General features: G+C 61.2%; 2 protein-coding genes across 7 annotated transcripts; one reads left to right on the top strand and one right to left on the bottom strand.

Moving 5' to 3' along the window:
• Positions 1 to 5,073: 5,073 nt before the first annotated feature.
• PRRT1B (proline rich transmembrane protein 1B) lies at positions 5,074 to 10,290 on the top strand (the record flags this gene model as incomplete). Its single annotated transcript, XM_084236296.1, has 4 exons — positions 5,074 to 5,083; positions 8,097 to 8,554; positions 9,086 to 9,229; positions 10,141 to 10,290. 4 exons carry the CDS (start codon positions 5,074 to 5,076, stop codon positions 10,288 to 10,290), a joined length of 762 nt encoding a protein of 253 aa, XP_084092422.1.
• A 6,585-nt stretch (positions 10,291 to 16,875) lies between these two features.
• RAPGEF1 (Rap guanine nucleotide exchange factor 1) lies at positions 16,876 to 104,933 on the bottom strand (the record flags this gene model as incomplete). Of its 6 annotated transcripts, none has more annotated exons than XM_084236926.1 (27): positions 16,876 to 17,026; positions 17,236 to 17,364; positions 18,173 to 18,270; positions 19,194 to 19,295; positions 19,456 to 19,534; positions 20,722 to 20,816; positions 20,930 to 21,014; positions 21,644 to 21,829; positions 22,469 to 22,554; positions 24,217 to 24,326; positions 26,034 to 26,109; positions 27,337 to 27,448; positions 28,817 to 28,905; positions 30,324 to 30,416; positions 31,235 to 31,504; positions 38,472 to 38,624; positions 40,406 to 40,608; positions 41,464 to 41,955; positions 42,875 to 43,058; positions 43,449 to 43,572; positions 43,984 to 44,133; positions 44,642 to 44,730; positions 50,295 to 50,451; positions 52,886 to 53,064; positions 57,320 to 57,433; positions 57,969 to 58,108; positions 104,873 to 104,933. In XM_084236926.1, 27 exons carry the CDS (start codon positions 104,931 to 104,933, stop codon positions 16,876 to 16,878), a joined length of 3,807 nt encoding a protein of 1,268 aa, XP_084093052.1. The 6 variants fall into 6 exon arrangements, with proteins under 6 accessions (XP_084093052.1, XP_084093053.1, XP_084093054.1 ...); XM_084236927.1 differs by having other exon boundaries at positions 38,472 to 38,621; XM_084236928.1 differs by lacking the exon at positions 57,320 to 57,433.
• Between the last annotated feature and the right edge of the window lie 2,337 nt (positions 104,934 to 107,270).

Raw genomic sequence — 107,270 nt, 5'->3', positions numbered from 1 at the left:
CTGGGGCATCCGGGCACTCTAGACCCAGGATGGGCAGAATCTAGCAGGAAGCGCCATCTCGGGGCCTCGGGTAAAGAAGAGCCTCACCCAGTGTCCGGAGCACAGGTGCCACCAAGGGGCCAGGACCAGCGCGTTGTGGGGAGTAGGAAGCCAGGTACAGCAGCGGGTTCCAGAACTGGCCGCCTGCGCTGCTGCAGCCTGAAAGGGAGCGCCCCGGAGTGGCACTGGAGCCGGCCGCGGCTCCCAGGGAGACAGAGGGGCAGCCCTAAGAAGGTGCAAACCCTCCAAACGGGAGAACCCCCCTCGGGGGCTCCGGCACTCAGCCCCAGGAGCTGCTTGTGGGCAGGGTGAACCCAGTGGGTGGTGGCATTTTACCACCCTGGGCCACCCACAGGGCTCAGGCTGCGAGCAGTGGTTCCCCCGCCACGCGCCCCAGGGCAGGCGGCCCCTGCTCCAGGGCCGCGGGGAGGAGCACAGGGCCCATGGGCCAGCTCCGGCGCCGCGGCCCCTCCAGCTGCGGCCTCAGAGAGGCGGGTGGATTGGGCGCCGGGAGCGCGGAGGGACCCCCGGGTCGGCTGGGGGCTGGTGGTCCCCGGGCCCATCAGCCACGGGGCTGGAAACGCGCCGTGACACTGGGGGCCGAGCATAGACGGGGCAGGCGCCGGCTCGGGGCTCGGGGCTCGGCCTCTCAGGCTCGGGGGTGGAGGCCGCGCTGGCTCTGACCCGCCGGCGCTGGGCTCCTGGCCTGGAGGGACGCGGGCCGTCCCTGCCTCTGAAGCAGCAGCAGCGTCCTGCGGTGACCCCCGCCGAAGGGGAGAGGCCGCCGGGCCTCGCCGCACCTGCCTCGGGCCTGCCTCTCACCCCGCCCGGACACCGGGGCGCCGGCACGCAGGGTCTGGGCCCCTCTGAGAGCCGCTCCCGACTGCCCGGCACCGCCTCCCTGGCTGCTGCCCCCCGCCCTGGGCTGCTGCCCGTGGCTGCCCGGCCCAGCGTCCGGTGCCGTCCACCCCGACCTCGGGCAGGGCCGGGGCTGCCCCGCCGTCTGGGCGCCTCTCGCCGCGGTGAGTGGATCCCGCCCGAGGCTGTGGCTCAGGCCCTGGGGGGGGGGGGGCGGTGGCGCCATCTTGGATGAGCGGCCTTGGGCTTCTGGGCACCGCGGGCGCTCTCGGGCACGAGCGCCGGCCTCCTGTGGCCTGGGGAGCTTTGTCTCCCGCTCAGCAAACCCCGCCGTGCCCCGGCCTGAGCCGTCTTGCCGTTGCGCCCTGGGGGGACCTCCCCTGGGCGTCCTGTGGCGCCTGTAGCTCCACGGAGCTCCCCCCGCAGCACTGTTTCACCCCCACTCCCCTTCACGGCCCTCGCCGGCCATCAACGTGGGTCCACAGCAGGGACGTCGTGGGCCCCTCAGGCGACAGACCGGGCGCGGCCCGGCGCCTGCTCCTGCAGATGCGAACTCGCGGCCCGACGCTCACCAGCAGGAGGACGCGCGTTCTACAGGCAAGTGTGCCACAGCCACGCTCCCCTCGCCAGACCCGCGTGCCGTGTGCCGTGTGCCGTGTGCCGGCCGCGCCGCCCTCTGGGAACGCAGCCCCTCAGCGGCTGCTTCTAGTTCAGCCATTTCATTGCTGCCCGCGAATGTGCGCCCGTGGGTGACTCGCCTCCCCGCCCTCCCCGCCCTCCCCGTGGCTCTCGGGGCGCTGTCAGCAGCAGCAGCTCTCTGGAGTAAATGGCAGAGATGGGGTGCAAAGTCTTGGGGTGTCAGGACGTCAGGGAGTGGTCACCTGCCGCAAAGGCCCCTTCCAGGGCCTCTCCCGGCCCGCGTGTGAGGGCGGCGGCTCCGCCACCCAGGGCGCTGGGGTCGGGCGGCCCCGAGCAGGAGCCCCTGGCGCTTTGTGGATTTCTGCTCTCGGCTTTTTACTCCTCAAGCATTTGGGCTATGGCTGTTCCTTTCCGGCGCCTGTTCCTGTCGCGTGAATGCTTCCTGTCGTCTCCGAGGACTCTCGGGAGGGTTTCTCGAGTTTTTCTCTCGCTGCCGCCTCCGTTTCCTCAGTCGCCTTTTCCATTCGCTCTGTCAGCTGAGCGGCTTCGGGTCCGCGTGGCTGACCCGCACTCACTTGGGCCGGGGGGACCAGAACCGCGGGTAGAAGCCCCGAGCCTGCGTGAGGCTTGCTGGGAGCTTTCATGAGGAAGCCCTGCTGGTTCTGTAGGTTTTCCCTCGGGCTGGTCGTACCCCAAGAGCGACTCTTCTGCTTGGCTGCCTGGCTGGGGGAGGCCACCGCCCGCTTTCTGGGCACCAGCAGCCCCCCAGCCCCTGGTTCAGGAGGCAACGTTTTGTCGCTGACTTGTCGCTTTTACGGTGGCCTTGAAGTTCCCTTTCTAACCCCGACCTCCTGCTCCCGTGGCTCACGCGGGGACGGTCCCTCCTGGTGCTAAGCGCGGGGGGTTCCCCTTCTCGGCTTTGTCTCCTGTCACCTCCGAAGCCAGCTCCTTGGCTAAACGGCCCGTTGGCTCTCCACGCTCCACGTGGCTTCTGTCTTCTGGCTGACTCCGGCTGGCCCGCCACACACCCCGAGCTCAGCCCAGGCCCGCCGCTGCGCCGCCTCTCCCTGGAGGTCTGTGGGCCCGTCTCGGGGGTGCTGTCTGTGGGAACCCTGTCCACAGGTGTGGGTCGTGTGACACCAGAGTGATTTAACTTTTGCTTGGGATAAATACAAACTCTTCCTTGGAACCATGTTTTTTATTTTTAAAGATTTATTTATTTATGCAACAACAACTGGGGTACAGGCCAGAGGTAAGGGGGTGAGAGGACTCACCAGAGACAGAGTGGGGAACAGAACCGGAGGATCGACTGAAATCCACTGCTGAAGGGAGCAGCGGGGAGACAGGAGAGGTCTGCTGGGCCACGTGGGTAGCTCCCTGGCCAGGGATGGAACTCGTGCTGCAGAGGCTGGAGACAGCTTCACAGTGCTGAGGCTTCACCCCTTGTGCCACCAGGGAGGCCCGCCAGGCGTTTTATTTTAATTGAAGCCCCGTGGTTTACATGCGGGTCCGTGTTTTGGAAGTACAGGATCAGCGCCCCCAGGGTAGGCACCTTAGCACACCCTAGTTCTCACCCTAGTTCAAGGCCCCCATAGTCCACCACAGACCCTCGCCCGCTCCCCACCCTTTCCTCACTCCTCCCCTCGGCGTCAGTCTTAGTGTAGGGGTGTCAGGCCCAGGGGAGGCTGAATTTGAACCCCAACCCATGGGAGACTCAGGCCTGTGCTTACCGTGAATGGGGGAGCTGGGGAGTGTGTAGACAGGCCGTCAGGAACTGGGTGCCCCCAGCCCCAAGGCCATGGAGCAATCCGCCCACGAGTCACTCTGAATCAGGAACCGTCGGTGGGAACCCGGCGGGCGCGGCGCCCGGTCAAGCGTGGAATGGCCGGCCCCCCTGCGCCGGGACCGCGCGGCTGACGTGACGCCCGGGGCTGGTTCTAGGACGGGCCGGGTGACCTGGGAGGCCCCACGGGCCCCAAGCGATCGGTGAGCGGACACCCACCCCCACTCCTTGCCCCTCGGTGGCTCCCCATTCAGCACCCCTGTCCCTTCAGAGAGCTGTCCTGTCCCGCCGTCCTCCTAGCTGCCGGGGACCAGCCTCCGGCAAAATGTCGTGTCGGGGGTTCCTGAAAGGGTGAGACGGCGTCGGCGAAAACGAAAGGGCTGAGGGGAAGGGGACGAGGCAGAATGAGGAGACACCGACACTTGGTGAGGGGCTGGTGTCTTCTGCCCAGACTCAGCAGGCCTTTATTTATTTTTAGTAAGCAGAAAAAAAAATACCTTGTCCTGTGTAAAGCAGAAACAATGAGTGTATTTTATTCCCATGGACTACCGGCTCCTGCGGGTCCCAGCTAGACGGCAGCCTTCCAGGTTGATAGATAAAAAACCAGACCTAACACTAGAACTGATTATTTCAGCTGGACAATCGCCTGAGACAGTGGAGAGTCGTCAGTACAGTGGAGGGCGTCAGCAGGCTGCAGTTGCTTGCGGTCTACTGATACATAGAATTTATTGCCTAATGTACTTTTTTGATAATTTTTTTTTTTTATGACCAAGAACAAAAAATGAAGGAGGGCCGCCCCGGTGGCGCAGTGGTTGAGCGCTGGGTTGGAAGGCTGCCTGCAGCGCCGGTTCGATCCCGGGCCGCCGGGCGAGGGTCCCGCATGGCGCGCAGACCTCTCCTGCCGCCCGCTGCTCCCCTCAGCGGTGTCCTTCGGTCCTTCTGCCTGCTCTGCTCCCCGCTCTGGCTCTGGTGAATTCTCTCACCCTCCCGCGCTTCTGACTGTGCCCAGTGCTTGCATCAATAAATAAATAAATAAATCTTTAAAAAAAAAAAAAAATGAAGGAATGTTAGATTTTCAGCCCCACGGTGTGAGGCCCTTTACCTTCGCTGCTTGCCAGTGTCTTCCTGGCTGGGGCATCAAGGCCCCCTGCAGCCCTGACCGATCAGTAAGTCACCTGCTTTTCTGTGACAGTCTGGATGGTGAATTCTTTCCTCCCTAAAGAACAAGCACGTACCCCCGGGGTCCCTGGAGCTCCCAACAGATTTTGCTCCCTCATGCAGCGGAGCCCCCCGCCTCCCAGCGCGGCAGGTGCGGGGAGATGTTCTGTTCATTTCTCCTCGGCCCCGCGCCCCGCTTCAGGGACCCGGGGGTTTCATCTCCTGCCCCATCTGGGGGTGACACTCCAGCCCCGACCTTAAGACCAGCCCCCTGCGGCGCCCCCACCCCCCCCAGAGCGCCCCTCGAGTTACGCACTGGCAGGCGCCGTCCAAGGCTGACTCGCCGCTCGGGGCTCCGGCCCAGCCCGCGGGGGAGACTCGGCGCCTGCAGAGCCTCTGGTCTCTGGCCTCCCCGCACATAAGTGCGCTCAGCTGCGTCCCCAGCCCCTTGGCCCATCCGGGGCGGGGCGGCCGGCGCAGGCTGGGCCTGGAGCCACCTGTGGGTTTCCGGCATCAATGATTAACCAGCCGCAGCGCCAGGAAACCCGAGCCGCCCCAGCCGGCCCGGTGCGCGAGCCCCACTCGCCCCACTCGCCATGGAGCCAGGTAGGCGCGGGCCAGCGTCCCAAGGGGCCGCGGGGGGCGGGGGGCGGGGGGCAGGAGCAGCAGGACCCGAGGCCCAACCTGCAGTTCTGGGGGTCCGCGGAGGCCGCTGTGGAAAGTTCGGGCAACTTTGTGGTCGTGTCTGCCCCCATCTCCGGGGAGGCCTTTGCCGCGGCAATGGGGGTGCACCTCCTCCCCCACCGTCTTGCTTTTGGGAGCAGGGGAGGGGCGGCCTGGCGGTGGGGCACCGAAGCGACCCCAACCGGGTAGGGGACAGCCGGAGCCGGGTGCGGGGTGGGGGGACAGCTGGAGCCCGCGTGCGGGGTGCGGCAACCCACGACCCCTCCGCCCAACCAGGCCGGGGAAGGGGGCCGCGTACCCCATCCCCACTTTCCTGAGTCTCGGGCCTGTGGGGTGCCGGGGCTGCAGACTCTTGCCTGCCCCCCTTTCTACCTCGGGTGGGGGTGCACTAGAATTTGTCACCTGCTGGAGAGAGGCGGTGGCCAGGAGTCTCCAGCCCTGCCTCGGGACGGCCCCTGGAGACACGCGCCCTCCCCTGCCCGCTGGAATGTCCGGAGGCTCCGCTGGGCCAGCACAGCCGTGTCCCTGGCCTGTCTCCCCTCGGCCTGGCTCCACTGGGCGGGGGCGCTGGGGCTTTGTGGTGATAACCCAGCGGGGCTGGACAGGGGTCCCCAGAGGAGCTGGCAATGCGGGGTGAGAAGGCACCTGAGGCTCAGGTGGGGCGGATCAGCTGTTCTTGTTTTCACCTGACTGCTGGCCTGGATGGGTGGGAACAGGCCGGGCCTTTCAAGTCCCGAGCCCCGAGGTGTTCCCGGCCCCCGCCTGCCCTGTGCTCAGACCCGATCTCCCCCAGCAGGGCCTGGCGCCCAGGGGGCTTCACATGGTCGCCCCGGGCTCACCCCCGCAGCCCCACGGCACTGGGCTGGGGTCCAGACCCCTCACGCTCCCACATCGCGCCCGTGAGGGTCTTACCCCAGCCTTAGGGGCAGAGGGCAGAGGAGAGGGCTGGTCTGCGGCCCCCCGAGGACCCGGCCCCCACGTGCAGTCAGGTGGGGTGCCACCTGTCCCCCCCTTTCCTGCCTTTCATTCGGTCACCTTCGCTTGGCCGCCCCTCTCCTGCCCCGTCCCCGACCCTGCCTGGCTCTGGCCACCGGAGCCGCGTTTCTGTATCAGTTACCGCTGGGCTTTGCGGCATCACAAGCCACACTCGGTGTCTGGAAACAAGAAGCATTTGTGTCTGGGGTTTGTAGGTCAGCGTGGGGGCGGGGGCGGCTGTGCCCCCTGAGAGCGGCGAACCCCGGCACCCTGGGCCAGGCCGGCCCCTCGGCCTCATTCCGGCCAGCACAAGTGTGGTGCCCGGGGGAGGGTCTCGCAGGTGGAACTGAAGCCCCGAGGCAGGTGATCTTCACCTGCACTTAGCTGGCCAGACCTGCCCAGCTCTCCCTCCCAAGGTGTGTGTGTGTGTGGGAGAGAAAGAGCGCGAGCGCGCGCGCGAGCTCACACTCTTGAGCTGTGGCAGAAAGAAACCTGGTGTTGAAGCACGAGAAGGAGCTGGGGCTGGGGCGTCGCTCTTGGCTTTGAGGACGGGGAGGGCCCCGGGCGAGGCCTGCCAGCAGCCTCTGTCTCAGACCCGCAGAGCTGGATTTTGCCAACAACTAGAATAAACCTGGAAGCAGAATCTTTTATTATTTATTTTTTTAAAGTTTTATATATTTATTTGTACAAGCACCGGGCACAGTCAGAAGCGCGGGAGGGTGAGAGAATTCACCAGAGCCAGAGCGGGGAGCAGAGCAGGCAGAAGGACCGAAGGACACTGCTGAGGGGAGCAGCGGGCGGCAGGAGAGGTCTGCGCGCCATGTGGGACCCTCCTCCGGTGGCCGGGGAGCAGCCGGGGATCGAACCGGCGCCGCAGAGGCCACGGGCAGCTTCCCAGCCCAGCGCTCAACCGCTGCGCCCCCGGGGAGGCCCTGGTTCTCTTTTCTTTACTGCAGTCACTCTGATGCGTGTGTGGTGAGTGGTGGTTGTTTCAAGTCACTCCGGTTGCGCCAAGTTGTTGGACGGCAGGGCAAGCTCCCGCCCCTGCACGCATGACGGACGCGTCGGTCTCCGGGTTGTCTGTTCTTTCAGTACTTAAGGGGCTGCCGCCCTCTGCCGCCCTCCCCGTCTGCGGAGTGTCTGTGGCTGTTCCCGCTGCAGCTCTCCGTGTGCGCCGCGGCCTTTTCCTCCGCCTGCTCGCAGCCGCCTGTGACCGTCTCTGCTTCGAGAAGGGCGGGGACGGGGCAGCCGGGCCGGGGCAGCCAGGAGTCCTGGTTTTGGATTCTCTGAGTTTTATGAATCTGTAAGTTTGTTTTTCACCAAACTTGAGACGTTTAAGGCCATTACATCTTCAAGTGTATTTCCTCCCGGATACCTCCCAGACCTCCAGGGAGGGGCCCGGCCCTTCTGGTTCTTGAACTGGTTCTGGAACTCTGTTCTCTCCCCGCCCCTGTCCCGCTGGTCTCCCTGCGCTGGCCCCCGTGTCCCAGGACTCCGGGTCTCTGGCGCGTCCGTCCGTCCTGCTCCCGAGCCCGGGCCGCGAGCTCGCAAGTGCCGCTGTCACGGGCTCGAGCGGCAAATGTCCGTTGGCCGCTGCTCGGCCGCTCGCAGGCGCTGTTTGCCGGGAGGGGTCCTGCCTCGGGGCCTCGGGTGGGCACGGGCGGCCGGCTTTCCCTGGGGAGCTGGACGCGCTCCCGGTTCTGGTCCGGATGACTTCGGCGTGTGCGGGACCCGCGGGCCTGTGAAGCGTCTCCGCGAAGCGCTGACTTGCTTCCCGCTGCCGCTCAGCCCGCGCCTTTCCAGACACACCCCGTGTCGCCTCCGAGAGCGGCGTTTCTAAGTGGCCAGGCTTGGGGCTCGAGCCCCCGTGGTTCCGGGACCTCCTTCTTGGAGGGGCTGTTCTGGGGGGGCCAACAGGGGGTCCCATGAGGGAGCTCAGCGCACCTGCCTCTCTTCCCAGGAGCCGACTCGAAAGGGGGCGGCGCCCCCGCAGCCCCCGAGGACACCCAGACTCCAGCTCAGCCCCCACACCCTGAGCTCCCGCGGCTCCCGCGCCGCCCGCAGCTGCTGGACGAGGAGGGTCCCAGCGAGGCCGGGGCCGCCGGAGCTGACGGCAGCTGCACCCCCAGTCCAGAAGAGCCCCTGGGGGAGACCTCAGCCACACTCCCTGCCCAGACCTCCAGTGAGGCCAGGCTGGGGCCCAAGCTAGTGGCCGGCGGGGTCCCCAACATTGGCTTCGTGGGGGAGCCACCCCCTTATACGCCACCGGACCCCAAGGCCATGCACATGCTGTACCCGCCTTTCCCGCCTGCGCCCCTGCTCTTCCAGCCGGCGCCCGCACCCCAGGCCCTGTACCCGCCGCCCGCGCCCCTCTACCCCGCGGCCACCCCGCAGCCCGTCTTCGCGCCCTTCCCTATGGTGAGTGGCGCCTCGGGCCTCGGGCACAGCAGCGCCCCTGGCCACTCATCTCCCCTCACCTGCCCCGCTCACCCCACTTCTCTTCCCGCACTGCCTCCCTGGCCCCTCCCTCCCTCTTGGGGAGCGCTGAGGCCCTGTCTGAGGGGCTCTGTGCCCAGAGGAGGAAGGGCGCCCTCGGGGCCTGTGAGCTGGGCGCCAACAGGAGGGGGCGGGGCACAGAGCTGGCCCTGGGGTGTCTGGGCTGCTGGCGTGTCCAGCTGGGTGGGGAGGGCAGGATGGGGGGGTGGGGTCCATCGGGGGACCCCAGGGCCTTTGGGTGGGAGGGGGCTTGGTTACATTTTCTGAAACCCCCAAAAGCCCGGAGGGGCCCGTGGGGCAGTGTCCAGGCGGCCCCTCCTGTGGGCCGGGAGCCTGGGCCAGCGGTTTGCAGAGCCCGGCCCCTCGGGGCTGAGTGACAGGCGGGGGCTGTGGGGCGGGCCCCGGGGGGGGGCAGGGACGGGTCCCCTCACCGGGCGGCCTCTGCCCTCACAGTACAACAGCCCCGTGGGCGGGGCGCCGGCCCCCACCCCGGTGGAGCACAGGCCCCTGCCCAGGGACTACATGGTGGAGTCGGTGCTGGTGACCCTCTTCTGCTGCCTGCTCTCCGGGCTCATCGCCGTCGTCTACGCCCACGAGGTGGGTGGGAGGTGCGGCCCCTGGCGGGGGTCACGGCCCCTCCCCAGCAGGGCTCCGGGGCTTCTCCCCCTGCGGCGGCAGGAGCTGGGAAACGCGTGTTGAGTGGGCTGTGGGGTCCTTGACCCTCTTGAGTGGACACCCCCCTCCTGTCTGCCACTCAAGGCCTGTTCTAGAAAGTTCGGCTGAAACAACTCACGGGGAGCTGCCCGCTCGGGAGGCGCCTGTGTTTAGCGGGGAGGGTCTGCCCATCCTCTCTTCTGTCCGTTCTCCTCCGTCTGTCCACCGGCCTGGCTGTCCCCTTGTCTGTTCACCCCACCCCTGCCCTTTGATCGTCCATCTCGTCCCTCATGCATCTGTCCACCCGCCTGTCCACCCGCCCTGCTTGTCCGTCCGCCCCTCCTGCCCCTCCCCATTCCCCTTCCTGCGGCCCCTCCTTCTCCTGACGCCCTGGCCGTGGCCAGCTGCAGGTCAGGCCCTGGGGACTCAGTGATGCGGCTGTGACGGGTCCTCACGAGCAGGTGAGCCTCCAGGGCTCTGCTCACGGCTGACCTGGCCGCAGCCCTGACGTTCCCCCCGCTGGCCAGGACCTTGGAGGCTGCTGCCTGCGCCTCTAGCTCCACCCGCGGCTGTGTGGCCCGGGGCAGCTCACGCAACCTCTCTGAGCCTTGTCTCCTCTGTGGAGCGGGGCAGCGCAGGGCGGCTGGGAGAGCGTAGCTGAGGCGTCCTGGGCCCCGGGCCTGAGCCGGCAGCCGCCTCCTCCCGCTCCTGCTCCTTTACGAGCCGTCCAAACTGGGGCCCTCCCCTCTTGGGGTGTCTCCCGCTTTCTGGGGTGTCCATTTGCTGCTGTGTGAGGTGCTGGCAGGCGGGCAGGGGCAGGGGCCGCTCATCGCCCCACCCGCGTCTCGTTGCAGACCCGCGCGGCGCTGAGCAGGGGCGCCCTGGCCCAGGCCGAGGAGGCCTCCCGCAAGGCCCGCTCGCTCGTGTTCTTCAGCCTGCTCTTCGGGGTCTTCGTGTCCACCAGCTGGGTCGTCTACGTGCTGGTGGCCCTCTACCTGCCCTGAGGGCGTGGCTCCTTGCGACACCCCCACCCGGGACACGGCACTGGCCAGACTCTGTGGACTTTGCTCCCCGCCGGTGCCTCTGCCACCTGCAGAGGGGAGCTGGGGGGCAGAGAGGGCGGACTCTGCTGTCCTCAGCAGCCCCTGGCTGGGCCTCGGCCCCCACAGTGGCCTTGGGCTCGTCCTGATTGGCGCGGCCTGGTCCAGGCCACCCTGGGCGGGAGCTCAGTGGAGCTCCACAGGCTTCTGCAGGGGCTTCTTGAACCCACAGTTGCTTGTTTTCCCAGCAAGGACTGGTCGGACAGGGCGGTTTGGCCACACAGGATGGATGTGCGGGGCCGTTGGCCAGGAGAGGAGCGTGGGTCGGGAGCACGTGTGGTTGCCCCAGGGCTGAAGGTGAATACCCAAGGGAGGTGGATCTTAGCGGGGCCACGGCCCCGAGGCCGGGACTCAGGACCCACTGTGGGCAGGGAGACACCGCGGGCGCCCAGACCAGCGCCGGTTCAGAGCTGGGGTCCAGGGAAGACCCCTTGGAGCCTTGATGGCCTGTGGGGGAGTGGGGCGCCTGCCCGCCAGCAGGGAGGCACAGGCCTGGGGTGTGGGTGCCCGCGTCACCAGGGCAGGGCTGCCAGGAGGGGTGCCGGGGGCAGAAGGCTACTGACACCCACACCGAGCGCACCCGGAGCCCGTTCCCCTGAGCTCCCTGCGAGCGGAGGCCTTGCTCTGGGCAGGCACCATGTAAAGGAGGCTTGGCACGGGGCGGGCAGGAGGCTGAGGCAGAAAGCTGAGGTACCCATCAGCTCTGGCAAACTTTTTTAAAAACAACTTTATGGCGCTGCAGCCCGGCCGGACCGCGCAGCTGTGCAGTTCAGCTGCGTTCAGTGGACAAACGGACGGGCTGCCCGGCCAGGACCGCGGCTGTGGTCACAGCGGCAGAGCCTTCCGCCCCCGCCCCTGGGCCCCTCACAGACAGGATTTCCTCTTCCGGGCGCCACAGACCTGCTTTCGGTCTTGAGATGTGCTCTTTCTGCACGTTTCTGTTCCTGGGCCACTTCACGCCGTGCCGAGGAGGCCCGAGAAATAAATAGTGCCCCGTCTGCAGGAGCCGGGCGCAGCCCCACGCACAGGGAGGGGAGGGCGGAGGCTGCTCACCCCTGGGGCCTGCGTGTTCCTTAGTCCTGCAGGCACCTCCTTGGTCTCAAGGCGTGGCGAGTTCTGGAGGGGGGGGGGGCTGCGGAGCCACCTCCTCTGGAATTGGCAGGTGCCCTTACCTTTCCGTGGCCCAAGAGCCAGGCTCACCCCCCAGGTTATCTCACTCTCTTGCCCACTGGTGCAGCCAGGCAGGGATGGTGAGTGTTTTGTAGAGTTTGCATAGCAGGAGGCTGGTCTGAGTTCTGTGGTCTACCAGCACCAGAACTGGAAATTCTTCCTGATGTATTTTTAGAATGATCTTTAAGATCATATGAAATCGTCTGGCATTTTCTTTGGAATAGTTTTGAAAATATATATATATATGAATCTGGGGTTAATAGACACCTTTAAGATAATTAATCTCTATACAAATATGTGTCTTTTAGCTTACCAAGATCTTCATAAAGTCTTATCATTTTTCTCATATCTTTCATTGAATTGGAGCTGGCACAGATTATTAGTGTCAGCTGTACAACATCATGACGTGGCATCTGTAATGAAATGATCCCCAAAATAAGTCTAGCTACCATCCATCACTAGAGTTACAAAGTTGGTTTTTTTTTTGTGATGACAACTTTCTAGGTTCTGTTCGCGACTTTCAACTATGCTGTACAATAGCATTAACATAGCACTACGCTGCACATCACATGCCCATGACTTCTTTATATTACAACTGGCGATTTTCTCCTTTGACCCCCTTCATCGGTTTTTTTCTGCCTCTGAACTCTGGCAACCACCAATCTGTTCTCTGCATCATGAGTTCATTTTCTTCTCAGACTGCATGTAGAGGTGAGGTCACACGCATGTGTCTTTTGTTAACGTGGCGTGTCGCACCGACTGACTTGCTGATGTCAAACCATCCTTGCCTCGCTGGAATAAAGCCCACGTGGTGGCTATGAGTCTTTGACTGTAGTGTTGAGTTTCGTTTGCTGCTATTTTGTCCAAGAATTTTGCATCTGTGTTCATCAGGGATATTGATCTGTAACGTTCTTTTCTTTATTTCTAAAGATTTATTTATTTACGTGTAGAAGAACTGGAGTGCAGGCCAGAGGTGCAGGGGGAGAGGATTCACCAGAGAGTGGGGAGAGTGTATGTTGCCTAATCTCCACATATTTGTTAATTTTCACTTTTTTCTTGTGACTGGCTTCATGCCATTATTGTTGGAAAAGATGTTTGATTTCAGTCATATGCTGTTTCAGTCATATGCGCAGCGTAGGACCCATGTTCCAGGTGTGCTTGAGAAGAATTTGCATTCTGTTGACTTTGGATGGAATATTTTCTATACATTCAGCTCATGTCTGTGGCTTAAGGTCAATCTCCTTATTGATTTTCAGTCTGACTGATATACGTAGGGTATTGAAGTCCCTGCTGTCTGTTGTCCCTCAGATCGGTTACTATTTACTGTATATATTTAGGCACTCCTGGGTTGGGGACATATTTACAAAATGTCATCACTTGGATGGACTGTCTCACACTTCTGTTGGGCTTATTCCTGGTATCCTAAGACTTGGGATACGAGTATAAATAGGATCTTTAATTACGTTTTCTAGTTGATTGCACAGAGCGATGTACTTAGGTGACTTTACAGTGACCTCCTTGACTTTTTAGCATTTTCTTGCATTATTTTTCTGTCCTTGCATCATCAGCCAGGATCTCCAGTACAGCAGTGCGTGAACAAAACGACGGTGAGAGCCTGACTTTGATCTGATATTAAACGCCTTAAACATCTCCCCATTAAGTACAGTGTTTTTGTAGGATTTTGTAAAGATGATCAGATTCAGAAGTTTTTGATTGTAGGGAAGAGTATTTTTTTTTTTGGTGGGACCCTCGCCGGCGGCCGGGGAACGAACCGGCGCTGCAGAGGCTGCGGGCAGCCCAGCGCTCAGCCGCTGCGCCACAGGGGAGGCCTGTGAAGAGTATTTTTTAAAAGATAGTAACAGAAGCCTTCCTGACCAGAGCCGACCATGCGGCGTTCTTCCTCTAAGCAGCTCATGTGGTGCCTCCAGGAGAGGCTAGGCCACGCCGTGAGACCTCGCAGACCTTGAACTGTCAGTAGTGAGCGCAAGTTCAGTTTTAGCTTGTGAACTCCAGCGTGGCACGGGGTGGGTGTTCCCTCCACTTGGGACTCTGCCATCGTCACACCTGGAATCCAAGCGTGCCGTGGCGGGTAAGGCATGGAGGTGGCACCCCCCACCCTTGAGTCCCCAGTGCAGAGTCTCCCCCATGCCCAGGGGAGAGGTGCAGAGTAAGAGTCCAGCATCCGGGGTCAAGTCCACTCGCCCACTTGATGTCACTCCATCCCTGCGCGCAAGCGCGGCTCCGTCGGGAGCACTGATTTTCATACGTTGCTGGTTTGGGGTCAAGGTGATTTTAGACGTTTTATATCAGTATTCCCCTGTCATTTTCTTGCACGGGTTTGATGTAAAGGTTGCATTCCACACATGAAACAGGTTGAGAAGTGTTCTCCTTGCTGTTCTCGGGGGTTTTTTGCGTAAGATTGAAGCTACCTGGTTTTTGTTTATTTTTTGCATAAATTACCTGTTAGGCTTGTCTGGACCTGAAGTTTGTGAGTGGATGTCAGATCACATTTCATTTCTTCAAAGTCAAGTACCCCTTCCCTGCACTTGCTGGTTGTAGCATTTCGCTTGCGCGGCTTTTACGTTACGAGGACTGAGTGAGTTAAAATGCTCTGCAGCGTCCGTGGACGGTGTTCCAGTGAGAGGTAGTGGCGCCAGCTCCCCAGACTCCGCACCCAGGTTAGTTCGTTGAAGCATCACAGGCCTTATGAGGCGGGAGCCAGGACCCCACATCCCGCTGAGACACGGGAACAGAGGAGGGGCCCCTTGCCCAAGGTCAGCTGGCTTAAGGATCTGAGGCACGACGTGGTGGGGGCAAGCGTGGTTTGGGGTGACAGCATGTGAGCCTCCTGGGTTGTTGGCTCAGCTTGTAAACCCCCAGGCCCTGGGAGGGGATGCTTGGCTGGGGTGTCTAACCCCCCCACCCCCCGCAGAAGCCTGACTGCTTCGGTGACCCTCGCTGTTCCTTGCCCGCCCCCCCCCCGCCAGCAAGGACCAGCCGGGTTCCAGTCTCGCAACCTTGGCTGCAGCTCAGCTCTGAGGCCTGTATCAGGCATGGCACCTCCCTGTCCCCTGGGGGCACTGGGGCCAGAGCGGGCTGGTTCTTGGCATTGTAGCTGGTGGGGAGGAGGGGAGTGGAGGCTTTGGGAGCTGAGTGGGGACAACAGCAGATAATGGGGAAACAGAGGCACGGGTGGTGGAGTTTTCCTGAGGAAACAGCTGGTGACTGAGCCACACCAAGTTAGGGGAGGCTTAGTGATGGTGCCTGCAACACCCCAGTTGCTCAGTAGGCAGCTGAGGGGGTGCAGTAGCTCGAGTCTCGGGTCCCTTCTCTTGGACCCTGAAAGTGTCACCGGCCCAGGGACATTAGCTCCACCCCACCTTGGTTTTAAGCTGCCGCCTCCAGCGTGCCAGCCCCTGCCTGCCACGTTCCCCTGTGGTGGCCCTCATGCATGCCCCGGCACGGTGCAGGGCCCAGAGTGGGGGAGCCCCGAGGTGCTGGGTCGTGCAGGTGCGGAGGGGGACTGGAGGCGTGACTGGCGTAGGATGACTGAAGGCCCGCTAGCAGGGGAGCTGCAGCCACTGCAGGGCAAAGGAGGGACTGGATCCCACAGGGTCACCTCCCTGGGTTCCCACAGACGCAGCTGCGGGGCCGGGGGCGGGGCGTTGCGGCGGCGGGGCGGCAGGGGTGTGAGCACAGCACAGCCGAGCCCGCCGGACGCCACCCAGGAGTTTGTTTCACTGGGCGGGCGGGAAGCGGCGCAGTTCTGCGTGTTGACTTGCGTCTCACTAGTGGGGTGCCGGCCACCTCACTCTGGCAGCAGGTCTGGGCCTGGGCCAAGGGCCCTGCCTGAGAGGCCGCAGGGAGGGGCGGCGGCTTGAATGACACCCGGCCACCAGAGGCAGGCAGGCCAACGTGGGCCTTTATTTTTTATATAAAATTTACAGGTCAGGAAACCGCCCCCGCCAGCTAGCTGGAGGCGCGGTACAGTGTCATGGCGGGGAGGGCGGGCAGGACAGGAGCGCCTTCTCTGCAGGGAGCCGGGCCGTCCGGTGGGGTCCGAGCCTGGCCTCAGACCGCACCTCACAGCGGCTGCGAGCGGGAGGGCGGACGCCTGTCTGCCAATAAGTTAAACACACATTGCACGGGCCTCCCAGGGCCGCCCTCGCCCGTCCTCACGTCCCGCCTCCTGCTGGCCCCGTCGGGCCGCGGGGGCCGAGCACGGGGCCGCTGGGTCCAGGGACTGACAGGCAGCGGGAGCCTCGCCCTGGGTGGCGGAGGCCGGGCCTCCCGAGAGCGGGGGGATGGCAGTGCCCGCGCCCACAGCGCAGCACCCCGCACAGCCGGGCGGGGGGGTTGAAATGGGAGGACGAGGAAAGCAGGGAGTGAAGGCGAACCACGCCACACTCACAGCCCCGCGACGGCCGCAAATTAAATAAGAAAGAGCCACGTTCTGGCTGGCAGCGGGGCAGGACGAGAGAACTTCCTCCCTCTCTGTGGCTGGCAGGGAGGAAGAAAGTTCCCGAAGGGCCAGGTCACGGGAGCGGCCCTCCCCGCAGGCCCCGAGCAGGCAGAGTCCGCCCGGCGCGACTGAGTTCCGAGCCCGAGGCTCCGGGACGGCTCCGATTGTCACCTCGGCAGGGAGAGCGGCCTGGGAGCAGCAGATGCTTCTGCTGGAGGAGCCGCCGGCCCCAGGACAGGGGGCGCGGGCGGGTGGAGAGGGCACGTAAGGCACGGAGCGGGGGGCATGGCCCCCAGAACAGGAGGCCCCCGCTCTGCGTGGACTCACCGGAGCCGCTGCCCCAGTGGAACGCGCGTCTTGAGTGATCGCGCTCTCCCCTGCTCCAGCCGGGCCAGCCCCCACGGGGGGTCAGCGGGGAGTGGGGTGGGGGGAGACGGGGGCGGGGGGGGGGGCCGAGGGCAGCCCCTGCCCTGCCGGTGGGCGGCTGAGCCAGTTCTGCGACAGGTGCTCTGGGGCTTCCAAGGCCCTGCCGGCCGTCCTGCCCACGCTGTCCCCCGCTCTGGGGCAGCAGCGTCCCAGCCACCCCTGCTGGCCGCGTGCCCGCTCCGTCCAGGCCCCCCGGGGCGCAGACCCTGCGGGGCCTCAGGCCACACTCGCCTTTCAGCAGATCCGGAACCGGGCGGGGAAGGCGCGGGAAGATGGAGGCCCGGCCTGGCCCGCCAGCTCACACTCCGTCCCGGGACCCGCTGCTGGTGCCCGGCCGGCCAGGTCCGCCGTGCTCCGCGGGGGCGCCGGGGGCCGGGCAGCGTCCCTCGGCCTGGCGGCCTCTCTGAGCCTCTCCTGGCGAACGCCTGCCCCTAGGTCTTTTCCTCCCGCTCTGTTTTCCTCCTGGTTATGTTCCTGGGCTTGATTTTCAGAGACAGTTCCCACAAGGCCTCCTCGGCCAGGTGATCGCTGAAGTCGTTGAAGAAGTTGATGATGTCCTCGTTTCTCCGGATGTCGTAGTGCCTGCGGGGAGGGAACGGTCAGTCGGCCCGAGCCCGCTCCCGGCACGCACTGTCCCGGGGCAGCCGGGGCCCGAGGAGCCTGGGAACCCCTCTCCTGGCCGGGCCTCCGGAGCAGCCCGACCGACTCCGGCGCCGGAGCGCGACTGGGGGGTGGACGCCTGGCCCGGCCTGGCCGCGGCCGCCTGTGGGGAGCGCGCAGGGGCCACTCACGCCTGCTGGAAGCAGCGCATGCTGTCCAGGATGTTGAACTGCTGCCACCGTTTGGAAAAGTTCACCTTCCCGTCGATGTAGTCGGGGTTCCCCAGGTGCACGAAGGTGAGGTCCTGCAGGATGAGCCCCCTGGGGAGGGAGAGCCTGTCAGAAGGGGCGGCTGCAGGCGAGACCGTGGGGCGCCTTCTTCCTGCGCCGCCCCAGCTCAGGCCCACGCGCTGGGGCCTCGGAGAGCGGGCTCAGGCCCCAAGGGTGGCCTGTTGCCGAGACCCTGGGCACCGTCAAGGCGCCGACCGCTGCAGCGCGGGTGGCAGAGCAGCACGTTTGCTGGTATGAAGTCAATAAACGACGGGGACCGGGGGTGTGTGGGGACGCCCTGTGTCAGCACCTGGTGAGGCTCGGTCAGAGGGTGGGAGCCGGCGAGGTGTGACGCGCCCCCTGGGCAGAGCGGCGAGGGCGCTGGCGGGGCCTGAGGGGACAGCGCTCACCCAACAGCAGGCTCTGGGCCCTGCCCGGGGAGGCTTCCCTCCAGGCCCACGGCCCAGGAAGGGCTTGGACCTGTCCTGTGAGTCAAATATGGCCGCTTGAGACCGCGGAGCAGCCAGAGCGGACGGCCCCTGCCCGCTGAAACACTGTGGACGCCGTCTCACGGCCACGCCTGGGGAGCTGCCTCCCGGCCTCACGCCAGGGCCCTCAGGGTGCTGCGGTGCTGTGGCCATTGAGGCCCTGGGGCCATGCCCCCAGGGTGGGGCTGAGCATGCGTGGTGGCAGGTGGGGAGGAGGGAGGAGCAGGACCAGGGACGAGAGGAGCGTGGCTGTTCTTAAAGCTAAAGCCGGCGGTCTCCGTGGGAGCCCCCCAAAGCCAGGGTCTTGCAGCGTGGTCAGGCGTCTCCCAGAGCGACACTGGGCAGAGCCAGTGGGCAGAGGCCCTACTCACAGGTATGGGATGCAGGGCGGCTCCACCTCGGACAGGGCGGCCCGGTAGGCGCGGAAGGAGGACGAGCTGTCGATCAGCGTGCAGTACTCGGCCAGGCCCTGGCGGGAGGGGGCGTGGTGAGCCGGGCGCCGGGCCTGGGCACTGAGCCCGGGAGGCCAGCCTGCTGTGGAGACGGCTCCTGCCTGCTCAGAGCTGCCTCGGGGAGCCTCCCAGTGCTCGGGCTCCGCTCAGATCCACTCACCCGCAGCCTGATGACCGCTGGAAGGGCACATGGAACCGCGTCCCTCCCAGCCTGCCTCTGCTCCTCAGTGCACTCCAGGCGGAGTCCACCTGGGACGGCAGGTCACCTCACAGAGCTGCTCCTGCACATTTCCCAGAATGCCATCCCCCTGCCTCTTCACCTTTTTGGTGCTTCTCACCCTGACGCGCCACTTCCTCCAGGAAACCCTCCCAGCTCCAGGAAGCCTTCACAGCCTCCTGCGTCACTTCCTCCAGGAAGCTTTCCCTGCCATTTTACTACCTCTTGTGTGTTCCTGGAGCAGCCGCTGTGAATGTCTCACTTTTATAACTGCCCCTTGGTGCCACCCCGTGCTATGACCTGCTGGCGGATGGCCCCGTGAGCTTTACCTCCCTCACACCCAGAACGATAAAGGTGCGCTTCCTGGTCAGCACCGCCCCCACCGCGTGTCCTGCCGGAGGGGCCGAGCTCCCGCCTGCGCTCTCCTCTGTGCCGCTGACCTGAACTTCCTCTTCGGGGCCTCCCTAACTCCCAGACCAGCCCTCCTTTTCCTTTTCGCCCCTCCCCTGGAAATACACCTGGTCACAGAACGCCCAACTGTGGCTGCGGGGCCAGAGGCGGTGAGGTGATGTGACACCCCCCGATCCAGGACCCGGTGACGGGAAATGGCGAGGACACGGGGTGGGGGTCAGGCTGCCCAGCCACACGGGAGCAGGGTGCCCCAGGCCTCCACCCCACCTCAGGCCAGCAGGCTCCCCAGGGCCCGGCTCCCCCAGCGCTCACCTCTGAGGTCTGCTTCTGCCACTCCAGCCGGCGGATGGGCGCCGAGTCCAGAGCGGAGAGGATGGCCAGGTAGGAGTTGAAGTTGTTCAGCTTCCGTAAGTGCTGTAGGGGGAGCAGGCATGAGGGCAGGGGGCACGTGGGGCGCAGCACAGGGTGGGAGGCGGGGGTCCTGGGGCAGGGGTGGGGCCCGCTGAGGCAGGGGTTGGGGGCGGGGCGTGAGGAGCTGGGGTGGGATCTGAGGGGACGGGGCTCCCACTGTTACCTTCATGATCTTGATGAACTTCAAGAGCAGCCGTTCCCTGTCCTGAGCCTTTTCCTGTAACATGATTATTGACCGGACCCTGCACGGACGGCGGGAAAGAGGAGATGCTGCCCTGACCAGTCTCCCTGCAGCCCCGGCGGGGGCGTGTGCACCCCTGTGTGGCCAGCACGGGGAGAGCACGGGCCTGCGGGCACTGCAGCCTGCGAGGGACCAAAAGCAGCCCCAGTCTCCTTCCAAGGAGCTCGTGGTGTCCCGGGAATAGTGATAGGCCCTCAAGAACGTGGGGCTGGGGCTGCATCCAAGATGGGGGTGTGCAGAGGCCCTGGAGAAGGCAGAGCTTCCTGCCAACTGTGGCCCTGGGCACTACAGGAGCTGGCAACGCTCCTCAGACAACCTGGGCCCAGGGGAGGACCTGGTGTGTGGCGGGATGGAGCCTCCTGGCAACCAGAGCCAAAGGCCAGCCTCACAGGAGGACCTCACGGTGGCCTTGAAGGCCTGTGTTGTCTTTGCTGGTCACCTGGAGGAACTGCCACCCTTGGCATTGCTGCTTCTGCCCCTCCATGGGCATCAGCACCTCCTCCAGGCAGCCCCCCTGCACCTGGCGAGGGGCTGTCCTCAGCACTGTGTGAGCTATCCTGCCCTGGACACCACCGCGTCCTAAGGGGTGTGGCCCTGCCAGCTCCTGTGCTGAGTGCTCCCTCCCTGCGGTGGGAGGAGACCTGGGCTTTCTCCGGTAAGCGGTCCCGGGAGCACTTCAGAAGCACCAGCTGCTGTCTGGGTGGCAGGTGGGGTCTGCCAGACTGAGTGGCGCAGCTGCCCTGAGTCGCACTTGGTGCTCGTGTTGTTGTTAGCAACATTCTGTCACGTGTCCTATTTAACACCCGGACTTCGGATTGCTGAATAAAGGCTGCACGGAACCCACTCCTTGGCTGATGCTTCTCCTTTCGGGCAGGCGGCGTGGGGACCAGCCCAAGGTGCCTGGTAGTGGGCAGCTTGGCAAGGACCAGCAGGGTGGCAGGCGTGGTGCCCCTGCCCCACCCTGCCACGCACAGCAGACATTACTAGTCGATCCAGTGCTCTTGCCGGGGGAGTCTGGGACTCTTCCTCAACCAGCATCTAGGGGCCCCTCCCGGCCCAGGAGAGGCAGCCAGTCCCTGCCTCAGCGCCCGCGGCCTCACGAGGAGCTGGAGGAGGAGGCGCCGCCTCGTCCTCGCCATCGGAGCACCCCATGAAGCACAGAGCCGCCTGTGCCACGGCCCCACTCACCAGTAGGACATGTTGTTGAAATGCTCGGTGAACTGGGTCAAGTTGGGGCTCTTCTCCTCGTTCTGCTCCTTTGCCCAGAGCAAAACCTCAGGAATCTGCAAAGGAAGTAGACGGGCTCGGCCTGGGGCGGCTGGCTCTCCGCGAGCTTCTCTCACTCAGGGCCAAGCAGCAGCGCCTCCCCTGAGCCCCAGCCCCCTCAGCGCCGCACCTCGATTTTGTAGAAGAGTTCCGCGTCCAGCAGAGTTAGCTGCTCGGCTATTTCATGGCTGTGAAAGTCGTGCAAGGTTCCTGGCCTGGAAGACAGAGACGTGAGAGGTGGGTCAGCGGACGGGTCAGCGGGAGTCCAGGGGCTGGACAATGGAGCCTCACTTCGCAGGGGAGTGGAGCGCAAAGGCGGGCAGGTAGGTCAGGGCCAGGCCTCCAGGGGTCCCTCTCCTGCCTCTGCTGTGTCCTGCAGCCCGCCCTGGGAGCCCGGGAACAGCTCACAGCCCGACCCTCCTCCCCGGGCCCGGTGGTGACACGTGAGGGCTGAGCGCTCACTACCAAGGAGGGGTAAATCAGCAACGTGTCAGGCTGGGGCTGAGGAGGCGGGCAACGGCCTGAACCCTCAGGTGTGTTGGGGATGGCAGGGGCAGCCACCTTGGGGCCTGGGGCACGCCTAGCAGTCTCCTGTCCTAGCCAGTGGGCCTAGCCACCAGTCCCGCTGCCTTCGTCCTGGAAGGTGACTGGTCACAGACATTGGCCTGGAGAAGAGGCCCAGCCCCCTAGGACCACGGGCGGTGGCTGAGGCCCCTCGCCACAGGCCCAGACAGGGCCCAGACAGGGCCAGAACGGGAGTGGGGAAGGTTGCTAGAAGAGCGTCAAGGAAAGGCAGCTACGGGCTGGGGCTGGAGAGGCCAGGTGTGGACTGCGGGCAGCTCACCTGGCTGCTACCCCCCTGGCTGCGAGCGGCTGGTCGGAGTTGGCACAGCGGAGCAGCTTCTTCTGGTCCACCTTGTCCAGGATGTTCTTCCGGAGCACGCGGGCCAGGCTGAGCTCCCCGTTGCACACCAGGCGAAAGACCAGCTCCATGAGTAGCTTCAAGATCTCCTCAGTCAACTCCACCAGGCTAAGGGGTCAAAGAGCCACAGGTGAGGAGCAGGACACGGTGCGGGGGGCCAGCGGCCCCAGACCAGAGTCTACCTCAAGGTACCCGAGGGCCTCACAGCAGGGAGGAGTGGCCAGCGGTATCAGAAACCGCTGTGGGAAGAGCAAGAGGAAAGGCCTGCCTGCCCCCAGGGCCACTGGTCTCACTGGTGCCACAATCAGCAAAGCTGGCCGGGCCTGGGCAAGCGCCAGGGGCAGGCTGGGACCTGGGCAGCTGGACAAATCCTGCCCCGAGACGCTAAGAGGCCCCGGCCCCTTGGACTATCCACTAGGGCGAGGCCCTGAGCTTCCTGCGTGTGGCAGCTGCACAGCCGCGGCTCACTGAACGAGGACCCTCCCCCCAGCAGGAGGGAAAGACCTAAGGCAGAGCCTGGGCTGCCCCCTTCGCCGCCTCCGCAAACCGGGCAAGGGACCAGCTCTGGGGCTGCTGTTCCACGCTGCCCCAGCAGAGCACAGGCCCTTCCTCGGCCCCCTCCCCACCTGCGATGGGGGAGCATGACCCCACGGGGCGAGCCGGGCCCGCCGGGGCTGGCCTAAGGGGTCGGTCATCTCTCCACGGCTGGGGTCAAGGCAGCGGGGCCTGTGGGCAGCAGACACTCACCAGAGCTCGTCCACCACCCGCACCAGCACGAAGAACGTGTTCTTGCTGACCCGCTTCTTGAACGTGTCGGCGAAGGGAGAGAACTTCTCGTACGTGGAGGGGGTTAAGGAAATGGACGTTCTCACCTGGAGGAGGGGGCAGCTCACTCCTTGAGGGGACCGTTCCCGAGAGTTCACGGCCCCTGGGAGCCCCGTGAGTGGGGCACCGTCACCAGGGACGAGGCACCGGAAGGCGAGGGCCTGCGCAGAGCAGCGCCTGGGGCGCCCGCCCAGACCTGCCTCGCCCCACCCTCCCCGCCCGCAGACCGTCTCCCCGGCACCACCCAGGCCCGCCTTTCTGCTGACCAGGATGGAGCTCCGGGGAGGCTCCCTGAAAGGCAGGCGGCGGGGCCGGGCCTCGGGTGAGAGGCGGTGGAGAGCGAAATGCCCCAAAAGTTCCAGAGTTCCCAGGGCCCTGGGGAGATGCCAGGCCAGGGCGCCCTGCAGCCCAACACTCGCCCCGCAGAGCTCCGAGGTGGAGGCTTCTGGCGCGTGCGTCCTGCGGCCCGTCGTGTTCACCGCCCACACCCCCCTCCGGCTCCGTCCGGCTTCCCAGTGAGCGGCCAGTGCTCGGACAGGCCCCAGGGCCTGCAGAGGACCCACGGCCCCAGGAACTTGACGCTGCAGCATTTCTATGAGCAGACTGGGCGGCCGAGGGACGCCGAGGGCCGGAGCTCCGGAGACAGCTCTGTGTGTCCACCCACGTCCTTTCCAAACAGTCAAGCCTGTTGTGCGGTCGCACAACAGCAAAGAATAATGGCGCCCGGGGCCCTGTAACTGTCACGCCACACAGCACCGTGGTTCAGGGAGATCACACGGCTAACGCAGAGCATCAAGCCCGATGCCAGGACGTTCTCGACACGCGAGTTAGGTCCTTTGTGGGGCCGAGAACTTGAGGCAGCGGGAGGGAACCCAAGTCTCAGCAAAGGGGTCTCCCCTCTTTGGTCCTGAGGAGCCAGGGGCTGTAGGGCTGAGCTAGGGGAAGGTGAGGAGCTGGGGAGAACCCGGGGCCTTACAGCCAGCACAGGACTGGGGCCCGCCCGCCCGCCCCGGTGCCGGCAGCCGCCTGCCCAGCAGATGGCAGTGGTGTGCCGTGGCCGGGAGGCGGCCCGAGGGCCGGGCTGGCCCACCGAGGTGGAGCAGCTCCAGGTCAGCGCCAAGGCAGGGTGGCCGGAAGTGGGTCCTTCCAGGCCTGGGGCTGCCCTCGGCCACCACCGTAGGGAGTGACATTTGAAAGGCAGGTGAGGTCGAGCGGCCTCTGTCCACGGCGGGGTCTGCTGCCCGGAGGCGGGGCCTCCCCCACCCAAGGCTGTCGTTTGTCCTGATTCCCTCGAGCCCTGCACATTCCAATACTTGGTACCCAGCACCTGCCGCTCTGGGCTCAGCGGCAGCCGCCGCCGCCCCCAGCGCCCACAGGTCCCTGCCTGCCCCCTCCCTCTAGACTCGGGTCAACCCCTCCTGACCTGGAGCGACCAGTGGCGACACCACCCCCGCAGCACACGCGGGCCGCCTCGGCACCTCAGTCAGCCCTTTCAGGGGGACACGGCCTGGAGAGGCGGCCTTGCTGAGGTCTCAAAGCGAGGACGCGGCTGAGGGGGAGCGCCCTGGGCTGTCACCCGGCCCCATGACTCCCTATGTGGGGGCGCGGGTGGCAACAGGCCCCACCTCCTCCCGGCTCCAGAAGGCCGCGGGCGCGCGCAGCGTGGAGACCGGCGCCGCGGGGCGGGCAGGATATCTGTACTGCAGCTTCTTGATGAGCTCCTCGGGCGTGATGAAGGTCCGATAGGTGGTCAGGAAGGCCTCGCAGTACAACACCAGGTCTAGGGAGGAAGGACGGCTGAGCGTGCCTGCCGGGCGCGGCCCCCGCTGCCGGCATTTGCCAGCTCTGCTTAGGCGCCGTAGACAAAACCGCTACCCGGTGGCAGGACCCCGCAGCTAAATCACGGGCCAAACCGTAGGTGGTGGGGCACGATGACGCCAATCTTGAGGCTTTCCACTTATCGCGAGCCCCAGGCAAAGGCCGCTGGGACGGGCGGGAGGGCACAGCAGGGCAGGACGGCCAGGCCGCCGGGAAGGCACGCGGGCTGGCCGCTCCTGCCCAGCCTTCTGCTGGGAGGGGCTGGCTCTGGCTAGCGCGCCAACCTTTCCAGAACAGCCGCCGCCGCGTTTATGGGTTGCTGTGGGGCGGCCTCGACACTGGGGGAGCGAGGAGCGGAGGGCTCCCAGCGCAGGCCAGCCGTGCTGAGCGCGCCGGGCTCCACTCAGGACTCGTCTGCTCCCGCTGAGGGCGTGACCCACGGCGACAGGCGAGCGGATGCAGGCGCCCTGCCCATGCCCTCGCCTCACCCCTCGCCCGCTTCTCCGGCTGAGCAGCACTGGCGTGGCGAGGGGCACAGCCCTGGATCCCCGCAGCACCGCCCGCCGCCGGCTGGGGTCCACGGGTGCGGGGGGGCAGCCCCTGCTGGAGTCACAGCAGGACCCCCGGGGCTCAGGCTGCTGGACCACCCCCCGCTCACGGCTGAGTTTGGGTTTTTCTCCTGAGAGAGGTGGGCAAGGACCAGCCGACGTTTTCCCCAGCACGGAGGCCAGGGACGCCCCCGCCTCACCACCCGGCCAGGCCTGGACTCCGGATCCTCGGAATCTCGCTCCTTCCCGTAACTGAACGCAGCCACCGAGTTCTCGGGCTGCCTTGCCCCGGGGTCCCTCTGCACCCTCTGGCCACCTGCCGGCCTTGGGCCCCTTGTGCAGCCAGAATGTGAACCCCTCCCCGGCCGGGCGTGGAAGAGGGCGACGGCAGGGAGTCAGGCCAGGGTGGGGCCCAGTGGACGTTCGGGCCTGCGCCTCCCCGCGGCCTCTCTGCTGGGCACGGAGGGCCCTTCGCTAGGGCATCGGCGGCCCCCGAAGCCTGGACTCCAACTCCGGGACAGGCTCGGCCCCGCGCGGAAGGAAGCCAGAGGGCAAAGCTGGCTCGGGACTGGGTTTGTGGGAGCCAAGTCCTCTCTGCCTCTGTTTTTCAAGTTTTCTGCAATGTAAATATTTTTGTACTTCCTGCATAATTTAGAAATTCCCAGAACCGCTCTCTGTCACGAGCTTTGGGAAATCTGCCGTGGAAACACGGGGAGGACGTTGTTTACAGAAATGAAATTGGGGAGTCACGGCTTCAAGGGTGGGTGATGCCCTCCCCTCCCCGCTTTGCCTTAACATGTCTGTGACATCGTCTTTTTAATAATTAAAAAAAAAATGCACCAAGGAGCATGGGGTGAGGCCAGGCCCGGCCCGCCCCGGCCTGCTGGCACCTCCTCCCCTCTCTGCCCGGACACAGCCTCGTGCTAGGAGGGCCCAGAAACTCCACTGCACCCCACGCCGCTGCTCCGGGTGCCCAGCTCTGCGCCTGACGACGCGGGGAGGTGCGCAGGGACACGCCTAGCCTGGACCAACAGAGGACACGACCGAGCGCCAGGAGGCAGAGGTCACCTGCCCCCCAGCCTGAGCACCAGCGCACGGAAGCCTCGAGAGGGCTGTGGTACCTTTCCTGTCCGTCTCGGTCGCGTGGACCAGCAGGATGTCCCCGGATCCTCCTCGCACATCCGGCCCGTCATCGCCCTGCAGTGACAACAGCAGAGGCGGCCTGAGCAGAATGCAGGAAGCCAGAGCCACGGGGGCTGAGACGGCGGAGACCCCAGGATCCCACCCCTGCTCCCCTCAGCCTGGCTGTGCCACCGAGGCGGGGCGGGCCCGCCCAGCTGCCAGGACAGGTGCAGAACTCATCTGGGGCGGGTGGTCCGGGAGCCTCCTGGCACCGCAGACATGAGGGCCTGGAGCTGGTGCCATTCCACCTCGCCCCCTCCACAGCCCACGGGTCTCACGGGGGGGTCCCCACAGGGAGCAGGAGGACCACCTCCTCCTCCCGCAGGGCGACACAAGGAGCAGCACCATGTCCCAGTACACGCCCGTTCTCGAAACAGCAGCGAGCTGCGCGCGCATGAAGCCAGTTCCCAGCATGGAACGCCCGCCAAGCTGAAGTCTGACTTCCAGGTGGCAGAGCCTTTGACCTACGAACAAGCCTGTGGTCGAAAGCGCCATTGCCAGGGCTGGGGCAGGAGCCCAGGCCACACAGCCAAGCTGGCTGGGGCCGCGGCACCCCAGGCCCCAGCAGGACGTGGGGGGTGGGAGATGCACCTGCCTCTGTGGAGCTTCCGTATCTCACCCTGACTCCAGAGTTCTGGACACATCTCAGATTTCTAGCTATGAGTGGGGCAGCTGCGCCGTGACCTGCCAGAGTCGGGAGCCCACCTCTCTGCAGAGGAGCCCCCAGCTTCACCAGGTGCAGCTGTGCAGACGAGGTACCCACCGCTTGTCCCGCGCCTGGGTCCCTGGGTCGGAGCCCAGAAAACACATGGGGGCTGGGCCAGGGCCACCTCACTAAGCCAGTCCTGTTTCTGGAGTCGCCTGGCAGAGGGAGGTGCGAGCTCTCTCTGGCCAGCACCTCTGACTGTGCCAGGTGGGTGCTGCTGTGGCCCCCAATAAGCAGGGCTCAGGTGGAGACGGCTGCCCGTGCTGAGAGCCTCCCCTCTGACCTGCACTCACAGCACCTCCCACCCCGCCACAGGGCATAGAGCTGCTGTGTAACTTGCCAAGATCACACTGGAACAAGTGTCAGCCGGGGGGACAGGCCCTTTCTCCAGCTCTCACCCGCCTGCCCAGCACCATTCTAGCTGCGGGCTCCAACGGAGGCGGCACCTCTGGTGTCTCTGTGGCCACACGCTCCCTGGGCCCCCTCGCCCCCTGTGCCGGCCAGCTGCTGCACCGCCAAGCCCATGATGCCCTCACCTCCTGCTTGAGTGTCAGTCTGGCCATAATTTCCTCATGGTCGATGAGGGTCAGCTCATCCACCTCCTCTCCTGACTGAGCCGACTCCAGAGCATCTGGTGACTGTGGGGCCCTGGAGGGAGAAGTGGTTTGTGTTGCAAGTGTCAAGCAGGCCGCAGGGTCTGTGGCACCCACGGGCTGAGGAAGTGCGCCCTGAGCCAGCTGCCCCGAGGCCTGCGCCCACCCTCCCCTGGGGCCCAAGCTGGGTCTCCAGCTCTGCTGCTGGTGAGTGTGCAGCCCTGGGGCACTTCCTGTGCTCGCTGGACGCGCCCTCTGTAAGCGATCAAGAGGCATCTGGTGGGCTATTTAAATAAGCGGGGGGTCTCATCCCGTGTGCCAAGGCCCCTGCACGAATGTCCAGCTCCAGGGGCAGGTGGGATGGGAGATCTTAACATCTCTCCTCCATGGGACTGAGGACAGGCATGAACCAGGCAGACCAGACCTTGACTGCGGTGCCAGGTCTAACTGGACAGACGGACAGAGGCTAAAACAAAAAGGCCCTCTGAGGGCCAGACAGACACCCTGTGGCCAGAAGTGCTGCGCAGAAGTCTGCTGGTGACGGGAGAGAAGAGGGAGAAGTGCCCGGCGGCAGGAACACGTGGGGCAGCTGGGTTCTCCAGGTCCGGGTGTCTGGAGGGTACCGGCCCTGGTCCCAGGCCCCGGGCACCCCACATTCCTGTCTTATTCTCCCGATTCCCACTGTGGCCCCTGCGAGGTGCTGCTGGCCTGTGCTGCACCCAGGACCCTGGAGGCGCTGAACAGGGAGGGGTGTGGCCCCTGGCCCCTCAGGACGCAGGGAGGCCTGTGTGGAGGGGTGGGTGCCCTGTGGCACGTGCGCTTCGGCAGATCCCCCCACACCCCCGGCCCTGCGCGTCTGACGGCTCATGCCGGGAAACGTCCCAAGAGATGAAGGACGAGGAACTGACATGAAGACTGGCTGCTGATGCTGCTGGCAGAGCAAAGCCCGCCAGCTCTGGGGGAAGTTTCTGGGGGAATTGTGGGGCTGGAGCATGGCTGGGAGACCTGAGGACGCGTGGAACTCACGTAAGCAGGCTTTCAAAATCTCTCTGGGGGCACGCGGAGCACGCAGGGCTGAGCGTGAGATCGGAGAGTCACTTCCAGATGCATCAGCAGCACGAGACACATGTCACGCCCAGAGCCAGATGGCTGCTGGGGAGGGAGCTTCGGGCTCCCCCACTGCACCAGCCCGGGCGAGGCCCCAGAGGGCAGGCCCAGTGAGGTGGATACTGCCCGTGGAAGCCACGGCCTCTGAGGGGGGCTATTCACGACATCTCCTGTCTCCCTGCACTTCCCCGCCCTCTACCCTGAGCAGGCATCACTTCCAGAACAGAACAAAGGAAAGTGCACACACGTGTCCCCAAGGCCTGACGCAGGGGCAGCTCACCCGGGGGACGCGCGGCTTCCCGCGGTCATGGCCTACCTGTCCCCGCCGTCTCTGCTTTCCTTCCCAGGGGTGCCCCCGGCCGACGAGGGGTCTCTGCAAGGTCCGTCTTTCATAGCCGGTGACTCCTGGAAAGAGAAGCCGGTGCTGGTTGTGAGAGGCGCCCCACGCAGCTGAGCTGTCTTCCCGGGCTTGCTGCTGCACAAGTCCCCACAGAGCACAGGCTGGCCACCAGGGACACGGCAGTCAGGGACAGGAAGTACAGGCCCTCCCCTGGAAGCCCCGCTGCTTTTAACATTTCTCTGCTGCCAACCTAGACGGAGCCATCCAATTGTTTCCTGTAAGAAATGACTGCCCACTGCCCCCGCTCAGCAGTGCCCAGCGGGGCCGCACGCCACCTCATTGGCCTGGCCGAGACCGTGTGGGAGCAGGCCCATCACCAGCACCGGGCCAGCACCGGGCCAGCACCATCACCAGCACCGGGCCAGCAGGCCGCAGGGCCTGGACACACCCCAGGTGCGGCCCTGTGCCGGCACCTCCGCTGACTTCTCAGGTAGAGACAACCCGAGCTCTGCTCACGCCCCCAGCGACAGCTCCGTGGGGCCTTCGCTGCCCGGGCGCACGCCGCCTCCCACTGCTCCTGGGGACCCGAGCCCACCTTACTCAGGGACAGCAGCGCCCTGGGAAGCCCATCCACCCGAGGCCAGTGAGAATGGCGGAGGATGACCCCCGCCAGGAGAGCGCCTCGGAGAGAAGTCCGCTCTAAGAGTGGACGCTGATGGAGGTGGGCAGTGAGGGGAAGCCAGCAGTGGGCACAGATCGCCAGAGAGGACTGGTGAGGTGGCAACATCGCTGGCTCCAGGGGTTAAACCCCCTGGAGTGAGGGCGCGCCCGTGTGGATGGCTAAGATGGGTGGGGTGCCCATGGTGGGCAGTCCTAGTGGGACTGGCCATGCTCTCAACAGGTGGTGCCTTTTGAGCTGGTCATGGGGAGGACAGAGTCCTCCCGGCTCCTCCCTCGAGGGGCTGGTTCCACACAGGATGGGGTGCCTTTGAACTTGGGCACGACCAGCTGCGGCAGACCTCGGAACACCGTGTGCTCAGGGGTGCGTCTGCACCTCATCTGTCTGGAGCCGGGACAGCAGGCGGCACTGAGCTCCAGGAGGGAGGGTATGAGGAAGCAGGGGTGCCTGCCAGACCCTCCAGCCACCCGGATGCTGTTTGTCTGGGTGAAGGGCCATGATGGGGAAGAGGCGGTGAGATGAACCCACGCTGGGAGAGGGGGTAGAAACCCCAGTGACCTGACAGGCCACGCCAGGCTGCTCCCGAATCCCACAGCACCCGTCTGGCCAGGCCGAGGCGCCAGGCATGGATGTCCAAGCCAAGGCAGCCTCCACGCAGGCCCCTCCTCCACCGCTGAGCGTGCTGGGCTGACGCGGGCGAGGCTGCGGGCTGGTCTGCGGGTGACGGGGCTCAGCCAAGAAGCAGCAGGGGCCCGACGCCTGCCAGGCCAGCCGCATGCACGAGGCAGCCCCGAGGTTACTTACTCCTCGAGAGACAGCCAGCTCCTCGCCGCCCTGGCCAGAGGAGTACAGACTGACGTATTCGCCCTCGCCAGCGCCCTCGCTGGCGTGTTCTCTCTGGGGAGACAGGATGAGAGGAGACGCGCATGTGACGGGCCTCCAGCCAGTGCTGGTGGACGCTCCCCTCACGACAGGGAGGATGGTGCCAGCTGCACCCCATTCTCCTGCGTCAAAACCACTTTGGCCTCCTTGGCCTCTGTTCACGGGACCCCACGTTCCTGCTGGATCTTCTCAAGGATGTTAAAGGCCATGCAAGCCTTCCTGGGAGAATCCTGTCTCCTCCTCTGTTGGAGTGGGGACAGCGGGGGTCCCCGTGCGGAGGCGACTGCCAGGCAGGGAAGAAGCAGCCCCCACGACACCATGGCACGCTGCAGCTGGCCCCCACGTGGCCTCTGACTCTGCTCTGCCGGCCCATGTCCATGCCAGATTGCGGGCCCCGTGCCTAGCGAAGTGCTGGCTATGCCTGCGGCCCAGGATACAGGCGCGCACTGCGGCCGGGCCCAGGGAGCGGCCTGCGCTTTCTCTGAAAGTCACCTAACCAGAGCACGCTGTAGCAGCACGCTGTGCCGCATGCATAGTGACGGCCTGTCCCGTGGTCACACTCACGGTGATGGCCTGTCCCCATGGTAACATGGTGACAGCCTGTCCCCATGGATACAGTGACGGCCTGTCTCCATGGTCACACATACAGCGACAGCTCGTCTCCATGGTAACACGCTGACAGCCCGAGCCCTGGTTATGGGGCCTCTGTGCAGAAGGTCCAGCTTCTGACCTGTGACCGGCCAAAGCTGGATGGCTGGTGGGGATCAGGAGACGCCACCGCAGCGCCTGGCTTTCTCGGAACGTGCGGCCCACGGGGGCGGGGGGGTTCTCACCGAAGGCGTCTGGGGCGAGTCAGAGAGAGAGGTTTCGGGAGGACGGCGGACAGCGTGCCCGTGAGCGGCGCGCTCCTGAGGAGCGGGAGGAGGCCCGTCCACGGTGCCGGGAGGCGGGCCGGTGGTCGGCGCCGCCAGCTCAGAGCTCTGGGACTGGCGGACAGGCAGGAAGTGTGGAGAGGAAGAGGAGGTAGGCGGAAGGAAAGGCTGAACGGAAGCGTGGTTGTGAGGCACGAAGTCCTGGGAGAAGGACCTGAACACAGACTTGCACTGCGGAGAGCGAGAACGAGAGACGAGGAGACAGACAGAGAACAGGTGGTTAGAGCAGCACGGCCGGGCGACGGGCCGTCCACGGGAACGCCCAGGAGGCCCACCGGTCAGGCCCAGGCGACCCCGTCCTCCTCAGACCCGAGGACCCTCCCGGCCCATCCTCCCTGCAGACCGGCGCCGGCCTCCGAGCCTCAGCAGCGCAGGGGCCCCAAGGGAGAGAGCCCCCACGTGCCTGTCGCTCAGCGCCCGAGCCAGGCCCCACGCCCGGCCAGCAACGGGCCACCTCTACGCGCGCTACCTGGAGGAAGCGGGCTGTTCAGTGGGCCCTGGCTGACGGTGCGGGCGGCTGGCCCTCACTGCGGGCCCCTTTTGGGAAGACAGCGGGACGGTAATTGCTAAGAGGGCACATTCTTGAGTCACACAGCCCTGGGCTCCAGGCTCCCCTTTCTACCGTGTGATCCTGCGTGAAGCATTTAAGTTCTTGTGCCTCAGTTTTTTCGCCTTCCAGACACAGACAGAGACAGCAGCACTGCTCTCACCGAGCCCGCGTGGATTTCAAGGGCGGACACCTCTGACCCGAGTCAGGGCTGACACGCAACAGGCATTCCGTCCGGGTCATCTGTCGTCCCTGAACTCCCCAAATACCAGCCCACTGGCTGCTCTGAGCAGAGCAGGGCACCTGACAGGCTCCCAGCACTGGCTGCGCACCGAGTGCCGGGGCACGCGGGCACCCACGCGGGAGAGGACCCGCCACCACAAGTCGCCCGAGCGCCTAGAAAAACGGCTGCTCACAGCAGCCTGGGGTCTGGGAGGCAGCAAAGCCTCCTCCACTGTCCGGCACCTCAGGTGAAGTGCTGACTGGGGTGGGGGCCTGGGGACACCTCAAGGGTGTGGACTGTGGAGGGAACGGCAGCCTCCAGGAGGAAGGAAGGATCTGGCCTGCGCCCCCCCCACCTCGCCCCGGGGCCCCGCCAGCCCCCGGCCTGAGAGCAGCCTGGAATGCCAGCTATGCAGTCAGCTGGGACAAGAGCCAGGGTGGGGGGACCCGGAGGGCGGCGGGTGGAGGGCTGCTCTCCTGCCCCACTCGCGCCCTTGGCGCCCCGCGGCTGTGCAGAGGCTGAGGGTTGTCACCACACTATTGCCAATGGGCCCCGTCTCTCCTGATGCTCCAGAGAAGTATTTCCAGGCCCTCGAAGACCATATTTGTTCATACGGGCAAGGAGAAAGGCAGGGCGGGCCGTGGACACAAACACTGCCTCACCACCGCCAGGAGCTTATTTTAGGACTGGCGGGTGCCCGGCTTTGCTCCTGGCGGAGACTGTGACCACAACAGGGGTTGGTATTTATAGCCAGAGGGACTGCTGGTCTGAAGACTTGCAACACGAGGGGCTACCGTCGGGAGCCCTGCAGGCCCAGGCCTATCAGAGTAAGGGCCTGTGACGGAAAGCAGTTGGGGGGCTGGCCCCTAACCTCAGTCCTGACCACCCAGCCAGCCAGAGGTCAGGGCAGGAGGCTCGGAGGACGAGCACGAGGGCCCAGCCCTTTCCGCTTCTCAGATGTGGGGTCTGATGAACCATGACCCCTCAGAGCAAAGCTGGAGAGGCAGGCGGGAGGCTGCGGCTAGGAGGTGGCGTGGGAAGGCCCACATCACCCTCAGACTGCCTTTTTGGGGGCAGGTCCAGGCCCCCGCCATGCACCCCTAGCTCATGCCTGCTAGTTTCACACAGGGTCTGGGCGAGGGCTCTGTGATGGCCAGCACGCCAGGCAGTGAGCAGGGGGTGAGGGACAAGCCGGGAGGCACAGGAGGTGGCCAAGCCACCCGAAGGGGCCGGCCCCAGACCTCGCTGGCCCTGACAGTCATGGTGGGCGTCCCAAGGATAGCTCCGTGTCACGCTGGTAGGAAAGCAGATCTTTAAATGAAAATCTCCAGTTCTGCTATAATAGGACAGACGTTCCACGCAATTCCTTTGACTCTGAGGGACCTGGGAGCCGGGGAAGGCAGGTGGGGGCCAGCGTAGGTCATGCCACAGGCCAAAGGACCCCGGGGGCACTGGCTGCCCCACAGCGACGGAGGCCACGTCCTGGGGCTCACAGCTCGGCCGAGCCCGGGGCAGAACTTGGTGTTGGGGGAAGTGTTGGGGCGGTGCCAGAGGCGAGCTGTTGGGGTGCACTGGGCTCAGGCACGGTGAAGACCCCATGTCTCAGACGCCACTTAGCAAAGCTGATGAGCCATGAGAACTGCCTCCAGGCCTCGCTTCCTCTCTCAGAGACACCGCACCCCGGGCTGCTGTCCTGGACGCTGAGTCTGGCTCTCTGCTGCGGCCCACACCCTCAGAGTCACTGGGGGTCTCCTGCAGAGAAGCAGTCTCAGGGGTCCTCAGAGCTGGCCACCAGCACGTACGCCACCCCAGCAGATGAGCGGGAGGCGCGGCTTCTGGCTCCAAGCGCTGTCCCAGTTAGCTGTATCTTCTGCCCTAATTTAGGCCCAGAGGCAACTTCCTTTTTTCATGCCCTTGTGTTTTCACGACAGTGTTCTATAAAATGTCAAACTGTGACTTTCCAGAGTGGAGTGGAGGACACCACGGAGGCCCCGGTTGCCAGCACGCGCAGAGGCCTGTTCAGGCCTGCAGCTCCTGCGACCAGCCTTCCTGCCCAGCCGCCCAGCGCTCAGCATTTTCTTATTTACTGACAATCAGCCGTTGAGAAGTGCCCTCCCAATGCTGGGTTGTTCACGATGGGGATCTGGAGCTCTAACTTGACCCTGGGCAAATGGTGTAGCTTGTTTGTCCTGCATTCTCCACTTCTAAATGGGGGTCAATGCTCCATCCAGGGCAGTAGAAAGGGGCCCTGGCAGGTGGAGTGGCAGTGTGGCCTTGACGTGACCATTGCTTGCATGGCCAGCACCCTGGAGCTTAAGTCACGGAGGCCCCTCCTGGGGATGGTCTGGGTGGAATCACAGCACCTCGCAGGGGCCCCCACACAGCCTGTGTCCACAGCAGGCCACGCAGCTCACCCAGAAAACTCTCAGGCCTGCTTTGTATGCCCCCGAGGGCCTTAGAAACCTGGGTGGGGGCTGGCCTGGGCCACCTCCTCTGTTGGGTGTGTCCAGGCCCAGGGTGGGACTGAATGTGACTTCACACTTTAGAGGTAGTGCTGGCCCACAGCCCCGGGGTCTTTTAGCAAGGGCAGAAGAGCAGCCGGGTATCCATCAAAGCCTACTGGGCCCTGCAGACAGGCGCTGCCTGAGTCCTGGGCCAGCCAGCCAGCAGCCAGAAGCTCTTTGTCAGTGGAGAAGGAAAATGAGGAAGGGATCGGATTCTTGGCCGTAGCCCGGGACCAGAGCGGGTGATTCACATGACAGAGTGGCTGTGATGGGACGAGTCGCAGCAGGTTGTTCTGATGAAACGCGGGGTCAGGGAGGATGGTGTGACGGGGGCGGAGGGCCTCCTGGTGGCTGCTCATTGCTTCTGGGGGAACAAGGTCTCCCTGGTCAATGGCATGTCCCGGAGCGCCGACTCAGTGACGGCTGGTGCTGACTGTCACAGCAGGACACCCACCCCGCGGGCGCTGTTACTGCAAGGCCTCTGACGGGTGTGTCTGCGCGGTGTTACCTGTGACCTGTTTCTCTTTACTCCGCAGTGAAGGCTTAGAGGGCTGGGAGCTGCAGATTCAGGTCCACGGGCCAAGCGGGGAGGGCTGGGGGTGGGAAGGGTGGGGGCGGGAGAGGGAAGTGCTGGGTGGGAGTGACCAGCCTGTGCCAGCAGAAGTGTTGGGGGTGGGGGCTGCCCCGAGCCCAGGAGCCCGAGGGAAGCGCTGGGCCTGGCTCCGCAGGGATAAGGTGTCTGGCCGCAGGGATAAGGTGTCTGGCCGTGGCAAGAGCAAGGCCCGTGAGGAGCCACAGTGCTTGCGGGGCAGGGAGGGAGGGTGTGGTGGGGCTGGAGGGAGCAGGTCAGCCCAGGGCCCGCCGTGGGGAGGCAATTATGTCACAGAGGGTGGTGCGCCCATGGTGGGAGAAACAGGGGGCGGCAAGACGGGGGTTGGGGGGTGGCACGTGGAGCTCTGCGCCCTGGTCCCAGGGCCACTGCCTGGTGAGGAAACGCCACACTGGGGTCTGCAGGACACACTTGACTGCTAGGCCCTGAGGATGGGGAGGGTCGGTGTCCACAGGACACCGAGCTTGGGGCCACGTGAGCCATGCTGAGGCAGGAGGCCCAGGCCAAAGCCCCATGGGGACACGCACCTCGGAGAGAAGCCTCTGTCCCTGCGCCACGGGGCGTGGACACACCCTCGTCCCTCACAGCGGAGAGCTCCGCTGGGCGCGAGGCGGCAGGAATGTGCAGGAAGGAGGGACAGATGAGTGCTGGGGCCGCGGTCCAGGCCCTCGGGGTGCCTGGAGACCCCCCCTCAGCTGGCTGGTGGCCGGAGGCGGGGCCTGAGGAGCGACAGAAGAGCCACGGCACCCGGGAGTGCAGCAGGCTGCTTCATGGCAAGGGGCCGCTTGACTTAACCCAGGAGTCCCAGGGTAAGGAAAGGTCTCGAGAGGGCTGCAGCGCCAGAACTGCGCGCGGGGTGGTAGGTACCCGTGACTGACAGCGGGCAGGAGAGGAGGCGCAGGGGATGGTCTGGGGGGCAGAAGAAGGGCAGTTCACATCAGCACCCGAGGGCGTGGCAGCCCACGGGGCTCAGAACAGGGAAGAAGCCGGGGAAGGGGCGTGAGAAGGAGGAGGCCATGGGGGCTCTGCATGGACAGGGAGGGGCTGGTGCTGGGGACCAGAGCTGGGGGTGGCCACTGGCAGTGGGGGCACGTTTGGGCCCCGCTGGGTGAGAATGAGGTGTTGGGGCGCCACGTGGCTCCCCACTGCTCTCCTGCCACAGACACCTCCTTCTCCTAGGACAGGTCAGGCGTGCGCCCTGCGTCAGGCTGCTGCACGTCGGCACAGCTGCTCCAGTCTCCCAGCATCAAGGCCGGAAGGGAATGGGGAGCGAGGAGCAGGGGACACTCCGAGGGCTGCCACTGTCGTCTTCCTCCGGTGCCTTTCAGGAAGTGTGCGAGGAGCTGTCGGGTTTGCCTGCGGTTGCACCGTGTGCCCCTTGGGATCTTCATGCACTGCAGGCACAGGGCCCGGAGCAACGGGTGGGGATTCAGGAGCCCAGAGCTCCTGTCAGCTAATCTCAGATGTCAGTGGTGAAGATGGTGCCCAGGTCGTTACCACCAGGGTCACTTCTCTGGGTGTCAGCCTGTCAGACTAGACGTTCCAGACATTCAGGTCACTGCTGATGGCTCCTGAGGCTGGGGGGCTCTTCCAGTGACACAAAGCCCCGCTATTGCTCAGCCCCTGGGCTCCTGTGCGGGGCAGGGGCTGAAACACTGTTTCTGACGCCTTAAGACTCCCCCCACGCCGGGCCTGCAGCCTGCTCACACCCGAACTAACGAGGACGCCCACAGACATTCTCGGGCTCTGCGGCCAACAGCCCAGCCCCCTGACGCTGCTCAAAGGAGCACTGTAGACTCTTGCAGGAGGACGCACACTAGCCTCCTGTTCACAGAGGGAAAAGCCAGTCAAGAGCTGGGTTGTCTCAAGGCCAAGTGTTGCAAGATTTGTGAACGGAGCTTCCAGAGGGCGTGCGGAGGACACAGAGGGTGTCTGTGTGGGCGCCAGGCGGGGTGGGTGCTGGGGCCTTCACAGCACGTGCAGGGCTGCTGAGGGCTCGAGACGGCGAGGCCTCGCACCCCAAGGGAGATTGTGCTTCACGGTCCTCACGACAGGCACAGCCACTTGCCTGGGCACCAGGCAGCTCCCAAAGGTACAGACTGCGCGAGCCAGCTCGGAGGGCCCGAATAGTCCCCAAGTCAACCTCGTGGCTTATGGGGGGAGGAAAGGCCACCAGGGTCGAGTCGTCTGTCCAGTTCTCAGGGACAGTCAGAAGCAGAAACAACTAGAGCAAGGCCAAGAACAAGCAGCTTTCTATGCCTACTACCTGCCTGGCTGTGTCCTCTGATTTGACTTAATTTTCGCGTTCTTAAGACGAGAAGCGAGTAAGTGTATGATCCTAGCGGGAAGAAGACTCAAGGCAGAGGACAGGTGCCACCAGGCTCTAGCCGGCCGGGCGTGGAACCCAGTGTGGCTGCTCCGGGCATCTGCCCTGCCACGCAGTGTCTCGGTGCGAGCAGGCTAGAGGCAGAAGGGAGGACAGACCCGCGCCAGTGAGAGACACAGCCCAGCCCATGCCTGCTTCCAGCCTGGGTCCCCGAAAGCCCAGAGGTAAACTATTTCCCATTCTCCCTCCTGCACCCATGCTCCTCCACGAGCTGAGGGAGACACAGCTCTCGGGAGGCGGCTCCGTCCCCTCTGGCTGGGCCAGGCGGGGACTTACCAGTGAGGAAGGCATGGAAGGGGGCTGTGACGCCCCAGCCCAGGCCTCACACACCTCACACTCTCCCCTTTGCATCCTGGGAGCCCTGCCAGGTACCCCGGGAGCAAGCTGGGTCATGCAGTCCAGCCTGGGTCCCACTGCCATCAGCCACTTAGGCCCCCCACCCCCAGCCTAAGTCACGACAATGGCTGCTGCTGGTTTAAGTCACCAAGTGTTGGGGTGACTAGCTGCGCCGTGAGAGCTGACTGACAGAACGCTCCTGTGTGACCCTGTCACAGCCCGCTGAGGCCTCCTCGCCTGGGCTTTGCTTCCCACGCGAGGGACATCCCTCTGTAAACAGAGCACCTGCAGGGCCGACCCCAGGCCCAGTGGGAGAGCGAAAAAAAATTCCTGCCAGTTTCTGCCAAAGTGAGAACGTCTAGAGCGTGGCCACGGACACGGCCTCTTCCCGCCCCCTCCCCGCCTCCAGGGCCACAGAGAACCCGGGACAGACCCTCTCCTGCCCCTGCTGGGTCCAGTTGCGGGCAGGGCGGGCGCTGAGGGGAGGGCTGTGCACGTGTTTCCCAGGAGGGAGCAGCAGGGAGCGACTCACCGAGGGCACGGCGCCGTGCCGGCCGAGAAAGGGGTTAGAGACGGACACAGTGATGCCCTGAGCGGCACTGCCGTCCTCGGGGGTGAAGGCCACTTTAGTTTGCTGGACACAGTAGGAGACAGAGGAGAAGGAAGAAGCAGCATAGGAGGCCTGCTGGGCAGAAGGACGAGAGAAGACGGGAGGAGGGAGAAGAGCGGAGAAGAGTCAGGCGCGCGTGGAGGCAGCTGTGCCCGGCACTCGGGTGGCTCCGCTCGGTTCAGGACCAAAGGCGCCTGCACGGCTCCCTGGACAAGAGGACGCCTGCTTTCACTTCCCGGGACAGATCAAGGAGCCAGCTCTGCACAGACGGTGTCCAGCGGACGCAGTGCGAAGGCGGCAGGCGGCCACGTGGGCTGGGCGCGCGCGGCTCCTCCGCCTGTTTCAGGCCACAGGCCTCCCCTCCCCCGCCCCACCCGCAGGAGCAGAGCGAGTGCCACCCCCACAGGCCAGCAGCCGGGCCGCCTGGCTTGAGCCTGGGTCCGCCACGCGGGGCTTCTGTGGGTGAGGTGGGGTAACGGTGGGGAGAGCTGTGCGCACCTGGAACCACACACCACCCCCCACACACGGGCCTCCAGGCATGATCACCAGCACCCGGTTGCCTGTACACCAGGATGACACACTGGACAGAGAGCATGCTGGGTGCCCGTGGGGGTCAGGCTTGGTCCCCGGACCATCTGCTTCTCAGCCTCAGGCTACCCACAGCCGGGCGACAGGGGTGCGGAGAGGTCAGTGGAGCTGCCTGGGCCCAGGGCTCTCGAGGGAGGCCTTCTCGGCACTGGGCCCCTCACCACTGCCCTGCTGTGGGCAGACGGCCAGAGCCCCTGGGTGCCCTGACCCCACATGTGCACATCTGGGATCTGCCCCAGGGTACCACTACAGCCTACATGCCCACGGCCAGCCGGTGGGCACCTACAGTCTGGGCTGGGCGTCCCAGGGCAGGCATGTGGGGCAGGGCCCTGAGCCAGAGCCTTGGCTCTCCTCTGCTCCACCAGGGGCCCCTTGACAGCTGGTATGGCGCAGCCCCTGGGCCCTGAATGTGGGGGGCCTTGGGACTCCTGGGGCCATGTAGGCGCCACACACTCGCTGTGCCCAGGCTGCTGTGGGGCTAATCAGGGGCCTCTATCCTTCAGCGGACAGTGTCCTCCCAGGAATGCCAGGGCACCATCACATCCTGAGAAATGGCCCGACTGCCACCTTGGCCTCCTGTCTGTTTAAAACGCTGCCAGGCTGGTGAGCAGCAGTTGAGCAAAACAAGCTGCTCTGGAAGAGTAAAGAATGGCCGCTGGGGGCCCTGGAGGGTGCCCGGCTCAGGCCGGGTTCGCAAGGAAACTGGCGGCACAAAGCAAGACTTGGCGGCACAGGGCAGACCTCCAGCACCCCTGGCGTCCGGCCGGGCAGCGTCATCCATGGGACGTCCACACAGGAGGTGTCTGAAGGAGGAGGGGCCGTGCCTGCAGCACAGAGCAGCTCTGTGTCCAGCCGCCCCGTGTCAATAGAGCCAGTTTCCACTGGGCAGGCCTGGCCGGGCCGATGCGGCCAGTCTCTAGGGTCAGCCGTTACGTGAATGAGTCCACGCAGACGGCTGCACAGACCAGGCCCTGTGCTCTGGGGAGCCCCGCCCTCGGGGAGTCTGCACTGGAGCCAAAGGAGAGACGAGACTACAGGGACTGTCAGCAGAGAACGTGACCATTCTGAGCGCAAGCCAGTCCCAGCTGCGTGGGAAAACGAGGCACCAGCACCCCAGGGTAGCAACAAGGCGGCGCAGGCGGTGGAAGGGAGAGCGCCCAGGTGGGGGAGGGCGAGCCGACAGCTGAGGATCTGGGGTCCCAGAGACCTGTGGGGTCAGGCCGCTGTCCGGGGTGGCAGTGCAGACGGAGGGGAGAGGGGCTGCTTACCAGCTGGCGCTGCTTCGGGGGCAGGGCGGGAGGCGGGGCCAGCTCCTGCGGGCCATCTGCGCTGCTGAAGGAGTCCGTGATGCCATACACCTCCATGAGCCTCCTGTTCTTCTTCTGGTAGACGTGCTCGCTCTGCGGCGTCTGGTAGAACACAGAGGGCTGTGGCTCCGAGTAGTCCTCCAGCAGCTGCATGTAGGCCAGCACTGCGGGCGACAGAGGGGCAGGGTGGCAGGCCCAGTGTCACGGGTGCAGGGCTGGAAGCGCCCCCTAGAAGCCCCCATTCTCACAGCCATCAGGGCATGTTCCCCAGAAAGCACGAGAAAGTGGTGCTACCCCTCTCCCAGGTGCCCAAGGGAGATGGCTGCAGCACCCTCAGGGACGGACGAGGGCAAGGGTGAGGCACTTGAACACGGCACAGGCATCCTTGCCTCTCTGCCACTGGGTCCTGCTTGCCACCCACAGGAGCTGCCTGGCCCACACGTGGGGGTGACTAACACCTGCTGAAAGCTGCAGGCCCTAAACATCAAAGGGCTGCCATGCTGTTGGCTGAGGGTGGCTCCCCAAGGCGAGGTGCAGCCCCTGCAGAAGGCTCACGCCCCTCGCCAGCCCTAAGAGCTGGAAGGGTGGCCCCCACTCCACTGCCAATGTCAAGCACGGGTGCCAGAAGCCTGGGCCTATCCCATGAGACCATGCGGCCGCTGGTGAGAGTGTTCAGCGCTCAGCTCTGAGCACCACCACTCCGAGTTCCAAGGTGACTGTGGACAGCTGTGGCAGCAGCTTACTGTGTGTTGTTTTAAATTTATTTATGCATACAAGAACTGGGTGCAGGCCAGAGGTGTGGGGGTATGTGAGAGGACTCATCAGAGCCAGAGCGGGGAACAGAACAGGCAGACTGACTGAAATACACTGCTGAGGGGAGCAGCGGGGAGACAGGTGAGGTCTGCTGCGCCCTGTGGGTCAGCACCTGGCCGGGACAGAACTCAGGCCACAGTGGCTGGCGATTGCACGATAGTGCTGAGACTTAACCCTTGCGCCCCCAGGGAGGCCCATAAGCTTACTGTGTTTGTTTTTCTTCTCTGGTAGAGGAGGTGGTTTTTCTGGGTCCCCTACTGACTCAGGAACAGTGAAATCTCCTACGAATTCGACAGCGGTGGAGGATGCTGTGTGCTGAAAGGGGAGGACGGCGGCGAAGGGCATGAAGGCGCCGGCCTGGACGGCGGCCTGGGGCTGGAGGTCCTCCTCGGAGATGTTGTCGTACTGGGAGGGGTGCCGCTCGTAGGACACCCTGCAGCCCGGGCCGTCTGCGGCCTGCGAGGGTGCGCTCCTGCGCTTCTTCTCGGGGAGGGCGGGTGGCAGGTCCGTCTGCGGGGCGGAGGGCCCCTCCGGTGGGGGGCAGCTGCTGGGCAACTGGAAAGGATGGCCAAGAAATGGAGACCCAGCCTCCCCCAGGGACTCCGGCAGCGGGCTGAGGTCACAGGCCACCGGCTGAGGTAGCTGGTCCGCGGCGGAGAGGTCCTGCTGAAGGAACTCGTAGTCGGGGTCGTAATGCTCTGCACCAAGCGGAAAGACGGCCGTCAGCCGGGGCCTTGCAGAGAGACACCCCGCCGCCCGCTGCCCCTGCCCGCCCCAGCCCCCTGGCCCCCCTGTACCCCACTGGCTCCACGCTCTCCCTGCCACGAAACTGCAACCGGATGGGACTATTCTTTGTTTCTTACTTTTTTAAAAAAAAGTAAAAAATTTCTTACTTAAAAAAAAAAAATCACCCACAATCCCATAATCTATCATCTGTTTGCAATTTGATGCATCTCTATAAACATCCTCTCCCCACCTTTGACTCTGCTTTTAACCCATCTGAGAAAACCGCCCCCACGGCCGTGGCCTGTGCGGTCAATCAGCAGGCACTAGGATTGAGTGGCTGCGCACGATCCCCCCAGGGGAGCGGCCACGACCAGCTGACCCCGCTGCCGATCAGGCTGTCTCAGGCGCCTCGCTTCTGGCGGGAAGAGGCTGCGCTGTCGGCCTCCCAGACGCTGTTAAGACGGACTCCGAGCCTCGAGGGCTCGAGGGCTGTCAGGGGCCTGCTGTCCACCCTGGCCTGCTGTGCACTGCCCCCCATATGGCATCAGCCCACACACGGTCAGCGTCCACGGCCGCTGGCTCCCCCACCCCCTGTCTGGAGTGGCCAGGGCTCCCCCTTAGCTCTGAGCGTGGAAGGCTCTTAACGCGGGTGAAGGGCCATGGCTCCTGTCTGGCCTCACACTGTCATCTCACCTAAACATGCCCCCAGAGAGACAGACACTGGCACCCGCACTTTGCAGGTGAGGAAGCCAAGGGTCAGACTTTGAATAACTTGGCTGAGGTCACAGTGACCGGCAGCGGCTGGCGGGTGTTCTCTGGAATCTGGACCTGGGCCCTGGGGCCCACCAAGAAGGTGGGAAGGGATGGGACGGGTGGCGGCGGCCACCTCACCTAGTGTTTCACAGCTTGTGTTGCGGGAGCACTGGCCGCTGTCCCTGTCCAGAGAGGACAGCTGCTCGTCCGACCGGCTGAGCTTGCCGATGCTGCTGCAGGGGGACAGGCGCGGCGACTCCCCGCCGTACGAGTGGCTGCCCCCTGACAGCCGCCTCTGTGCGTAACAGTCCACGTCGAAGTCCTTGTGCGGGGAGACAAAGCCCAAGTCACTTCCGAGACAACCGGCGGCAGAGCGCGGGGGCGGGCGGCGGTGTGTTTACGTAGGGAGGGAAACGTGCCAAACCCAGAAACGGCTGGAGAGGCCTGCCTGGGAGGTGGCCTCTGAGAAGCCCTCAGGAGCCGAGTGCGGTGAGGGCGGCCTGGGGCTGGGCCCTGGCGCCCGGCCTCCCTGCCCCCACCCACGCGGAGCCTCTGCCATCCTCAGGGAGAAGAAGTCCGAGGGCTTCCGCCTCCCCTGCAGGAGATGCTCTCGCGCCCCGATGCCAGGACACACCGCCCTGGGCTCCTCCATCTTCAGGAGTCACCCCCCACACCCAGAGCCTCCCCTGGCTCTCCAGACGGGCTGCATTACCTGCCTATTGATCCCCACAGGCAGACTGGAGCCGCTGGTGGCTCGACTCATGGGGGCCACGACAGCCACCCGCGTGGGGGACGGGGCTGACTGTCTTTTCTTCGGTGGCAGTGCCGGTGGGGGGCTGCAACAGACCAGGACCCCAGTCAGACAGAGCACGAACAAAACTCTGAAGAGCCATTAGGGGGCCTCTGAGGGTGTGCTCCCACGAGGAGACGCTGCACCCTCGACTCCGGCCCACAACCCTCTGCCAAAATGAAAGCTATCAATGCCAAACAGCTACCACCAGAAAAATCCTGGTTTTCCTTCCCAGGTGAATGGTGCCGCTGTCCTGGCTGAGCCTAACAGGCAGGCCGTGAGCCGGGCGTCGGCGGGGCCCGGGGCTCCCCGGCTCCTGTGAGCTGGGTGCAGGCGTCCTGGCTCCTGCCACGAGGCTCGGAGCTCTCGCCCTCCAGCTGCCCACACTCTGCCCACATGCGCATCTGCTCATCTGGCCACACCACCAATACAGGAGCACTAGAGAGGCAGGCGTTACCTGTTGTCAACCACCCGGATGCCAGGTAATGGGGGCTTGGGGGGCGCCACCTCTTCATCCGCCACGTCCGGGGGCTCAGTGGGCTGCAACATGCCGGTGGTCTTGCTCAGAATCTCTCTCTCTCGATCTGTCAGGGGGAGCTCAGACTGGCTGCAGAATTGGAAAGAACTTGGGATTACACAGGACACAGGGTGAGAGGTAGGATGTGAGCGAGCGGCGAGGGGTGGGAGTCGGAGGTGGGGAGCAGGGCCCTCCACGCAGAGCACTGGACACCGAGTGCCGTGCCCCCCGGCAGAGAAGGGGTGCCCTGTCCAGTGGGAACACCTGGCCAAGTGTCCCCACCTCTGCCCTCAGCTCCCTTGTTGGGGAAGGAAGCTCCCTGACCTCAGGCCTCTCGCTGCCCGGCTCAGGTCTACGTCCTGCGCGGGGCTGCAGTGGAAACCGCTGCAGGCTGAAGCTGCCTGCCCACCTTCTGGATAAGCAGGTGCTCCCCAGGCACGTGCCCACAGCCCAACCCCGTGGGTCCCACCACCTGCGAGGAAGCCGCTGGGGAGAGCACAGGTGCGGGTCGGCCACACCGGCCCACACATGGCCTGCGGCCTCCATGTTCTCAAGCGTGGACCCAAGGGCACCGCAGGCGTGGCCAGACCGCACTTACCTGTCGGGTTTGCAGGCTGGGGAGCTGGGCTTCGCGGGGCTCGTTGGAGACGGATGTCCCTGCTTCTCCACGGTCAGCCTGACCAGCTCCTACACCCCGGGGAGAGAAGCAGTGAGGCCCGAGGAAAGTCCCTCAGCGCTGGGTTTCTACAGCTGGTCAGTCGCCCGCCCCTACTGCTAAGTCTCGCTTTTGCCTCGAGGTTCCCTGTGCTTGGCTTCGCTAATCTGCATGACTCCCCAACTTGCTTCCTGGCCTCTGCCTCCAAAAGCACCTTCCCAGCATGTCGAGAAGCCTCAAGCCACCGGGTACTTCCCCTTGGGGTGTGGACACGTCAGTCCCACTGTCTCCAGATGACGAAGGGCCTCACACGAAGCGCATTCCAGGAGGGCAGGTTCCCAGTTCATGGGGAAGAGCCTCTCAGTTCGCCAAAGCCCTGAGGACGCTGCCTGCTCACCACCCACCTCTGGCTTTGAGGGGGCGGTTCCCTCAGGGAGCTGGCCGCCTGGCAGCAGTGGCGCCCGGCTGGGATCTTGGTCAATGGACAGAAAGTTAAAGGCATGTTGCCCAGCAGAAAGGTGAGTTTAGAACTCACTTCTAAACAAATGTTTGTTTTCTTGAAATGGGGGAGGAAAAAAGCGGCAATCAGGGCCCGTTTGAGGGCACGTGCATGCCTGACCATCACACTTGCCACCCAGGGATGAGGGGGCTCCTTCCGGAGGAACCCCCCTTTACTTCTGTTTATTAGGTGGCTTTTGCCTGGATTATGAGGTGCTGGAGCTGCCCGGCCTGTGCTCCTCTGCGCCCTCTCCCTGATCAATAGCCCAGGGCGTGAAGTCCAGCCCCTTGAAGCACACAGTTCCAAGGTTTTCAGTCTGTGTGCAAAGCTGTGCGGCCCTCAACACAATCAGCGTCAGGACATGTCAGCACCCCTGAAAGAAACTGGGCCTCCCTGGTGGCGCAGGGGTTAAGTCTCAGCACTGTCAAGCAATCAGCAGCCACTGTGGCCTGAGTTTGATCCCTGGCCAGGGAGGTGACCCACATGGCGCAGCAGACCTCTCCTGTCTCCCTGCTGCTCCCCTCAGCAGTAGATTTCAGTCGATCCACCTGTTCTGCTCCCCACTCTGTCTCTTAGCCCCCGCACCTCTGGCTTGCACCCCAGTTCTAGTATGCATAAATAAATAAAAATAAATCTTTAAAACACACAACTGAAGGCAGTTTTCACACAACCAGATCCAGCATCTATTCTGGAAGCAATGTGGAGAGGTAAGGGCCCCAAAAAGGGGGTGCTGGAGAAAACGGGTGAGCCCGTGAGGGCTTTCCTGTGGTCACTGCAGCAAGGCAGCTGGAGTTGGACTGGAGGGAGGGGAGAGGCAGGTGAACGGGCAGCCCCACCTGCCCAGTGTGGGCACGAGGCAGCGGCTCCCACGTTCCCGCCACAGGCCACATGGAGGAGCACCTGGGCGTCAGAGGGAGCCGAGGCCAGACAAGGTGCCTGAGGCCTCTGGCCTCACAAACAGGGCCAGAGGAGCAGACAGAAGTCTGCAAACTTGCATTTGCTGAGGCGGGGGAAAATTCCACGAATTCTTCATTGACTCATAAACAATTATAATTAGAATGTCGTCTCTCTGGAGAGGCAGCTGCACGAATTCCACCAATGAGCGATGGCAGCGGGACACGGAATGACAGGCACACGTGTGCGAGCGTGCACCCAGATTCCAGGGCCACGTCACCACCGCCAGGGCGCAGGCCCAGCTTGGGAGAGCGCGCCAGGGCCCCCGCTTTCTGCATTCCAAACAGCCCCGGCACAAACACCAGCCAGAAGGGCTTCCGTTTCAACTTGCCCTCCCATCACTGACAGAGGAGAACCCTCCGAAAGCGCCCAGAGCAGACAGCTGCACCCACATCTCGCCCCTGCGCCCAGAGCAGACGGGCCCCAGAGCCTGGCCCTCACTGGGGCAGAATTCGCGGCAATCTTCTTGACCTCTTGGGGTACAGGTCAGGAGAGACAGAGCAGGCGGCACCGGCCAGCAACCACCAGCTCACTGAAAGGCAGTTTTCAAGCCCAATAGGCACGTGGACAAGCGCGTTTCTAACTGCACGGTACTTGAGGCCCACCTTCACTTCGTTCACGTTGGAAATGATCAGAGGACGCGTCCGTCCTAACATCAAATCAAAGCACAACTCTGGCCACCATGGCAGGAGCATAGCCCCACCCACCTTCCTGTCTTCTTGGCACTGAGACAAAGCCCGACCCACTGGAGGCGACTCGGGCTCCCTGCGAGGTCCCCTTGGACCACCGACACCCTAAGACTCACTGTGCGCAGCTTGGCTACAGAGGCCCTGAAGGTCACTGCCTCGTGGCCCACCCCGAGCTCTTGCTTGGTCACTTTCTGGCCCCGGGACAGTGCTGGGTGGGGGCCGCGTCTCAGCCAGGACCTCCACGCTGCTGCACTGCTGAGGAACTGTCCAAGTTCCCCGGCGGCCAGCATGTCCCGTAAGTGAGCAGCAGAAGAAATCGCGGGCGTGACTTTTTTATGGTGACATAAAGGGACCTTCCCTGTGTGCATCAGAAGCGGGTGGGAGGCAGCAACAGGACAAAGGGGGAGTCTTCCTTCTCACACCATCAATGGGGCAAAGTGTGGGGTACACACGGCTCCTGGGGCCCAGGGTTGGGAGCCCAGGCTGCTAGGGGAGAGGGCAGACGTCACCCCCGTGGGTGCGGAATACCCGCTGAGCGCAGTGCCGGCAGGTTTCCGTGGAGGGAGGAGTACGACTTGAAACTTGGCACCTTCGTGTCCAAAATAATCCAATAGAGCAGTGGGGGCAAGAAGCTCAACTCAAACAGGAAAAGTCTGCAGGAGTTTCCTCCCCTTTGACATCCTCCCCCCAAACCCAGACCTAACGAAACAGCTAACTGCAGGCCCCGACCTCACACCTGCGTCAGAAGGCACAGGTGGGTCCCCGGGGCTGGCGCTCGGCCCGGCTGGGAGGGCTCACAAGGAGGCCGGCCAGGCCCTCGGAGAGATGGTGCCGTAGACCGCCCCGTGCTCTTAAAAGATAAAGCAGCGACTCGCCGCCAGCCCTGTACGTGTGGCACAGTGTACGTGTTTCTGACAGGGCTGCCGGGGGGGAGCGGCATAGACTGCTCACAGTTGACCCCTTTATTCTCCCTTCCTCCTCCTTTTTAAAGAGACGGACCCCACTGGCAACATCAGAAGTGCTCAAGCACCGAGAAATGGACGATGGCTAAGTGGGCCTATGCTTGCAGCCACACGAACTGTTTCAAAGGAGGCAGAAGACGGAGCGCCTCAGGGTTCATGACAACCCTGAAACACGGGTGGTCATGTCCATGGAGATGGCTGGTGCTGCTGTCCTGAGGCGATGGGTCTCACAGGAGAAAGCAAAGGCATCATTGCACCGGGGCTGTTGAGAACTGGGATTTGTCAACGTGAGGGGAAGAAAGTAAGATGTAATCTGGGGCTTCCCCGAGAAGACACAACATGGCCGAGGGCGCCTGAAAAGATGCTCGCTCCTCATCGCTAATTATTAGGAAAATGCAAATCAGAACACAGTGAGATAGCATCTCACGCCTGCAGGAAGCTGTCACCAGGAAGATAACCAGCAAGTGTGGGCAGGTGTGGAGAACGGGCCCTCAGGCCCTGTGGGGGGAAGGTGACCTGGAGGCAACCAGTATGGGTGGCTTTTGCCTGAGTAAGGACGGACGCACCCTATGGCTGGCTGTTCTGTTTCTGGGTATTTGTTCAAAGATATGAAAACACTAATTCTGAGAGACAAATGTGCGTGTTCACCACAGCGTCATTCGCAGCAGCCAAGAGCTACCACCACAGCCAACGGCGGACAGCCTAAGTGCTGCTGGGAGGGTGGGCAGAGGCGTGGAGGCGTGAGGTGTGGGGCGCCACTCTGCCATCAGAGATAACATCCTGCAGTCTGCAACAACGTGGGTGGGCTGGAGGGCATTACGCCTGGAGCCATCAGCTGGAGAGGGCCATCACCTCTGATTTCACTCATTTGTGGCATATAAAGAAAAGAAACATTCAACAATCAAAACAAAAGCAAACGCAGACTGCAAGAAGGAATGAGCGAGTCCAGGAGGGAAGGGGGCGAGTGGGTGACTCAGGTACGTGGGTCCTGGATGTGGCGGGGCGGAAGCCAGCGTGCCGGTGTTGGGCTGAGTGTAGCTGACAGAGGCGTCGACCAAGCACGCTGTAAACCTGAGCTCCAGACACTACAAGCCAGTGACGGTAAACAAGAAGGAAAACGCCCATCTGAGGAGGCTGAGTGGAAAGCCCCGTGGTCTGAATGTGGCCTGGAGGCACCACTAGCAACCTTCTCCCTCTCTGACACTGGACATCCCATCTTAACGCTCTGGGAGAAGGGAAGCTAACAGCGTCACCTGAGGAAGAACAGGTGTTGGGACCGCACTGCCAGCAGCCCAGAGGCGAAGCGCCAGGGGTGAGCAGAGCCTCAGGCTGGGGCCCTCTCACGTGGCTGCCTTCTGGGCGGGTCCAATGGGGTGAGTGTGCTGCAAACTGGGGGTGATGTAGGCCTTACACAGCAGCCCCCCTGGAGAGAACAGCAGCTTCGGGGGATGAAGGCACCTCAGAACCAGCGGAGGGCACTGGCAAGTCCCCAGCCCCCGGAAGGGACGGTGGCCCAGCAGGTCCACGCTGAGGTGCTCTACAGCTAGTGCTGTTTTCTTAGCCTCCCCTGTATGACCGGCACCTTCTGGGGGTCCTGATCTTATCCCCAGAGCTTCTGGAGAATGAGGGTCCAGAGAGGCAGCTTTCAGGAGTCTGACGGCATGGTTGAGTAGGGAAGGAATCTCTTTTTGACTGGGGATGAATTATAACCTCATGAATTATAACCTCAGTTGTAATTGTGTATCGAAAGGTCTACAAAGGAGGACACAGCTTTTTCAAGCCAAGAGATCTGTCTGCCTCTAGCCTCACATAAGAAATGACAAAGAGCAGCAAAGGCCTCAGTGCTCGTGTGCGCCTGGCTTCCTTCCAAGGCCCCACGCGCGCTACCTGCTCCGTCCTTGCTGCAGCCCCACCACATGTGGTCCCACCACGACACCTGCTCACAGGTGAGGTGACCCAGCATGGAGCATGACTAGTCTATGTGCACTGACTAGTCTCGGATTCACGGCCTCGTCAGGGGTTCAGATACAGACAGCTCCATTTCTTACTCATCTCAACCCTGCTTTTCTACCAAGAATCCTAGCAGTTCTTAGAATGTGAAAAGGTAGCAGTTGACACGGAGGGAATTTTGCCAAAAGTGATGCCAACACCATTTCTCTTGCATGTGTCTGGCTGGCAGCTCCAGCTCGCACTGCCCACAGCTCACACCCAGACTCGCTCAGCTCCCCATGACGCTCGGCACAGGCCCACGGCCTCTGGGAGCTCTTCTCACTACGGGGATGCAAAGGGACAGGGATGCAAAGGCTCACATGGCTGCAGGGACACCCTGAACCCCAGAGAACAAAACAGCTATTGGCCAGCGCTGCTGCCACCGACACCAGATGTTAGGAGGCCTTCGCCCCGATGCCTGAGGCTGAGAACAGGCTCCGTGTGGGACCTTCTGCAGGGGGCTGCTGCTAAGCCCCGCCAGGCCGCCCTGCCCGCACCCCTACCTTCACTCCGTCCAGCACGGCCTTGATGACCCCCGTCACCGTGGTCACCATCTCTTTATCTTCGGAGTTCACGCCTTCCAGCATCACTTGGTCGGACCAGCGAATGAGGTTGGCGAGGCTCTGGTACACTCGGCTGTAGCAGGAGGACAGGGCTGAGCTGAGGGAGAGAGGTTTTTAAGGAGATTAAGGCCCTCAAGGAGCAAGACACAGAGCCAGCCTCTTAGTGACGAGAGTCTTCCTCGATATTTCTATAAAATCCGTACCTCCTTTTAGTAAACAAATTCTCCTTTCTGAAACCACCTCCTGACACCCAAACTTAATTTCCAGGCTGTTATAAAATTTTCTACTTCCCAAATACAACAGAAGCACCCCACCCAGACAGCTCCCATGCCATCCAGCCCACACCCCCACAGGGCCGCGACAGTCTCCGGGGTGCCCCCTCCGCTCTCCACGCGAGTCCGTGGGCCGAGTCAGAGGTGGAGGCCTCTCCAGTTAGGCTGCATCTGTGCTGGGGAGTCAACAGGGGCCGCTGGGGTCTACTAAAGGACCAGCCCTTGGCCACACGCTCACACAGCCCACAACATGCCCGTGCTCCTTCAAACACGGGCCGGCTCGGGGCCTCGGCCTGACCACGGCCGTGTCAAGAGGCGCTTGGACGCACGTCCAGACCAGCCCCGAGGCCTGGAGCCTGGGACCGGGCGACGATGCCAGAACAGAGGCCTGAGGGATGTAGAGCGGTGGCCAAAATGAAGAATTTTCACATTTTCCTCAAAATTTTAAATAGACTAAGAAAATTTCCTCCCATAATAACGGAAAGGTTTATTTTCCATTTCAAGTATGAGGTATGATAACGAGGAAGAGCCACCAGGGGGCGGCTCGTGGTGGGGGTCTCCTCTCAGGAAAGGGGACCAGAGGTGAGACAGGAACTGGTGCTGCCAAACTGAAGGGGCAAGCTCCCCAGCACCCCTCCCTGTCCAGGCTCCCGGCACATGCCCCGGGGAGCACACACTGCCCAGCTCTGGCCTGCCACGCAAGGCAACGCTCCTGGAAGTGCCTGAGGAGCTGGCAGTTGTGTGCACCCCTCATATTATTAGCTTGGAAGCAAAGCAGAATACTCTAGTGGCAAGAGGATAAGACACTCAGAAAGGAGGGAGGGTAGCCACAGACTGCCTGCTGGACCAGCCCCGAGGAGGCCCGCGCGTGAGGCAGGGGAGCACCTTCTCAGGAAGGAGCTCGGTGCCTCCAGAACAGCTCTGCGGGCCCGGGCACGCCCAGGCACTTCTCGCCCTCCCTCCCTCAGGAAACTGCTATAGATGTTACATAACTTTTGTCAATTATAAAATTATAAAACCTCCCATAGACCAAAAACAAACAACCCCCACACCGCGATCCTATCACGGGATCACTCCTCCAGGGCCTGCGTGTCCAGGAAGCAGCTCCCAAGCAGGGCTGGTGCTGCCCCGGGGAGCGACAAAGGCAGTAGGGACCCCCTGCGCACCAAGGGCTACTGGGTTTTGCCACAGCCGGTCCCGGGCTCGCCTGAAGCACAGAAGCAACAAGGGTGGCCCAGCAAGTGGGCACCCTCGGGTACCTCTGTCCCCGCAATGTCCACGAGAGGCACAGCCCACTCCTTCCTCCCAGCAGCCCCCGCGCCTGCTGCTCCTCCAGCAGCTGACAAGACCTGTCCCAGGGCCTGACCGGTACCGGGAGGCCTGGCCTTTCTACTGGGTGCTAAGCTGTCGCCGCAAGGCCATGGCGGAGAAGCGTGTGGAAGCGTCTCCTTCTGTGCCACACAGGCTGCAAGCCGAGGCCTCAGAGGAGGCCGCCCCAGAGGGCAGGTCCCGTGGCTCAGGAGGGGCTCGGCTCCTCCTCGGCTGCGCTGATGTGAAGGCAGCACCACAGTGAGCCTCACGCGCCCACCCCCACTGCCCCAGCCAGCCCCAGGGAGGAGTGGCCCGGTGGGGAAGACACTGTTGGCTTCACCTTACAGCAGAGCAGCTCGCTGTGGCGCTTCCCTCCCTGGGACTGCACGGCCCGCGCCGACTGGAGGAAAAGAGGGAGGGAGGGCGATGCCAGCAGGACCTGCCAGCCCTCAGGGGGAAGCTCCCGCCAGGCCCCCTGCCCCTGCATTGCTTTTCTTCTGCCCCACACGCGGATGCAGCCGCTCACTGAGAGGAGGCCCAGTGGGACTGGGTCACCCGCAGAAGCGATGCCCCCTCCTCCCTCGGGTCAGCGAGCCGGTGCTGAGGCTGGGAGGCCGAGCTGGACAGCCAGGTGTGTCCTGCTCTCGCGTGGCCCTGCTCCTGTGGACCCAGGCCCCTGAGGGGTCCAGGCTGGCAGTCTGGGCACTGGACAGCCCTCCATCTCCACAAACCACAGCCACAGCAGGGAGCTGGGAGACTGCCCCCGGGCACGGCGCAGACTGCAGTGGGCTGCAGCTCCAGTGTGGCAGGAAGGACCCCAGCCCGGAGAAGAGCAGGCAGGCTGGGCCGGGCGGGGCTGGGCTGGGCCACAGCTGCTCCGTCCCTGGGAGCCCGACGCCCTGGCCCCTCACTGCCTGGACACAGCCATGGTCCAAGAGCTGCACTCACCTGTGCTGGATTCGGGGGTCGCTATTCACCAGGGGCAGGATGGCCTCCAGCACCTTGCTGGCGGACCCGGGAAGCATCTCCAGTACCTTCTTATCAATGGCCATTTTGTCCACAATGGTCTTAAAGTAGCGCAAGGCACTGACAACTTCCTTCTCTTTTTCTGCCAGCCAGATCTGGTTCTGAAAGGAAATGTTAAGCATAAGGAGGGAGGAGACCCCACTCTGGCTCTGGTGAGTTCTCTCACCCTCCCACGCCTCTGACTGTACCCAGTGCTTGTATAAATAAACAAATAAACAAACAAACAAACAAACAAACAAATAAATAAATGTTACCATAAGGAGGGAGGAGAGAGATTCAAGGGAGCTTTTTTGGGAAAAAAAAAAAAAAAAAACCCAAACAAACAAAAAAACAACGGAGTAAAATAAAGCATTCTGGAAATCAGCTTGAGATTGGACTTGTGGAAACCAAATTGTTGTTCTAAGGATGGCGGCCAGGATACAGAGGCTGGACTGGAAGGAAGGAGCAGGGGCGTGGACAGAGAACAGCAGGTGCGGTGTCCCGACTCCCTTCCTGGGACAGAGACTGCTTTGCCCCAAGGTTTCAGAACTGTCCTGCTGTGCTGCCCACGGGGCACATGCTGGCTCCTCCGTGTGGTAAGGACCCAGTGCCATGGCTGGGGGACCTGGGAGCTGACAGCTGCGCATCTCTCGCACTCCATCTGGAAGCCAGGCCCGAGACTGGGCAGGAACTGGGCAGAGGCCTTGGCATTCAGACCCACACTCCAGGACTGCTCGCTATTACCCCACATGCTAGGCTTGAGGTGCAGCCTCAGGGTGACATGACATGGCTCTCCCAAGGGACCCAGAAACCCCAGGGCCAGGAGGCACAGGAAGCTCTGGGATGAAAAGGTGAAGGAGCTGGAGCAGATGGGAAGGACTCTGCCCCTGCCGGTGTGGCACCCAGGCCCCTGTGCCAGATGAGTGCCATCGAGGGGTAAGTGAAATACAGAGCTCTGCACCCCCAGGGCTTGACTGCACACCTCAGTCTTTTCTCCGTGACTGTGGGCACCTTCAGTCCAGTCTGCGGGTACACATGCCCTACTGTCCCTTTCTGCAACGCCCCCTCTGCCGGCCCTAAGGTCAACGACCCCGGTCCCGGCTGGCTGATCCAGAAGGGAAACCAAGAATAAGCCATAAAACAGGTAAATCCCAAAATGGATAATTTACTCTGGTGGAACTAAGTGTAGGTCCAGTGCAGTGAGAGCGGCGTGGGCGTGGCCAGTCCACTGTGCGCGCCTGAGGCCCGGGAAGTGCGTGACGTGAGCAGTCAAGGCAGGAAGGGGATTTCCATGAAAACTGACTGCAACAGTCACCTACGAGTGCATAAATAAATGATATGTAACAGAAAATAATTATGATTCTGAAAGCGAGCTTCTCAAATGATGAGGCATGTCATCTTCAATGAAAAAAAAAAAAAAATCCAGTCGCACAGGCCTTTACTCTATGGGAATTTCAAAAGAAAAATACACCAATGGGGGTGGAGAAGTGAATGCCCCTCCGGCAACTTTCAGAGTCCCGGTTTGATTTAACTTCTCTCAGTGGGATTCTTCCCCGAGTGTAATCTGAAACCCACTTAGGATTCTTCAAGGGGGACCACCCCCATTCCCGGGGTGCAGTCTGGGCCCCTTACTTCCCTTTTTCTTCTCACTACCTGCCAGGTGCTTTATGCGCCGTTTCCGGGAAGCCGGGCCGCTGTTTCTCGGCCTGTGGCGACTGCCACCGGTACACGTGACCGAGGCCACGGTGGGGCCAGCTGGAGCGGCGGAGGGCTGTGCCCACAGCAGCCATCTCAGGCAGCGGGGTGCGTTAGGAGCCAGACAGAAGCGGGGCGGGGGCATTTTAAGCAAATGTGTCATTAGGTTTGCCAGGGAGCAGGGGCAGCCGGGGATGGGAGGCACCCGAAGGGGCAGGGCCCGCAGAGAGCAGAGACATGGACAGGCCATTTAGCACCAGGCGGCCCTGGGCTCCCAACAGAGGAGCAACGGCTGAGCGGAGTCAGGTTTCAACCATTAGCTCCCCAGCAAGTTCCACTCCTGGTTGCTGACCGCTGAGCACTGCGCAACCCCCAACCCTGCAGCTCTTCAACCGTGGCTCCTTGCAAAACGCAGTCAGTGGTCAGAAGAGTTTTGAGGCACCTTGGCCTGGCGTGTGCTAGAACCATAAACTAGAGGCCCTGGTGTTGCCGAGGCTGCCCAGCTGCACCACCTGAGAGAGGCAGGTGCGCCCACCTGCATACCCCCGTGCCACCGGCAGGCCAAACCAACCGGGAAGTGACACCAGGCTGGCAGTGCCTGGGAGGGCCTGCATCTAAGGCCAATGGGGGGCATGGAGACCAGGGGGCTTCAAATATTCACCTGTAACATGGGAAGAAAAATACCCACTCTGGGTGATCTAGAGTCTGGCATAGGGACCGAGTGGGAATGCATGTAGAAGGGCTCGTCGAATTTGGGAAAACCTGGGCCAGTGTGGAAGCTGCGCGTTGGGAAGACGAGAAGCTTTCCCACATGGTTCCGGGAGCAAACAAGCCAGGACGGGGCCTGTAGTCATAGTTGACTCTGACTCTGTACTCCCCTGAGCTGAGCGGTCCATGGATTTAAACATGCTTATGAACTCAGACAAAAAGAGAATGTCACAGAAACATTCTAAGAGAAGGGACGGCACAGCCCCGTGGCAGGGTCTCCGACAGCGGCGTTCTCCACTCACACCACAGGTTCTGGGTGCAGACCTGGGGCCTCCACTAAACGAAGGCTTGGGCCTATCTAGCGCAGGTGATGTGGGGCAGAGCACGGTGATCTGACATTAAGGGGACATCCTTCCTCGGGAGGGCTCACCCGCCGGCTCCTCACCGCCGAGTGGGGCTCCTCGGTCAGGCGCCACGCCGTGCGGGTGGGCTGCCCCGTGTGGAGGAGGGCGTCACCAGCATCCCGCTCCGTCCACTAGATGCCAGCAGACCTGCTTCATCTCCTCCGTGGTGATGACCAAAACTGTCTCCACATTTGCCGAGAATGCCCCCGAGCTTGCCGGACACCCACTAAGGGGGCGGGCGGGGGAGTGCATTAGCACCAAATCCCCAGGACCTCTCTTGGAGTGATGACGAGGGGAGGGCAAGTTCCGGGAGCTGTGGCTGAGACAGTTTCTTGTCAGGACGCGTGGGCAGTGAGCCACTGTGCCTGGACGCCGGCTGCGGTCGAGGGACCACGGCCGAAGGCTCTTCCTGGGGTTTGACCTTAAACCCAGCTCTACGGGTGGCTGCACAGACTGAAGGCGACTCGGTAGGGGCACAGACCAGATCTGCTTTATCTTCTTCAGTATCATTGAGAACAATCTGGCAAACGCTGACTATTTCACACCTGCTCTTCAGCTTCCTTTTGTTAGCAGACGGGGCAGGAAAAACGATTATTCAACAGAAACCTTTGGATTTAAAAGCCTTAATTTTCTCTATTTTCAACTAAAATTTAAAGATATTCTGTTGGTCAACATAAAAACAGAGGAAGGAGCCCTGCGAGGCTCCAGCGCGGCCCAGTCCTGGCCGCGTCCCCAGAGGCCCCTGGGAGAGGGCTGCAAAGGTGGACTGGCCATGACCCGCGCTACGGACAGGCCCTGAGGGCCTGGGATCTATCTGTCCACAAGGCTCTTTTTTGATACTGCTGACTTTCATTCTGTCGTATGTTTAATCACGTGTGGGGGTTAACATTTAGATTTTTGAGATATCCACAAACTCTGGTGTTCAGAGAAGTACAGCACCGAGGATTTCCAACAGGGGGCCGGGCGGCACGTTCTAATCTCGGCCTCCCCAGCATGTATCTGCGTGACTCTGGCAAAACGCTCGATGCTCTGCGGCCTGTTTCCATCTCCCAGGATGTCATAGGGATCGGGCAAGAGGCCGCGTGGAGCACACAGGGCTGGTGACGGTGATGGCGTGGGGCGGCTGGTGCCGAGGGCACTCGTCCCGTGCTCATTACACCCCAGGACCTTGCCGATGGTCTCCGGAGCCCCTCGCCCCTAGGCGCCCTGCCCTCTCTCAAGCGCTCGGATCATCGCAGCAGCTCAAGGAAAGATCAGCTGGCCAGAAGAGAGGAGATTCCCCACTTCCCCGGGGACCCGCTGGGCCCAAGCAGCACCCAAACTGACCCCAGAAAGGACTCCCAAGCTTCTGCCACGGAGCACTGAGCGCTCTCCAAAGACCTGGGGCTGGGTGGATCCCTACCTCTCACCCAGACCCCTGAACTGTGTGCTGAACAATGACGCCCGCAGCTGAACCCCAATGAACACAAGGATATTGTAATATATATTTTTTTTCCGTCCCCAGAACCATAGGCCAGGATTCTGCAGTGGAAGGCAAGGCAAACCCAATTGTTCTTAACATCACACTGACCTTCTCTCTCTGAGACCTGGAAGCCACAGCACTGGCGGACATAAATCCTACTGCCTGCTGCTCCAGATCCGAGGGGAGAGGGCAGCCCTCTGGGAGAAATCTGTCTGTTGCCTCCTGGAAGAGAGGAAACCTGGATTCCTACTGGGCTGGAAATGGCCGTTTGAGGCTGAAGGGAGAGGTGGATGAGAATCAACAGCTGTTCAACACCTCTGGCTTGACGCGCCCTGCTGAGCTTCCCGGTGTGGAAGGACACCTGAGGCTGGGCTTCAAGGGTCTGCGGGCCTCAGGGCCAGGGCCCTAAGGCTGTCCTGGACACCACCACTTCCCAGTGGGAGAGCACCAGGGAGGCGGGTCTCTCTGGGGCAGGGAGGTGATGTCCGGGTGAACCTCACGGGCTGAGCTGTTTCAAATGCCCAGAGGGTGACACATGTGGAAAAGGAGACTGTTCCAGCCAAGAGGACTTGGCTCTGAGCAACTCCGAGACGCACCCACTGCTCTCAGTTCCTTTGTCCTCGAGGCCACGGGAGGCCAGAGGATGTGGAGGAGCAGGCGGGCTGCACGGAGCTCCCCCGGGGTGGACCCCAGCGGCGGAGGACCGCAGCGGCGGAGACGCACGCTGCTCCAAGCGGTAGGCAGGAGGGCCACTTACTTTGTTCACAGGCTTCTCTGGAATCTTCACAGACACCTCGGCTGGTTTTCCCTTCTTGGACGGTGTTCTCTTGATCTTGGGCGAGTGGAATTTGTCCATCAGCTTCATGGTGAAGGAGGAGAGGTGGGAACGCTGCGAGTCTGAAACCAAGAGGGCACTGGCCGTTAGCGGTGGGGCGGGCAGGCCTGGCCCGCTCACCTGTGGAGGTGAGAGTTGGCCCCAAACAGATCATTTCCTCGGCTAGTCAGTGTTTTGAAGGGAAGGAAATAAGGATCCATTAAAACGCGTATCTTGTATAATTAAATTTCTGCAATCGCTGTCATGTTAGGTTCTGAAAAAGAACTTACACATATTTGCAAGGGCGCTCACAGAGTGTGATGCGCTAACCAGCATCCATGGGGCTGGCTGAGAGCACGGAGGACACAGCAGAGTCCCAGAGCGTGCCGGACGCAGCCCTGGAAGGAAGGCCTCTCCAGTCAGCCTCCTCATTTTTCGGTTGAGGGAACACAAAAAGTGATGTAGGCAGGCCTCATGGCGGGGGTGGGGGTGGGGTGGGGGGGTGTCGAGACAGAAACAGAGCTAATGTGTTCAGAGCCCCCTGGACCTTGGGGTCAGACAGAGCCTTCCCTTCCAAGGTCAGGCGTCTATCCTCACTCTTCCAACGTTCACATCTGACTCTTCGACACTGAACCAGAGGTTCTAGCCAGGGACTCAAGCAAGTGGAAGAAATAAAAGCCGTCACGATTGGAAAGAAAGCTAACCAACCATTTTCATCTATAGGTGACAGGATCTTTCTATTTTTGAAGACAATTTTAAATGTATGTGTCCTTTTTGAAGAAGAAGCCCTCTGTTCTGGGCTCCTTTGGTAACTACCATAGTGTATCGAAACTCCACCCCACAAGGTGAAGATACAGGCACCTCTTCCTCCTCTCTAGCTCTGTTTCCTTCTACTTCCACTGCTACAGCTGCACACAATTCTATTCTGTGGCTGTTAATGAAGTTTCCACTGATACTGCAGAGTGAACACCAGCAACAAGGAGTTATGCTGTACCTATGCAAACAGTGTTCCGCACAGGACCAATTCCTATGCTGATGGCATTCTTTTCTTTCCAGTTTAATGACCCCTGAGCCTCTCTATGCTAGGGGGTCAAGTGAAGATTATTTATCGGTTCCTTAAGATCACAAAACATATAGTTTGCTTTGAAATTGTACAGGGACAATTTCAAACAATATACTAAAAATTCTTAGTACTAATAAATATGTTCAGTAAGGCTGCAGGACATAAGACAAGCATACCAAAAACTGGATTATACTTCTATACAGTGGCAAAGCACAATCCAAGACGTTTTCATCTGTAATGCCATGAAAAAAGAATAAAGTACTAAGGCATTGATTTCACATAAGAAGAGCAAGAAATACACACCGAGACACAAAAATTGTTTTAAAAAAAGTAGAAAAGATCTAAATAAATGGAAAGACATCCCATGTTCATGGATCAAGACTCACTATTGCTAAGATGGCAGTATTTACCAAATGAATCTATGGATTCAATGTCACCTCTATGAGAATCTTAGCAGACTGACTTTCTGTAGAAACAGGCAATTGAATCCCCAAGTTATTATGGAAACAGAGGGGCCCAGAATAGCCAAAACAATCTGGAAAAACAAGAACAAAAGTTGGAGGATTCACTCCTTTACATTTTAAAACTTACCGCTATAAAGTTACAGTAACCAAGAAAGCATAAGGGTAAGTATATAGATCCATGACCTAGAACTGAGGGTCCAGACCCCCATTCACAGGGCAAGTGAATAGTCTTTCCAACAGCTGGATAGCCCACGTGCAAAAGAATGAATCTGGGCCCTTCTCATACCATATACCAAAATTTACTCAAAATGGATCAAAGAGCTGAAAGCAAGAGTTAAAACTATAAAACTCTGAGAAGAAAATATTAGGGTATATTTTTGTGACCTTGGTTTTGGCAATGGTTTCTTAGATATGACACCAAAAGCACAAGTGATGGAAGAAAAAATGGATAGACTAGAGCTAATGGACATTAAAAACACTTGTGATGTGATGCAAATGAACCATCAAGATAGTGAAAAGCTACCAAATGGGAGGAACTATTTGCAAATCATATATCTGTTTTGCACATCTGACTTGTATACAGAAATTATAAAGAACTTTTACAACTCAACAATAAAAGACAAATAACCCAAGTGAAAATGGGCAGAGAATTTGAATAGACATTTCCCTGAGAAGATATATAAATGGGCAGCAAGCACACGACAAGATGCTGACAAGCCTAGTCAACAGGGAAACGCTGCTCAGTCACGGAACTCGCCACTTCACACCAGCAGGTATACTCAGGACAGACGACCAGCCCATGAGGGCAGGAGAAGTCAGAAGCCTCACTGCTGCTGGGACCTGGCTCAGGTGCTTTGGAAAAGCTCTGGCAGCTCCTCCAAAACCAAGCACAGTCAGCCTGTGAGCCAGCAGTTCTATTTCCAGGTGCACACCCAAGAGAGATGGAAATACATGTTCTGTGACCTGTGCACAAAAGTTGACAGCAGAATTATTTGTAATAAACAAAAAGTGGGGACCACTTAAAGGTCCCAATGCCCATGAATAAGTAGGTAATATGGTGTCGAGGCTGACGGTTGTAGGCGACAAGGAGGATGAAGCCCTGGCAGGTGGTGCCGGGGGGTAGCCAGCCTGGAGAGACCACACTCACGGGACAGGTCCAGGGCAGGCTAAGTAATCTACAGCCCAAGTCCCAGGCGGGGGTGGGGAGAGGCTGAAGAGGGGCCGCTAAGGAAGATGAGGTTTCTTTGGGTGGGAGTCAAAAATGTTCTAAAATTAGAATCTGGTGATGGCTGCACCCCTCATGGATTACTAAAAAACCGCTTTGAATTCTACACTTCAAATAGCTGCATAATGTGGGAGTTATGTCTCCATTGTAAACAGTTTTAAAGACCTCACTTCATAGTCATCCTTCCCCTCGCCATGTTCCACGGCGCTCCCCAGAGTCTGAGGCTATCTCACGCGGAGATTTATTTATGGTTTGTCTCCTCATGGGAATGCAACCCGGCCAGGCCACATCTGCACCCCCAAGCAGCACAGCAGCCAGCCAGACAAGACGGTCAGGAAGCGATGACCAAATCACCAAAATCACCTCGATGACCAAATCCACCGATGACCAAATCAACCTCCAAAATGTGCCCACGAAAAGGACTGCTGGTTTTGGTAACATCAGAAATACACAGAAAATGCTTGAAATTGGAGGTTAATCAGGGAACAAAGCACTGTCCTATCCTCCAGAAAAAGAAATCTATAGCTTTAAAATGAAAAAGCACTGCTGCTCCTTTCAATTTTTCTAGCACTTCAGTATAAAAAAATGCTCCAAATAAATGACCCAGCACTTGGCACAGAGGCCTATCACTGAGTCCATGACGTTGCTGGTGACTTAATTTGTGACTTACTAGGGCCAAAGTCCAAGGCCCCTGCAGGAGGCCCTGGGAGGCATGCGGCGGCTCTACACTCAGCTCTTGGCAACCGTCTACCATAGGAGCCGCCGCGCGCTGGGCCGGAGCGAACAGCTACACGCAGAGTCAGAGCCACACGCACAGCGTCCACCTGCTGACCAGAGCTGCGGGAAGCCCCTTTTGGACCCCAACATGGACACAGACCCATAGAAAGCCAGTGCACCTCTCTTCTCACCGGCAGCAGCTCATCTGGGGGTCAGGAGGCCTCCAGCGCCAGCCTTCCTCTGCCGGTCACCCCTGGGTTCCAAACAGGGTAATGAGAATGATGTGGCCTCTTCACCTCCCCCTCTGCTCTGCTCTTCCCGCCTCAAGGGTGGGCCCCCATACAGCCTACACTTCCTCCTTTGTGCTTGAAAGGATGTGACCCAGCTAACCTTATTCATGTGGCAGTTAAAAGGGCGTGCTGTGTGAGCAGGTGGGTTGGGGTCAAATTCTTATGTCACCTCTAAGTTGTACTTTTCCCGGGAGCGTAAATGGAAAGTGTGCTGATAACATTGTTCTCGAGAAGCTGATGTGATGCAGGAGGAATGCGCTGCTGTCAAGAATAAGGCCGGCAGCGATTGCCGCCCCCCCCTACCCCCCACCCACAGCACCCACTCGCTGCCCGCCCACAGCACCCGCTGCCCACTCAGTAGGGCGAGCTCATGAGCTGGGCAGTTGCAAGGCGGGTGAAACTGTGAGTTCTTCCTTCCCAGCTGCTTGCAGACCTTGGTCGAGTCATCCTGCAGTGCGGCCTGCAGTGCCCACTCCCCGCCTTCAGCAGCGGCCCCGCGCCTGCCTCATTCTGCTAGTCTAGTTCCTTCTTTGGTTCTAGTTCCCGTCTGTGTTGCCCTGATCAGTCCCAGCCCGCTCTGAATGAGGGTGGCTTCTGAATTCCCAAAGCTGCAGCTTCCCCAAGGCACCCCGAAAGGCAGGTGCCCGGAGGCAGATGGCTGTAGGCGCTCTGGCTTGTCCCATGACCTCCGCCCTGGCAGGGAAGATGAAAGCAGGCAAGAAAGCAGACGCATGGGGAAGTCCGGGCAGTTTGCTCGGTTTCTTTGCTTTGCTTTGGGGGTTAAAGGCCGCCAAAGACTGGCTGAGCCAACTCCTGTCTCTTCCGGTCTGATAGGCCTGAGCTGCGGCACGGGCAGGCGTGGCTGAGGACTGGCCAGACTCACACCTCTGCACTGCGACTAGGCAGAACTTGGGTGAGCAAACAAGGAGTGGAGGGCACCGGGAACCCTGCAGGTTCCTGCACGTGCCCTGGAACCAAGAGCAAAGGGACTGGAGTGCGTGCCCCGCTGTTCTCACCTGCGCTACCAGCCAGGGGCTGCCGCTCTCGGCTACCTGGGGCCGGGTTTGGCACCCAAGTCAGCATTTAAGGGAAGGACCACGTCTACCAACGAATCTCCCTCCTCAGAGCAATAAGAGCCCCAAAAGAGCCAGCTCTCGCGCACCAGACATGATAAATCAAGCAGGGAGAGCAGGTGCTCTGCCATGACAACCGCGCTCCGCTCTGGAAACAAGGGCAGCGCTAACTGGGGCAGACGGACGCGGAGGCGCCAGGCTCCTTCTTAAAACAGTGGGTCAGCAGCCCTGGTTCAGCGGACGCTTGGGGTGACTCAGACCATGCATGTGAGTGCTGATGGAGCACCAGGAGGGCCAGCGGCAGCAGGGGACGAGCACCAGGTGGCAGCCTCACATGGTGCTGCGGGTGATCTTGCCAACAGCACCGGTCACTTACACACACACACACACACACGCGCGCGCGCGCAGACACTCTTGGACACACACACACAGAAACACGTGCACACAGAACTCGTGGCCACCTGGGAGGTGCCCAGAGTCCCGGGCAGCTTCACCAACCATGCTGTCTTCCCACGTAGGAGGAAGCTATACTTCAATTTCGTATATGTGTGGTTTTAGAGACTGTCTGATACTGGAATTAAAATAAATCTGGAAAGATTCCCCACATACATATACACACTTTTTTTTTTTTTTTTTAGATTTACTTATTTATGCATACAAGAGCTGGGCTACAGACCAGAGATGTGGGGGGAGAGGACTCACCAGAGACAGAGCGGAGAGCAGAACTGGCAGACTGAGTGAAACACACTGCTGAGGGGAGCAGCGGGCAAGTCAGGAGAGGTCTGCTGTACCATGTGGGCTGCTCTCTGCCCAGGGATCGAACTAGCGCTGAAGAGGCTGCAGATTGCTTCATAGTGCCGTGCCTAACCCCTTGCGCCACCAGGGAGGCCCCCATATACACAACTTATAAAGAATTAACCCACATGTCACCGCTCTGACGTCCAGCCCTGGGGAATGTTCTGCATCTGCCTGGCCAGCAGGATGGCGTGAGGCTGCCGAGCCCCTGGAATGTGACCCACACCCCCAAGGGCCTGGGGTTCACTCATGCGTTAAGGTGGCCAGGCCCGTGGGCTCCCGCTGCTACGTCTCTGGGCAAGGATCCCAGGAATAAGGCCCCTTATTTCTCAGCCTGTCGCCCCTTGTTCTGTGACAGATCCAGGGAGATGAACTTGACACAAACGTCAGTATCCTGGAAATGCTCTCGCAGCCTGCTGCTTCACGCAATGCCGGTCTGGTATTGAGCCATGCTGCCGTGTGTGTGTGCGCGTGCGTGCATGCGTGTGTGTGTACACGTAAATGCATACACAAAGACGCATGTGCTGTGAAAGTCACACACTCTGGAAGACCAGCACTGTCTCTCTGCGACCCTGTCAGTAGACACTGGGTTGTTTCCAGTTTTTACTTTTACAAACGACGTTGCTAAGAACACGATCACGCCTGTCTCCTGGAACACACACGTGAGTTTCTGCGAGCAGACCACTGGGCTATGCAGCACACGCCGTGTTGTTTTAGAGACGGTGCCAAATGGCTCTCCTGAGCTGCAGGGCCACCAGCAAGGCCCAGGCCGCCACCCCAACTCCCGCACAGGTTTCCACAAGGCCAGGCGGGACCGAAGCAGGCGCTCTGTCCCATGGGAGGGTCACGGGCTGGCCTACCTTCTGGTGATTTGTCGAATATGTGACCCCCCCCTTCAAAGGTCTCTGGTAGAGCTGAGGAAAACAAAGCCCGGCCCACGGCTCCATGTGGCCTGACAGCAAGGCCAGTGAGGACCGCATGAGTGACCTGCCAATCACCCCTCCTGAGGGGGTGGGCAAGCACAGGTGAGCATGGCCTCTGTGTCGCCTACAGCAAGCTCCTGGGCAGTGACACCAGCCGTAGACCCACTGACCAGTGAGAACGGGGGCAAAGGGGAGGCCCAAAGCCACTCAGAGAGTCGCATCTTAACGCAGACAGAAACCCACCAGAGCCAAGCCAGATTCTCCCAAAGCAGCCTGCCAGGTGCCCGGTGTCAGCTCACACTTGCAGCATACTCAGTCAGGCCCTCCAGCAGTCACCGCCTGCGGCCGACATGTGGCACATCCACTGGCCTTTCAAATGTCACCGCAGCGGCAGCTGGGATCCCAACTTAGCAGTGCTTTCCGTCAGGGCTTAATTTTGTCCTGGGCTGGGGGAGTCTCTGAACACCAACCATACCAGGAGCTGCAAAACCAACGCCCTGCCCTCAGCCTGTCCTGGGAAACGCCGTGGCTGCCGATTCCTGGTAACCAGCAGAGCGGCCCAGTGCCAGCGCCCACAGGCCCAGCTGTCTAACTACACCTGCCTCATCCACACCCCCCTTTCCAAATGTCCCCAATAAAGGACAGCTAGATTGGAAAAGCGACTTGAAGGTATTAATAAGAACTTTGCTAAGCACAAGAATTTCAGATTCTTGTCCAGCGCTTTCCAGATCATAAAGACAAAGACACGAGTACGGGCGAAGTAGGGTTGTGGGCACGCAGGGGCCAGGCGGGCGCTGGAGTCAGCAATCTGTTGAAGCTGAGTTCGGCCATGTACTTGGACAGACTTTTCCCCTCTCTGAGCCGAGGTTCCTCACCTGCAGAACAAATGCAACCTCAGGACCGGCCTGCTCGGAGTGCTGAGGAGCAAGCGCAGCCCTGTGTGTGAAATGTGTGGCCAGGGCCGGCTAAGAGCCACTGGCCAGCAAATGGCAGCATCACCATCATGGTGACACCACCAGGCCTCTGCCTTTATGAGCAAAGGCTAAAATAATCCCAGTCTGGGCCAGTAGAAAGTCACCCGCTGCTTCGTTCCTTCACAAGTCTCCATATTAGGGACCCCCTTGTGTCACACACTGGAGACGCTGCGTGTTGAGACGGGGAAGGAACACGAGCCTGGGGTGACCAGGGCGCTCCTCACCACGATTTGCTCTTCTTTCCTGCCGGCCCAGGGGGTCTCCTGGTAATCACGACGCCGCTGAGGGTGGAGGAAATACTAACCGTGCCCTTTTTTCTTTTCTCAACAACAAAAACAAAATGACCTCGTTATAAAAATCCAAGCATTGCAAAAATATATAAAGGAGTGAAAATCCCTCCTAAGGCCACATATGGCAGAACTGAAATATTAACTTAAAAAAAAAAAAGATTTATTTATGCATACAAGAACCGGGGTACAGGCCAGAGTTGTGGGGGGTGAGAGGACTCACCAGAGACAGAGTGGGGAACAGAACAGACAGATTGACCAAAGTACACTGCTGAGGGGAGCAGCGGGCGAGTCAGGAGAGGTCTGCTGCGCCATGTGGGTAGCTCCTTGGCTGGGGATCCAACTCGTGCTGCAGTGGCTGCGGACAGCTTCATAGGTTGTGTCTTAACCACGTGCACCACCAGGGAGGCCCTTCACTTTTTTTTTTAACTTAGTACCTTGTGGGCAGTTTTCCATCATGTTCCACTGGAAGGTGGAGCAGGACATGTCCACAGCCTCCCGCCCAGCGCTTCCACCTGTGGGCCTGACCACGCCCCCCTGGTGAGCACCCTCATGCACCCGGCCTGCGCCTCTACAGTGACACAGATTCCTGGTCACAGTCAGGTCACGGGTGTGGGCACTGGAGACTTGACACCTTCCAGCTGACCTGAGCCGGGGGCAGGCCAGGGGGCTGGGCGGCCGGCACCTGCGGGAGGGAAGTGACCAGGCTCCACAGCGGACATAGCGCCCTCCTGGGAAGAACTAACATCAGATGCCGGGGGGCAGACCCGCACAAACGCGATCCCAACAGGCAGCCCAGCGGACAAGGCACCAACTCACTGGCCAGGTGGCCCCGAGCTGCGGCTCCTGCGCGCCTGAGTGGAATGAAAAGGAAAACCAGGGTCCCGAGCGCAGGTATGGAATTCCTAAACACAAACAGGCCTTTAACCAAGAACAGTCCAGAATCAGTATCTTCTCCAGACCTCGGCACTGAACACCTCAGGAAGGACCTGTGGGTAATGCAGGAATTTTTCCTGTCATCTTGGTAAAAGCAGTAAGACAGAGTCCACATAAATGTAAATAAACGTATAATCTTAACTTACCAGTAATAAATGTTTTCTAATCTCCTTTCCCCAATTGTACTGAAAAGCCAAAGAACTTAATGTAAATACAACTGTATCCTATAATTTCATTTATTATTAACTGAGACGGAATCAATGCCTTTTTGTTTAATGCCGATGATAATAATAGTGCCCATTCATAAGATTAGTCTAAGAATGAAACACAATATCCATTCAATAATCTGAGTGTCTCATCTGTGCTGTCCCTGCTTCTCTGGAGCCTCCCCAACCCCCAGCTCAGCACCTCAGGGTGCTTCCTCTTTCCTGGATTCCTTCTGCCACAGCAAGGGCCCTTGTATGTGCTCACTTGTGCCCTAAAACAACCCCAAAGTAGCTTCTGAATCACGTCAATACCATCACCACCACCTACCAGCTAAAGGCCAAACTTCTTAGCAATTCTTTTAGTCCTGATGTTACAGAGCAACCCCAATATAAAATGGGTTGCCCGACTGTGGGTCCTCACCCGCGCCCTTAAAGGGGACTTAATGCTAAACTGCAGACACACACAAAGGGTGGATAAAAGGTTTATTTACAAGGGAAGGGGAACTGGGGAAATGAATAACTCAGGGAGAAAAAGAGGGAGATAAGTTCGTAAATGCGCCCTACCCGTTTGGCGGACCTGGAATCCCAATGACCCGCCGAGTTGGTGAAAAACCGAGCACGCCATGTGGCCAAGGTGACGACCCCAGGCCACATGGCTGGTTAAATACTCAAACAGAGAACATCGTTGCTTAACTCCGCCCTCCGGTCCTCGCAACCCTCCCTTTGGGGATCGTGGGATGTGTAGTTCCCAGTGTCTTGATGGAGTGGGGGTGCAGCCCACAAAGCCTGCATGGAGTTTGCTCAGGACACCCTTTCCCCCTCACAGTTGGACTGTGTGCGATGAAAGAGGTAAAGAGTTACAATTACAGTGTGAACGATGCTCAGGTATTTTCTGTGTGGTTTGTAAATGCCATTCCCCATGGAAGGGAACAAACACTCCCTAAAGAAATAGGGATTTCTGGGCTGATTTTCTTGGAGAAATGGGGTAGGGAAAGGAGAAGGTGAGTCTAAGGATCAATGCCTTTAAAACAGGTAATTGCTGGGCCTCCCCTGGTGGTGCAGAGGTTGAGCGCTGGGCTGTGAAGCTGCCCACAGCCTCTGCAGCGCCGGTTCGATCCCCGGCCTCCGGGTGAGGGTCCCACATGGCGCGCAGACTTCTCCTGCCACTCGCTGCTCCCCTCAGCAGTGTATTGCGTCACTCTGCCTGTTCTGTTCCCGGCTCTGGCTCTGGTGAGTTCTCTCACCCTCCGGCGCTTCTGACTGTACCCAGTGCTTGTATAAATAAATAAATAAACCTTTTTTTTTTTTTAATAAATAAATAAATAAATAAATAAAACAGGTAATTGCTTATATTATCACTTGATACATAGTTATGGCCATTTGTTTCTAGTGATATTCAATTTCAGGAATTTTTTTCCCCCCAAGGATATTTTCGAATAAAACACTTATACAGTTGGAAAGTCTTTTTGCGGAAATCAGTAACATTCCACCCTACTTCTTCTTCCTCACGCATAGACAGGAGCCCTGGAGGGAGCCTGAGTGAGGCAGGGAGAGCTGAGTGTGAGGTAGGACACGGGCGGCGTCTGGAGGTGTGCACTCGGGATGTGTTGGCATATGGGGTGACTCGGAGCTGAGAGACCAGACTAGACCCCCTAAGGGACCAGCGCAGAAGAAAGGAGGCGCCGGCCACTGGATTGCTGAGTGGTCTCTGTACTCAAGCCCCGGGGACCCCCGCAAAGTCCGGCCGGCAACTCAAACTCAAGTCCAACACTGTTTTCCTGTGACTCCCTCCTCAAACCCGCCCTCACCACCTGGGTAAACAGGAAGCTTTGTCCTTCCAGTAGCTCAGTCAAAATTCCTGACTGCTCTTTCGGCCATGTCCATCACCCAGTCCTTCCTCAGATTTTGTCCGTTCTACTGTAAGAGTATATTCAGAACCGCCACCGCCGACGTCTCCCCTCGGCTCCCACCACCGCGTCCTAGTGGGGTCCCGCTCCCTGCCCTCGTGCAAGGACTTCTCAGCCCAGCCTTGTAAAACAAGTCCTGCTAAGAGCACTCTGCTGGACCCTCCCTCCCTCCGTGGCTGCCCAACAGAAACACAACTCCAGTCACTAAGGAATATAAAATCATCTTTCAGTTAACCCAGTCTGTCCACACATTAATTGCAACGTGCGATTAATGGGAAAACTGTGTCTTCAGAAGCTGGTGAGTCTCAGGCCTGCAGCTCCAGGCTGGCCTCGCCCCCCAGGAGGGCAGGCCGACACCGCAGGCCCACTCTGGAGCGCGTGGGTTGGGTGCGCCAGCTCCAGTGCCCTGTGCTTCAGGTTGCCTGGCCTCTGCGCCAAGGGAGGGTGAAAGCAGGGGACCCCTTGCCCTCAGCCTGGCCTCAGGGGCAGCTCATGAGACTTCCTGCGACATCTTCTCTCATCCTAACCAGTGCTGAAAGAGGTCAGTGGGGGGCTGGGCAAGATGTGGGGGTGCAGGAGCAGAGAAAGTGCTGGTAGCCAGTTTCCCTGATGCAAATGGATTTTCTTTCTTTTTAAAACTATGTTTATTGGGCCTCCCCAGTGGTGCAAGGTAACAGTGGCAGCACTAGGAAACTATTCCCAGCAGGGGAGCCGACCCACAGGGCAGCAGACCTCTCCTGTCTTCCCCTGCTCCCCTCAGCAGTGTATTTCAGTGGATCCACCTGTTCTGCTCCCCACTCTGTCTCTGGTGAATCCTCTCCTCCCCACAGCTCTGGGCTGCACCCAAATTCTTGTAGGCATAAATAAATCTTTTAAAAAATCATGTTTATTGAAGTAAGTTGGTCTACAACTCTGCGTGCTTCTGTGCTTTTGGGCCAAGGTCCCACAAATGTGTTATCACAGCCACCAGCAGAGCTCGATGCCCTGCCCCACACAGTGCCCTGGGGCCCCACCCCTTGGCTGCCTCCCCTCCCCTGTGGTCACCTTAGCTCTGCAGTCAGATTTCAAGGGTCAGGTTTGTTTCTGTCTGTGCTTTGCTTTGTTTTGTCTATTCCATGTGTGCAAATGCATTTCCCGGGAGCAGGCTGGCTGCAGGTGGACAGACTAGCACCACGCTGTGTGCACTTACCCCCACCCCCTTCACATGTGCACTGAGTCAGTCTGACTCTGGGGCCTCACTTTTCTCCTGCGTGAAATGGGAACAGCTGTCGTGAGGAAGAACAAAGCGCCCATGTGGAGTCACTTAGCACAGGGGCTGGAGTTGAGTGAACGTTAGGTATGTGACCCTGCACCCAGATGTTTCCGAGATGACTGCTACCACGTCCAGTGGCTAACCATTTTTTTTTTTTTTTTGACAGTGGAATTTAAAAACAGAGAAGATAACGCTCCATTGAGCAGGCATTCCCAAGACTTGAGCAATTTTCTACGTGTCATACTTTCGTTAAAAAATAAGTTACTTTAATTGAAAGTAAAGCAGAGTTGAGGAGTTGGATTCTGGGGGACACTGTCTGGGCTGCTAGATCCAGCTTGACCTGAAGTTCAACTGCCTGTCAACTTCCAACACTATGGAGAAGAGCAGCAGACGGGAAGCCAATAACAAAGTATCTAATGGGGTTCACAGCAAAGTCACGGTCGCCACCCAGTCAATTCTTTGCTGGTGAACAGGGCAAACAGGTGACTTCCTGGGGAGCCTCTCGCCCCCCACCCACTGGCGGGCCCTGAGCAAATCCACAGAAGAGTCTTTCCTATTCTAAAACTGTCATCACGCGACCGACAGCCCCGAGGAGACCGTGACGGGGCCCCAGAACGAGAGCGGCTTCCCTCTCGGAGCCAGTCAGGTGACTAAGTCCACAGCGCCTGGCTTTTTGTTTGTTTTGGTTTTATTGAGGTATAATGACACATAACATCATATTAGTTTCAGGTGTAAATCAGTGATTCAATATTTGTATATATTGTGAAACGATCACCACAATGTCGAGTTAGCGTCTGTCACCACACAGAGTTACAAAAAATGTCTGGTGACAAGACCTTTTAAGCTCTGCTCTCTAAGCAGCTCCTACTATACAGTGTTAGTAGCAGGTCGTTTTTAAGCTCCCACAGGAGGTGGGCCTGTGTGGGGAGGGTGCAGAGCACCCCTGATGCTCAGCCAACCCCGGGAGGGACGTGTCCTCGCTGCCGTTTGACAGTCCCGGGGGTACAGCCCCTGCCCACCCCCTTGTCACAGACGCGGGCAGCCCTGACACGTGCCACCAGCCACTCAAGGTCAGTCTGTCCCCAGGGAGGCCTCCTCCCCGGGAAGGATTCTTTTCCATTACTGTTTGGAACTGACCCAGGGATTCTTAAAGCCACAGCTCTACAGGCTTCCAGAGATGAGGACGTGAGCGTCCATTTCTGCAGCTACACTGAGCGGGGTGAGGCGAGAGCTGCGCTCCGCATCGCATTGTGAATGAGCACACCAGCCTGCGGGCAGGGGCAGGCGGGGCAGGCGGGGCAGGCGCATCACCAGCCAGGATGCTGGCCAGGGCAGGAAGCGCGTCCACCCTGACCTTTGTCCTTTAGGTGGGGTTGTTTGGAGCCGCCTCTGTCCCTCAAAGGAACTTGCGCCAAAGCTGGGAGCCCTGCCAGTTCAGACTTCAAACAATGCTCCTTAGGGGCCGCGGAGGCGACCCCGCAGCACTGGGTCACCAGCAAGGCGGCCGAGGGGGCTCATGGGGGCCGGGCGCAGGGGCAGGGCCCCCCGCTGAGGGCAGTGGAGGCTGCACAGGCAGCAGCCTGGCCCACCTCGGTCCTGCTCAGGGCCGAGAACTCTGTTGGCCAGGCCACCCTCTGGCTCCCGGAGGGAAAGAACACTTGGTCAGTGAGCGCACAGCCCTGTGTTTATTTCCCAGGCAACAGGGAGGGGCTGGGAGCACACTGGGAGCACGGCCCCGGGCGCTGGCGACTCTGCAGAGAGCTCACGAGGCAGGGAAGAGAGCGAAGGGCCCTGGGCCCAAGGTCTGTCCCTTGCCGTCACCTCAGCTGGAGACAGCCCAGGCCGCTCCCCACACCGCAGCCTCGTCCGTCCCGTCCCACACACGGTGAGCTCCTGCGAGGGCCGGGTTGGGAAGCTGGGGTGGCTCCTCCCTCCCACCCCGGGGCCAGGGAGACCCTCAGTCTCTGCACGTGGAAGGCTCAGGGGTGGGGACAGCCCGGCCAAGCACGGTGTCCAGCATGATGGGAGAGGGCTGGGAGTGCCAAGGGTCTTGCGGCTGCTCTCTGGTGAGGGTTTCTCCGCGGACGCTGCCCCTTTGGTTCTGCCTCTCAAATACTCTCAAATGTTCATGACAGGAGGCCTGTTCTGGCAAGAACAGCTATTATGTACCACACCCAGACATACTGGGGGAATCAAGCCCCGCCCTGCTCAACTCAGTCAGAATCAAGTGCCAATCGAGCCCTGTCTCTCCGCGGTGAAGGCCGAGGTGGTCCCGGCTGCCCAGCCTCAGCCAGGCGTCAAGTGAGGGGCGGGGCCCTCAGTTCCCCGCCATGTGAGCTTGAGAAGAGCTGCTGAGTCTCCTGATGAGGGGGTAGAGGCAGAGGCTGGGGGTTGAGCTGCCCGCAGGACCCGGGCCCCCTTCCTTGCAAGGGCTGGGAAAGCAAAGCCCCACCGACCTCCTGGTCCCTTCTCCCCTCGCGAGACAGGTCGACGGGGAGTGCCCACGCGAGCTGGCCAGAGGCGGAGGCAGCGCACCAGGGCCGAAGCCGCACACCCACTCTCTGCGGGCGAGTGACTCATGGCCGCTTAAGTCTAACGGGACCCCCAAAACTCTGCACTAGAACCAGAAGTCACACTGGCTGAGCAAAGGCAGAGCTTCACTGGCTGAGAGCCCAACTCAACCTGCCTCCTTTCTGGCCAGCGATCTGGGTCCCTGAGCGAGCAAAGGGAGCACTGGGAGACACCGCGGAGCTGCCCCGGGCCCACGCGGGGACCCCAGGGGCCTGCCTGCTTGGCCCACAGCGCCCGGCGGGGCGGGGGCGGGCGACCGTCTCCCAGCTCAGCAGTGGGAGGGGCGGGCAGGCACCCGGGCAGGCTGGAAGCAGGCAGGCACTGGCCCTCTGTCCCTGCGGGCGTCTCATTCCCTCGGGGGCAGCCCACCGACCACTGGCCGGCACTTGGGGCAGGGGCTGTGTCCCACCCCACCCCTGAGGCCGGCCCCCTTCGCCTTGCTAAGCCAGAGGCTAGAACCGCCCTTTAGGAGACTATTCACGGCTTTGATCGCCAGGGAAGCAAGTCCCCACAAGAGCAGGAGAAGAGGCGTCCAGGCGAGTTCTGCTGGTAAAAGTGAGCCACACCCTCGGAGAAGGCCAGGAGCAGACAGCACATCAAAGGCCGCACATCACTGGCCTCAGGGCAGCGGCCAGTCAGACACCAGGGGTCAGCCTGTGGGCGATGGAGGACCCGAGACACCTTTACACAGTCCATAAGAAACAGCTGCGGAAGAGCAAGAACCCCAGTTACGGCGGGAGCCATCCCCCTGGGAAGCCCTGGACGGGCCCCAATTCACAAGAGTCCACACCTTTAGTCTGTGATGCGCGGCGGACGGCCTCAGAGGGTGCTTTCCCAGCGTCGGCCACCCCCGTTCTGGACATGGGATGCAGCTAAATCACACTCCTTGAACTCCAACTCTCCCTTGAGAACTCGCCAAAAATCCACTCCCACCCAGGAAGTGCCTTCAGGGAAAATTCAGTGGCTTCATCCTAGAACCCCAGATCAGGAAATGGCTAGGTTTTCCTGGGAAGGACCCTCTTCTCTCTTGTTCCCCCTTGGCAGCTGCAGCCTCGGGGTCCCCTCGTGGGGCTGCTCTAGGTTGAAGGACCAGCCTTCCCGCGGCTGGTGGTCTCTGAGCCCGTGTGCGGCCTCCGCCTCGGCACGCGGCAGGAAAGCACACGCAGGAGGGCAGTGGAGTGGGAGAAGGTGCTGCCCAGGGCGACAGTGTGGGCGCAGCCCAGGCACCGGCCACCCCCAGCACTGGGGGAGCTCCGTGCTGAGCTCTGACGAGTGCCCAGGCTGGGCATTGGTGCCTAGGGAACCCCTGCCCTCGAGGGGCTTACGGGCTAGCAAGGCCACACACCAGGCTCCCACACTTCGTGGAGCAAGGCGGATGAGGACGAGGGCAATCCAGGAGGATTCGTGAGGCGCCAAGGCCTAATATCACACCATGAACCCTAAGTCAGTGAGGCCCTTCTCCCGGGATGGACACGGCAGTGGAGAAACCCCAGCCCTGGGACAAAGGGGAGCTGCTGCAGGTCAGGGGTCATGTAGGGGTGGGCCAGACCCTAACATGGTCTTCACCCAAGTCACCCCAATACCTGCCCTGGCTCTGGATCATGCACCTGCTGCCAGGAACCAGCAGGGGGGCACTTCCAAGGGGGAGGTGATCAGCCCCTTTCAGGCCCTGTGACCACAAACCACAGTAAGAGACATCAGTCTATTTTGTGATCAAGCACGCAGAGAATACCGGAAATCAAAAGCTCTGATCCACTGACCCGAGCGTCCCCAGGCCTTCCACAGTGGAGGATGAAGGGCTTGAGGTGGGGGCAGAGGGCAGCCGCATCACGACCTGCAGCTGGTCAGGCGGCCAGTGCTCCCCCACCATGGCCAGGTGCATCACGGCCTCTGGGAAGGGGCCAGGGACCGGGGCTCTAGCCTGCCCAAGTTTGAGAACAAAGATCTGGAGCAAGAGGCAAGGCTGTGAAGTTCCGAGTCCTGGGCTGGTTCCCAAAGACCTACTGCGTGCAGAGCGCCGGGGACAACAGACACACCTCATCAAGACCCTGAGCTCCATCATCACTCTTCTCTTTGAACGCTGTGCTGGTTCATAATCGGCTGTAACATTTGCTTAGCACCTATTTTGTGCTGGAAAAAAAAAGTGGTTTTGCCCCAAGCAGCTGCTCGAAGGCAGTGGTTCTCCAGGGGAAAAGGGGTGAAGGGGTGTGTGGGTGGTTGGGGTCTGGCCTGGGTCTGGTTCCACTGCTGCCCCCAGGCAGGGAGTTAGCGGCTTCCTCGGTGGAAGTGAGTCACCTTGATCCTCGGAGCACATTCTAAGAGCGCAACCGGGTCTACACTCATGACGGAAAACCCTGAATTTTCTAAACAGGAAAACAAAAGCAAGTGGGTAGGACTTTACATCCCAAGCGCTGGTCCCTGCCCCCAGATCTGTTAAGAGAGCAGGACGTACCTATCTCCTCGGCTGAGGTTGTGTGGGGGCTACAAAAACCCCTGCTTGGGAGGGACGAGGTGGGCGGCAGGAGAGTCTGATCGTGATCAGCCAGAACTCTCCAGGGGCCGCCCGGCAGCCGTGAAGATCGTGTCACTGGGTCTCCTTCCACGATGGCCGCCACGGCCCTCAGCGCCCAAGAGCTGGTGTCCACCGCCACCCAGTCCTCAGAACGAAGGCGCCTTCGTAACGAAAGCATGCAGCTCCCGAGAAGCCGGAGGATGTGCTGGACACGCTCGGCCTGCAATAGGCCTGAGCAGCAGGAGGCCGGCGCGTGTCCCGAGGCCACCTTCTGGCTCCAAACTTTACAAACCGAAGCTGCGCCGCAGAGCAGGGATCGAAATACATTCAGTTTCTTTATAATAATATTTTTGCATTCTTTGTGGTGGAGGCTGAAAGTAGTGTTTTGAAATTTTTCATCAAAACAAAAATATTAGCACAGCACTACGTGTCCTGAAGTCAGCTCAAGTCCGCGGCCTCAAACGGGGCCGAACTTTATCCTCAACATCACTTCCGAGGGCGATGAACCCAAGCGGCCGTGGAGAGGCGGCTCTGGAATGCTGCGTCTGGCTCCACAGCTCTGACCCCTCACCCAGAGGAGACGGCTCCTTGGTGCAAGCCCATGCTCCACGCTCCTGCTCGGGCTCTGGCCGATTCCCCAAGGGCAGGAGGGCCCCCAGGTGGGCCCGCCCCCAGGTGCAAGCAGCCCAAGGCTCCTTGGGTCAGAGGGGACCTGGCTCCTGCCCGACTTGCCCCAGAACGGCCTCAGCCAGGTGACACTCAGTCACTCTGTGGGCCTGGGTGTGGTGGGAGTCGGCGCCCACCTGCCGGGCCAGGGTAGCCTCAATAGGGCCCAATGCGGGGAGGGCGCCCTACACGTGCGGTCCCATCTGGGTGACTGCCCATCAGGGGAGACCCTCTGCCACCTTCCCTTGGACCCCTTCAGGGGAAGGCACCCCACGGAGAAGGAGGTCTGCAGGGAGGGACTGCACCTCTCCAGCCCTGAGCCTTGGGCCGGGCGCAGAGGTGAGCGAGGCACACCTGGCACCACCAGCCCTTGCAGGAGCAGACCTCTAACACACCGACAGGGGCCAAGGTCCTCGCCAGGCCTGGGGGGAGGGCGTGGCCTCCAGAAGGTGAGCGCTGGAGGCTGGGCGGGTTCCCAGAGGCAGATGGACGGACAAGAGGAGCAAATGCAAATTCATGGTGCGCTGCAGGGAACGCGGATAGGGAATGGACAGTAAGACATAAAGGGCGCCCAGTTCAATCCCTGGCCAGGGAGCTACCCACATGGCGCAGCAGACCTCTCCTGTCTCCCCGCTGTTCCCCTCAGCAGTGTGTCTCAATGGATCTGCCCGTTCTGTCCCCACTCTGTCTCTGGGGAACCCTCTCACCCGCCGCAGCTCTGGCCTGTACCCCAGTTCTTGTATGCATAAATAAATCTTTAAAAAAAAAACCAGGTGCCCAGAGGGGTCTTGAAAGCCTCTTTCCATAGCAGCGGCGGCACCTGGCCCTGTGAGGAAGTGGGTTTCGGCTGAGGCCTGACCACGCGCTGCAGCTGGTCAGACTTGTGTTTTCTTTGTTGGGGGGCTGGGGTTCTGTACGGGGGCAGTGGAAAGAACACGTCTGGGGGCCCGGGCCCAGCGGGCACCGGCGCGCTGTGGAGGAGGCCCTGCAGATGGAGGCGGCCAGGGCCCACACTGCCTGTGCTTCCGGTGGGGAGAGAAGCCGGCCACCCACAGCAGCTTTCCTTTCACCAGGAGCTTCCGACCAGGGTGCGCAAGGAGCGGGAGGGCAGCTCTAGCTTTGGTGCTGGTGCTGCCACGAATCAGTCTGTCAGTGAGGCCAAGCACAATTTCTCCAGCTCTCCTCATGTGGAGAACAAGGGCAACGCGCCTAGGTCAGAGGTCCCCACGGCGTGGTCACGAGCCACCGGTGGCCATCTGGGGTCTGTTAGCATGCAAACTCCTGGGTCTGGAGCCAGCCTGGCAATCGCCCCCAGTGACGCCAGCACACGCCCGTGTGAGGCACCGGCCTGGCAGAGCCCCCTCTTTGGCATTTCAAGAACCCCCCTCCCCCCTTCCCCTGCCACCACACCTCGGGCTCCGCTGGCTCAGCACTCAATCACGAGGTGTCCACTGTGTGGGGTGTGGGGCTCCAGGGGCAGGCCTGTGCCCACCGGGGGCTGCTGGCCGGTCACTGGGGAAGCGGCACCACAGTGCTGGCCGGCTGCCTTCCTCTGTGGCCGTGTTCTTCCTCCAAAACTTACTCCTCCAAAACAAAAGGTGATTGAGTCACTATTGGTGAAGAAAGAGACTATGTGTATCCAATTAAAATAGGCACAGAAAGCCGGCTGGAAAAATTCTAGAACTACAGAAAGGAGCAACACAGATAACATTTCTCTCCTGAGCTATTTTAGTGACTCTCGGGGCTCACGAGCCTGGAATAACGGAATGTTATTCGAGCCATTAAATAAACACCGAGTGACATTTTTAGCAGTCCATTTTGCTTCAGGAGGTACATACAGGAAATGCAAAAGCAAAAACAAAAGTAAGATGCCCTAGCCTAAGAGGAAAGACACAAACGACCATAACATTAAAAACAGCTAAAATTAGCCGCTGCCTTAAACCCCGGGCCGCCGAGACCTTTTCTTCCTCTCCCTCCGTCCAGGCGACAGAGGGCAAAGAAAACACACGGGAAGCAGGCAAGCTGTCTGCCCGCCCCACGCCAGCTCGAAGCAGACGCTCCCCAGTCAGAGCAAGTCGTGGACGTGACCCTTTGGGTAGAAAAGAAACCGGGGTTCCCGTCCAGAGCACGGGGTGGCAGGCCCTGTCCCCGTCAGTGCAGAGGATGCCCCTGGAGAGCAGGCCCAGCCACTTGGCCGTGAGCAGGGTCGGAGCGAGTCAGCACGGGTGTGCCCTGGTGCCCAGCAGTGCTCCCCACGGCGTTTATTAGGCAAATAAATACTAAACACAAACAACGAAACTCCAGCGCGGACAGGACGGTGTGCGGGAGCAGCGTCCACACTGGGCACAAGGGACTGACCCCATGGAGCGGGGCCTTCTGGCGCCACGTGTCTCGTGGAAAAGGCGAAAAGGCCAGCAGGATGGGCTCATCTTGACTATCAAGAGCAAGCCTGAGGTGCCACAGAGAAGGCCCCCCCACACTGTTAGAAGGCGCCTCAAGGAGGATCAAAGTAACCCTGGACTGGGCCTTGGGCCTTGGTTTTACGAGACCCACAACGCCCTGCAGATTGCCACTTAATTGCTCGCTGCTGAGAAAAACAACCTCCGGGTAACCTGACATCAGTGAGGACCCTGGGGGAACGCAGCTGCCCCTGCCCACGGGAGTCCAGGATGGAGGATCCTGGGTGCTCCCTCCCACGGGTGCAGGCCTGTGAGCTAAGCCTTGAGTCGGCTCTGTGAGAGAGGAACAGCGACAAGGACAGGGCAATCATAGCAAAGCATCATGAGAAAGGGGAGCCGAGCGTGGCCTCTCTCAGAACATCTCACCGCAGGCAGTATTTCTGGATTGTGGTTGACCACGGGGGATGAAACCACAGAAAGCAAGACCAAGGGCAAGGAGGTGACGGTGCGGCCGGCGCTGCTGTCAGGCGACAAGACCTTGCAGGGAACCAGCCCCAGCAGGGTCAGAGAGATTCCCGCCTATGTATGGCAGCGCCAGTCAGCCCAGCTCGGCGTCCTGGGGCCGAAGGTCCGGCAGCGACAGCTTGGTGACACCAGCAGGGCCTTGGGGTGCAAAAGAAAACCCAATCAAAATGTGCACTGGAGGCGGGCCCCCATGGGGGGCAGTGGGGGTTGGGGGAAAGCCAGGCAGCGGCTTCCCCCCCACACAGCCTTCCCTCCCAGAGAGCCGACACTACAGGAGGTGGCCGGGAGCGCCGAGTGCAGGAGCAGAGGCTGGTTCCAGCCATGGTGAGGGAAGCTGGACATGGTCTGGAAGGGCAGCGCACATGAGACAGGTGGAGAAGTCAGAATTCTTCACCCGCAGGCAGCACCGCCCCTTCAAAGCTAGAGTGAAAAGTCCAGCGGAAAATGGGGGGCTTGTGACAGGCAAGGGACACAGAGGCAGCAGTGTGGGGGGTGATCGGCATAGCCAGCCTGTCCTCCTGGACCCCCGGTGAAGGCACAAGGTGGGGTGACTCCCCCTGCACCCACAGAGACACCCTCAGGCAGGTCTCTCCCTTGCAGCCACAGAAGAGCCCTCGGGGCCTGGCCTGGCCAGAGCGGGAAGAAAGGCCAAACTGAGGAGCTGGATCCGAGGGGGCGGCCCACCCTCTTCCCAGGGCGAGTTCAGGAGGGAAACAGGCGTGGCCCGCTCTCAGGGGCTGAGGTCCCTCGGGGAGCAGGCGGGGTCGGGGTACGGGGCAGCTGCGGTCAAGCCTGGCTACACCCTAACTCTGGAAACCCGGGCAGTGAATTTAACATCCTCATTAGCAAAATGGAGACGAACAACAGGACCCAGAGCATGAGAAGGCGTTTGCGCCAGACTCTCCTGGGCCATGTTCAACCGTGTGAAAACCCAGGCAAACCCTGGAAATCCGAGATTTTACCCCGTCACAAACTGTCCTTAAATTACAGGCTCTCGTGCGTTGCAGACGAGAGAACGTGGATTTACCTGAGAACCAAGTTACTCAGGTGACCACGGCAGAGGGCGGCTCTGGGCCTCTTTTGCTGTGGCATAAAACACAAACCCCAAGTGACGGGTGTTCCCGCCTACATCTCGGGAGGGTCACACGGGGGAGAGACAAGCAAAACAAAAGCTAAAGTGCAAGGAGGGAAGACTTTCTCGACCATCTGATTTAAGTTTTAAAAAGCGGGGCAACAGTACACGTAGCGTTTTGCTCCGCATCGCTTGAGAGTGGTCCCCGACAGCAAAGCGTGTTCCCTTAAATACTTCGGTGAGTAATTCCTAAGAATAGGGATTTTTAAATCACTGCAGAGCAGAGATCAGCTTCATCGAATTCGACTTGGAAACAACACTGCAGCGAAGCCTCCCTTCACACCCCCGCCTGGTCAGGGACCCAGTGACCTAGGACAGCTCGCGGCGGGGGCGTCTGCGGAGACCCCGGGGCTGGTGCGGGTTCCACATGGTTAAACGCGGCCGGGACAGTCTGGTGTAAACTCCTTATGCTGTGAGTTTTCTACTGCCGGGAACCATTTCTTACGTCAGCGTCCCCATGGGGGAGGGTCCAGGTGTATGTAGTGGCCAAGGCCTGGAAGGACGCGCGGGCGGGGCCTCGGGCAGCTCTCACTTCCCCAAAGTGAGCCGGGAGGAGGTCTCAACTGGGCGCATCTGTGAGCAAGACCCAGGTCTGTGGGGGGCACCAGGGTGTACCCCCCCATCCCCATGGCCAGATCTGGGTTAGAGGCAACCAGGGCCCCTTCCCTGCAAAGTGACGGAGCCGGAGCCGTGGGCGCCAGGAGACAGCGCTGGGGAAGTACCCCAGGTCCGCCCGCCACAGGCTTCTCGCCCCCCACAACCTCCAAATCAAACTGGCTTTAAATTCAATGCAAATAAAACTAAGGCCTCCCAGACATCCGCTCACAAGGCTGAACATGAGGCCCGCCCCCCGGGGGCAGTGTGACTCGGGGAGGGTGGGGGGGGGCAGCATTTGGGTACAGGATGCTTAACTGGGTGTCAAGGTGAGGACCCTGTGCCCCTTTCTCACCGCGGCGCCATCACTCTGATGGCATTTCAGTTTCAGGGCGCAGAAATGCCACTGTCGTCCCAAGAACCCTGACTGGCGTAAACCAGGAGCCAGAGGGCCAGCCACGGTGAAGGTGCAGCGCTGGGTGGACAGTGCCCGCAGGCCCGCGAGGGGATACCAAGGGTGTGACTCACCCCAGCCCCCCCCCCCCCCCACACACACACGCATAGGCACAGAAGGGCCCTGGGCAACTCAGCTTCCGGTTAAACTGCTGTGTAATCTCTCTCCACACCATCCCAGGCCTCCAGACCAGGGAACGGGGCCAACACCTGCGTAACCCCCTGATGGCTGGGGAGGCCATCGGGCCCTCCTGTCCCTGTGTGTTCCCGGGGCTGAGTTCCGGGCAGCCCGGGCCACACACACAAGGCCTTACGAACACGCCGGAGGAGCCAACGGGTAGCCCAGGACTGGCCTCCTGGGCCCGACACTCTTGGTTCACAGCACCTGCGTGTAATTACATTGCGGGACTATGATTACTTAGTTGAACACTAAGTGAGGTTCCGGTGAAAAGCCGAGGAACGGAACAATTCAACTGCCGAGGTTCTAAACCACACGCAGGCAGCGGACCAGTCACGTCGAGTCAAATTGCTCGCTGCGGCTTCACGACGCTGGGAAGGTGGAGAAAGCCAGCCTGGACCATGGACTCAGGAAATTACTGATTCCTTTTGCGTTGCAGCTGAGGACGCTGCATGAGGACGTCTGGCCACCCCGCCCCTCAAGCCAGTTCTCAACTGCATGTCCTCAGATTTCATTTTTTAAAATTCCACAACAGCAAAGCGGTCCTCGTTTTTTTTCTCTGAATTGGAAGACACCATGAGATGCACGCAGGGTGTCAGCCCATCTGTCCAACCAGCCTCCCGTGACGCTGTTTGGAACTCAGAGCCCGCCGGCCCTGCGTCGCTGCCAAGCTGCCAAGCTGAAACGCAGCTGCCGACAGGCAGTGCCAAGTAGTAGTCCCCGTCTCTCCTCCCACGCCAGGATCCCCCACCCCCGTGCCCTAAAAGAAATTAGTTTTCATATAATCAGAAAATTAACTCGTCACCCTTGATACGTCAGGAGCCCAACTGTCCACGAAGAAAAATGAAAACAGGCCCCCGCCTGATCCCCTGTGAATGCCGGGCCAGGCTCCTGCCCTCGGCGGCCACCGGGTGGTGACGTGCTGGGGTGGGGGTTGTGCCAGGCAAAGCCTCTCAGGATGGACTAGCGTGAGCCCCTGACCAGGGTACCCAGGGGCCCCGACCTTGCACGCTCTAAAGGGGGCCTGCTGTCTTCCGCCTAAGGACAAAGGAAGCCGACTCTTAGAATGACAGCTCCTTGACAGGATTAGTGTTCACAGGGAGAAAAAGTTCCTAGTAAGAGTTTTCTAGTAAAACACCCAAAATTACCCATCCCCCTGTGGGCGAATGTCCAAACAGGGTTGGCCTGAATTGGGGCCACTAGGCCTAAAAACTTGCCACAAGTCTAAGACACCTTCTGATGGGGAACCATGGAAAAAGGGGTCTGAAGCTGGAACAAAAAGAGATACCTCATCAAGATAACGGCTGCCATTGTCCGCCTCCCACGTGTCTCCTTCCATGCACCTCCCGGCCGCACCAGAGCCCGCCTGCCTTCCCAGTAAAGAGCCTCAGCTGGCTGCTCGGGCTGCCCCTCTGTCCAGTGGCAAGGTGGCTGCAGGTAAGTGGGGCGGAGAGCACAGCCCCACTCACCAAGAGCGCTGCTCTCAGTCACTCCCTTTAACAGACTCCAGACCCCACAGGCTAAGGCAATCATTCTGGTCAATCACTCTGATTTGTGAACACCTGTGGCTAATGGTTTTGACTCTGGTAGCTAATAAAAATGGAAAAAGCCCTAAAAGAACCATAATTTATTGTAAACCAAATAAAGAGCAACGGGTCTCCTCCTGTCTTTCTCTCTCTTTTTTAAAGATTTATTTATGCATGCAAGAACTGGGGTTCAGGCCAGAGGTGTGGGGGGTGAGAGGATTCACCAGAGCGGGGAACAGAACAGGCAGACTGACTGAAATACACTGCTGAGGGGAGCAGCGGGCGGGACAGGAGAGGTCTGCCTCTCCATGTGGGTTTCTCCCAGGCCAGCCGGGGATCGAACTTGTGCTGCAGAGGATGCGGATTGCTTCATAGCGTGGTGCTTATTAACCCCTTGCGCCACCGGGGAGGTCTCTCCTCCTGTATCTCTTCTCTCTGGCTGAGCACTTGTCAACAGGAGTCAGACATCTGGTAGTCATCCTGGGCCTTGTCACCCTCTGATGCAGCCACCACCAGCAGCTCCTTCCACAGACCCAGCAACTCCAGTCCACTGCCACGCCCTCACCCAGCTGCCACCCGCTGCCTGGACACCCTCTGGCGCATTCCCCCAGTCACTCTTTCCAAAGCACGAGTCTGAGCAACATACACGCACACGCAAACGCACACGCACACGAAATGCCTGAGGCTTTTCAGTCGGTGGATGCTCTCAAACCCAGGCTTTGGCATGGTACATCTCCCGGCTCGGAGTGGACTTGCTGCCTACCCCCGCCCCCCCCGCCCCGCCCTCCCCCAGTTAATCTGACTCACCCTTCACATCTGGGCTCTGATCTTTCCTGGTGTTTACCCACCTATAATTATGTATCTACCTGGGGCTATGTTGGTTTCTGCCCTTCTTCACAGAAGGCAGCCCCAGGTGCAGAGGCACCCCCTGGTTATAACGATGATTTCTCTCTGGCGCATCTACAACGACTGATGCTGGAGATGGGAGGAAACCATCACCGGAGGAAGCGCTTGTGGTTCAGAAGAGAAACTCAGTTCTGGAGACGTGTGAGAATAACAGCATCTGACACGGAGCAGGTGCTCCACACTTGCTGAATGAAGACGAACCAGGAAATCCGTCGACGGACCACCCCCCAAGAGCCCCCACTCCTCCTGCGCTGGGACCCTGACAGCCCAGACTCAGCCACTGAGGGGCTCAGTCTCAGCGCTTGGCCCCGCCCCCTCATTTGCACGACACGGGAACCTTTCCTGCCGCCGCCACGCACATGCACACACACGTGTGCACCACCTGCTCTCACACACGCCAGCGGGCACAGCGGCCACCGCAGCTCAGGAACTGCCCCCACGGGAGCCAGAGGGGTGAGGACGCCAACCCCGGCCAGGCTACTTGGTAAAGCCTTGGGAAAATCCTGTTCCCTTCGTGAACCCGGCCCTGGGCCCATGTGGGGGCCCCCTAGGCAGCTCTGGCGCTGAGTCTGTTTCCTGCCTGCAAAGAGGGTCACCACCGTTTTAGCCTGGACTCCTGGCAGCAAGGAGCAGAAACCCAATGGCACGTTCAAGTGCGAGGGACAGTTTAAGGAAAACAAGAGCCTGCGACACACCTGGCCAGAGGACAGCGGCCAGGGCTGAGGAGGGGCCGGCCGGACACCCTGCGCCCCGCAGTCCTCCCTGTGCTCCCCCACAGCCTCACCCTCAGGCGGCGGCGGCCTCCTCAGGGGCAGGTTCAAGGCTAAACCTTGGTGTCCTCCCTGTCCGCTTTTCCCCAGCAGCCCCGCACTAGCAGTCAGCGTATCTGCTGCCTCGACTTCTGAGCCAGCCACTGGATCAGCTCACGCCGCTGATGGCTTGGCTGTACTGGGGAGGGGGTTCCTGCATGCACAGCCCCACTCTGGCCCTCCCAGAGCGACCGGTGGTCTTGGAGACCCACAGTTCAGTCACTCCTATCAGATTTACGAACCGAGGGGAAATGAGGTACCCCAGGCCCCGCAACCAGGGCTACGCTGAAGTCTCAGGAGCTGGTGTGAGCCCTCCGTCAGGGGTGGCTTGTGGAGAGGCTGAGGTCCAGCTGAGGAGGGGGGTAGAGGTGATTTTGACAGGTTCTGGAGGTGGGGGGACCTGAGGAGAGGGGCTGACCTTGGACTGCGGGCAGAGTAGCCCCAGGGCAGACAGAGAAGGCCTGGAGGCATCGGTGGGCCTTGCAGACTGCCTGGGCTGTGAGGGGAACTGGACAGTCAGCTGACCGAGGACAAGCAGAGAGGCTGGCCGAGGGCACTGCGGTCCAGCTGACAGTTGGAGACATGAGCGTGTGTCAATAAGGCCCTAATTAAACGCACCACTGTGACCTTAATGGGGTCCCAATAAACACAGTCCTCTAGTCCGCACACAGTAAACACGCAAGTGATAACAGGAGGACCACCTCCCTCGTCCATTCTTGTTATGAGACAATCATCGTCGGCAGAAATATCATCCCCTTAGCCTGATGAGTGGTGGGGGAGGGCGGCGCCATCCTGGCCTCTCTTGTAAACCAACAGTGGAGAAGGCAGGACAGAAAGGGCGGGAGCCCACTGGGATGCCTCAGCTGGGCCCACGGGTGCCCAGAAACAGTGATCGGGATGTTTCAACACAAAATGATCCCGACATCGAGTGTCCTAGAAAGCAATCGCTGAGGGACCAGCCTCGGCGCGGCCGTGGGCCTCAAGCCACACGACACCCCTGCCAGCGGGAGCAGCAGCAGACATGGAAACGGGCCTTACGCACGTTCCCAGGGCCAGGCGGGCCCTGGAGCCAGTGGCTGGAGCTGGACATTGTTCTAAATTTGGAAGAAGCTGATGACAAAGCCAAGTTTCCTTCCCTTTTTGTGCCCACACCCAGAACACCACCCCCCATTTCTCGTGAGAAAAACTCCTTCGCAAGGCCACTTCCCCTCCCACATCTGATCTCCCATTTAGCAAGAGGTCTATGGCATGGCTACACATGCCAGCGCCCCGCGTCACGCCAGCGCGCCAATGTGCACGCGGCGCATGGACACACGGCAGTGAAGCACAAGCGTGCACCTGTGGCCACACCCAGGCGGAGGCCGCCTGGTCCACGTGCTGTCGCTGCCCCACCTGGGAGACACGAAGCCGGATTGGGACTTCAGAGAAGTCGCTTCCCCAAGCCTCAATTTCTTCATTGTTAAAATTAAGCTTTGCTTCAGACATTTTTAGGTTCTCCTCTAGCTCGGGACACCTGTGGTGCGCAAGCCCGTTCGTCGGAACTGGCCTTTGCCGGGCCAGCTCCCTACCCTGCGGCCTGCGGTGTGGCCCCGCAAGGCGGGAGCTCGCGGTGACTGGGCTCTCACCGCCGTGGCACCTTCTCACGCCACGCCCCGAGGCGCCGCGCCTGCCGAGTCAAACCACCCCGCAGCCGCCTGACACCGCTCATGTGACATCGCAGGCGGCGTCCCGGCCACGCGAGGCAGGGGGTGGGGGTGAGGAGTCAGCCGCGGCCAGGGGTGGGCAGGCGTCCGGCCGCCAGCCGTGGGCCGGCAGTCACGCCGCTGAGTGGGGGCACGGAGCTAGCAGTGACCGCTGGGCTCACGCTGGCCCTTCCGCGTGGGAGAGTCGCGTGCCTGACGGCCACCACTGCTCCCTGGCAGGCGGCAGAAGCGGCGCGGCGGAGAATGCTCATTCCTAAGCCAAGTCACAGCCTCTTCTCGGGGAAAGCCACTCTCAGAGGCGACTGTGCCTGAGGCCAGCGCAAAGGACCCGAGGGACAGGGAGGCCTGACCCCTAACAGTCTTGGCGCCCACGATGGTGGACACACCCTCCCCCCTCCAAGGCCACGCGGAGGCAACCCCTCCCTGTGGCGTTGGCAAGTACGGTGCAAGGCTTGTGAGAATCAATTCCAACTCGGCCCCCCTGGGGACTGCCGTGCGCCTCACTCGGGAGCGCGAGCAGACACGTCCCTTCTGAACAACATGGCACGAGGCTTGAAGCTGCCCCTCTGCTCGGAGCTTGGGCCTTGGGTCCGGAGCTCAAGCCGTGGGCTGGCGGGCGTGTGGAGGAGCCGCGGACCGCTGCCTCCCTGCTGCAGCCCAGGGGATGCCGCCGCGGTCACGTGGGGAGCGATTCCCTAAGTTGGGGACTTGGCGTGATGGACATCACACTCATCACAGCCACTCCGCAGCCCGCGCAGAGGCGGAGCCAAGGACAATCACCTGCGCATGGTCACAGCCGTGTAAAGAACAGGCGTGTGTGTGGCCCTTCTGGAAAGACGAGCAGCCCCAGCTCCTGCCTCGGCGCACGCGCTAGTGCCGGCCCCTCAAGACTCTCAAGCGCATTTTTCTTCTTTGCATTTTGTCATTTTTTTCTTTAACGATGTAACCTTTTTTCAACCTAAAATGTAATTTCTCTGAATCGAGCCTCCAGGAAGCAACAGTGATGACCCTGAACGTGCTGGGCGCTGGTGCTCACACGCACGAGCCCTGATGTCTCTCACCCCACGAGGAAAGTGCTATTCACAGGTGAGGAAACTGGGGCCAGAGGTTAAGAGACTTGGCCAACCTGGAAGTGGGGATTGAGGGGCTGGGAGATGGGGAGCAGGTGGCTCGTGGGGCCAAGGCACAGCACCCGGGCCTGGCGCCTTCTGCACCCAGGCCCCAGAGCCCACCTTCTTAGCCCGTGAAAGCCAAAAGCCATCGTGCAATTACGAGAAAACACTCCAATGCTACAGGCCTCTGAACGGACACCGGATGGACCTCGCTAATTGAATATTCTAGTTAAATAGGAATCATTACAGCTGGTCCCGCAGTGACGCTTTTCAAAGACACTCAACACCGCCCTGGCCCGGCTGGAGGCCGTGGGTTCACAGCGCTTCTGCCCTCACCTGCCCGTGGTCCTCTCAAGTAAGAGAGGGACGCGGGGAGGGGGGTGCCGGACTCACAGGCTGGCTGGGATGGGGGAGAGCTGGGCCGCCCCGCACCGTGGGCCCGCACCTCAGGGCTCTCCCTATCACACAAGCAGGATAATGAGAATCACCGTTATTCGACAGCCCTGCTGCAGGCGGAGGGCTCCAGCCTGGCGGGAGTCAGCTCAGTGCAGGCAGCCCTCTGAGGCAGGCGTTGTTCTTAAGCTCAGGTGGAGGCGAGAAAAGGGGCTGGGAGACAGGGAGCAGGTGGTTCGCGGGGGCCACACACAGCACCCGGGCCTGGTGCCCCTGCACAACTGCCCGAAGGGCTAATTTCAGATGCCGCTGGGCCCCAGCAATGGCATCAAGACCAGAAAGTGGACGGTGGCAGGTGGGTGGTTCTGGCTTCGCGAGGCTCTCAGCAAGAAGCCTGGCGCGAGGGCGTCCGGCAGCCAGACGCTCCCGAGCCGTAGAGACCCGTCTTAATGCCCCCACGACTGACGCCCGAGGCTGCTGAGCTTGCCCCGCTGCAGGGAGCCAGGAGCATGCGAGTCACCCAGATCCGCACTCGCACCCCAACCTCGGCCAGAGCCCTGGGTCCCAGCACAGAGACCCCCCCACCGTCCCCTCAGATTGGGGAACAGGTCTCACCGTCAGCTCTGCCGCGGAGGGCACTCCCTTCCTTCACCCCGCTGCGTGCAAACATCCGGGAGCAATGCCCACTGAGCAGACGCACGGCCCGAGCTGCCGGCATTTCTGAGGTGCTGACGATTGGCGACACGACATTTCATCCCGGAGGGCAGTAGGACCGCGCCGTGCGCCCGCGAGCCAGTGACTCAAGTGGCTCAGGAGGAGAAAATGCAGCGCAGAGGAGGAGACTGAGAGGAGGTCTTCAGGGAGGGGTCCTGGGCGAATTTCTGGGGGTTCACTGAGCTCTACACTGGAGGTTCCTCCAGGTGGTTCCATGATTCAACCGCTAAGGCCGCGTGAGGTGTGAGGCCTCTTGTGGGCAGGCTCACGCCCCCACACGTTCACCGTGACCCACTCTGCATTCAGGGCTGCGGGGGTCAGGGCGTGCCTGTGTCTCCCCCATCTCCAGGCAGAGAACAAATGCTTCTTGTCTCTCTGACCACCCCGGCTTCCACTGGCCGAGCACCTACTAAGCGCGGCATGGCGTGCCGTCCCTGCTGCCCTCCAGGGAGGAGACAGGCACCCTGCGTCAGTCGTCCTGGGAACACTCTCGGCCGTGCTGACCGTGGCCTGGGGAAAACGCACCGAATCCCATTTCCAAAACAAACAAGCTAAAGGACAGAGACAGGCACAGGGAAGGGCTGCGCCCCGGCCTCGTGATGCATGCCCCCCCAGCTGGCGGGCGCCGCCTCCGGCTCTGAGTGGACTTGGGGTGGCGGGGCCAGCAGGCCCCTGTGCTGGCCGAGACCAGCTCCTGCCCAGCGGGCCTGGAGCTCCGGAGACCAGGGGCCACAGCTGACTCTTCTTTTCACCCCAACTCACTGACCTCTGTCAACAGCGGCCCTACAACTCCTCCCGCGTCAATTACTGAACACGGCTAAACAAACTAAAGCATGAAAGCAGTCTTCAAGTTTGTCTGTAAACTCAGCTGCTTCCAATAAATTTTAAGCGGTTTTAACTCTCATACAGTTTGCTGAGGAAGACCGGAGATAATCCCAAATAAGCAAATTGCTGTAATTAAAGTAGTGCTTGTGAGTTACTGGACCAATGCCAGCCTTCTCCTCAGTGGCTGGAGGTGCCAGCCGGCGGCCCTGCACCCCGACCTGGCTGCAGGGCCCCCCCCCTGTCTTGTGAAGGACATGCACTGAGGCGTCATAATCAGCAACTTGTAAAGTTTTTTCTTTAAAAAAAAAAAAATTACTAAAAATACATCAAGGAGAGTGTAGGGTAAGTGACTGTCAGGCTTTTCTGCCCTCCCGCCATTAGCATTAATGATGGATCCCCGGGGCCCTAGATGCATGCCTGATGGCGGGCACCTGGAGTGGGGGTGGGCATGCATAGGTGGGCGCACCTGAGCCAAGAGACTGGACTCATAAGGGCGGCATCCCGGGGACGCCAGCAGAATGAGAGAGCAGAGCGAGAGCGAGAAGAATGAGAGAAGGCCAGAGAGCCCTGAGAGAGTGAAGGCTCGCTGGGGGCTGGGAGCCTGCCAGCCTCCCGGCCTCCCGGCGCCCCTGCCTGCGGTGTCCCTGGTAGAAGCTCAATAAAAGCCTGAAAAGGCCACCAAGGCTCCAGGACTCTCCTTCACCCCTCCCCACTGACCTGGACACACGTACGCACGATGTGGTCACTCAGGCCCCCCAGGCAACCCCTTTAGGGTAAAATCACAGACAGCATGCCTAACCTGTCACCCCGAAACACCCCAGGCATGGTTATCCAAGAAAGGACGGTCCCCTGCGAGACTCATCACTGTCACACATAATAAAATTAGAAAAAGTCCCCAAAGAGCATCCACTCCCCAGTTCCCAGTCAAATTTCCTGACCCGGCTCCGCTGTCCCCTGAAGCAGGACAGAGCCAGGCGGCGCGGCCGGCACAGCGCAGGCCGGGCCCCTCCTGGGAAGCCCAGCCCGAGCTTCACAGCCGACCGAGACACGCCGACTTTTCCCTTTCAAAAAGGAAAAATACCAAGAACTACCCACGACCCGCCTACGAAAGACGACTTCTGTTCCGAATTCCAGCTCTTTTCTTCCTGTGTATTTTCCTCTGTCCACAAGCACGCTCACACAGTCCAGACCCCGGGGGCCGGTCAGCCCAGGCGCTGCCTCTGCTTCCGGGGGAGGTGGGACCCGGGCCCGCGGGGGTCCTGCAGGCACCACCGCGGGCATCCTGGCAGCCAGCCGGGCTACTGGGGGGCAAAAGGCAGCCCAGCGGGCAGGACAGAATTTGAGGCGAGAGCTGCCCGTCCGGGACGCTGGCAAAGGTCCGGGAGCCCCGCTGCTGGCTGCACCCCCCGGGCCACCTCCTGCATCGCGGGGCCCTGGACATACGTGTGCTCAGGCAGGCACTGCGTGTTCACAGCTGTCACAACATTCGCCCCGCCAAGCCACCCACAAGTCAGACTCCTGGATGCCACAATTGCCATTGGGGATGTTTTCTAAAGCTAAAGTCCTCCACAGCACACGCAGGCCGCACTGCGTGACCAGGCCTTGGACCCTGGCCACACCGGGCACGCAGCCTTCTCGGGAGAGCTGTCTGCTGCGCTTGTAGGTCACCATGAAGCTGAGCCTCTGGCCCTGGACGATAGTCCCGCGGTGACAGGACTGGGTGGGGGCCGCCCCCCTCCCTGCAGAGGGAGCCCGGCCTTTCTTACCTTGCTTCCAGGGGTGCAGAGTGCCTCGTTTCAGGGGCTTCTGCTTCTCCACGGCATTGCCCATCCTAAAGCCAGAGGGTCACAGGGCCCTTCTGAGCCCCGGGGTCTCTGCTGAACCTCGAGCCAGGACGGAGTCACTGGTTGACGGGGGCTTCATCTCTGGACACCCCAACCCCCACTGCGGCAAGCCCAGCAGACCCTGACAAGAAAAACTTGTGGAATCTGCTCTGAAAGTCCTTTGCTTCCTTTCAAACACTCATGACTCCAGGGAGGAAATCAGAGGAAAAGGCTGGCGGGAGGCTCAGTAATGGGCTATATTAAGCACCTCTTTCCTCTGGCCCCCCTTTGACACTTTATTACTCATCAGAACAGCAGCCTCACAGAATGGATGCTACTTCCAGACACTTCCAGCAGTGCCTCTCCTGGGGGCAGAGTGGGGAGTCCTGTGATCAAAAGGCTGCCAGTTAAAGAGTGTACCCACGGGGGGTGCTGCCAGATGCCCCTCGCCCCCACCAACCCTGAAGACACCTTCACCTAAGGGCACGGTCCCAGGCCAGCCTGCATCGCGGGTCAAGCCCTGCCAGAAAGGACAAACCATTTCATTCATGCTGTGTCCCCAGGAAAATCAAACAGAGTGAGCTGCACCCCGGTGACACAAGAACAAAAGAGCTGCAGAGACACAACTGAGAGCCCAGCCCCGGGCTCCCACAGCCGCTGTTGGGGAGCAGGCTCCTGGGGTGTCACCCCCACTGGCCCAGAACACAGAGCTGGAGTAAAACGTGATGACAACACTCCTTACAAAGGTTCTCAGAATCAAGAGAACACATTCAAGAGGCATGAACCCCCTTGAGCCCTGCCTTCCGTGAGCTCTGCTACAGGTACCAGGTGCCAGGAGCCCGTGGGCTTGCGGCTCCAGCCCAGCCCGCCCCCAGGGAGCCAGATGATTCACACCTGGGCAGGAGCAAGGCCGGGGCTTCTGACCTGCCAACATGGATGCCGGCAAGGAGGGAAAAGCAGGTAGTGAGGGCCACTTCATACCCCAGGGATGGGGGAAGGCTGCTGCCCAGCGCCCGCTGCGCCCATACAGCAGCGGCCAGCACATCCCCAAATCAAACTGTGACTACAAACTGGAAAAGACCAGGGGCCCCACCACACCAGAGGGCGCCCCGGAGGCGTAACAGCTGGTGAAACAGCCAATTTCCACTCGGATATTCCTCTCCCACCAACAATCTCCCACCTCCACCACCCACCCCACCCCCACCAGTCTCCACCCCCACCTGCCCGACCCCTTCTGCAGAGTCTTCAGCTTCCTACCACCGCAGACTTCCTGCCTTTCCTCAGGCAGGTTTTCAACACCAGCTGTAATATCTGACCCCAGTTCTTCCAGAAGGCCCGAAGTCCAGTATATCTTACAGAGAACAAAAGATCAAAAAGGCCGTGGCCATTCCCTGGTGTCCTCCTCAAAGCCCACGTGACCATGGGCCCTCGAGAGACGTGGAAGGTGCCAACCTGCATCTTGGTGTCTCCTGACACCCGAGGGATGTTCTAACACCTGAGAGCAACTTATCAAACGCTCTGCACTGCTGTGCCCAGCACTGGCAGAATATCTGCACACAGTAGGTGCTTCACAAGTGTGTACAAATGAGTGCAGAGAGGAAGGAATAACAAACAACGAACGAACGGGAACTCCCCCTCACACGCTGACAGCCCCACCCCAGAAGAAGGCTGGGTTTCCACTCCACTGCAACCAGCCTGCAGAGCACTCTCTCCCCACCCGGCCCAGGCAGAGCTCCCCGCGGGGCATGCCCAGCCTTGGGGCTCCCTGCCTGCTTCTGTCCCTGCAGCTCTGCAGCCCTGGAATTGGGTCTGTGCCTGAACTGGTTCCCGGGAAGCCCGTGGCACGCAGGCAGCTGAAAGGTTAACTAAGATGTTTGCTGGCACGCGGCGAACGCCCCTGCAGGACGGCTACTGTTGCTGCCTTTCCTGTTTTATTAGCTATAAACACCAGTTTTAGACACACCACGTTAAAAATCATTTACCCTCACAAGAGATTTTTTGCTGTATGTTGCAGTAAGACCTGCTGCAACATTCTGGAAAGTAACTAGTTCCCTAGCGCAAATACAAGTTCACACGCAAGCACTTGTACCACCGAGTAACAACACTTTGATTGGGGAAGTGACACCAGGGCGGGGACACAGTGGTCACTGAAGGTGGACTTTACAGAGCAGGCCGTCCACTCAGAAGGAAGCCCTCCAGTGTGTCCTGCAGGCTGCTCCCTCCTCGAGGGAGCTGTGACCCACACCTTCTTGGCCCGAGGCAGGGGACCCGCCCCCACAGGGCCTGGCCACCCCAGGAGCCCCATGCGTGGCATGTGTCTACGGGAGGAAAGTCCCACATAGGTCACTTCCCCTCCGGACAAAAAGGCAACAATATGAGGAAGCGCCAGGCACTGTGGGAACGGCCAAGTGGGAGTCCCAGCTGGTCCAGGACGCTAACAAAGGGGCCGCGCCTGGAGGTCAGGGGCTTGGCGCTCGGAGGCTGCAGCCTGGCTGGTCTTCTGGGCCCTCAGACCCTGCTTTGAAGTGACTTCCCTGCTCAGCCCGGAGGAAGTCATCGAAGGCGAAGGGACATTTGTGGGCTGTGCCACGGGAAGCAGAGCGGAATGCTCTCTTGCACACTCACAGACCAGTCCTGGAATGTCCTGGGGGAGGGGACGCGCAGATTCACCCAGCCGGAGTGCGGCAAGTGGGTTAGCACTGGGCTGGTGCTGAGTTCAGGGCCCAGGATGCAGGGATGAGGGGAGCTGCAGAGCAGGGGTGAAGAGCGCTCGGGCCAGGGGAGGCACATTCAAAGGCCCTGTGTGGCTGGTGAACGGGGGAAGGGGTGGCAGGGTCCTGGAGGTGCAGGGCTTCATCCATGGGCTTCAGGGGGCCCCTCAGTGTTGCCTGACCACGCGTGTCCATTTTTCTAGGAGGGGATTTGCTCCAAGACAGGCAATTCCGAAAGGTTGCGACCCAGAGTACTGTCCATGCAGTTTGCGGAAACTGAAGTGCAGAGAGGGAAGGGCATTTCCCGAAAGTTCCACAGATGGCAGAGAACCCAAACCACAACTCCGGCCTGGGGCTTTTTCAAGCTCGTCGGCCGCCGTAGGTCTGCAGGGGTATGTCGGCAAGAGCAGGACAGGCCCCTCCTGAGCATCGACTTCATCCCAAACAAGGCTGCCGTGTTGTGCCTGGGCAGACCCAGAGTGACGCGCAACAGAGCAGACCGAGAGCCCGGCGGCCCACCTTTCTTGGAGCATAACCTCCCTGCAGGGTACGGAGGTCAGCACTTGCCCCCACTCCAGGCCCACGGACCCCTATGAGCCGGCTCTGGGTTCCAAGGACGGGGTAGACAATGCTGCTCTAGGTAGCCCAGTGCAGACCCTTGCTGCAGGATCGGAACCCGGCTCCTTAGCGGCTTCCCTCACAGGCACAGACTTCTGGGCCTTCTGTGGGGCTGAGGAAGTCTCTGGTTTTGCCTGTTGTCACCGCTGACAATAGCACCCCAGAGCAGAGGGGGACACCAGCAGCCTGACTTGCTCTGCAAGACCAGACATGGCACGAGCATTCTTCTCCATCCCAGAGACCGTGACTCTAAGCGGCCAGTCGCATTCTTATTGCAAGGGAAACACACTCTGGTGGCTGTAACCACCCCAGATTTTGAGGCGCCCAGGGGTTGAGTGGTTGGAACACACAAAGCAGCTGATGTCTGCAGGGGGAGCGGGCCCCACACAAACCCAGCTGACCCCTGGCACTGCACAGGCCGGTCCCACGTCGGACAGGCCCTACTTCTGCCAGCCAAGACCCTCGCCGATGCAGTCGTGGGCTCGGTGGTTGTAATGACCCCCTCTGGGTGTCCATCTGAAACAGGGCACTTTTTCAAGTGACAGGGAGGGTGTCACTAATATAAGTGGGGACAGCAGGTGCAAGCTGGGATCTGTGACCCTGTCACCACCCACAAGTGCAATGGCCCTCAGAGTAACTGTCCTCTGTGTCCAGGCGTCTGTGAGGCTGGAACGGCAGCACGGGGACAAGCAAAGCTTGCAAATCCAAGCCACCATGGGCGAGGCCTCGCTTGTAGGGAGAGCCTGGGTGATCCTGTGCAACCCCGCAGCCCCAGCACCTGGCACCAAGAACTGGAGGTGCAGGAGCAAGCGGCCGTTGTGACCTCAGCTCCTCAACTCTAAGACGTGTTTCTTCACACGGCTGCAGTCGGGCTGCGCTGTTTTATAATCCACCCTGCCAGTGTTTGTGGAGACGTGATCATGACAATGACGTGCGTTCAGACAGTGACGTGTTCTTCCCGGTGATGCCGTCACACCAAAACAACAAAAGCCTCCAGGAACTGCCTCGGACGCAGACTCACAGAGGGGAGCCCAAGCCACCCCCAGGCCCCACGTGGTGGTCTCAGGGCAGAGACCCCGAATGCAGGCCCCTCCCATCCCGCAGGGCCAGCAGCCGAGTCCCTGCTCCTCCGCAGCAGGTACAAGGCACTTACCGGGACGCCAGCCCCTGCCAGTGGGGTGCAGTCCGGTTCCCCATCTTAGTCAAACACAAATGTCAACCACGACCTGCACGTTCAGAGCAGTTAATGGAGCTGGCGCCCCATGGGCGGAAAACACAGGACCAACTCTACAGGAGCAGCGCTTTTCATCTGTGCCTTTTGGTTTTCTTTCTTTTTTTTTTTTTTTAAGGATTTATTTACTTATTTATACAAGAACCGGGGTACAGACCAGATGCACGGGAGGGTGAGAGGATTCACCAGAGCCAGAGTGGGGAACAGAACAGGCAGACTGACTGAAGTACACTGCTGAGGGGAGCAGCGGGCGCGACAGGAGAGGTCTGCTGCGCCATGTGGGACCGTCCCTGGCCGGCTGGGAGCGCACCGGTGCTGCAGAGGCTGTAGGCAGCTTCATAGCTGCTCATCCGCTTGTGCCACCAGGGGAGGCCCACCTTTGGTTTTCTGATGAGATCAGAGGACTCATGTTTGGAGGTGCTCCTGATAGGCCGGGCAGAAGCACAAATTAGTGTGGTTATGCTAATTAAGCGAGGGGCTCCGCAGCCCCAGGACGGATGATTAAAGGAAATGAAAAGGGATGCGGGGGCTTGTGGCTTGGTCTCCTCTGGGCTGCGCTTCCAGAGCCGCCACCACCCCCATGCAGAGGCAGGAGGCTCAGGCCAGGGCGGACTGGGTCAGCACACCAGGACTTCCAAGTTTATCTTATCTGGGAGATGAATCAAGGGGGGCAGGAAGAGGGGAACCACATCCACCTGCTGGTGGAGCTCAGCGCCATTTGCATTACAGGACATGAGGATGCCGGATGACTTGTGTTTTTAAGTGTCACAAAACAGAAGCAACAGATGTGGCATTCTACCTGCAGCGCTGAGCAAAGATGGTTGAACTGACCCCCGAGAGTCACCCCAGGAGGGGATACTGAGGAGGCATCTCCTGGGATGCAGCAAAAACAGGTCTGCTAGGCCAGGCCTTGCTCTGGCTGTGGGGACAGTCCTCTGCCCCCCAGGCCGACCCAGAAGAGACCAGAGCCAGGCCTCCCCTGACCTGCCAACATGGCACGGGCTCATGAGGCTGCAGCTGAAGTGAAATCCATCTAGTCTTCCGATGAGTGATCTGTTGGGGGTTTTTTACTGACCTGTAAAAACCCATTCCCTGGGATTCGGTTCCCTCACAAGGAGAGAGAAACTGAAAGGAAGCACCTCGGTAGAGACCGCCCTTCCTCTGCGAGCTCGAGGTTTGCTTACCAGATGGCCATTTTCAAAGAAATGGTTGTCTTCGGAGCGGAAGGGGATATTAGGTGAGGACAGAATGTTTCCGCCGTGGGTGCCCCCACAAGGCTACCAGGAGGGTTCAGCCACACCCCCTCCACTGCAGGTGAGGAGCCGAGGCCAAGGAAGGCGTAGGGCTCGGGAGCTGGGATCCAGCCTGCCCAGAGAACCAGGGCGCCGTGTCCTCTGCCACTGCCTGCTCCCCGCCCTGCCCTGCCCATGTTCTCACGTCGCAGATGGGAAGACCAGGCCTCAGAGGGCACCGGGACATGGTGCTGACCAGGAGCTGCAAGGGTGGCCTTCTGCCTGCCAGCCCAGGCTCTCGCGCCCTCTGACGTGGGCGATCACTAGCAGCACAGGCAGAGGCCTGGCATCAGAGTCCCCCACTGCCCTCCGGGGCTGCTGACACTGGTGAGCACCCAGGCAAGGCTCCGCGGGCAGGCGGGTGGGGGTGGAAGAATATGTAGGTGGATGGAGGGATGGAAGGAAGGAAGGAGGAAGGACGGACAGATAGTGGGAGATGGGTAGGTGGGTGGGGACAGCGGTTTTTTAGACTAAAGGCGATTGCCACCTCACATCTCGAGCAGGTATTTTTAGCACATGCACCTCTGAAGCCGCCTCTGCAGCTGAGATACCAGAGGTGCTCTCAGAGGCGCAGCCACCTGTGCAGCCCAGCAGAGGCTGGAAAGCCCCAGGGGAACCCCAGGGTCCAGCCACGTGGCAAGGTTGCCTCCCAGCATCCTCCCTTGGCGCAGCAGGGGTCGAGAGCCAGGCCCCGAGCTGAGAGCCCAGGCCTAGACGCCCACGGGGCCAGAGGAGCCCCTGGAGAAAGGGAAGTAAGCAAGCGGTTTCCCAATGGCCTCTACTTCTCGCTCAGTGTGTGACTTGGGCAAATCACTTCCCCTCCTGCGATCTCCCTTGCTCAACAGTGAGGTGGGCCCAACACCTGTCATCTCTCCCTTGACAGAACTGGGGGTAATTAAGTGGTACCTTAATTAAAGCCCCAGCTCAGCGGCGGGCACACAGGAAGCCGCCATCCCCTCAGCTGGAAGTGCTGTGAGCCCAGTGCCTCTTCATAACCAACCAAACCAATAAACAAAACCTAAAACAGCAAAAACCCCCAAGGCCTGTGGAAGTGTTCTGAAAGCTATCAAGGGTTGGGTGCTTCTCCCCGAGATGAGGCGTAGTTAAGTGTCATGCAGCACTAGGGGCACTTAAAACCCACCAAGCACCCCAACACGGCAGGCTCGGCTCACAAACACTCAGCATTAGGAGGGTGCTGAGATAGGGTCGCCTCCTCTGTGGGGTCACTGCAGAGGCGCCGAGGCTCAGAAGCACGAAGTGATTAGTCCAGGGTCACTCTGCAGGGAGCAGGGCCTCCTGGCCCCCGCAAGCTGCAGCAGGATGGCCAGGAGGACCGGCGGCTGCCAGTGGCCCCGCCAGGCCTCAGTGGCACAGGGTCCCAGAGAGGCTGAGGCTCGTCTTTACCCAAGTCCCAATGGCCAAGAAAAACACGCTACCGCCGTCCACGGGAAGACAGCACACGGGGAGCGGTGACATGGACTGTGTGCTGAGCTGGCCGGACATGGTGGGGACCACAGGCAGGCCCCAGCTACTTGGATCTGGGACCTCACGCACAAAACAGAAACTCTGTGTCTGCAGTTCCTCCACGGAAAGAGACCAGCACCGCACCGCCTACCGAGGGGGAGGGGGTGCCGGCTCGGCCGTGCTAGCCGCCTGAGCCCGCTGTGCCGTGCCTGCTACTGCAAGGGGCGCCAAGAGCAGCCGACCCCACGGCCAGGCGCACTCACCCATCTATTTATTTATTCACCGCCAGCCAAGGAGAGCGGGCACGTGATTAACCACAGGCAGCAAATCAACGCAGCCATTATCTCCGACCGGAGGTTTGGCCTGGTTTTTTGCTGGCGTGTGTTGGGTTAACTCAGCCACTATTCATGGGGCTCTGTGTCCACACCCAGGCCTCCCTTCTCCCAGAGACCGCCAGCCCCCCACTCCTGCTCAAGGGGACTACATGTGCCAGGCTGCACCGTCGCCCACACCCACGGCACACATTTCTGAAAAGCTAGAAACCAAATGCCTGCGGCCCGCCCTCCTGGGCCGGCCTGGCCAGCGCCGCTACGCCCTCTCTGCTTTAAGAGCAGGGCCTCCTGGTCATCAAGCTGAGCCTGCAGGCCAGTGTGTGTGGCAAGAAGCAAGAAAGGTCCCCTCCAAGGGATCTGGGGAAGCAGGCCTTGGCGGTGGGAGGCGGGAACAGCACTTTAGAATGGTCCAGACTGCAGGTCAGCACTCGGGCCGATAGTAAAACGCATCTCCATTCACAGAGGCCCCCTGCCAGAGAAGAGGGGGCGACCAGAAGAACCCCCAGCCTGCCTCACCCGCTCCCCCGGAGGGCGTTACTGCACAGCCATCTCATAAACAGAGCTGACAGTGCAGCTGGTCCAGAATAACACGCCCTGGGCAGAGACCAGGACCCTGGCGCATGGCACCACTGAGCCAAGCTGGCAGGTGCCCTGGTTTTGAGCGTGAGGCAAAATCACCACTGCTCGATGCGCAGGAGGACTGCCTGTGCGCCCTCTGTTCCTGTGGCCCCAGGAGCCAGCACAGTCAGGACAAGAGCAGCTGGGACGCTGCAGGGCAGGGGGCGGGCCAGGGTGTGGGGCGCGCGGGCTAAGCCTCCCCACCTACCATCAGAAGCTAAAGCACAACACGCATGCAGACAGTAGCCTCCCTTCTGCGAGGTTCCACCTGCAGCGGCTCCTGCTACCTGTGGTCAACCCGAGTCTGAAAATACCGCGTACGGGGTATTTTGAGAGAGAGAGAGACCATGTAATTTTATTGCCCCATGTTGCCACAATTGTGTTATTCACTTCTTACTGTGCCCGGCAAGTTCAACTTTATCACAAGTGTGCAGCACAGGAACTAGGGCAGCGGGTCATGGGGGGCCACCAGCACGGGTCCCTGGGGCACGGCGCTCACGCTGTCACGGGGTGGCCGGCTGCAGGCCCCATCGGGGCGCCAACCTTACCAATTCACCAAGAAGCATCCTAGCTGGCCGCTCAAAACCCAGAAGCAGCTACGTGTAAGGGTGATTTTGGGGTTGGGAGTCAGAAACCTGAGTTTTTTCTGTGCGTTCTGAAGTGCCCGGTGTGCGCGCAGTGACGCTGCCCACGCTGGGCCGGGCAGCCCGCCCTCCCAGACAAGTGACGGAAGACAATCTGGGTTGACTTTCAACCTGCGGAAAGGAAACCAGGGCTTTGGTTTCTGAACTAGTCGACCAATATCATCCACCCGAAGTACTTTCGTGGGGCTTCCCGTGGAAACTACTGCCTGCCGCGGGAGGGGCGGCTGGGCCGAGAAGTGGGCTTTCCCAGCGAGTGCGATGCAGGACGGAGGGGGAGCCTCAGGCCGAGCCCCAATGGCCGCCCTGCCCCTCGCGGCTTCTCGCGCAGCAAGCGGCCTGCCGCGTTAAAGCAGCCCAGGGGAGCGCTCGTTTTTGTGTCACCCCCGTCACAGCACAGAGGGAGAAGGTGAAGCCCGAAAAGGAGCCACCCAAGGCTCCCATGCCGAGTCTCGGGGTGTCGTAAATGCCACGGCGGTGCCCTTAATAATTCACAAGCTGGGGTTTGTTTTCTTAATTATAAAACGGGCTTCGGGGCGAGGCGCGGGCGAGGCAGAGAACACCTGTCCCCACGGCGGGGCGCCGGGGTGGGGGGCAGTGGCCGCCGGCCAGGCCGCTCCTTCCAGTGCGTCATCTTATTATGGCAACGCGACACGCTGGGCTGGCCGGGGAGGCCCGGTCCGTGCCCGGCCTCTCCGGGGGCGGACTTGGAAGTGGGTTTTCTGCTCGTTCTCACGAGACTCAGGCGCCCCTCAGATCTGCCCCATGCCAGCCGCCTCTGCCTGCAGCTGCTGGGGGCCTGCTGACATCGGGCGGCTGTGGCGACTCTGGAAAGCATTTCGCGTGTGTGAGCGCCGCTCCTCAGCCACTCTCGGGGCTGCCGAGAAGACGGCGTCGCCAGCCCACACGCGCCGGGCTTTTTAGCTGAAATGTGATTTTTGTTTTGTTTTGGTTCAGCTCAGAAAAAAAAATGTAGATGCATGAAGAGGATTAAGCCAGAAAATGACGGTGTCTCCAGAAGCACGGAGGCTCGGCCGTGCCCTCGCAGGCAGAGGTGCCCTCGCAGGCAGAGGTGGGTCCCGGGACACGGCCCTCGGACTGTGACCCTGGCCGCTCGCCAGACTTCCCTGGACCTTAGCTGCCCGCAGAGGCCAAGTGAGGACAAGCGGAGCGACTCATCCGCCAGTGCTCTGAGGCCAGGAACTCGCTGAGATGGTCCAGACCGTTGTGATGTCACCCTGGACTGTGACCCCGGGATGGCGGCTGGGGCGCCCCGCTCCGGCAGCCCCCCGGCGGCTCATGGCGACTGCCCGCAGGAGGTGTCCTGAGAGCACGGGCAGGTGGGCTTGAGCGGCCCCAGGACGCATACGATGCCCCGTCTACACTGTGACCATAAGGACTGCGGGGGTGGGGGAAGTGCAAAAATTGGGAGGTGTTCAAGTGGAGCAATAAGCAGCAACCGCTGATCTAAGAGGACTCTTCTTGGTCAAAAAACCCCCCAAAAAACAAAAACCAAAAAAACCCCAAAACCCCCGCAGCCTGTGTCAGCGCTTGTGTAGCTGTTCTGAGAAAATACATAATAACCAAAAGTTACTATGAACGCCTCCCAGTCATTTACCACTAAAGCATCTTCCCACCTTTGAAAAACACAGGGCTCCCTGGTGGCCTAGGGGATAGTCTCAGGCTATCTCTGCTGCCGCCTGAGTTCAATCCCTGCCCAGGGAGCTACCCACATGGCGCAGCAGACCTCTCCTGTCTCCCCTCTGCTCCCCTCAGCAGTGGATTTCAGTAGCTCCGCCTGTTCTGCTCCCCACTCTGTCCTTGGTGAGTCCTCTCACCCCCGGCACCTCTGGCCTGTACCCCAGTTCTACACAAAAATAAATAGAATCTTTAAAGAAGGAAAGAAAGAAAAATAAAGCGCGGGGCCAGAGACACCAGAGGGATGCTGGCCTCGGGCACTGGGCAAGCTGGTGCCACCGAGGGCTTAACCCTAACCCTCAGGAGCAGCCCGGACACCCTCCACCGTGTGGGCAGATTCCTCGGAACCTCCCAGGCGCGCCCCACTGTGGTGTGGAGCTGGCCTGTTCACCCCTGCTGCCCGGGGCCCAGGACCACGCCTGCGAGTGGGTGCGGAGTGGGCGCTGAGCTAAGGCAGCAGGGAGTGAGCCAGCACAGGAAGGGCCGGGGCAGAGGTCTCCAAGTCCAGGGGGAAGCAGACAGCATGAGGGATCTCTTCAAGGAGGGGGCGCAAGGCAAACAGCAGGCGGCCAAGAGGGGCATGGGGCCCTGGAGCAGCTGCCCGATAGGACGGGGCTCGGGGCTCTCCGGGAGCGGGCCGTTCTTCCAGAGAATCAGATCTGGGATTGGTGGGCAACATCCTGATCATCAAAACGTCGACGGTCACTTCCTCTTGACACAACACCGCTGCCCACGCGTCCACCGAGGCCGACACCAGCCCTCGCGCTGAGAGCACAGGCCTGCTCCCTGGCCAGGGTCTCCGGGAGGCGGCAACAGGGCCCCGCTCCCACGCAGGCCTGGCCCTCTCCTCCCTCCAGGCTTCACACACCTCCCACCCCTCGTCCTCCTGGGAGCCAGGGGCCCGGGGGAGCCACCCCACCCTGCCTTGCCCAGCACTCCAGGCTCACCCTCCTCTGTCAAGCCTCACTGGGAGACCCTGCCACGCCCACCAGATGACGCTTGCTGCCTCTGGGGCCCGGGCTGCTCCACCCCACGGGACACAGCACGGGCTACGGCTGCCCTTCTGGGCCCCCAGGAAGTAGTGGGCCCTCAGCCAGGCCCCCAGGTGGGGAGAAAAGGTACCGAGGAGCAGCAGGGCACGCTCCAGAGACGCCCCCCAGGAGCAGAGGGTGGTCAGGCAGGTGCTGCGGCAGGCTGGGACCTGGGGTCTCAAAACACCCTGGTGGCCTTCAACCCCGAGGTGAACGCGCTGGGCTGGGTTTCGGAGAGCAGAGTCTGACCACATGCGAGCCGCTCTCGTGCCGCGTCCGTCCTGGGAAACGCCAGCTGCCGGCCTCCGGCGCGCTCCTCCACCCCAGAACCGCGCCCCGCTCACAGGAGTCTGGCCGTGCCGCCTCCTGTCCTTCCTCAAGGACCTAGCCATGGGCATCCAGAAAACTCCACGGAAACCCAGCAGAAGCCTTGTCGACGTGCAAGGCCAGTGCCGAGATAATGGCCAGTGGAAGCCACCAGGAAGGTGGACCCTTCACCCCAGGCGCGTCCCAGGAATCCCAGCAAAAGCCCTTGTGCCAGAAGGTGGGGTGGGGGCCCTTGCTAGTGCCGCCTGAGGGGGCACCCTGGGCCAGGCCAACCTCGGAACTTTCTTGCTAAGCTGCCTCTCCCCAAAGTGGCCTCGTCCTGCACGCCCGCAGCCCCTGCCGGGTTGTCCACTCTGCCCCTCTTCCCGGCCACCGAGGTCCCCTATCTTGTCTCCAGAGCCCTGCCCACGACAGGCCCCCCTCCCCACGGGCCTGGCTTGTCACAGCACAGCTCACGCACCTGGGTGGCCAGGTGGGGCTGGGGCTCCGGCATGCCCACCCTGACGTGTGTCGCCGAGGGCAGGTGCCTGCTGCGTCAGCACCTGCCGCAGCACCCGCAGGCCTGGGGAGCAGGGCCGGGGCAGCTCCCACATGGTGGGGCTTTCGTTTCACTTTTTACTCTTCGGTGATTTTTCAAGTGCCTTGGCGAGCGCACGTCCTGACGGTGGAGGAGACCTTCCTCCGGTTAGCTGAGTCTCCTGGCGGGGCTGTTCTCACGAGATGCCATGCAAGGGGGCCCCGACAAAAGCTGTGCCTGTTCACCTGAGGCCTTCCCAGAAGGGCACGTGTGCAGGGAGGTGCTCGGTCACCGGGCAACACCCCGGGCTGATAAGCAGAGAAAAACACCCCAGAAAAGACCTGAAACCAAGGGCCCGGCCCACAGGCAGACACCTGGGCTCGGGGTGGAGATGCAGCATTTCCAAGTCCCCTTGCTGAGGCCGGGGGGCCGGCCATGGAACCTGCTGGAAGCCAGGACCACAGTCCCCCTCACAGAGAACCCGTGAGGATTTAACAAGCATTTCACCAGAGCCCTGGCAGCGAGCAGGACACACAGACGCCCTCCGCAGAGGCGGCCGAGATAGCTTTCCTGTGCCGAAGCCTCAGCCTGCAGGTGACACCCGCGCGGTCTCCGGCCTCTCCAGCAAGTCTCTGGGTCACCCAGGGCAACACCGGCGAGGCCCGAAGGCGGTGCCGCCTACCCCGTTCTAGCCCACCTGTCCCTAGCGACCGCCGGGCTCACCTGGCACCAGGTGCCCCTCCAGGCCTGTCCCCAGGCCAGGCGCCCTGGGTGCCGCCCACCTCCGCGGGCTGGGCCTGCCAGGTGCGTGGACGCGCCTCGCGCCCGACTGAATCCCGGGAGGCTGTTCCCGGGGGGCGCGCGCCTGGCTCCTGGGAGGCAACTCGGCAGATTTCGAGGAGCACACAAAGAGCGGAGGCCGCCCCCCACCCCCGGTTCAGGCCCACCCCGCGGCGCCCCCTCCCACGAAGCCTGCTCGGCGGAGCCGGGGACGCGACGGGGGCCCCGAAAACGCCCAGGCGCGGAGCCCGCCGCCGCCGGCGCCCCGAGGCGGGCACTTCTGGCTAAATCTGAACTCGGGGCTCCGGGGAACGGCCCATTTCGGGGGGCAGCTCCCCGCGCCGCGGGCCCGGGCGACGGCGCGCTCGGGGGCTCCGCGCGGGACACGCGGCCCGGCCGCCTCCCCGCGGGGTGCGCGGGGCCGGGGCGTCCCGGGGCGGCCGCGGGGCCCGTGCGCCCCGGCGCCCCCCCGCGCCCCCGATCCCCCCGCGCCCCGCGATCCCCCGCGATCCCCCGCGCCCCCCGACCCGCGCCCCGACCGCAGCCGGCCCCGCGCCCCCCGCGCCCCGCGCCCCCCGCGCCCCCCGAGCCCCGCGCCCCCCGCGCCCCGCGCCCCCCGCGCCCCGCGCCTCACCTGCTTTCTCGATCCGGCCGGACATTTCCGGGCTGCGCCGGAGGCCGAGGCCGCCGCTCATCGGGCCGGGCCGGGCCGCGCGCAGCCCCGGGCCGGGCCGCCGCCCGCTCGCCGCGCCGCTCCCTCAGGCCCGCGCGCGCATGGCGGGCTCGGCCGCGGCCTGTGCGCTCGGCCCGGCGCCCCAGCCCGGCCGCCCCCGCCCGCGCCCGCGCCCGCGCCCGCGCCCGCCGCCGCCGCCCGGCTCCGTCCGCGTCCGCGCCCCGCGCCCGCCGAGCCCGCGCCGGCCCAGAGCGCCCCCTGCCGGCGCCCGCCCGCGCCCGCGCCCCGCGCCCGCCCCCCGCGCCCGCCCCGCGCGCCCCCTGCCGGCCCGGAGGCGCCGCGCCGCGCCCAGGCACCCCCCCAACACACACCCGCCCCCCACCCCGGGGAGCGGCTCCGCCCGCCCCCGCCGACCCCCGCGGGCTTCGCCCCGCTGCCCGTCGGCCCTGCGCCTCCCGCCCGGCGGGCCCTGCGCCTCCACCCGCGTCGTCCAGCGCCAGCGGCGGCCGCAGGGGGGTCCAGGGGAGGCCCCGCACCCCAGTCGCCACACCCCGGCCGAGATGAGCCTCGGCTGCGCGCTCGGCGGGTCTGACAGGGGCGGGCGGGCACCCCCACACCTGCCGTGAGAGCGACACCCCCGCCCGGGCTCGTTGCCTGCCCGTCCAGAGCCTGCGTGCTCCCCTCACACGGGACAGAGAGCCCCGGTTCCAGCCTCCGTTCCAGCCCCGTTCCAGCTGATCCCTCCCAGGGTCGCAGCCCCTGCTGGCCCATAGCCCACGCCCGGACCTGGATCCAACCCCCCACCCCCACCCCGCCTGGGTCTCAGCAGCCCCCCACTAGCTGAGTCACCTGACCAGGCCTAGGTCTGACACCCCCAGGGACTCAGGGCCACTGTGGGCCCCGAGCTCCAGGCCTGGGGTGGACGTGGCTTCCCCACACCTCAGACTCAGCAACCCCTCAGGATAGGAGCCGCCCGGCCAGGTCTGGGCTGGCCCCGCCCAGGACTCAGTGTCCCCAGAGCCCAGAGTCTACCCCACTCCAAGGTGTGAGTCCAACCCATTAGGACACCATGATGCCTGGGGCTCGTTTGACCTCCGAATGGGGGCCCTCTCCTGGGGTCTGCAGGCCTTTCTAACATGGGCATGAGGTGGAGAGAGTCACTGCTTGAAGGGTCCTTCTCAGGAATCATGTCAGGCACCACGGAGGCCCCCGAAACATACACGATCACGCCTCCTCCAGAGTGTGCACCATTACAGCCTATAAAGCAAATGTAAATAGCAGCAAGTTTTAGTGACAAGAGGGGTATTCACACATGGGGGTTCTCCTGCCCCTGCTCGCTGTTCTTGAACAGGGAGAAATAGTGTGAACCAACTTTGCCAGCTTCCTCTCCTGTTTCCCTTGAAATAGGACATTAAATAATGGGGTGACAGGGACGGGATCAGGGAGATGTGCACGGAGAAGGAAAAGCTGGTGGAAGCTGCAAGAGACTCCTGTCTGCATCTCCCGCTGATGCTGGGGCAGGCTGGCCAGAGAGGGCAGCCCCCTGTCCTGAGTTGGGCAGTGTCCTCTGGCGGAAAGGCACCGCAAGGCTGACACACATTGCTCCTTTGCAGCTGGTGAGGGCGGCTCAGGCTCAGCTGTCCTGCGGCCTCATCGCCAGGCAAACCTGGCCCTTGGCCCCAGCCCCACCTCCCCTACACTCCCAAAGCTGGCCCCTGTCTTCCTAGGCTAGAATTTTAGGTTCAAAATCCTGGGTGCAGAGTAGAAATGCAGGCTGAATAGTGGACCCAGTCAGGGGGCGGTGAGAGTAACAACGTGGATTTCATCGATCGTGACATATCCCATGGCCAGGGGTTTTCCAACAATAAAGAGCTTTACAAATGGACATACCTGTGAATAAGAGCCCTGTAGCTATTTAATAAAGGTCATGCACCGAAGGTGTTTGCAGCTACAGAACATGCACAGGGGAGGGAAGAGCAACAAATTCCTAAAGCTTTGTTCTCCCGCCTTGGGGCCATCTCTCCTGCTGCTCCTTCTGTCTAGAATATTCTCTCGCCTCCTCACCACCTGGTTGCTTCCTAATCATCTTTCAATTCTCAATTTAACTGTCACATCTAGGGGACCCTGCTTTGGCCTCCCCCAGTAGGATGGGCTCTCCGTGTTAATGAGGACACTTGGCTTTGTTGTCGGACCCAGCCTGGCTTGTTCCATCTAAAACCTGACATCGTAGCCAGCAGCTAGGGGTGTCTGAGACCAGCACCGCCACCTCCGGGCCCTGAAGCCATGACACTGTTCTGACTCTGCTCTCAAATGGGCTCTCCCCACTGTGGTGCCCCTGGTCTGCCTGCCAGCCCCACCC

Source organism: Talpa europaea (assembly GCF_964194135.1).
Source record: "Talpa europaea genome assembly, chromosome: 7".
Classification (NCBI taxonomy): Eukaryota; Metazoa; Chordata; class Mammalia; order Eulipotyphla; family Talpidae; genus Talpa; species Talpa europaea.
Note: the sequence above shows the minus strand (reverse complement) of the source record. Positions and strands in the feature narration are given on the sequence as shown.